Genomic DNA, 144,179 nt, shown 5'->3' with positions numbered 1-144,179 from the left:
GGAAGTTATTGGAGAAATTTATGTAAAAAGGAATCCCACCCTCAGTGCTCATTAACTATTTTTATCAGGATAATTGATAGACTTCCTGTAAGTGACAAAATATAGGCTTAATTCAAGGACTCTCCTGGAACTTTAGTGGCATTTAAGAAAAACCAATGCTTTCCTCTTTTAGAGGACAGCCAGTTTCTGCAAGAACTTTGTCTGTCCTTGAGTGTGTCTGCTTGTGGGGTCAGAATAAATGTGCTTTCCTTCTTCTGGTATTAACTCTTTCTTCGGATGGTGCATGTTTGAATTCCATCTCAAATACCTAAGAAATTGCCCAGTTGTGCAGACTGATCTTACTTCCTCAGTCATGTAATTCATTTATGGGGCAAGAGGCTGGGTGGTACAATTTAGTTAGGATGGGTCAGGTAAGGCTGGCACACATCCTGGGGGTGGGATTAGAACTGACTTCAGGTTGTAGTTTAATACCTTGCTACACACTGAAGTCTCCAAGTTTTAGCTAGAAGACCAATTAGAAAATAAAAATAATTAGTTGTTGTCCTTTTATTTGTGGTTTCATTTGAGGGTTTTAAAGATGACTTACAGACTTTTTTTTTTTTTTAAATTTAGATATTACTGATTTAGGGTGATTAATAACATGTCTCCAAACAACAGAAACACTTGATTCCAGACTCAGAGATAATTAAGGCCATTTTATTTCTCTGCCAGATGAAGTTACTAGTAAGTGATTCTTTCAGCTGAGTAAGTGGAATTTGGCCTCACTTACATCTTTGATGTAGAGCTGTTTGTGTTTCAGCCCTGAGAAATGAATAATAAAACATCTTAATTAAGTGTGGGATAAAATCTCCAAGAAAACGCTAGGATCTGTTACTAGAAAACTTTCAGAGCAAACAGCTTGGATTAACTAAAGTTTAAAGTACTGTCTGTGGCTTAAAACTAATACAAAATGACTGTCTGATTAACTGGCAAAGCGGGTGTCTCAGGTGAGTAATGGAATAAACCATCTCCAGCTGAGAAACAAAATGACTGTACTGTGTGGATAAATTGACATATATACAGAGTTCTAATCCATGTCTGCTGGTTTAATTGACTAATGATAAAGCTTAACTCTAAATGTAAACAGAGCACAGTTTAATCTGAGATACCAGCACTCAGGAAGCCAGTGCTTCAGCTGCTCTACAAGTTTGTGCCAGGAAGAAACGCAACACATGCAGTGAATATGCAGATTAGGAAAGGCTTGAAAGGCAATCAGATCACTAGTGGTAACAAGTTAAATATCATCACCCCTACTAAATTTCAGCACAGATTGCCCCTGGCAAAAGGAAGGGAGAAATGTGGCCAAGAGTAAAAAGCAACAGGATCTTTAACTAGGCTTCAGCAGAGTACTATTTCCATAGCTTCGTGTTTACCTTGACAATGCAGTCACACTTCTTCAAAATAAATGTTTTGAGAGATCTTTACCAGTAACTATTGGAATTTTCATATGCATCTTCAAAACAGCATCTTTGTTTTAATGGGAAGTCAGTCTTTCCATTTGTTTACTAATATCTGCCTGTCATTTACATAAACAGGTGGAGTTGATGAATATGCAATGAGAGACTGACGCTGCCCATTTCTCCTCAATATGGCTTCCTGCTGCCCCATCCACCTGCTTTGTATTTATTTCCAGAATGCAGCATTTTTCACCATTTGCTCAAGTGCTTTCTAAGGGGAGACTCCATCCTGACCACAATTTGTTTCCCAGTGAATACATAATATGGATCCCCAAGCACCGTTCTGGATTATTATAATTGTTATTAATATAGAGTACTCCCCAACTGCACAGAGTAGCACAAAGTAGAAGCCCACTAATAAAACCATCAGTTAAAGTGTCACAAAAAGAACATATTTTTTCGTTACAGAAAAATCTAAACTGAAGCAGCTTTGTCAAAGGACTGGGGAGTGTAACCTTTTTGCTGTCAGATTCTTTACTAGTTGAGTAGGTCCTAACCAAGAAAACTGCATGGATGACTAAAATGGAACTATGCTGCTGTATTAGTGTTGAATCAACCTGAATGATGGTTGTGCAATGTAGCACAAAAATTGCATGACAAAAAAAAAAAAGAGGTAAATAAGATAGCTCCATAATGCTTGGCTAAAATGACACAATTTTAATTTATATCATCAAACAAAATAGTATTTGGATTCCTGCAGTTGCCTACTTCCTAAAATAGGATAAATTAACTTGTAGTCTTGCAAATCATCAGGATTTAGTACAGTGAGTGCTATAGTTGATCCTTGAAAACCTCCAGCAGTAGACATTCTTGAACATCCCCAAGGATGGATATCCTAAAACAACCTCAACATTTTAAAAGAAATTCAGAATATAACAGACGGGTTAGGCTGAGGAAGTAGAAATTAAAATATGAGAGAAAAAGGAGATCATGAGATGGAGAGAGTGAGTGGGGTTGAGTTCACCCTTAGTAAGTGTGTGGATGACACCAAGCTGGGCAATGCAGTTGATCCTCTGTGTGGGAAAAATGATGCACAATGCAATCGCTCACTGATGCCAGATCCCCTTCCTGAACCCAGCTCAGAGTCCCCTTCTGGGTGACTGCCCCCAGTTTGTATACTGGGTGCGGCATTCTATGGAATGGAAATTCCCTTTGGTCACTTTGGGTCACCTGTCCCAGCTGTGCTCCCACCCAGCTTCTTTTGTGCACCTCCTCACAGGCAGAGCACAGGAGAATAAAAGTATTTTACTGGGGATAAATACAACTTAGCAAAAACCCAAAACATCAGTGCATTATCAATTCATTCTGAATCCAAAACAGCACTGTAACAGCTATTGAGAAGAAAGTAACTTTACCCTAGCTGAAACCAGGACACACTGGAACAGGTTTCCCAGAGAAGTTGTAGTTGCCCTACCCTGGAACTGTTCAAGGTCAGGATGGATGGGGCTTTGAGCAACCTGCTCTAGTGGAAATGTCTCTGCCCATGGTAGGAGTTTGTAGCTATGTGATCTTTAATGTCCCTTCCAACCCAAACCAGTTATAGGAATCCATGATTCTATGATAAACAGTGAAAAATTTTCATGATATTTCAGTCTTTAGTTCAGTACTCCCTAAGTGCTCCCTTCAGCTGACATCATATTATCACTGCAATACAGTATTGCATTGACATCACTTCATCTTGGTGGGCTTTCTACACACTGTAGGAGGGTAGAAATGCTACATATATACAAGTAATATATATTATATATTACTTATATAATGTATATATATTATATATAATATACATAAAACAATCAAAATTTGAAAAGTTGTTTAGGTTTGTGTAGTTAGAAGTTGTTCCTAAGTGTATAAATGTGCTTTATATTGGATTAAAATTATGCTAATTTTGGAAAAAGAATTTAGGAGCATGGAGATTCACAACCAAATGCTGTAACATTTTGATCACTGTTACTTTTCTTACCTTTTCCTGTCTCTGTGGCTTTTGAAGTCCTGGCTGCCAAATATCCTAACTTTACCAACCAATATGGACCACACTTTTAGCTAAAGAATTATTCTGTGTGGTGGTCTGGGAACTCTCATTATATTTACTGGCTCCAAGAGGTTATAGATTGTTTAGAACCAATTTCCTACCTCACAATAATAAACAAAGCTTTGGATGCTAGCCGGTGACTGCTGAAGTCAGTACTTTGATAGTTAATGGATAAACATCTCTGAAGTTTTCTTAATGTTTTGTAGTTTGGTGCTTAATTCCTGACTAGGGTCTATGCTGACAGACAGTAGTGTTTATAAAATGGAACAAGAAACTTCTTAGACTTGAAAGAAAATAAAGCTTGGAGGTTACAAAGAAGTCTCCTCCATTGAAATTATTTCCTATTGAAATAATTGTAGTGAACGATGGGAAATGAAATTGATCATTCTATGTGATAAATTTTTGACATTCTGGAAACCTGGGAGGATGCCCAACTTGTAGTGGTATTCTGAGTTCATTTAGAAAAGAGAAACAAGATATTCCAAAGTTTATTACGTTTCCTGAGTACACCATTCTCTTGGAGGAGTCAGTAGCTTTAGTATTTATCTCAAATAAGCATGAAACTGAATTTGAAAAGTAAAATACTTTCCCAGGTAGTCGTAGTACTTTAAATCCAGATCTGTAGTTCTGGCCCTTATTATAGATATGGAAACATAAGGAAGGCTGGTTATAAGAAACAGAGAATAATTTCTAGAGGATTTATGGTTCACCTTTACTGCACATGTTACTGGTAAGGGGAAAGTAGCAAGTTACTTTAAATTCATAATTAGTTGCAAAGGCTCAGGAACATGAAAACAAAGCTTACTGAGCTACTGAAAATAGCAATGAGGCATAGCTGGCTTTTGGGTGAAGCATAGCTGGCTTCGTGGACACACTGTGTCTATGGGTGAGGAATTTCATATCTGCACAAGTATGGAGAGTGTATAAGTTTGTACTTAAACTTTGCCAGTGCTACCAATCTCTAGAGCTGATGCAGTTTTGCCACACATAGCTATGACATTCCAACTTGCATTGTAATCTTCAGAGCTAGAACTCCACAAAGGAATAAAAAATAGCAGATGGAGTCATGTCATTTACACTGAATACTGCAGGAAAGGCAGCCAGGTCACAGCAGATTGGGTGGGAAAATCCATTTTTGTCACTAAGCAGAAGAAGAAAAAATAAATCACAAATAGAAAAGGATTAATTTCCAAGGGACCAGCTATTAAATGTAGCATGGAAATTGGACTCTCTCAGAAGTTTGCAGAATGTAACTTCACAAAATACATGCAATGGAGAATTATTACTTTAAACTCATAACCCAAGGCTACAATGCAGGGATATAGAAGGTAGAAATTAATTAATCAGCAATCTAAACTGAGAGCAATATTCTCTTTTAGATGCCTGGTGAAATGAAGTAAGGACACCAAAAGGACTTACATAAATTATAGGTCACTGGAGATAACAGCACTCAAATCTGTGAAGGTCTCAATGTTAAATGCCAAAGTGGTGTAACAAGATAAATAACAAGTGTTTAATGGTGGCAGGAAAACAATAATAACCTAGAATCAGATGGGTAATAAATTATGGACAGATGGTAGTTGGAATCTTCAAATATTTCACTGTCCCATCTGCCTTCATCCATTGTTATAATTTTAAATTGGAATCCAAAAAAAAGCATTTTTTTAACCTACAAATACATTATTAGAATCATGTTCTGTGAATCTGCTTCATAGTTTTCTTAATACATCACCAACAGCCCTTCATATTGTGAATTTCCAATACTAGAAAAAAGACAGGGTAATTTTGGTTTTGTACATTTTTGTCTTATAAAATTTCATAAAACAAAACTTCCTCTGTAAAAAGACCATTTTTATTTTAGAAAATATATTCGAAATTTCTCCTCAGACAAGAAGTAGTATGACTTCGAAGTAAAGTAGATTTTTCTGTCCAAATAAATATATTGTACAAACATAGCTGGTGCCCTGACACACAGATAGCATTCAAGGGCAAAGTGTATATATACACACATTCATTTGGAGATGCTGTGAAAATTACAAAAAAAATATTTAATTTCATGGGTCCAGAATGAAGGAGATGAATTTTTCTGACTTGTTAAAGGAAAATTTCTCATTCAGATCAACTACCTTGAACCTTGTTTTTTGACATAATCTTTTCATGCTTTAATGTGTATCATTCTCAGTTTAAGGACGTTGATTCTTAATTTTAATCTGATCCTACATAAAAATAAAAGAAAAAAAATAATTAAGGTCACTTTCTAGGGGTTTGCACAAGAGGGCATTTTCTTTGTAACAGCCTTTTCCCTAGCAGGCAGGAGGGTAAGGAAAGAACTTCAAGTCATTTGAAGCAGGCTGTCCATCAAAGGCACTTGCAGTTCCTCAGACACAACCATTTATCACCACCATCCTACTAGAGGAGAAAAGGGCTTTTACAAGCAACTTAATGAGCTTAATTCTGAAATCTGACAGAGCTTAGCCCCAGGTAGCTGAGCTCTGAATGGTCTTAAATTTAACTGCTTTACAAAATTCTATCTTTTTGTAAAGTGTGTGTGGGAATTGGGAAAGGGAATTGCAAGGGCATCTGTTTTGTTTCTGTAGTATTCAAGGATAAAGATAAAGTTAAGGGTCAGTTTTCTTTGATTTATATACTTATGCCAAACTAATATGCTAATATTTTATTTAAATCAAGGCATATGGATTTGCATACTGTAGTGTTCCATATCCCATTGAGATCTTCACTGCCTCAATGTTCTGTGTTCTCCTTGTGCTTCAGCTGCAAGGGCTTTTTAACCTCTGGAAGAATTTATTATGTGCTTTCCAGATGGAAAGGGGAAAAAAAAAAGCCAGTTTATTATAAAATCTAAAAGAATTATTAACCTTTCATATATGGAACACAAGAGAAAATCTATGGTATTGATATGCCAAAGAAATTTGGGGAGGTGAACTAAATTTTGGAATGGAGAGATTTAACTATGCTTTAATGGATTTCTTATAAATTTTCACAAAGACATTAAACAGTACAAAATAATCAGGAAGCAAGGGACATCTGGGGTGGCTTTTTTCCAAATTGTTTTGCTTTTTTGGGGAAAGAAAATGTGTTTCAGACTTCAAACAGTGAATGATAGGTAGGTTCGAATGGTAGTAAATAATATTCTGATGTGGTTCCATTTGTAAGGTTTTTGTAGAAAAATATAATTTCGGTGAAATTAGAGTTGTCACTGTGTCCTAGATCATTCAGACCAATGACATTTTTTACATGTGAGCTCTGAGAACCAATCACCCTACAGAATAAGGAAACAAATGATTAAGGAAAGTAATTGAGAGTCTAAAAAAAAAAAGAAAAAAACAAGCCAAACAAAACGAACAAAAAAACCCCAAAAAACCCCATGTATTCATTTAGGAGCAGTCTGAAAGAAATACAGTTATCTTTCCATATATTTTTTAGTATAGTTCAAAAGATGTAACTCTTTTTAAAATTAAAACCTCAGGAAAAAAAGAATCCTGTTTGCAAGGAAAGGCTGCCAGAAACATGAAAGGAACTAGATTCCAGAAGCTAAGAGGACTTGGGGAGAATTACAGACCATTCAAAACTGAAAGCACTAAGGATGTTGAAACTGGTAAATTAAAAAGATTTATAAAACCTGGTGAAGAAATGGTAGGGAGACTTGATTTGGAGGACTTCTAATGAGCCTGATTATTATAGGGGTGAGCTTATTTTGAAGGCAATAGTTGAATTTTGTATGCTGTTCTGATAATGAAAGATACAAAATCAGTTTGGGATTGGATCAAAAATGGACTGAAAGTGGCTATTAGAACAAGTTTGGTATAAGATGGAGAATAAGTATTTTACCTGAAATAAATGAAATGAAACCATTTCTTCTGCAGTTCAAAAATTGCAGAATCTGTTTAACTGATTTATTTTGTTGAGTATTTAGTTATTTTGTGATTATTCTTAAGATGTAAGTATAAATAGAGAGAGAATAATTTTTCAGAATTTCCAAATACCTGTGGCTTCCTCAGAAACTGTAATATATGCCTCCTTCCCTTAAAAATATGCATGCAAAAAATTATTTTCCAAATACTTCAGTTAACCTTTTTTCATTATTCATACAGAATTAGATCTAACAGTGAGAAGAGGTGGCAATCATATGCTGTAATTTCTATTCTGCCCTCATGCCAGCACTTTATTCAATCAAAACTACAATAATTTTCTAAGATCCAACCTATCTTTTCTCACAGCTCATCCTCCTAGGAACAAATATGGTCATAAGTTGAAACCTGTGCAGCAGGTCACAGTTTGGCACACACCATAGATAAGATTGTGCAGCTTGAGTTACTTTCAGTCTTGCATGTTTCAAATGTATGTGCTGACTTCATGCTCTGGGTGTTTTGATTCACATCTCTGCACTTTAATTTCATTTACCTGTTTCCTTGCTACACATGGAAGCTGACTTGAGTGCATGCTAGTTAATCATATTCACTTAATAACCCTAGATCAGTTTATTTCATCATAAGCTTTCCTATTTTGGTGTAGTGCTCCTTTTCCCACCCTTCTTTCTCAGCAATACAAGTCTGCTCTCTGTCTCGTCTTTCAAAATATGAGTTAGGATTTAACAGAAGGAGTCAGTCTCTCTCCTTATCACCTTATTTAATGTACAGCTCCTAAATTTTAATAATGTTGTTCTTATTTATATGAAGAACATTTCCTAGAAATATTTTCCCATTTTTACCATAATTCTAATTTTTTAATGATATCAAAACTCTTTTCACTACTTGATGAGCAACATTTCTATTTATCACTGGCTCTTCTACTATGGGAAGACCATTGTTCATCCTTTTCAACTGAGAGAAAAATTCTAAATTACATTTTGAAATATCTTCCTTTTTAACTTGTAAGGTAGACTCCTTCTGTGTATGGATGGCCTTCAGGTAAGTCTTGTTTAATGTAAAAGTTTCATGTCAGGAACGCAAAATTAAATCTTCTTTGATATTTATTTCTCTGGTTTTTATTTTTTCAAACAAACTTTGCATATATAGCAATCTTTGTTTTATGTTTGGATTACGATTATTTTTTAATATACTGACACCAAATTATTTAGATCAACTTCTATTCTTTTGATATAAGGCTACCAGACAGTAATAACAATTGCACGCCATATAGTCATATAAACTGGTGAACCAGTTGCTTGAAATCTGTGAAATGTTATGCTGTATCTACAATTCATCTTTCTCATTTCACCTTCTGCAATATTGCAACAAAAAGATTTGATCCTTTTGAGGCTGTGGGAACAGGCAGACCTAATGGCTCTATTGAAGAATTTATACACTTTTTTCTCCCACTATTCCAGAAACTGAACATGTATGAGAAATCAGTTAATTTACTAATACTACATATTTTGGTTTTAGTCCCTTTTATGTTAAAAAAAAAAAAAAAAAAAAAAAAAAAGAGTCTGATACATAATATTTTTGTTCTAGTCTTAGAAATTAACTTTTTTTCAAATTACACTACTGGGCTTTAATTTATGCCTAAACAGTAATTGATCCTCATTCTTTATGTAAAAGTAGATAGATTTAATTTCCTCTTTTAACATATCAAACAGTGTTAAATTGTATCTTACTGATTTTTTAAAGAAAAACGTTCTGGCTCAAGAGCAGCAAAGGATTGAAGACTAGAAGAACAACTGAGAATGACTAATGTAATTTTCACATATGTCTGCGCTGTTTCCTTCTCCCAAGGGTCTCCTGCTACTCATGATTAAAAGCTAGGGACTACTGGTCCAGGCTGATCTTTGGACTAAAAAGAGTATACTAATGGTAATACTCTTTGGTTTAGAGAGCATTCGTCCCTCAATACAAGCTTCTTTCTGCCATTGTTTAAACAGTCTTTGAAATTCCCGTTATAGGATGGTGTCTAGAGAAAGGAGGTTCAGCCAGATGAACTTTAAAGTGGTTGGATTTATTTCAAATATTTTTATTCACCAGTGTAACTTCTGTTTCTCATGTTTCTAGTAATTTTTACTCATACTGTATTTGAAACACAAAAGCAACTGCAGGTTATCTTATTTCTGATCAAAAGTACAACTTATATCACAATTCAATTCTACCATATTGCCATTTCCTTTCAAAATAATGTCATTAATATTCTCAATATGCTTTTGCTCACAGGATAAACTCTTACTTTCTCCAGGCCTTCTGCCAATGCAATTCAGTGGGTCAACTTTGGAAGAACATTGGCACCAAAATAAGCATGCTGAGATCTGTCCATGTTAGTAACTCTGCAGATGGCATCTGCATGATAAGGAATTTTTTGTGAGCAAATGCATAGTTAGCCCTATTTAAACCTTGCTCTCATGGCAATGTTTCAAGACTAACTTTGTAATGTTTAGCTACGTCCTCAGAGAATAAGCTACCAAGTGAGAGCTGAATTCCATGTAGAAAGTCTGCTGAATTGGCTTGTCATTTTTTTCAAGGAGCATCCAGCTCTTGAAACCTTTTGTCTGTATTGGATGATTGTAGTTGCTCCGTTTTAATTAAATTTTGGGATAAACACTATATATGTAGACCTGTTTGGCAACAGTGCTTTCAGTACTCTCAGAATGTCTTAAAACTTAGTATGATCTTCCATCCCTGTTAACATTTCACATCCTCTATGGTATTTTAAACCAACCAAAAACAAGTATTTTAGACTTCCAGTAAGTAAATATTTCTGCTCTCACTGACAGCAGCCAGAATTAATGTCTAGAAAGACATGGATCTGGATACAGCAGGTCCAGAGGAGGGCCAAAAAATGGTCAGAGGGATGGAATGTATGTCTTGTGAGGACAGGCTTCAAGAGTTGTGATTGCTCAGCCTGCAAAAAAGAAGGCCCCAGGAAAACCTTATTGCAACATTTCAGTACTTAAAGGGGACTTATAAGAAAGATGGGGACAAACTTTTCAGTAAGGCTTGCTTTCATCATGACAAGGGATAATGATTTCAAAGTATGTATATTTATAAAAAAAATATGCAAAAGATTTTTTTTTTATAATGAGGTTGTTAATACACTGGAACAGGTAACCCAGAAGCGGGTACATGCACCACCCCTGGAAACATTGGAGGCCAAGATGGACAAGACTCTGAGAGCCCTGATTTAGTTGAAAATGGCTCTGCTTATTGCAGGGTGATTATACTTGATGATCTTTAAAGGTCCCTTCCAACCCAAACCATTTTATGATTCTATGCACATAGGAATATAAGTATTTGTGGATATTTTCTTGAGCATAAATTTTTGTGATTCAAAGCTTCACATATTGAAGGTAACATCTTTAGGTTCAATAATCTTGAGTTATCATTCTTCAAAAAATATATCTAAAAAAGTTTCTGAAGCCATGTGATCTTTTGGTAATCAAGCATCATGTGGAAAAGAATTCCATTACTTCATCATCATCATAATGTGAAGAAGCGACTCCTCTTGCTTATTTTGAAACTACCACTTTCTCTATCACAAATGAACTTTGCTCACCCATTGAGTGCTGCTGCTCATGATTGTGTAGACTTCTATCATACCTGTTTTTCATGCTAAGGAGTTTATTGAGTTTTACCCCAGTTTATCTAGCTTTTCCTGCAGTGAAGACTACGTCTGGAATTATTCGTACCAGATCAGGAAAATGCTAATTCCCAGATGGTAGCTTCTGGAAGAGACATTTTCAGGGAGTTCCAGTCCTTCTTGTGAATCATGTCTTTTCTTCCCTCTCCCTATACAATGACATTTTTATGTGCTTGTTCTAGACTACTGCTTCTGCCTTGCATGCACACTCTTAAATTTTAACCTTTGACGACCATGTAGACCAATTTTTTTTTTATGGCTAGCTACCTACAGTCAACAGACTATGGCTCCCACTGGCAGTCTCAGAACTAATAAATGGCTTAGATTTGTGTATCAAACAGCTGCTTTAAGGAACCTTAAACAGTTTCAACTTCTGTTTCTATTTTAAAAAAAGCAGTCATTGAAAGGAGCAAATCCAAAGGAACAATGTGATAAAACTTGGAGTGCACACTTCTTAATCCTTTCAGACATATTCTCAATGTGCAGAACGAAAAAACAGTCTCTCCCTTTATTTTGTAGCACAGACCCCGTAAAAAAGTCCCACTGATTTTTCTGTCATGGCTTGATTTACAAAGTTGCCTCTACACTTGATTGTCTGGAAACTGCCTCTCTGCTTCACCCTGAAAGAAGGCTCACCTCTCTGTCTCAGACTTCTTTTAAAACTGTGTGGGTCTGTGAAAAAGGAGAGAAAAAAGAAGACTAAGTACCTGCTGGGTAGTCCATCTGTCAGGTGGTGATGCTAAATTAACTTTCTGTGTAAAAGTACACCTCTTTTTCACCGGTGAATAGGAGTTATTCTGTATTTTCAGATAAAATATGAAATTTATTTATTTTCTTTACTGTGCAATATTGGACTTTTTTTTTTTTTTTTTACATTGTTACCTTTTGTTTAGTTTAGATTTATTCATGTTGTTATTTTGAAGGTGTCCCTGTGGTTTTCAAAACCTGTGGGAATCATGATGCTTCATAACTCAGGCACCCACTTCTGGGAGAGCAATTCCTAGTGTGCTAAACTAGGCATCAGTGCTCTAGATACATCATATGCAGGACAGGAAGGCTCTGACATTCAGCTTGTGTGAGCTGGCAAAGAGCAGCTGAGACTCTCTTCCAGCAGTGCTCAGCTATCCCTTAGAACAGAAGTTACCTTGCTCTAGGATCAGGGTCCAGTCCAGCAGAGCCCTGGCCTCACTTCCAGTCCTGATGAACCCAGCACCTCCCTGGAAGGAGATTTCTGGCAATTCTTACTCTTGCTCTTGTAGTTATTTGCTCTGTAAATCCAATTTAAAATTGATGAAAGGTCATGAGAGATGATACTAACAAGTAACTGCCTCAAATATTGAACATTTCAGGGTCTTAAGGATGTGAACCTTATTTTTCTTGAATTTGTTTCCTAAATCTAGATTTCTGAGATTCATTTGCATACCACTAATGCAATGGTTTTGCTGAATACCTGCCCAGCTATTCTGATATTCATCTGAAATATGAATAGTAGGTAATCATTATCTATACTTTAGGTATTCACATGACTAAAGAATTACTTTCAGCGTCTCACTGGTGTATAATACGGTATCTATTTCAAAGTATTTCCTCTCTTGACTTTTATAGCAGTTGGTCTTTTTATTATCAGGATTGTTATGCTACAGAGGTATTAAAGTTTTTGCTACATCTGAAGAAAAACAGAAAAAAAAATACATCCAAGTTGTATTTATTCCCATTGACATAGCTGCTTTCTTTTTTCTAGAGGGAAAAATTGAACTTCCAGAGATCTTGCTAGCCATAAAACTGCTGAAGCAAGGTCAGGCATTTCAATATGGACATAAAATGTTAATAAATGGGGGCCATTGTCCCATACTCAAAAATTTATGCACTACATCAATATGGATCATTCTTTTCTTGGTTAAATTCACCTAGTAATTTCTGACTCTATTCAATGCCCAAGGATATATTTCTTTACAGTTAAATATCACTGGCTTAGTATTTTGATAGAAGAAATGCAGAATACCATTTATAACCTACACAATAATAAGTGAATTGAAAGTTGCCCCTTGGAAGAAATGCTACAGAGTATATAAAAATACAATATTCGGTTTCAATTACTTATGCTGAACAGCATTGGAAGAAACCCCAGCTGGAATTCTGATGCCATTTCAGAGTGTCTTCATTCTTGTTTCTCTAAGAATGTAAAAGCAATGATGTATTGACAGTCGAGGCAATGCAAGATAAATGCACTCTTAGAAAAACCTTGAGATGATCCAAGTAAATTTTGAGAGCACACACTTCTCTATATTCTATAGAGTTCCAGACATACTGTTGTAATAAATATCTTTACCATGGCATCAGTAATTACAGAAGCATGCAAGTAAAATGATCATTGCCCTCTCCCCCCCAGTTCTACTCTTTACATAGATCTTTTAAAGATCAATGTACTTACCTTCTCAAAAAGAGGACTGAGAGGTTATTTGATCATAGTTTCTAACTGCCTTCACAGGGTAAAAGTACAGGATATTAAAGAAGTGTTTAATCTAGCAGCAAACAATACTATAGGTACAAAAGATGTAAGAACTCAGGCAGAAAACACCTTTTTTTTCCTTTTTGCATATGCAGTGAATACCCAATAAAGAAAAACATGAAGAAAAGAGTAAACGCCTCTTATCTCAGTGTCATCAAAGCTAGACTGAATATTTCTCTGGAAAACCCCAGGCATTGGGTCAAAGTTGTGGCCTTGAAATCAAAATTAAACTACTTGACTAGCCCTAATCACCTGTGCCATTAAAACCAACTTTTCCCTCTAATTTGCTTTTCTGCCTTGCTTTTTGGAATGCTGACAGTTTTCATTAACTTAATGAAATACTTCTTCAATTCAAAGCAATGTTTTGACAGCGATAAATGTACAAACAAGGTTGCAAAATATTTTCATATGTATCCTCTAATTTGGGTAAGTAGATACATGGATAAAAGCTGAGATTGGCCAAATAAGTTTAGCAGAAGCATGTGAGGACATAATCAGCAGAGTCTGCTGGTTATGCAAAATTGTAGAGGTTAACAGTAAAAAAAAAAAAAAAGTATCATTTTTTTTTTCTGTAGATAATATTCAGCTCCAGGGGACAGCATCTTGTAGCTGTAGAAGTTGACTTTCTGCTAGGTCAAGGCACATATGTAACCTCATGTCTTTGTATAAAGGGACAGATGTTTCATGCCCCAGTCCCAATACACTCCAAAAATATAAAGTTGAATGAAAAGTCAAGACAAAGTCATTCCTCACAAAAAGTATACCATTATTTATTTATTTTTCTTTTCTTGGGAAGGGATCAGTGGTTCGTAGGCAAGCAGGTATTTGTAGAACTTTTCAGCTGATTTTCCTGACATTAGATGTCAGGAAACCAGAAATATGTGGTGTAGAGCAATGAGTATCTAGATGTACATGTAGAAAACACCTTAACTGGTCCTTTTTTGTACTATATTTAAGTAATAGATGAGGATAATTTGTTTTAAAATGTTTTGGTTGGGGGCTATTATCTCCGGAGATTGAAATGGAATTGCCAGCAGGGTAGTATGGCAGAGGCACTGGTTTAAGGTGGTCTAAGGTACTGGATTTAAGGCTCCATCTTTGAGCACATGGGTTTGAATCTCACTGCTGCCAGGAATGTCTTCTAGGATGGCATTGAGTAAAGCTGGCCACAAGTATAGGTTTGGACAGAAGTGGTGGGAGAGCAGCCCTACAGAGAGGGGTCTGGGGGTGTTGGCTGGCAGCAGGCTCCGTAGGAGTCAGCAGAGTGCCCCAGCAAGCCCCGTACTGGGGCACATCGAACACAGCATAATTAATTGGTCAAAAGGGATAATTACCCTCCAGTGCTGGCAGCTGGAGGAAATGAGGCTGAGCAGCAAACGCTTTACTCTCTACAGACACTTCAGGAAGGCAAGTGGGTAGTAAGCTGCTGATCTCTTCTTCCTGGTATCCTGTGATAGGATACATGGGAATGGTTCAAAACTGAACCAGGTGAGGATTAGGAAGCTTTTTTTTTTTTTGGAAAGAGTGTTAAACACTGGAACAGGCTTAATAACATTCTTTATATTTTGGTCAGCCCTGAATTGAGTTGAATTAGTCAAGGAGGACATGGGACTGCTGGAGGCCATGGATATGATCAGAGAGCTGGAATATCTCTCCTATGACAACGGGCTGAGAGAGTTTGGGAAGCTGGAGAAGAGAAGGCTTCTGTAAGGGAAAACCTTACAGAACATTTCAGCACTTAAAGCAGGGCTGCAAGAAAGCTGAAGAGACTTTTTAAAAGAACGTGTAGTGATAGGATGTGGGGAAATGGCTTTAAACCTAAAGAGGGTAAGTTTAGATGAAATGTTAGAAATTCTTTAGTGTGAGGCTGGTGAGGCACTGGAGCAGGTTGCCCAGAGAAGTTGTGGATAATCCTTGCCTGGTAACATTCAAGATCAGGCTGGACAAGGCTGAGTAACCTGGTCTAGTGGAAGGTGTCCCTGCCCATGGCAGGGTGATTGGAACTAGATGATCTTTAAAGTCCCTTGCAACACAAACCATACTATGATTCTGTGAATCTGTGACTGTTTTAGGTCTCCTCCTACTGAAATAGTTTGTTCCACTCTATTTTGTTGTGTAACCTTGTGACTCAAGGCTCAGCTCACTGAGGCAACCTGCCTTCCCAACAGGAACAGACATGGAAAGTCTCATGAAACACTCATCCAAGATAATTTTACACAGCTCAGACTCCTAGGAAAATATGAGTAAGCAGCTTCTCCAGTCCATGCACTTGTTCTTCACTGACATCACACATGAATTTTGAAGCAGCACCATCACCTCAGGGTTACTGTAAACTTCCAGATATAGGTGTCACAAGAAACATCATACTCATATTTGTATTCCAAGTCTGTCAAGTCTAAGAAAACAAATCTTCTTGCAGAACCACTATATATCTCAAAAATTGAGCTGCTTGTCTTTGCAGGAATAGCTTGAATTCTTTCTATGTGAAATAATGCCCTCATACAGGTTTAAATACCTACTTTTACAGAAACTTGATCTCGAGGTAGGGCTGAGTGGAACACTTGGTGCTTAAAATGGCAGCAAACTTGTGTTCATGAAATTCACAGATAGATCCATCCTGAGCAATTCCTTTTATCCTTAACTCTTTCACATTCCCTTCCTTGATACCTCCTTACCTAACTGCCTACAGATACTCTATCTTAAAATTCAAATTATTATGTTACTGGAGACACCTTTAATGTTCTGACACCTCTACTTCTCAACCACCTCTATATATTTTTCTTTACTCTTTGCAACAGACCCTGAAGCACTGTCCCATTCCTTCCCTCCCTCCTCTCCTCTCCCCCATTCCAGACGGGATCTATTTTTTTCTAATCTTCTATCCTCTTGTCTTTTTCCACCTCCATATATGCATCTAGAGACATACATACTATTTTTGTTTGGCTGTGGAAACTGTGGAAAGTTTGTATTTTCAATTCCTTACAAAGTATTTGCAAATATATATATATATATATTTATCTGCACATTGTGGCATCTCCCAATGGCCACAGACTTGCCAGGAGTTACAGGAAAAAAGGAAGGGGGACTGTCTGCTTTCAAATGTCATACCTTCACTGTGTCATGTCACTGTTTCATGGTGACACTGAGGCTATTTTATTTTGGACCATAGCTTCCTATTATATGGCAGAGAGTAATAAATTTTAACAGTACCACAGTGCAGAAAACTCAACGCCTAAATCATGTAAAACTTTTCTTGTAACAGTAGTATTCTGGTGATTTCTTGTAGCTGTTTTTTAAAGAAAATACAGGACAATGTACTGGATTTCTTTTCTATGTTCCTGGAAAACCTTCTGTTAAGCACCTTACCAATGTCTTCACTGTCTAGCCTCTCAGACATGGGTGGCTTACCATATTAATTAAGGCAGTATTATGATTAATAGCTCTTTTTGTCAGTCAAAGGTAGATAGCACAGTCAAACAGTTGATGTCCAGCAGCTCTCCACACTAGATGTGTGGCGAGTACACATAACTCTTGATTCTCCTCAGATGCTCCTAATGTTCCTTCCCAAGTCTCATCTAATCATCTCATTTCTCAGACACAAGCACTTCTGGTGTCCTTCTTCCTCTTCTAATTTGTCCCAGTCTCAGCTACCAGTTTGTAGATGTGTACCTTTCACATTCCAGCTGTAACCTTCAATTGTGTATGTAGTTTCCATATGTATTTAATCTTCAGGATGAAAGAGACTGTTGCTGTGCTGTTTGACCATATTATCATTTCTGTCTTTATTATAAGTGCATTAACCCATCATAAACTCTTTGGCATTGTGAGTCACAGGAATAACAGGGCAAAAGCCATCTTCTATGACCTGGTGATCAGGCAGGACAGTGGGTTCTACCCATCTTTTTTAATTTCTCAGGTTTAAACGAGTTAGAATATTTCTACTCTCTGATGCAGCTATATTGCAAATCCTAGGTTGTGCCATCTGAACAGTCTTTCAGTCATTTCATTAGGCTGGATGTTCTTGTTCTAAAATAATAAGCCAAGCACTTCTCTGCTTGCACAAGGAAATCACTCAATACCTATTTTGGGATGCCATGTGTTGAAGACAGAACACTCTGTTTAGCAGTGTGACAAATGGACTGACATGTCAGGAGGAGACTAAAATTTTGGAAAGTGGGAAAACATCCTTAAATGGGTATTATATGTCAAAGCAAAAGCAAAGTCAAAACCAAACAAACAGCAACACTTCAGACAAAATAAGAAAAAACCTTCAACTATTTTGTGCAATTGGACAAAAGAAACCATGAAGATTTTATGCAGAAATTGTTCAGTATGCTCAGTCACACTACAGCAGCACATCTGCTTATCTCAAGATTTGTTTTTGGTGATTTCCATAAAAAGTAATTATTATTGGCAACAAATGATCAGATCAACAGGGACATGACAGATGTTGTCTTTATTTTCTGCAAACTTTGTTTCTTTCATGACTGTTGCAAAGCTGTGGTATCACAAGTCAATTATTTTAGGTGAGCAGTTAAACTTGTTTTTCTTGCAGTACTGTCCGACAAATTCTCAAGGATCTATACACTTCTGTGTGGGCTTTCCTGTCAGCTACAGCTTTAATATGTTCATTAAGTGGTTTAAATAAAATAGGTGTCCTATGTGTTTGAATGCTTTTGTCATAAGTGGCATCTTTTCAGAATAAACTGAGTATATCATCGTTGTGTCCTTCTCATCATTTTCCTCAGTGTCTCTGTTCATCTGGGGCTGGTACAGCCATCATCACCTCATCATGTTGTTGTTCAAAATATCTGCAAGTGTTTCTTTGCTCTTTTATTAAAACATCCCCTATTTCAGTTTATTGCAAGCGATAAATGTATCATCTTGCAGCTACTGTATAAGGTTTGAAATTGCTCAATTCGTCTGATTGATTCTGTAATCTGGCTTGCCAGGACCTGTCCTTGTTCTCAATGAAAATGTTTTTATCAACTTGTTGGTGCTGTATATCAGCTATTGTGCAGATAGGATGATGCTATCTCAAGATAAACCTGATATTCTCTTGTGAATGCTTGTTAATACAGATTTTCTTATCTGCCGTTTTCTCTTCCTAATTTTGATGAAACTGTTAACCCATATGTTTGACTTGGTGATGTTTTATGACACTTTTTTTAGTGAATTCTAATTGAAATTCCTTCACTATTTTCTAGTTAGGCTGTTTTCAGCCGGAGCTCTAAACACGAACACGCTATTCTTGGTATTTCTGAAGTTGACACTTATTTCCCTCCTTCAGCTTTTTTACATCTTATCTGCTCATTTCCTAGGTGTAGATAACAAAAGTATCTGATTTTGAAACCAATACTTCTCTTGGACTACAACAGTTCCTAAGTATCAAGATTTCATTCTAAATGGAATATTTTCAATTGGTTTCTACTAAAACGAATTAATACTTTCAGAACTTTCCCACTGTGTGCAGTAAGAGAGATACTTGATGTCCTCTTCCTATTATCTTTCCCTTACGCATTCAAATGGATTTGGAAATCTTTTTTTTTTTTTTCTTTTGTTACCAATCCTCGGCATTTCTCTGTGATAAAGATAAGAATATTTTCTAGCTACTCTTCATTTATCTCTTGACTTTCACACACTGACAGGTTTTCAAATAAAACAACAAATCTTTGCTTTGTGTGGGCTATGGTTGCTTTTGACAACATGTTGTGCTGTCCTCTTTATATATCAGGAAGCCAGATTGTGACCAAGGATATAACATTTAAAGTAGAGATATTAAACTCAAAGCACAATAGCTTCATCAGACACACTTAGTCCAAGATTCCTTTGGTAATTAGATATAATTAAACAGAATTGGAAGAGGTGTGACATGTAATTCTGAGTTGTTCCTTAAATTCAAACCTAGGATGCCTATGTCTAAAATTGTCTTTGGTGAATTTGAACTTTGTGACTTTTTCTTTGGAACATAATCTTGTTCACTAGCAGGATAATGTTTTAAAGATCCCTGTGTATGTCTTTAGTGACAAACTCTATCTGAGGCTTTGTGGCTTTGATAAATACAGCATGTTGTTAAAGAATGTTGTCAATTTTGTCAATGGGAAGTTATTTTACAAATATACTGTGTAAGTTTAGTTATTTTTGCTTGTATTTATGTAGATTCAAAATAATCTAAAAGGAAAACCAAGAGGCAAATGAAAGCCAAGACATCATTTCTGAAATCTAGAAAATGAAACAGCCATGAATCTGTTTTTAAGGATTGTATTTAGGATATACTATATTCCATTTATTTTTCTCTTTTGCAGCAGTCACAAAAAAAAAGAGTGATGTCAAGAGAAAATCATTTTAAAAAAGCAATACCTCTGTTGTTGCCTTGATATTGATCTATATCATCTGATATTTCTTTCTGGCATTAGCCTTTGGTCCTCAATATATTTTACAGAAAAAAATGCTGACTATATGTTTTGTAATAGACAACAGAGAAAAGTATGAACTACATTAGGTTTACTTAGCCCTCTGCACAGTGACCTCTGAGAATGTTACTGTTTAGTTCCTTTAAATCAATGTTCTTGTGGATGCAATGTAATTTTTAGTAGAAGGGCTATTTCGTCAGGGGATTTAAGACACAGTTTCTTTAAAGATGATCCATGATCATTTAAAACAAGACTTCATCTAAAACAAATAAAGGATAATTTACTCAAGACTTTGTAGCCTCTTGCACTCTCTACTAAGCATTGTTTTATTTCTCATTTGAATTTTCTGCTACCCCTGTTTTTAAGAGAAGAGATATTGTCCTCTTTCACTTGAGGCTCTTAAAAAAAATCCATCCATTAAGTTCTCTCATCTGCTTAAGTGCTCAGATCTGTTGCGTATTTTCTTAACAAAAGTTAATTATCAGAGACCTCCAAAATTATTTTTTTTTGCATACTACACTTAAAACAGAAGCATGTATTCAAAGCATAGGCAGTCACTTACAGAGAAAACCTGGGGGATTTTTTTTCCTAAATGTGCTATATAGAGTGCCATGTGATTTTGTTTTACAGTGTTGCCTTTCTAATTTTTTTCTTAATAGGTTATAAAATAAAGTAACATATAAGTTTTTCATTCTGATTCACATCAAAGATCTAGTAAGATAAATAAGCATCCAGGAAGAGGACACCGAGGAAGAGTAAGAGGAAAACAAACATATACAGTAATGGTCCCTAATACACTTTTGGCTGTGGAGGGTTCCTGAGACTCTTGCAGTTTCTCTTGGTGACCTTCTGTGTATGCCACTTGCAAGAAACTCTGGTCAACCGTTTATCTCAGAGAAGTCATTTACATTCACAGAATCCTTTGCCAGGAGGACTAGAGTTTTACCTGATGGATTAGGAACTACCCCCTTTACTAACAGAATATTTAGGATAACAAGATCATTGCATATATTATTTATTTATGTATGAAATGTCACCCAGCATTTAACCTGATAGATTTTACAGAATAGCTTACAATATCCTAAAGTTGTTTCCGAGTGATATGAGTCAGCTGAGAGCCTCTCATTTTGTATATGAATCTGAGGTTGCTTTTCCCTGTGTGTATCAATTTTCACCTACCTGCACTGTATTTTATCTGCTATTAGAATATCCAGTAACTCAGTAGGCCCTTCACAGTCTGCCATCATCAGTATCTTGAATTACTTTGCATCATCAGAAGCACACATACTTCTTCAACATCATTACTGGGCTATTTATGAAGATATTGAATAGCACAGAACTCCACAACTGATCTCTTCACACCACAAGAATTAACATTTCTCTCCTGTTTCCATTTCTTTTCCCTCAACCATTCATTCATTACTTTAAGCCATGTAAAAATCCCCCTGCACTGATGCAATGGCTCATTATTTCAAGATTTTGCCATAAAGATCGTTGTGAAAACTTTTGGAAATCCAGACAGGCTATATGTACTTAATCATTTCCGTCTCTGTGATTATTGACTTTGGGGGCAGAAATTCTCTTCATAGAAGTCTCTGGATTTCATTTTCACCTAAGCATTAACAAAGAGATTCAGTAAATTTATCCTTTCCAATTCTCTTTACTGATTTGCTTAATATGAAAGGACTTTTTTTTAATCACAGTAACTTCACGATTACAAGCCGCACTGACTATAAGCCACATCGCCGGGTGGTGGCAAACATTTCGTTCTTTGTCCATAAATAAGCCGCACCCAGTTATAAGCCGCTCTGTCCTTCGCAGCGAGGACCCACGTGCAACAAAGTTGCCAAATAGTAACAGAATCGCGGCATGGCAGGGTTTACTGGCTCGGCTCGGGCCATGAGGTCTCGGGGCTGCCGACGGGGCCAGGTGGCCCAGCTCGGCACTGCCGCTCGGCGGGGATGCTTGGGGCTGGCCGCCGCCACCGCTGGGCTCGCTCACCCCAACACGGTGCTGCCCCGCGGTGGCAGGGGGGATACAGAGCCCGCCGGCACCCGCGGCAGTGGTGGGAGGCGAGGATGGAGCACGGGGCCAGCAGGAGGGAGCCCCCACATCCCCCTGGGCTGCGGGGCCAGCAGGAGGGAGCCCCTCCGTCTCTCCCCCGGGCTGCACTACCTGAAGGAGGGAGTCCCCCGCCTTCCCCCCACCCCGTTCTGCCTGCACGGAGCCCGGCTCCACCCGCCGTGCAACAGAGTAACCAATTTGTAACAATCGCACAATGCCGGGTTTTACTGGCAGGTGCTCTACTCAGCACCTCGGTTTGCACTTCCAGGGTTGGAAATGTCAGAAAATTATTCACATATTAGCCACTCCTGAGTGTAAGCCACATTTCCGGGGTGGGAGCAAAATTTTAGTCAAAATGGTGCGGCTTGTAATCGTGAAATTACTGTACTTTTTAAAATTTAAGATTATTAAATTGTAATGTTATCAGCCAGCACTCATATTGAGCTTCAAGTGAGAGGCTACTTTCTAGATTTAACAGTTTATATATTTATCGTTGGATTCATCTGAACTCTTGGATGAATATCACCTTGCTCTGGTGCATGGCTGACATTTGCTGTGTCTCTGTGTATAACCATGTTAGTTCAACTTCAAATATAGCCCCCCCATAAATCCCTCAATCTCCAAGTCTGTCAAAGGATTCCAGATGAAAACCTTCACCATTAAATGGGGAATCTAAGTTAAAAAAAAAATTCAACTTTTGAAAATTTTTTTTTTTGTTAGTTCTCCTTTATACCTCCATGTATATCTCAGAATAGAATCCTTATTTCACCCTCTGCAAGAATGTTGTGAAAGGAGTTTGATTTGTTTTGTTAGCTTACTTCGGATTTTTTTTTGTCTGGCTCGCAGCTTCTAATACAAGTGTCAATACTACACTTCAAAGTTCCCTTCCTTCCTAGCTGTCTCAAGTACAAAGCAGAGCATCTCATTATCAGTCATCTGGTAAGACTTTTTCCCCTGCACTTGTTTCCTCTTCATTATATCACTATACTACACAAATATTCATGTCTAATTTTTTTTTTTTCTAACCAAATTCTGATTCTTTTCCTGGCATTTATTTTGTGATTGAGCGATTGAGGGTTACGTAGGTGGAAGAGGCAATCACAAATCAACTGACATTGCTCCATGTCATTCATGATCCTCCCTCTCAAGTCAGCTGAGTAATTTTCTCACAGTAATGATTTCTGGATAGCTAGGCCAATATAAATTATCTGAAAGAAAACTGTTGCTTCTAAAGCATGATTCTGAGAGCACTTTTAACTGGCTTGTATCAAATCATTACTAAGGAATAAAGTAAAGAGAAAGGTGGTTTTAAAGTAAGTAGAAATAATGACATCAGTTCCTATATCCACAGATAAATGTTGTCCCTCGGGTGGTACACAAGGGTGTAATTGTAAAGAAGGCAGTGATGCCTATATAGCCCAGCTTGACTTCTGGCTACTGTATTTCATTTCTCAAAACTTTCAAAGGGCAAAAGAAAGGAAATATAGCACAAATATTTTCAGAATAATCATACCTAAAGCAGAAAAATATTTCATAGATTTTTCTAAATTATTCTCCATTGTGTGATGTTACTATGTAAAGGTACAATATTGACATTGTACTTAGTGGAAGCAACTCATCAGGTTTCCATGAAGGCTGTGTATAACAAAAATCTAGAAAAATGGTTTTGAAAACCACATATATTTATTTTGATTTTTTTTTTTTTTTGCATCGAGCCATGGTTCAGAAATAAAAGCTCATATCTAGCCAGGAACTCAGCTCCTAACATTTCTTCATCTTTACTTAGGTAGTGCATGAATAAAGAGTCCATCTTTTGAAATGATTCAGATATTGTCAGAGACCTTTGCTTTCTACCTATTAGAGTGTGTGCAGAATTATCTTCAGACTGACAGCATCCCAGCTACCTAAATGCAATTTGTGCACATGCATACATCACAGAAAATTAAATACCATATGGTGCTGAGCCAGTCACAATTTGTACTGTTTGAAAATAGCACACTTTTGAAGCCTGATGACAAATTTTATGGGTTTTCTCTCACTAATTTATGGAAAAATAGCTCTTAACCATTTATCAACAGAAGCACTGCCTAAACTGTGGCTGTAAAACTTCACTGCAAGAAATATTTCTAAGCAAATCACTGTCTATAAAACACAGAAGACCTATGAAAAAAGATTTTTCCTCTCAAAATACCTACAACAGTTTTTAAATGTCCTGCCTTCTCTAGGTAATGGTGTGTTTTTACTCATCACAAGTGAAAACATCCCAGTCAAAGGAGGTAAACCTAGCTGTTTCTGCTACCCCTCAGACACAGTCCTGTTACTGTGAGTAAGATGGATTCAAAGTGAATAGTTTTTGGCATTCTGAGGATGTTTTTGTGCCTTCTATTGGTCAGTTGATGTAGCGGGGTGGGTTAAAAAAAAGTGCCCTTGGTCATTTATATAAACTTTCAGAGTAACCTCTATTGCTTAGCATGATATCTTGTTTGCTGTGTGTGAAAGTTGTAAACTACTGAAGCAGCAAATAGAGCATTTAATCTTTGTATTTTCATAGCACATTCATGCCCTATCTGGGACTGGAGGCTCCTCAAATGAGATCCTGGGACATGTGATAAGAAAATCTGGAGAGATATTCTGTATCTCCTGAGAGAGGCACAAAGCTCTCGCAGCCTAGTGGTAATTTTGCCTGATCTGAGTCAGCTGTTCCAGGTCCCTGTATAGGTAAAGGAGGCAGAAAGTAATAGCTGTGATCCTTAATTAAGTGGGAAAGGAGTTCACTGATTAATTGGTGCCTTGTCAGCGAGTGTACAGGGGCCCTATCAATGGTGGTGACTGACTCTCAGCTGTCTGAGCCACATCTTGTTATTAGCCAGGACCATCCATCTGTGTCAGAAGGTGGGGAAAATGGGTTTGGATACCCTTTTAAAGATGATTGGGGTATTTTTTCTCTCCTTGTCTCTATGGTAGATTGGAACTTCTCTCTCAGTCTTACACTGCTGGTCATCAATGACAATCTGTTCTTTGTATTTTAAATGCTGCTTGTTGTTTTCCTTCTCATCTTTATATAAGAATATGTATTCTTCTTATATATTGAGTATTGAAAAGCCTGCTTTAAAAAAAGAATTGCAAATGTTTTGATATTTCTCAGCTGTAGAAGTGTATATATATATGAGTATGTCTAATTAGAAACTTTTCTTTTGCTCTTTCATGGAATCTGTTTGGCTTTGCCTCATTTTCATAGAAAGAAAATGAGATAATTTGGTACTGGCAAAAATACTTTATTTTGGATCCTAAATAAGAAATACTCTATATTTCCTTTTTGGACCATTCTAATTAAAATCATTGTATATATTAATAAAAATTTAAAAGCGTGGTCAACAAATATAAGGCCTTCTGCTGTAAGCAAAACATCTATTTCTTTTGCTGAGAATTTTTATTTAAGTAAACACACTTTGCTTACAAAAGTTTTGTTCATCAATTTGATGGAATAACCCACATAGACCAATATTTATGAGAAACTCAGGGAGGCACCATTAAATCAAAAAGAAGTACATTCCTTGAACCTACTCTGCTCAGCTCTGGAGCCCTGAACACAGGAAAGACAGGGATGTGTAGGAGCAGGGCTGAAAGAGGGCACAGGAAATGGTCGGGGGCTGGGTTTTCCTATGGGAATAGCCTGAGAGAGTGAGGGATGTTCAACCTGGAGAAGAGTCCAGGAAAACCTGATTGCAGCCTTTCAGTACTTAAACATGGCTTATAAGAAAGATGGGATGGTCTTTTTAGTAGGGCCTGTAGCAACAGGACAAGAAGTGATGGTTTTAAACTAAGAGAGGCTAGATTTAAACTAGATCTATGGAATAAAATTATATAAGTTTTTAATTAATTTATAATTTTGTAAGATGTGCCAACAAAAGTTTTTCATACATGTTTAGGATATTCTATAGCTTAACAAAGATGTTCAGTTTGGTATTTAGCTCACAAGTGAGATTCTTCAGTCTTTCTGGTCAGGAACAAGATATTTTTCCACTTAACTCCTCTGAGAAGCTGACTACAGAGTCTATGTCTATATCCATCCTCCCCTGACCTGCATGAAGTGTAAACAAACCAAGGAGAGAATGAGGATGCATGTTCATAAACTCTAAACTGGGTATAAATTCCAGGAAGACTGGGGACCAAGCCTTCTTTCTTCTCCTTTGTTTCCCTCTTTGCTAGTTAATTCATAATGACATCATTCTCATAGACTTTCTGTCTTTATAGTTTTGGTTTCTAAATGAATGTTGGGCTGGGAGTTGTAGCTGGTGGAAAATCTTTTCTTCCTCAGTAGACATTGCCCCAAGAGGTGGGAGATAGGGAATGGCAAACAAGGAATTGAGTCCTCTGTGGCTTTGTGAGATTGCTGCTCTGAGAGATATTACAAACAATAACTTGACTGTTAATAGGAGACTTACTCGCATCAAGTTATATCTAAAAGAATCAGGATCCAGTGAGTCAGTCACAGCTGTGCTTTCTGACTGCTGGTGACTTCTCATGTGGCACAGATCTGAAAAGGGCAATCCAGGAAGTTCTCTCTAGAGATTCATCAAAGACAAATTTCCCATATCTTTTTTCCCTACCCAAAGCAGGGAGACTAACAATCAACAAAAGGCATTAAGACAAGAAGAAAAATTATTTATGTTTGTCTATCACAAAAACAAAATAATAAACCAATGTGCACTTCATCTGAACCCATGAATCTGCTGGTCTTGGTTCATAATTCTGTCATTTTCATGACATCTACAGACCCTTATCTCTGAATTTTATTTCACTACAGTTGTGCTATGTGTATATGCCATGATATGGTATACCATAACCACAATATCTCATGTTTTATTTAATATTCCAGCCATTTGTTTGCCAAGCAGTGGCATTATTTTCTGGCAATGGCAATAAATGCTGAATGGCCATTTTTCTGATAATTTGTCTATTTATATAAATATATAAAAATAAAAAATTCAACAACTTTGGGCTAGAATTTTATTCTGTTTGATGTATATAGTAATAAGCTAATACTTACAGCTTGTTAGTACCTATTATACATGAATTTCTCTTTGGGAGTTTTGAGCAGCCTGCTGTTACTGCACTTTGCAATTTTTCTGAGTGTTGTATCCTATACTATCTGCTATAAAAGATGTTGTCTATGCACTACACAACAATATTTGGTACTGGCTGTCACTCCAAGAATTTCTCCCACTCTAGCGATGGAAAACCATTTATTTGCTGAAATAAGGTTTTTTTTTTTGGTGAGTCAATTATTAAGCAAAGATATCCACATTGTTTCTTCACAGTTACCAATAAGGTTACACTTAGTTATTTATTTTAGTCATTCTACAACTTCCTAGTAACAGCTTATTCTGTTTCTCTTTCATCTTAGAGTGAGAAGAACTTATTAATGGACAGAAACCTTAAGGCAGTTGGTCTCTTTCGTCTCTACCCTGTGCACTCTTGTTACACTCCAAGTCCTGGTACTGGGCAAGGAAGAATTCACTGTATCTATGGACCTAAGGATTTGCTGTTAATCCAATTAATGTTTTTACAGACTAATAGTCAGCATTCACTAACACAGAGAGGTCTTACCAATGTAAATTGTTATCCCACTCCAACACCCCAAAATTTCCCAGTACTTACTTTTTCCCCTGACTCTGTATTTGTCCCTTCATTGTTTTTTCGAGTCTTAAGGTGAAGACTTCCAGTTTTCTCAAGAAAAAATGCAGGTAGTGGTGTATTCTTTAGCGGGCTCTCATTGTTTGGAGGTCTTTGCTAGGAGAAGAGTGACATTAATGGTGGAGATATCTTCCTCTTTAGTCCCAGGACCTGCTTGTGTGTGTTGTCATATGTTTCCTTGCCCAGCCTGCTGCCTTGTGGCTGCTCCCAGGTGAGTGAGAGTATGTCCCTACAGCCTGCTCAGGCTCAGCTCCCAGAGGCTCCTGTTGGCTGGGCAGACACCCCCTGGGTTGGCCAGGTCCTTCCCACAGACACTGGCACAGATCTGGCTCAGGCAGGGCAGGCAAAGAGTGCTTGGCCCCAAGGCGGAGCTGGAACCAGCCCAGCTCTGGGCAAGGGAAGTCCAGGTCAGTGCAGAACCTGGGTCACTTTGCTTGGAATGAAAAAAACCCCTTATTTATGCAGCAACAAAGAGCTTCAACCCCAGGAACTATTTTTAGTTTTTTTTTTTTTCCTCTGTTATGTTTTTTTCTGCTCTTACATGTCTTCATTCTCTTGAAGTGATCAAGGGCTTGACAAAACTGGATAATGTTGTGTGTAATAGGATGAGGAAATATTTTATTCAATTTTCAATTCAATACATCTTGTTAGTCTACATATCAATTTCCTGCAAAGGAGAAAACATTACTGGAGTGAGCTATTAGCTTTGCCTATTTATACTGTATTGTCGGTAACTCCTTGAATGCTAATAGAAATACTTTAATAAGTTCTGTCTGGATTCTTCTTCAAATCAGTTTGTGTCCTAAATATTTTTGTGTTTATATTTCATTCCGTTCTGTTGCAGCTCTCTGCCCTGATGCTGTGAAGAGTTGCTCTTACAGTGCTTGTGTTTTGTCTCTGCTGTGATCTCTACCAGCTCTGAAAAAGCTTTGCAAGGTTTTCGTGTCTTCTGCCAAATTATTTTTGCCTATGTATTTTGCCTTCATTTTTACTTGGCTAAATACATTATTTTCTGTCAAATAATGGTTTTTGAGTAGTACCCTGACTTTTTGGTGACAAAGGAAAACTATAGGTTAGTATTTTATTGCAATTATTTTTAAAATTCCTGCATATAAACATTTTCTTCATGTAATAAATTTGAATGACAGGCCCTTTTTGGCTTTTTGGTCACTGGCTTTTGATTTAACCATTCTGTACATTCTGGTTAAAACAAGCAAACAAAACTCAGAGCTTACCTGGCCTTACTGGTACAACTGCATTTACAGATGTTTAGTCCCAAATAATATATAATTACTTTTATCCACCCTCCTTTGGCTTATGTATTTAATTCCTTAGGGAGCAATATCCTTTATCCCCAAGGCCCTGTGTCTGTCTGGAAGTGTTGGTAAAATGGTAACTGTAGGTTGAACTGTGCAGTTACTCCTGGGAGTGCAAGACAGACCCAGTTCCTCAGTCTCAATGGTTTTATACTGGTGTAACTGTTCACTGAACACAGCTGTAGTTGCGGTAGTGAGCTGTGTAGCAAACAAGAGTCCTGCTGTCAGGAGGGGCAGTGGAAGATGACAAGCAGGGTATGGGAAGAAGCTACAGCCAAGCTGAAAGCAGGGTATCCTTTTACAATATAAACCAGTTACCAAAATGCCACAATCGTCAAACTAAGAAAGCAACCCCAGATTCAGCATATGTGTCAGTGGCTGTGAACAATCTTGGCAGAGTCCATTGACAGAAGTCAAAGCTTTCCAATGAAGTGAGGAGACAGAGAAAACAAAGTGATTTCTAATCCCCATACAGCTTTTATGATTTGAATGAACTTGATTTTTTTCCCCTCCACTAAGCTTTTTATTTTCTGAATAAGAATGTGAGGTTGCTTGCTCAGCCTTCGTTTCAAACAGTCTGGTGCCTGGGTCTCCAGTGGCGCATTGCCACAGAGGTGTACTTGCAGCAGATTAAGCCACACAGATCTGAATTTCATGATCTTTTACTGTTTGTCATCTCTAACGTTCTTCATTCAGAAACTCTAATGTTCCCCATGCATTCATTCCCTGGTCTAAACATTGTCCCCTTGGTAGCACTGATGCAGGCAGTAGACTGAGGTGTCAGCACGGTTTACATCTCCATTAAGAAATACAGTTCCCTGTTGCTACTCAAGGTCAACATACTCCTCATGAAAGAGTTTACAAAGGGAGCAAATGTCACCTGACAGAAAATATGAAGGCAGGTCATTTGCTAGAGTACACATTTTTAGAAGCTTGGGTATGAAAGTCTTAACCTTGTTCCATAAATTACGATGCAGAATGTCCTCTGTGTTTAAAAATTGTACCTTTTTATCTAAGGTCAATATTTCTACAAGGTTTTATAGAGAAACAAGTCTTTGAAGCACAACTTCTTTTTTTTTTTTTTTTGTAATTTAAATAATAATGGTATTCATTGGTTAGCCCGATATTGGTAAATTCTTAAGTACTGCTGATTTGGGGCAGTAGAAATAGTAGATATTTTAAAATTCTTGAAAAATATTAGTGTGCATTGCACTTGAAAAAATCACAGAAAGTAGGAATTAAAATAATGTCTATGGGAAGGCAGTCTTCTCAACCTTAAACAAAAAAGAACCACTTCACTGTCATTATGAAGCTATTCACTGTAGTCATAGAGACTGAGGTGTTACAAAAATGAATTATAGAAATTCTGTTAGTAGTAGTCATAGTAGATTCATGTCTGAAATCAGTTCTGAAAATGAAGGTTAAGAAGTGATAAAAGTAGATTTACTTGAAAAGCAATAATTTATTGAATCACTACTGCCTTGTGGGAAAGAATATATTTTCTTATGAAAATGAAAGTTGTAGATACTGTTACAGTTAGAGAAAAAGTTGATAGAGTATAATTTTAGAGATCTACCATTTTTCGCATTTTTGTGCCCTGATTACTCTTTGACATGTTATGTTGTAAAAAAACATTTTAAAATAACTCTTGCAGATCTTTATGGGTTTGAGTATGGAAAATTAAAGGTGCTAGATTTGAGGTGAATGAATACCAAAATATTGTAAGACTATATTTAGTAAAATAGCATAGGAAACTGCAGAAGGCATTGAATGAGTTTCATCCTTAGGAAAACTCTTCCATCCTTTTGTGACATTATTTTCAGTCTTGTCATGAGCAGTCTAAAAGAAGGGAGTAATTTTGCTTCTTTGCTCTAAACACTAGCCTAAAATCATGATGACATGAGGCAGCAGCTATGGCAGAAACTCTTACAAAATTAATCAAGCTCAGTGATGAATTAGCAAAGTTGTAGACCATCTAACCTGTGGGCACACAAAACTCAGGACAAACAGCTGTTTTGACATTTCTAGCTGGGAATCCTGCCCTCCACAAACATATTTCATGCTCAGACATGGTCTCTTGGCTGCTTGCACTTGTCCCCATCTGTCAGGATGGCACTGTGCCCATACACAAGGTGGTATGTCAGCTTTGGTAGGGCATAGGTGCCAAGTAAATTCTGCTGTTTGCAAAGCTTTGCATGTGCTGGTTCTTCAGTAGGAAGCCTCTGCTCTGACACAGCAAGGCTCCCTCTCGACATGACTGCCTACACTTGATTACACCTGTTGACACTTCTGTATCTAAGGAAGAATACTTATATAGTACATGCAGGAAAAATTGGTATGCAGGAATGGATTTAGGAATCTGTATTGCACATACACCTCCAAGTTCATTATTCTAGACTGGGGAGAAGAATATTGTCATAATTTATGTCATCATCATTAACAACTTCAATTTATTAATCCCCTGCCCCTCATTCAAAAAAGGAAGAATTCTACTTATCAACATGAACTCAGTCAAAAAAGAAAGTAAAACACAGTGGACATTGGTTGTTGAAGCATGGAAAGAGAAACCTGATTTTTCTGTCTTATCGACTTTGTGATTGTGAAACTGTATTAACTGCAATGGAATAATCTTTGCTTTATCCCACTGCACGAACTGTGAGGACAGAGAAAAGCCAGCCTGGATATTGTGTTTGAGAACTCTGTGAGCAGTCCATGTATCTGAGAAAGCATGGAGTTTTCTTAGCAATAAAGGACACAATTATCACCTAAAAAGATGAGAAAATTCTGAGACTGCAGAGGCTTTACTGTACCTTCTTACTGTAACAGACCGCATAAGTGGTCTAGGGAAGAAAGCTGCACTGCCTGGGGGAAACTGAGATGTTCTGGGTTCAAATTACTCTTGAATTTATTTTATTTGATAAAAATTTGAAAAAAATTGGAATGAACTGAGCCACCCTTTTAAAAGACAACTCTGGCTTTCAAAAGCACTTCCTCCCTTTTGCACATAAGTGGTTATTCATAAGATTCAGCAACAGAAGTTTTCGTCATTCCTTTTATATCTTGTATATTTTAAATTCACAGGAATGTTTCCTGTAAAAACAAGACTTCTAGCAACTTTACCAGCTGCTCAAAATACCTACTTGTCTCTTCCTACCTTGTTGCCATATAACTACTTTTTTATGTGTGACTCATTCCCTTGTCTTTCATTCTTTCCAATTTCAGCAGGTTGCATTGGAAAACTCTCATGACTTGACTTTTCAGTTGTATTTACAGTAATTTCACGAATACAAGCCGCAGCAATTTGACAAAAATTTTGGTGGAAACCCAGAAGTGCGGCTAATAGTTGGGGGCGGCTAATCTGTGAATAATTTTCTGACATTTACAACCCCAGACGTGCCAGCCAGAGTGCTGAGCCAAGCACCTGCCAGTAAAAGCCGGCATTTCGCAATTGTTACAGTGTTACCGTGTTGCCCTGGCTCCCTGCAGGCAGCACGGGGGGTGGGGAGAGAGGCGGGAGAGCTCTCTTCTTCCCTCCTCTGCCGCAGCCCAGGGGAGGACGGGTGGGGGGGCGCGCCGCCATTGCTGCGACTCGGGGAGCCGACGGGGGGGGGCGCCGCCATTGCCGTGGCCCGGGGAGGGGGCGGGAAGTGCGCGCCGCCATTGCCGCGGCCCGGGGAGGAGGCGGGGTGCTTTGTCTGCGCCTGCCGCCGGCGCCACGGGCGCGGGAAAGCTCCGTCCCCGCCCGCCGCCGCTGCCGTAGGAGCGGGGGAAGCTCCGTCCCTGCCTGCCACCGCGGGGCAGCGCCGACCCGGGGTGACCGAGCCCCGTGGCAGCGGCGACCGGTCCCGAGCGGCAGCACCGGGCTGGGCCACCTGGCCCCGTCAGCGGCCTCTAGCGGGTCGAGCCTGCACAGCCTTAGCTCAGCCAGTAAACCCCGCCCTCCCGCGGTTCTGTTACTAATTGCACGCGGGTCCTCGCTGCGAACGACAGAGTGGCTTATATTCGGGTGCGGCTTATCTATGGACAAAAACCGAAATATTTGCCAACACCCATAGATGTGGCTTATACTCAGTGCGGCTTGTATTCGTGAATTTACTGTACTCTTCTTTTTCTAATACAAGAATCTATTTTCCAAATACCTCTTATATTTTAAAAACCTCTGGTATTCTGATTAGCCATAAATGTCTTTAAAGAGGTTTTTGAAAGCTAGAAGTAAGCCCAAATATCTTGAAACCCTCCAGAAACACACCCTTCTGTTCTTATCTCTCTTTACTTTGTGCTCTTACTGTAGTGAGACATCTAAATGAAGTAACTCACAAAGATTTAATCCAGAAGAATGAGACATAAAAATATTTTTTATTGTGTTTTTCCCCTCTCTTGACATTAGGAGTATCTCTTTTTCTACTTTTCTCAAACTTACCTTTTTAATTGGTGTATTTTATTTTCCCCTTCTATTTGCATAATTCAGATTATATTTATTCTTAGGTTTTATTTGTGCTGTATCAGAAGAATTCCAAACATTCATATTTTCCTAAATATTTCTCAGTCCTTTAGTACAAAGCAGTGTTTGCCCATTTATTTTTTCATTTTTTCCTGTCCTACTAAGTTATTCTCCAGCCCTCCAGCACTATATCATATTATTCTAACTACATAGTGTATCATTCTACCTAACCTGCCCTACCACTCTATCTCTTAGCATCTTTGACAAATTATCACCATTATTTCCCTTCTAAGTCTTCTTGTGCCATTCATCACCCATGACATTAAATAACTGCTCTTCTATCAAAATAATATACCTACATCATCTAACCAAGTGAATATTCAACCATTTTCTATTAGAAATGGCCTGAGACTGACATATCTGTCCCACCTGGCTATTCACAGATAAATGAATGAACTGAACTGTACCAAAAAAAAAAGGTGTGAGAGAATTTTGTGTTCCAGTTAAGCATTCCTAAAACGATTTAGTTTTCCAGGAAATTACAATCCTTAGGTGCTTTAAACTAAAAAATAATCATAATGGAAAATACTGTCACTGAGAAAAAGGATTAATGACATTTTAATTCACTGCTTTGCAATGTGAAAAAAATAATTTTCACTTTGTATTTGTATTGCAGTGATTTAATATTAGAAATGCTTGATCTATTACAATACCACCAGTTTACATAAACTGATTAAGGCAAGTCCATGCCCTATATGTAATAGAGAATTATCTAAAATGGAATGTTTCACTACCCCTTATTATTCACATTGCACTTTAACTGCAATTGGAGACAAAATTGGAAAAAAATCTCTCCAAATTTTCTGAAACTAGAAATGTGAAGCCATGCAGGCCTTTTGAGCTGTCAAAAATTTATGTTTTATACTTTTTTATTATTTTATGGATTTAAAGTTTTGACATTACATCCAGCATGATTTTATATATATTATATATATATATATATATAAACATTTTTCTTTAATAAAGAAACAAGTTAATACAATCTGAAACTAATATAAATACTAATATAAATTAAAATATCTGGCTATTGCATTGAAATGCTAACATTAGATATTTGCACTTTTAATAAGTTGGGCTATGAGTACTCAAAAAAGAAATAGCTTTCTGTGCTAAGAAAAAGCATTTTAGGCTAACATTTTTAACAGTGATGTTATACCAAGTGTACGGAGACCAGGTGTAAAAGGCTCTGTGACTCTCAGCAGAGGGGACTGTGAAAATTAAGCACCCTTTATATTCTCTGTTGTCAGCATGGCATTTACCAGGCTTGTAGAAAGGGGGAAAATGGTGGCAGAACCTGTGCAAACCACACTTGTCCCAGGTTATCAGCCCAATCCTTAGCCATTAGTACAGAACAGTGAATCTTAACTTCTGTTGGCTGAGGAGTACAGCTTTGACAGAAATTTCCCTTCTCAAGGTTAACATACAGTGGCAGAATCTGAACATTCTTGAGAATTCAGCTCCATTCAGGCTGAGCTGAGTGTACTACTATTATGTTATTAAGTGGGAGAAAAGCTTTCTCAGTTCATGGAGAAAGCTCTCTCCAGAAAAATGTTACAGATATGGAACCTAAATTCCTATATCTTTTTCTGTATCCCTGATTATGGACTTATTCTATCAACATCATGCTTTTATGGGCTTGTCAAGGAACAGTTGTCTGCCCAAAGCAATTTAAGGCAGAAAATTATCTATATTGTTTGCATCATATTTACAGTATTTGTCTTATTTAGGCTTTCCATTTCAGCACAGGGTGTCACTGAAATGAGGTATAACATTGACTTTAAGTTAGCTAGAATTCTTTGCTGATTATAACTTTAATTTCTCCACTTTTAAAAATAAACACTTAACCCATGCTGAGGCCTAATGACTATTGCCAAGAATTGAGAATACCTTTCCTTTTTTCCATTCTGATTTCAGTCAGGCTAGTTGTTCAATTTTACAGCATTTTAATGAAACTCAGGAAATTCAAATGCAAACTTTAAGCACTTCTTTTGTGTATTATTTTCCATGTACTGTCTCATAAATAGTCATTCATTATTAATGACTTTATTCACTTGAACTAAGAAAAAAAAGACCAAAGCTCTCAGTTGTTCCCAATATAAAAAGAATACATTTCAGCACTCTTCTTTTTTCCTTTTTTTTAAATTTTTTTTTATTTGACAATAAAGGAGTGGTCTTCTAGAAAAGAAAATTTGAGCAATGTTTTTATTAGGCATGCTATTGAAGGTAATCATGATACCACACTGGGTTTTCATGTTCCTCTATATGGTGACATGGAAATATTCAGCTATTATCAAAGCATGTGTCTTCTCCTTTGTCACTCTTAATAGGGACATGCCAATCTCTGGAAGCACTATGGGTTATCTATTACTACACTGATTTTTCTTGTAACAGTTGCAAATGGAATGGCATTACTCAAAAAGCAGAGCCTATTGCCTCTTGCTGTTTGCCACAATTGATCTCTAGAAGCAAAAGATGAGTCTTCTTTCCCATCTTTGTGTGTGTGAAATGAGATCCCAATTTGTGGTGCATCACTGGGTGTGGGATGAGGAAGCTGCTTCCAGATACACATTGCTGTGTGTGAGAGAGGAGGGAAAGGTAGAGATGGAGTTCCACATCACAGCCAGCTACCCTGCTGTGTTATCCAGCAGCAGACAGCCTGCAGCCCCTTGTTTTCTTCCACATCCAGGTGGATCCCACCAACCTAAATGCGGAGTCCATCAGTCACCTGTGCTGCCTAACCAGCTAGATCTCCTACAGGAGATAGCTGACTCTAAATGAAAAGGAGCAATGTCTGTTCTCTTCCTTATGGTGTTTGACATCTTGCCCCACCTTCTCTGTGGAGGATTACATTTAGTGCTGGTAGCTGGTTTGCTGCAGAGGCAACTCAGGGTGTCAGAGCCCAGGAAAGAGTCCTGAACTGATGACATTTTGAATAAAAATAGGCATGGGGACTTTTGGCCCAGCCAGATGAATGGACAATCAGAAGAGGCAGGATTTTCACCCTTAGACAGTGAGGCATGACATCCATGGGGTTCCTTTGTCCATGGTGCTTCCTCGGGGCACAGTGGTGTTATTTTGTTAGTGCACCAGGATTAAATGAAAGATTGAGACAACTGAGACACTGCTATGGGAAACTTGAGTTTAAGGTGGTCAAGAAGATGTGGTGTGCCTGTGTGAGTGTGGGGGGTGAACTGCAAAGGGACCTTGGTGCCAGCTCAAGGGGTGGGAGTGTGCTAGAGCGGCTCCTAGATACTCAGACAGGGAGACTTCCTCAGCATCTCCTGTGCTGTCAGGTCTGTCAGAGTTATTTCCTGGACCAGAGCTGTTCTATTTCTTTTTTCTTTCTCAAAGGAGTATTTTGCTGCTCTTGTTTAATGTATTCTGCATCATTCAAAATCGGTGACATTTAAAAGTCAATTTTCTATTATTGGAAGAATATTGAAAAGTACCTCAACTATCAAACATTGAATTAAGAAGAGGAGAGGGTTTACAGTCACATGTTTCATGGGCCTTTTGTTTTTAAGGTGGGTATCCCTTTTAAGTCTGTGTTGTGCCTCAACTAAGAAACAAACAACCTATGCTTTCTACATGCAGTTCCTGTTCCAGCATGCAAAAACCCACCCTTTTCAAAGCATCTGGCACGTCCATACAGACAGATGCAGCCAGCCCAAATTCATTCTGCCCACCCTGCAAGCTGTCTGGCCTTACTCCAGCTCCCATCCAAAAACCATGTGGGTGTGATGGAGCATCACTGAGCCTGGACTAATAAACCTGACCTCCCAGGAGCCAAACACAACACTATGGAGCTCTGCAGCTTCTGGCCAGGATGAGGCTGTCTACTTGCTCAGAGCATGAATAGAATAGATCCAGGTCTGTCTGTGCTTGTGGTTAGAGAGTCTTTTTTGCTTTTCTGTTATGTTGCCTTTCACAAAACCCCCATCCAAATAACAAAATTCTACTCTTGAACCCTTGGTATAACTTCATTGACATAATCTGCTGAATATTTGTACTCGTACATTATTGTTTACAGTCCAAGCAAGAAAACATCTGAAGCTAATTATTATTTCAATCAAATCCACCAATCATAAATACAGAAATAACATATATGAGAAAAAAATTTGCCTAGCCATTTAAATAAAGCAGTAAAATAAGGAATGACAAAGGAAAAAATAGGTGATTATGTTCTTCTAATCTTCTTAAGAATTTAATTGTTGGATCACAATCTGTTAGTCTCACATATCTTCCCCAAATTCCCCATGCTCCCTATTGTTATGCTGTGGGGCTAGAAAAACATCAGAATAATGGAGAGGGCCAGGAATTATAGGAGCTTTTAATGAGTGATGGATATTCTCTGTAGGTAAATAACTCTCAGAGCCTATAGGGCAGAACATGAGAAATTCTTAGAGTAATTATTCTGCTTTAGTTTGGGACAGGTGAGTTTTCATAGATGTTACTACTCATAACAAATATAAGTTGAGGTTCTTATAATAGATAAGGATTAGTTTCCAGACAGAATCCTTGCAGTTGTATTCCCTGCATACTGTAACATCTTCACCTATCTGGGGAATCACAACAGTAGTGTCAGTAAATTCTCTTGTTCACTCCAAGCACGACAAGTTTTTCTAATGGATCAAAGAGCTCTGTGTACTCTTAAGTCACAGCTGTTAACTGATGGCATGCCTTCCAAAATAATTCTTTTTTATATGAATGGTGCTTAAAATACTATCTTAAGTCACCACTTAAACTTAACCAAAGTTTATTTCCACAACATTTCAGGATTTATTTTCTCTTTAATCTATTATCTTATTCTGGAATGCTATGGGAAAAAAATAGGCTAGATCTTACTTATTAATTTTCTCCCTGAAGAGAATAAATATAAAATCTTAATGTCAGAGAAGGAAAAAAAATAGAAAAGGGGATTGAAACAGACCTGTTTGTTGGTAGTAAACTCAACATATCTAATAAGTAATCAGAGGCTATATGGTTTGCTGTTTTCTGTAGTTTGTGCAGCTGTGAGTAATAAAGTTAAATATGCAAAAGGCCTTTCACTTGTACGAAAGCCCTTTGTCAAATCTCTTTAAGCTGAAAGAAGTAAAAAAAACCCTTTAATGTACCGCTGAAAAGTCATCGAATTAGAAGCAAATACTTCTGTCTTCCCAGTGTGTGCTCAACAGAGGTCAGAGTCCTGTCTGGGTACCAGGTCAGCACTGGTGTACTTCAGACAGACTGAAAGCAGCTCCAACTTCATCCTGCATGCTGAGACACAGTTGGACTGTGGAAGTGTGCTGGACTTTCTGTCCTTCCACTGTAAAATTATTGAAGAGGGTGAGCATGTTTTACAGCAGCCTCACTTCCCATGTAGCCATTTGATTTGGGTCTCTGAAAGAATACATCCAGGAAAGACAGAAAGATTGGGTGTGGTACAAAACCCTCTCCAAGCCTTTTAATCTTCTTTATATAGTTAGTATAGAAAATCGTTTTAACTCCTACATTTTCTACTCAGTGCTGTGGAAATCCAGTGATTTCTTAGAACTGTCTTTCATAGAAATCTCTCCTTCCTTTGAATCCCTTGCTGTTCTTCACAATCCCATATCTGTAACCAGAGTCATCATGTGTTTCCACACCTGAAGGGCACCTGTAGACAACTCTGTCATTCTGTATGAAGTTTATTATGGGGTAAGAGAAAAAAGAAAACAAGAAATAAATCAAGCAAAATCTCCCCAAAGGAGGGAGAATATGTTTCTTCTCTCATATAGCATAGCAGACCTGTGAATACAGCTGATTTATAGAAATACAATATGTGGAAAACAAATTTGCTTGTATTTACCTAAGGCAGTTTTCATCAGAGATATTTTAATTGTCTATTTGCTACGTGAAACAGGCTGTACAATTCACAGAACTTGTAATTTGTTTCAATTTATGCAACCCCTTGTTTAGCAATAATGACAGAGCAACAGAAAGAACTCTGTGACCTCAGTTTTATCTTACAGTTCTAAAGAGTTGTGCTACACATGAAGAAATTAAATGAACTCAACTTAGATTATAACATCATTGGGTTGGATATAAATACCTTAGTGAATATTTAGAAAGCGATAAATGAAAGTTGAGTGCTTGTGACTGATACATAATCACTACAAGAATTGGAAAATGTTCATAGATGAATAACAAAGCTAAAGAAACACACTGGAAGATTATTGAAGTTTTACCTTCAGGAAAAAAATAGTTTAATTTTTTTTACAGGTTCTAATGTCTATAAGTAAAAGGTCTAATAAGTAAGGCCTGCAGGTTCATATTTCTACGACCTCATTCATTAAGCAAGTTCTTTAGTGCTAAATGAAGATTTGTTTAGTGCAAATAAGTTGAAAAACTTTTCATTGCATGAAGGAAGATAAACCTTTAGAAAGAGCCATTCAAGAGAAACCTGTCTTTGACACTTGTGGTTTATAGACAGATCTATTGATATGTATGAAAAAAATATTCAATATCAAACACACAACTAAATGAAATATTAAATATTTAATATACAGAATATGAAAAAATGCAGAAGTGTTAACCATAAACATATATACTGGAATGGACTAAATGAAATTTTAAAAGCTTTCATTGCTATCTCTAAAACCTTTATTAATTGAAACATAGAAGAACAGGGGAGTTTGACAAATTATGAGAATATGTACAAGGGTACCTTGGATAGAAAACTATTTCAGTTACCTTGTAAGCATCTTTCTTTTGTCAGCTTTAACATTAGGACCCTGGTGCTTAAATCTAATAAAAGGAAGAAATAAAAAACCCCACAATATTTCAGAGAACGAGAATAAAGAAAATATCCAAGAATGGCAAAAAATGTTCTCTCAGTTAAAAGAAGTAATCCTTTAAATGACATGAAGGATTATAAACCTTTACTGAATTTCCTCAGACCCTTGACAGAGAGATCCAGATATGACTATTCAGCACCCATCAAGGCCTGTGAAAGACCCTGATGAGATGCCAAGAGTTCACTGAAGGAATTAGTTGAAGGAATTAGCTCAAGTTTTACTTTCAATAGTTTTAAAACTCATAAAGAATATTGGGTTTTTGGAGTTGGAAGGAATCATGGAATTGGTTGGCAGATTTGTAATGAGGACGCTTGAGGAGGAGAATTCATTCCATGGAGAGGTGAAGAAAATGCTCCCACAGATAAAAGCAATGTACTCTTGATGGAACATAGTAGTTTTCTTCAGCCAGAAAATTCTTTCCAATGTTTAGAGTGAGATGTATTGAGAACTCTTTCATCTAACCTCTCCACATGACTTAGCTTGGTGGTGTGGAGTGATGGAATCTGGACTGTAAAACGCAGAAAGAATAAAATACTGGGCAACACAAAACATGAAAACAAGAAAAGGAGAATCTGATTGAGGACAGCCAAACTGCACAAATGCAACCAAGAAGAAGGAGTTCTCAAGGAATCTTCCTGGTTTGCAAAAATAAGGATTTGTGATGGAGAAGCAGCTAGAAGCCATTCACACTATCTTAGGGCAGCAAAAATAAATCCAGACACTTATTTAGAGACACTGGAATTGCTGTCCCTCAGGTCTTAAAATCCCAGAGTATATCAGACATTATTCACTACTCTAAATAGAATGTAAGATTCCAACTAAAATATTTTGGCAGACTCTGAATAAAATGAAGAGACCTGAATAAATGTTAGGATTAATTTTAAGAAAATTCTCAGCCTACTCACAAGTTGGAGCATAGAAACTGGACCCACTTGTAAGCTCTGAGGTATTAATTATTAAAACTTCATATATCTCTCTTTTACCTTCCATTACAATAATTAAAGTGTACTAAATGAGATGGCATTGTGTGAAGTTACATAAAAGAAAATTCTCAACAAAAGAGAGCCTTTTAAAGGCTGTTACCACTAAATGTGATTAAAGTCTGATTTCTTCCATCAGGACAGATGATGAGCAGCAAATTGCCTGCAGTACTTGCAAATTGAACAGAAAAACCTGCTTATTGACCACTTAAATTGTTTTAGAGCAGATTGATACATCTCAGTTATTTATGTGAAAAAATATCTCGAGAATAAGCCTCTCATTTACAAGAACTCCCAAGTGGTAACTGCCTGGAACACAGAAAATAATCACAATATCAATCCTCTACCCAACAGCACATAGATTAGATACAAGCATCTCTCGATCAGCATAGCCAATAACATGCAACTTGAAAAGTGTAGCATACAAGCAATTTTGAAAGTTAGGGTCAGAGTCTTCCACAAGAAGGTAGCTGAACATGAAAAAAAAGCAACACTTTGGGGAGGCATGTTAGGTAAAACTGCAAATATATTTTTAAAATCTAAGGAAACATTTTGAACAATAGTTTTCTGAAACCACAGGAAAAGAATTACAATCTTGGTCTTCTTTTAAAATAAGAAAAAGATTAAGCTTGACACATTTCTGATTAGCACATTGGGAATTAATCCTGCCTGTGTCATGACATAATTCTCAGCATTCCTAACACATAAAAAACTCACTCATTCTACCATCTGCTACAAAGATTATCAAGTTCAGAACAGTATTGTATTATTAGCTAGTCTGCTAAAGGAATCATTTTTGTCCAGCAGAGAGAGAATTTATTAGTTCTTAAAGCTATATCGTGTCATTTAAACAAGAGCAGCAGCTTGAATTTGTCTGAAGTTGCAACTCAGATGATCTTTGTTCTAATTAAAATACCTGCACAAGGTACATAAGGAATGAGCATCTGGAACATATTCCAAATATGTTACTATTTTACTGCTGAAAGATTTAGATTGCTTTAGCCTCAAATACTGCAGTCTTCAACTAGTGTGCAAATGGATAGACAGACAGACAGATAGACAGATAGATAAATAGATAGATAGACAGATAGATAGATAGATAGATAGATAGATAGAGAGAGAGAGAGAGATGATTATCTAGTTGAACATGTTCCTTCTTATTGCAATGAAGGTTGGACTACATGGACTAGATCCTTTTCAACTGAAGTAATTCTATAATTGGATGGATGGATGGATGGATGGATGGATGGATGGATGGATGGATGGATGGATGGATGGATAAAATCTATAGTACTTCTCTTAGGCCTGACTGAAGTCAGTGCATCCATCTTCATGCCACTGGGAGTATTTGGAGAGCCATCCCTGGGTACAAGAATTGTGGAAGAACTTCCTTTCAAATGCCAGTGTAAGGGGTACCTTATGCATGGAACAGCCACCTGGGGCCAGAAAAAAATATTCCTTGGTATGGGCCTATAGCTTAAAGAATTTTAAGGAAGCCTAATAATGTATCAAACAGTCCAACAACATAATCATGACCTGTGAAGATCACTAGAAGACATTGATTTACACCAGTTTTCAGCTGTTTAGTAGAATGGCTGACTAACTCAGTCAATTTCAGCGAGTATGGCACTTAGTGCTTGTTCTTCCTCTGTCACCAGCAGAAATTATTACAGACACTATGTTATAATGGATTATCATAGATATCATTACTGCTGTGTTCTGTTTCCCAACCATTCCCAAATTTGTTTTACAAAACGGAAATGCACTTCAAAGGAAAAAGATGCTCTGAAGACATATGGCTGTCAGGCAAGGCAACCATGTTTTATCATACCCCATACTCCAAGCTCTATGTAGTTGTAACTAAAGATAAAATTTAAAAGGAGGAAAGGAAGCTGAAAAAAATCCTATTTACTTTCATCTCTGTAATTCCAGCCCAAACATTAGCTTTTCTATGGGAACATATGAAGAGATTTATTGAGAGAAGCCACTATTTCAGATGTCAGAGGACAGTGTAGAGTACCTTCTGCAATACTATTTCGTCAATGTAACTATTTTCAACAAATCTCATTCAGAGGAGCAGAGGAGAGGCAAGCATCTCTATTACTGAATGCCAACAAAACAGTATAGATGGAAAAAAAAGTCTCATCGTCTTATACCGGTTCAAACTGTTTTTTATATTTCTGGAGGTTTTTTTGGAGCACATAAGATGTGCATTACTAGACATGAACTCTTTTAACTACTGATACTTTATAAGTGTAGCTTATCACAGGCTACCATGATAGACCTTGGGAAGTAGAACATGTGATAATTACACCTGCTGACAATGACATTTTCTCCTTCCCTGCAGAGCTGAAATAGTTGGGAAGGCAAAGAATAATTGTATGTATCTTTATGTTCGATTGCTTAGGAACAATGCTTTGACAAGGCCATTATTATTATTATTTTGAGGAATGAGTCCACCATTAGTAGATGAAAGTCAGGAAAAAAACACAAGAAACAGTTTATTCAACAGTACAGTAATGTTTCTGCTGAGTGCTTTTAAGGGAAATCCATTTAACAATGTTTAGCTGAAAACTGTAATAGATATCAAGTTGTGGCTGCAGAATTCTTTGTTAAAATATTGACAATTTTTTTTTTCTGTATTTCTGTTACAAAACACATTTTTGTGATATTTAGTACAGCACTGTTATATTCTAATTTTTGACTTTAAAAGGGTAAATTTATGTACGGCTTTGAAATTATAATAAATTAGCATCCATATTTACTCTCACTCCTTATGTTTTCAGCTGTAGTAATGTTACAGATCATAAGCTCTTTCTGCCACTAATGCCTAATCATCCAAGTAGTAATTTATCCTGGAATACTGAGGTGAACACGCCCTACCCAATACATCACTTCTGCAGAACTGCCACATATTTCATATACCTGTTGAAGGTTCAGTTCCCTGCCCTGTGTTTTCAAGCTCACTGAGGCATTAGGATACTTTTTTCTCCTTTTTTGTCCTTTAGAATTCTAACTCTTGAATACAAGAGATACAGAGCATGCTGTCTTTATTGAGATTTTTCTTCAGTAGCTGCCTTTTGAGTCAGAGAAGGCAGACACAAGGGTCTGAGACAAAAGTATGCTTTTGTGAATATTGAATAAAAAATATCTTTTATTTCTGTATAGCATTTTTTGCTACTTTTATTAAGAATTATTTGACTTAAATCTTTCTCCTCTGCATGTGGGAGAAGGATTTTATTTATATGTAAAATCCTAAGCTTGCAGAACTCTGTTGCATGCAGACACAACTACAACAATGTGGGAAAAGACAAATTCTGAGCTGATATGGTTGTAAAAATTTTCTTAATATGAATCCACTAGCAAGTATAAGTTCTGTGGTAAAAGTTCTGCAAAATTTCCACTATATATTTCCAGGATATAAACACATGAGAGAGTTCTTTAGGCATGAATTTTCTATTTATATGTGACTCTGAATATATGACTGTCATGAGTTTGAAAATATATTTTTTTAACTTTGAGTGATTTTGAATATGAAAATGCCTAAAGGCTGTATAACACCAAAAACACAAAAATTATTTTTTACAAACTTTATTTTTTTTGTTCTTGAGATCTGTGACAACACTTAGAGTGTATATATAGAGAATTAATAGAACATTGCTGGAATTTTCTACTAATTCCAAATGACAAGTGTATCTACTAGCCCCAAAACCAAGTATCATTGCTTGGATTTCAAAGGCCCAGTGCAGAAGCCATTTATGAGCATCTTTTGACAACAACACGGTCCTTAAGCATTATATCCAGTTGAATCAATTGTATGTTCAAGAAAACACCCCCAAAACCCCAAAAATAATCCAAAACCCAACCCAAATTAGCTTTTAAGCGTGAATGATAACTATATAATTATCTTTTTTCATCTAAAGTACTTTGAAATCGAGAGTTCAAAAATTAATAGTATGATTTTATAGAGATATGTCTGAGTATTTTTATCTAAAGCTTCATCAGTGGTAGAACTGCCAGAACAATTCCTCAAATTTTTTGCTACTGTAGAGTTCTGCTCAATTTTTCTGTGTGGTAATGCTTCTTTCGAAGATTTTTGCTATATATCTGCAACAACATCACAAAACAATTTATGTATTAATCAGAACATGGTGGCATTCCCAGACGCCAGTCAGGTATTTTGTTTCTCGTGTTTTAAAGAGATTTGTGTTGCGTAGCTGGAGAATGTGAACTTCCCATCAGTGTAATTGAAATGAAAAGCTTGTAACAGCAGGTGCTTTAATCTTGTTACAGACAAATAACAAATTTTAGAAGAAATGATATAATTACACTGATCAAATATATGAGAGGGATCCAACAGCTTTACAATTTTAATCTATCAAAATTACTGTATTAAAGTGATCAAGAAAAACAGCTTTTCTTGAGCAAATGAAGTCAGATAAAGCATTGTGGTTTTAATGTGAGGTGTTATTCTTGTAGTTTTCCACATTTTACTTGAAGTGTGTTTCTGAGTTTAATTAGCTTTGGCTTTGAAATTAAATGTATATCTTTCACAATGCAATCTTGAAAACTGCAAGGCTGTCACAGAACCTCTTTTCATTTCACAGTGTTTTCAAGTTCAGAAATTTTCATACCTATTTAGTGGTATTAGCAGATTTTTTCCAGCTACACTAAGAATCTCTTTGCCTCTTTCAGATCATTTGGATAGCCTGCATTTATTCTCCATGTACAATTCTGTATCACAGTCACCCTTCTGAACTTTGAGTAATTCATGACCAAAATGTTTTAACACAAAACCTGAATATCTTCAATCTGGTTCTGGGAAGAATATGTGTTTTATGAAAGTTTCAGTTTCTTTATCTCATCTTCTATACCCTTTGAGGTGTAAGAGAATTATAGTGACTATCTTAATTTAATAGAAAAGTATACAATATAGAACATTGCTTTGTTTCCTGGTGGAGGCTACAGGTTATTGATCTCAAATCCCAAGTTGTTGGGATTTTTGGTATTTTTTTCCAATATAACAGTGATTAGAGTTGATCAATGAAATTCGAAGCACGTACTCTTGCCACTTTATTCCACTACAGGCAGTACATCTTTATTTCAAATAAAAATGGCACCAGTTATATGACACAGCCAGAGTTCTGCTAATTCTAACCTTCTAAACTATCACAGATGTGGCATGCAAATACATTTTCTCAGAAACATCAATACATGCAATTTTAATAAGTCCTTCCTGTCACTAGATGGTTGTGAAATAAAATTACAAGATTTCATATCTGTAAAATTGTCTAATTAAAATATGCAGTGTACCTAGAAGGGAGTCCAGAAGAACCATTGTCCTGTACTCTGAAGCAGCTAAATCAAGATAGCCCATACTATTTCACTTTTGGTTTCCAACACCTGCTGTCAGCAAGAGCACTTAAAATGTTATTTCCAGTGGAAAGGGCAGAAAATTTCAATAGCTTTTAAAAGAATTCAATAACTATTAAGAAATCTGTCTTCCATCCAAAGAGAGTAGCATCATTGGATATAGAACTGTTCTTGGTTCCTTAATTTGTTCAGTGTTATAAGAATTAAAAAGATATCTCAACTATAGATTTTTTTTAAATTTATCTAATTTTAATGAAGCATTCCAGTTTCAGATAAACAGATATGTAGAATTATGGGAACATGAAGCGTGAATAAAATGTCTTTACATTCTTAAAATTGTTTCCAAAACTTCATTTCCATATCACATGAAATTCTGACATTATAAAATTTATTTTTATTATTATTTGGGTCAAAAAATGAAAGTATAGATATTTCTTAATGTGGGGAAATTTGAAAAAAAAAAAGCACTTGGATATTACTGCATTTCATTTTTATGTCTTTGCATTCCCATGTCATATAATCCCTGTAACACAAAATATCAAGTTCTAATTTTGAAGTGAAATTAAATAAAAAGTTCAAATTGAATATCTCTTTCTTACAGAAGTAAATGTGCATTAAAAACCTAAAACTAAGAAGGGAATTCTGATTTATTTATTTGACAACCTTAATAAAGTGAATTTATTTAGGGGTGATTTAGTCCCCCTCATTTTGGAGTAAAATTTTGTTGAAATAGGCTGAACGCAGATACAAGATATTTTTTTTTTCTCAAGATTTTTTCTTCTGATTTTTTCTTTAAATTTTGATACATTTTTCAGTAACTTAATATCTTTATAGGATAACAAAGACCTTTTTTTGTTTGCTAATTCTTCCAATCAATCAGTGAAACCTGTTAATGTCAATTAAAGTTTTGCTATGTGAATCTAACTCTTCTTCAGCAGACCTAGAAATATTTTTACTTTTTTGGCAGTCCTAAAAAAAAAAGCATTCAGTAGATTAAAGAATTTTTACACAGTTTTTAATAGATAATAATTTCCACAAAAATTCATTTTAGGAAAAATATTAATTTTCTGTATGTAAAGTTAAAGGAAATTCCAACAAGAAAATTAAAGAGGTTTTTATTTTCAAACAAAAACCTTCACTTTTAACTCCTTGTGTCAAAAGTGACCTCAATCAATTTCAGAAAACACTCAGCTTTGTTCAGGTTGCATTTTCAGCCTCGTATATATTTTAGCTGAAAATATTTGTCCTGTTCTACTTCTCAGTCATCTCCAAACAGTCTTAAAATAAAGAAGCTTGGTTTTCTTCCTTCTCATCTCACTTTCCCCCACACCTTGCTGAAATTGTTGGTCGAACAATTTGGCTGAGGCTTTGCATAGCAACTGTGCCTGCAGTGCCTCCGCCGCAGATGCGAACGCTCCCGTCTGCAGCTGAGGAGCTGATGGTATCCACAGACAGGAACCTACCTGATAAGCACTTCGGATTTAGGGGGAGCTGATTGCAAAGTCCTCTGAGGCTAGTTTTCTTAGTTCTTTACTCCATGTTGTTATCACTCTGACAAAGCAATCGGGGGCTGCTGAAGTGTAAAATGAGACTGATTCATCCCACAATTCTCTTGCAGTCCCTGCTTGTTTTTCCTGCCTGTGGTTTTGAATATAGTAGATATAGGTTCAATTCCTTTTAGGATTAACAGAATCTGGAATGTAAGTAGTTGATTTTGAGATGCTTTGACAGGGAATCAGCTCACAGGTAATGATAAATAAATGGAAGACTCCACATGTCTACAGCTTAAAAGTTTAATCTCCTATTATCCTCACTGGTATCCTTAACAGTCTGTGTAGCCTAGAGCTGCTTTCCTTAGGATGAGTTGAATTATTCTCGGTGATTCCTTGTCTGTGCTGACTGCATTGTCTCTGTCTGCACTGGAGTTTAGACCCCTGATTCATTTGCAGAACCTTTCCATCATGATTGCCTAGAAGTAAATGCTTGAATTGGAACTGAATCCTACCCCGTATTTCTCTTTTTCCTCTTCCATTTCACCTTTTAAGGATCCCAGTAACAATCTCATCAATTCACTGGTATGTAAGCATACAAAAAGTGCAAACTATTTTAATTTTTCAGATTTTCAGGTCTGTGACTCTCCAAGGTGAGAGTAGCTTCTCTGCATTTTGGAAAGTGAAGTTTGACATAGATACAGATTGTGCTTTTTCTAGACCAGTTTGTGAGACAATGTATAGATTGAGGATTCTACTCTAATCGCACTACATTCACACTAAAACTGACTTTATAATTTTGTGTATCTTTAGCTCTGCCAGAATAGCTCCAAAATTATTCTAATAGCTTTAAAGCCAGTTCTGCTGATGCGGTTTTTTTTTTGTGTATGTGTACATGTGGTGATTATTGTTGTTCTTTCTTCCTTAGGAATATATATTTAAATTTCCCTGCTGCCTCACAGTTCCCACATAATGTTTGCTTGATTGCATATTCTTTGTGGCTTCATTTGGTTTGTCTCTCTAGTGGGAGGTCCTGCAAGCAGTGTTAATAGACCATCCACCCCAGAGGAATTTATGGGTAATTTTCTTTGTCATCTGAAAGATTTATCATCAAAATATTAAACATGAATAGGGAACTGAACTAAATAAATCACAGCTTAATTCTAGAGATGTATGCTGATTTATTTATATGTGGATACAGTACTCAGAGACCCCAGTTTTACTTCAGACTTCTGCTGACAGATACAGGAAGGCAGTAATTTCAGCTAGTTGTAAGAGACTCGTTCATTCAGCTTACTATGAATGCCAAGGCTCTTCCACAGTTTTTGATGAGGCTTTTGGGTGCAGATCCAGAAAAGTTTGTGGGTTGTGCCTGTCTGCATTATTCAGACTACGTTAGGAACTCCATTTCACCAAAGCAACACTTAAAGTGTCGTTAGTGGGCCTCAGTAGGATAATCCAAACCACCTAAATCAGCAGTCTAGACTCTATAAGTAGACAGTGGAGAGAAGTAAAATCCCTCTCAGGGTCTTTGAGTACTTACTTTGGTTAGCAAACTATTTTTGTCCCTTGACTCCTTGGAGCTTACAAACCTACTCCAGTGTTAACGATGTCCTGAGCAAGGGACAGCTTCGAGCCAGCCAAAAAATAGGAGTCCTAGTGTCAGCTGAATGCTTGGAGAGAGTAAACCTTGCCTGGAACCGCGCAAACCTGAAAGTTTGTGCATTTGTTTTTGTTTTTGCCATGAAAAATTACAGTAATTTGTAGTAAACCCACGTCTTTGCTTTTCCTTTTTTTTTTTTTTAAGTTACAAAATTTTTCAGTGCACTGAACTATGAAAATAAGAGATGTTTATTACTTAGCAAGGCAATATAAATATTATTTTTCACTCCAGAAACAACAGCAAATGCTATTGTTTTCTGGAGCTTGTTTCCATAGTCTAATGTATATATCAAGGATTTTCTTATACCTGTCAGTCCTCTCTGTCAGATTTTGGACTCTCTCCTGCTCTGCATACATGAGACTTTGAAGTTTCATTCAGTATTCAATAGTCTTTTTATGTTGCTTATTTTTTACTCACACAGAATTATGCACACAATGATTCTGACAAACTATTAACAGACATTTAAAAGCTGCTAACCTTGCTTGCTGCTCGTCCTTGCACATCTCCTCTGTTTTAGTTGACTCTTTTTCCGGGTATGTGTAAACTATACTTCAAACTCATTCTCACAGCTAGTCATTGTTGGGATCTCAGATGTCAGTCAACTGAATTTTGTTTAGAAATTTCAAGCCCAGACTCTGTTCATTTCCAAGCATGTTCCTGTAAATGATAACAAACTAGCATCATGCTCCAAAAAGCTCACTGCTTGTCAATTTGTTTTTAAAAAATATCTTCTAAATGTAGCCTGAGATTTATTTTAACTCTGTACAAATAAATCCAACAACCATTACTACGATTTTTAAGATATTACACTAGGTTAAGAATTGATTTAGAGAGACATTATTTTGGACTAGGTATTTTTTCTGAAAATGAAAGCAAACACGAAAGTATACAGTTCACAGCATGAGTACTAAAATATTCTGCAAACAACGAACAAAGCTACCGGAGTTTTTATGCTTGGTATTTTGCTTTTTTAATGCCAACATTATATCCAAAGTAGAATTCAGGTTTCTGCTTTCTCTATTTAGACACTTCCCTGTTATCATGGATTTAGTTCATCTTAAAATGATGATCATGAGTCTCAGTGGTGTTTGAGAGCTTGCAGAGGTGATTAACAAAAGCTCGTTTTTATTCTGAAGTGCACTGAAGTATGTAATTAAACGTTATTCTTTTTCTCCAGATTGGAGCTGAGTTTTGAAATAAGAATGGTTTGATTGAAAACTCAGCTTGTGAAATGGTTGAGTTCTCTCCATGCTAAAGCCAAGTTCAAAAAGCTGACGATATAGTTAAAAGAGCCTGAGCTTAAACTATTAATAGGAAGACCATTGTGCTTATACTGCCTTTAAACTCATCTACAATTCATGATGGCTGCATATTCATTTCAACTCGATATAAAGATATACAAATACCTTTGTTATGTTTATTTCCTTGATGGACAACAAGCTGAACATGAGCCAGGGACGCACCCTTGTAGCAAAGCCTCCTGAGGTGCAGTAGGCAAAGCACTGCCAGCAGGCTGAAGTAGGCAGTCCTTCTGCCCTTGTCAGCACAGGTGAATACACCTGGAGTCCTGAGCTTACAGCAGAAGAAAGGATGAACATACTGGATCAACTCTAGCCAAGGACCACAAAGCATGTAACATGAGAGGTTTGGAGAGCTGGAGCTGTTCAGCCTGGAGAAGAGAAACCGCATGGGGCTTAAGTGTTTAAAAGTATCTTTGAGGACATTAATTAAAGTAGAACCAGTCTCTCCTTTGTGGTATCCAATGATCCAAGGGTAAGAGGCAGTGGGCACAATTTTAATTCCACCTAAACATGTGACCAAAACTTCTGGTTTTTTTGGTGAATATGGTCAAAATCTTGTAGAGGTTGCCCAGAGTGGTTGTGGAATCTACACCCTTGGAAACACTTAAAACCTTGACTGGACACCATCCAGCAACCCACTCTAGTTAATCCTTCTTTGAGAAGGGGTGTTGGCCTAGCCCAGAGGTCACTGCTGACCTCAATGTCTCAGTGATTCCATCTGTTTGTGGGTGATCCACAGACTAAAAGCATGAAAATAATTTCCATTGATTAGAGTAGTTCTAATGGCATCAGCTGTCCTGCTGTGACAAATGTGACCCTCAAGATGACATTGCATGTTAAAAAAATGTCTTTTATGTTAGTAGCCTTTCAAACTCTTTTATTTAATTTTTTCAAATCTTCTTTATCATAGAAAACTTTACTGGGAAATTATAGCATTCAGTCTTAAGAGGAGAAAAGGTATATTTTTCTACTTTAAAAACATCTTTGCAAAGAAGGTCTTTCCTGAGAAAAACTATGTTACAGCAGGTCATCCATGATGACAAGATAATCTTTTTGCCTGTAAGAGAACAATAGATTGTTTAGTCCATAGTTTCTTTCATGCATGATATGAGCATTTTTGTTAGATTTCATACACTCCTTGGGTCAAGTTGCTATCATATGTATAGTTTAAATTGTTCATCTCAGAGAACTACATGGGTTTAGGAAGCAGATTTACAAAAGTACTCTTCACAACAAGAAAAAATATTGCAGAAGACATAAATGCTGCTGCATTATCTCAGTAAATATTAAATATATTATAAAGGAAGGAAGGAAGAGAAGATGACAAAATATTTTCTGTTGGCTGCAATGTATTCCCTTGGTGAAGAAGCCGGCATTAGATCTTAGAGATATGGTAATCTTCCTTCAAAATATATTCAGAAGCAATAAATCAAGTTACATTTTAATAGTTTAAGTTCTTCTTAGTGCATATAGAGTGTGCCTCTATTTATTGACATAAGAAAAAAGATTATGTCAGCAACATTTCTTAGAGGTACCTATCTACCCATTTTCTGCTTTGCTCCTTGTGTTCAGGATTGGCAGTTCGATTGTTCTGCTTCGCGACAAGTCATCCCCTGAGCTTTAATTGCCATTAGTTGTTACTTCCAAAACATGTAAACTCCCTTCAACCTTAAGAATAGAGAAAAATAAACTGCAAGAGTGATGCACATCCATGACTGAATGCTTGGATGGAAGGACGAGATATGCAGAAGGAGAGCTTTCGCATGATACCATAATATGATTCAGAACATACACCATAGTAAGTAATATTGGTTGAAGTGAAAGTGTGTAAATGTCAGAAACGTTGTATAACTGTCCTCATATTTATAAAGAGATACCCATGAATAGGGCATTAATATATTGCATGAGCAACAATTTCAATAAGGTGATATGTATGTATCTGTAGTGGTGGAATTAATTTCAAAACTAATTCCTTACCCAAGAATTGGTTTCCAAAAGATCATATTTAATTTTTTAATGAGTGATATCTCTGTCTTTTGTTTACAGGACAACTCTCAGAAATGTAAATGGAGATGTCACTTGACATTCATCTACAAATGAAGACGTAAATCTGACAGTTTCATTGAATACCAGTAAGAGCGTCAAATAGGATAGCTAGAAGACATCAAATCCTATTTTAGTTGAACATCATATCTGGAAGATTTCAGCCTTTCCAGTTTAATAACTTTTGGATTTTTGCCTTTACATTATTTTCTTTGATTGCTAATCTTGAAGAATCTGAGTTTTGCACAGATGTTTATGGCTTCACTTTCTACCCTTCTCTATTTCTCTTAGTCACTGACTTACAAAACTGGCTCATAAAACAAAGTACTATTACAGTAGTTATCTGAAAATAATAAAATAAGAATATTCAGCCTGTACCTACAGGCAGATATCAATTATTTATCTTCGCTAAGAGGAAAACAGATCAGTTCTGTAAAACTCTTCCAAACAATTCTAAAAATTGTCATTAATATTTTTTCAAGATGTTGTTATGGATCTTCACTTAGCTTCCCAACCTAGCTTCCCATCTATCAATGAAAGATGGGGGGAAAGGCTGAAGGAATATCAGGCACACTGATATTGTGCCAGCCCCAAGGGTTGTCCCTTGCCATCCGTGCAGGTGATGGAGCTGCACAAGGAGATTCTCCTGCCCATTGCTCCAAGGCTGCTCTCAGAAGGCAATTACTTCAGAAGGGATCCATAGGTGTCAGTCACACTATCTGCAGTAAAGACAATTACAACCAGATCAGGAGTGAAGCAAGGAGTATTGCAGGGCAGGTTTACAAACCTGTGTAAGTCTATAAAATGCTTCTGTTCTGGACTGTCTTTGGGGAGAACCCCATGTCTTCTCACTTACCTCACAGTAATCTAGTAAAAAAGAGGTAAGGTTTGTATCTAAATACGTCATAGTCTGAGTCTACTTGAATAAAATGACATGAGGGATGAAGGGCATTAAGCTCATAACTCCGCTGTCATTTGAATAGTTTACTTTTACTTCTTTTCCTAATAAACTCTGGTCTGCCCTAGAGGGCACTTTTTTGTCTTGTCATAATATCTGCATGAGTCATTTCAGTGATTAATTCTGTCTATTATTTTTCTTCTCAGAATTAACTTCTGTCCTTCTGAGTCTGTTCCTTTTTCAGGCTCTCAGAATCTCTTCCCATATCAAAGTTTTGTGGCTTTGATACTTACACTTGAGGAAATACATGGACTGTGGATATTGAGGAATATAACTTTGTTTTTTAAATTAACTTATGTAAATTTAAAAGAAAAATAACTTTTAAAGATAAATTAATTCTTAATTTAATCTTTTTGATTAATTTAACTGGGAGAAACTGTTTTAAAAATTCAGTGACCTGCTTTCTTTCATATCTGCCTTAACAAGAACATACAGCACCCCATTGCCATACTCTCTGCATTTGTCAGCAGTAGTTCTACCTTGTATCCTGGCCTGTCCTGACCTTCCCATGACAGACAGCTAACAAGCTTTCATTCCCATTTCAGCAGTACAGTCTGACACTGGCACAGTATTGTCTTATGGGATCTGGACTGTTTCATCAGGACACACTCTTACCATTTTCAGATTCTTGGAGGCCACTCAAAATAATAAGTCCTTTTCTTTAACCCACAGAAGAAAGCTGTAATATTGGATAAATGGTGTATGTGTCAGGTGGAGATTAAGAGGCCAGAACAGTGTTTGTCTTCCCTGTGCCAAAAAAGTAATACCTACATGAACAGAGTTCAATGATGATTTCCCTGGGGCACCATGGCTCTACATGGATCCTAAACAAGACTGTGACAGCTACTTAGCAGTCTAGTCCCAGCTTCCCACTTCCCACATGTTGCATCTGTCCTTGAAAAGGACTTCCTCCAGACAAAGAGCAGTTTGAACTTCTTTGTGCATATACAAACCCAATTTATGTCAGTGTGCTCATTACCACAGTATTAGGCCCACATGTTTAAAAAAGATGAAATCCAGAAAAAAAACAAGTATCCCAAACATTATCTACCCCCTGTGGCATGCATTTATGCACCAGGGGAGAAACATTTATGGGCAATCAGAGAATACTCTACGGCAGAGGAAGTGTACTGAATGATCTCTCTTAGAAGGACTGCTGTGACAGTGGTCTTTGAAAACCAGAATCAGAGAGTCAAAGAGAAAAGGCACACTCTGCCTCAGTCCTTGGAGAAGTTCCAGGAATTCTTCCCTCTCTTATTTTCAGTTGCTTAAACCCACACTTCAAGGAACCTGCTGGACTTCGCTGTGTGCTTCTTGTCTACAAAGGTTTTTCTAGCTGAATTCTCAGAGCAGTGAAAACAGTTGGGGTTTACTAGCTCTAAACAAAGATCTTGATACCTGGTTGAACTATAAAAGATCTGGCACTTCTCTCATAAAAGCCTCCTTGTATCATGCAGCTGCTGAATTGCAAACAGAAATTGCTCACATTAGATCTGGCAGGAACCAAGGACCATCCCACTCTGAGGCTTGTACTCCTGAGAGCAGGAACAAGGAAGGAAGTTCACCCAAGGTTTAGCTTATCTTTCACTTGGAGGAATCACTGTGTTTCTGCAAAATGTTGTTGTTCTTCTAGCAAGAAATTACTAGTGACATTTTGCTTGTACCAAAAGATTGTATATTTGTTGTTACTGTCTGTTTGGTGTTTGGTTCTTTTTTTATATATTCTCATATTAATCTGCTGCTGGTAAGAATAGAACATATCAAGTCTTCCAGAAGACTAATAGAGTGTTCCAATTTAATTTTAATTATCAGCACAACTCCACCCCTCCTTACATTTCATCATACTGCTAAAATAATGTTACACCCCCTCATGCTCTTCACTTGCCTTCTTTGCCTTTTCTGTAATGCTTCTAGTGGTTTTCCTTTCTGCTCTTGATTTTACATTTTCTCCCTCCATGTTCTTAGAACTCCTTCTAGCTCATGTGCAAGAACCCATCTTCTCTTTCCTTCTTCACAGTCTAACCACCCTGGGCTAAATTTTTAGAAAAGTCAGGATATAGAGAAGACAATGTACACTGAGAGATAACTTCTATGTCAAATTTTGTTTCAAAAATATTTCTGTTTTCTTATTTTTATCTATTCCTGCAGCAAAGGGGCAATTCTGTAAGCAGATTAAAATGATTGGGAAAACATGCCCTGGGACACAAATATTCATATTTTTCATTTGTGCCTAGCTCATTGCTCCTTACTCTGATTTTGTGCTTTGGTTTAGTATTAATGATTTTATGGCAAAACTGCATTATTATGAAACCAGAGATGCTCAAAAATCAACAGGTAAGTCTTTAAGAGCAGTAGTACAGAAATGTTTTGTCCAGGCACAAGTCCATTCTCTGGGTCACAGTTTGCTGCACATGGACCCAATCACTCAGTTCCTTACCCTCCTGAGGTCTCGAAGTAAGAGTAGAGATGGTTGCTGTTCACAACACTGTGAATTTCAGGAATATAGTTTCAGGACAGCTGTCACAGTTCTTCCAAGGATTTTGTGTTAACATATGCTCTGCATGGAGACCACTGGTCTGTGGGAGCTCTGCTTTCCCAGTTAGAGGTAAATATGGGTACATGGTGAGAGAATGAGAAATACATAAATTTTTTAAGCCTGTGTAGACTGTGAAAAAAAATCCATCTCTGAATAAATTTCTGCCTGTGTCCTGCCACTCTTGCATATGATTCTCATTTACAAGTTGTGTAATGTCTCATAGCATCACTTCAGCCTGATCTGATTATTCAGAAATCACTTGTGGTTGGAAAAATCTCCTTTTACACCTCTGTGAAATGCTTCTGTGAGGTTTGGTTGAGAGGTTGGCCCCAGTAGTAACTTCAGGCTAGCCCATTCCTTTCTGTAAGGATTATAGTACAGTTGAATGGGAGAGAAAGGATAGGAATAAACAGTGGAAGAAAGGGAGAAAGCAAGAACTGTATGAGCCATTCTATACTGAGAAAAATTCTCGTGGAATCATGGTCTTAAACATCTTAATCATGATGGAGCTTTCAATGCAAATGAAGGTTGCAATGAAAATATTTTTTACCATATAAATTGGAATTCATAAATTCATATTTAATGTCTCACATCTGCTATTTGTTCTTTAAAATCTAGTAGTGCCTACAAGGTCACTTGAAAGAACACTGTTCCATTGCACTACTAAAAATGTATGCTCCCAACACCAAATGCCAGCTTATGGTAATGAGCAGTAGAAATTTGAAACAATTACTTTATTAAGACAAATGTAGAGGGTGCCTGTCAAAAAACAGTGTTTATAAACACTTTCAAGAATTTTATTCCTATCAGCACAGGGGAATTCCTTTAGGCTTTGGTCAGACAATAAAAACTGTATCCTCAGCTTTTTATTCATTCGCCACCAGCAGACCTTAGTTCACAGCTTAAAAAACTATTACTCACTACAATGAAGGGGTTAGGGTAGTAAGATATACTACTCACAGTAATTATATATTTCAACAAGAAACTTAATCTTGATAGTGAACCCTATAACTAAGATATCCTGGCCTATTTTAGGTACTCTTCTAAAGCTCTGGAATATAGTCTTTGTACACTTGTACTCCACCACACAAAACCATCACAAAAAGTAACGAAATAAGTATTATTAAAAATAAGTTAGTCCTAGAGATATGAATTTTTGTTTTTTCTCCCACAGCTCAAACACACGAACTTGCAAACATACAATGAATATGCTGAAAGTAAAAAAATACAAAAACAAAAACAAAAACAAAAAAAAACCCAAAAAACAACTCTGATATGAAAAAGAAAGATGAAGACATATTAGAAAGCAAGTTTCATGAAGGAAAATAGTGAGTGAATATGTCTCCAGTATTTATAAACACATAATTAAAAACTTCAGCTGGCCTGCAGGTCATCCAGGACAAGCAAGGAGCTGAACTATAAAGTCTACATAGGGGACAATATTCTGGCAATGTACAGTTCTTCAGACATAATTTATTCACTCCCTGAGCTATGTTTTTAGGTGCTTAAACAAATTTATTTGTGGTAACAGAAGTTGCAAATAGGCCTGCTTGTGTGCTATAATGTGGATGTAAAAATCTGATTTGTCACTTTCTAGAATATCTATAATTTTGCATCCACCATTTCTCTCTGAAAGAAAACAGTGCCACTTATTTGAGACGGAGATTAAAAAAATATGAGATATTTTTGCTAAATTCCCACCTGTTCTTGTATTTCATTTTCTTTCAATTCCACCAAATTCATGGAGGACTAACTGCCCTAGAAATGAGAGTGGGCTCATTTCTGGGAAGTTAACAGCTTATCAAGGGCAATATAAACAAAACTGGCACAAGTTAGTGTTTCAAAAAGCCTCTTCATGTATGTGTATGTCTCAAATCCCAAGAAATTTCTGAATCCTCACAGAGCGTTGTGGTGCGCTTGTTGCAAAATAAAACCAATTTGCTTAGCATGAATGTCTGCATTACAGATTCCAGAAATAGCCAAACAGACTTATCTGTTCATTTACTGAGAACTCCTGGTGCATTACTGAAGCTGTTGGCCTCAGATAACAGTAGGAGTCAGATTGGTGAAATCAGTGTGTGATTTCAGTTAAAACACAACTTGCAGAGAACTTTCAGATCACGTATTTTGTAATATTTTTGTTAATTTGACAAGGAATAATGGCTTTAAAATCAAAGAGGGTAGGTTTAGATTAGATACTAGGAAGATATTCTTTACCGTGAGTGGTGAGCCACTGGCACAGGTTGCCCAGAAAAGTTGCTGACACCCCATCTGTGGAAGTGCTCAAGGCATAATCGGATGGGGCTTTGAGCAATCTGGTCTAGTGGAAGGTGTTCCTGCCCACAATAGGGGGGATGGAACTAGGTGATCTTTAACCCAAACCATTCTATGACTCTGAGTCTATGAACCTGTCCTATTCAGATTCATGAAGGTATGTTTCAATTCTGATACTTAATTTTTTTTTTTTATAATGCATTAAATGCTTCCTGTGATGCAATGCAGAATATGGTTAAAGGCAAGAAGGGCCGAAGCTATCTTCAAAAAACCCTTCTGTGATCACATTGCAAAGGCTCTGTATGCATACCCTAAGTCCGTCATATGAGTAATATGCAAAGTTTTTGCCTGATTCTCTACACCTTTAAAAGTAACTGGGGAAAAAAAAAAAAAAAGCTAACTGTGATTTGATCATTTTCTTCTTTCATTTTTTTCTTTTAGACTGCGACCTGATGGCCTGAAAAATAAAAACATCCTGATCTGTTACTTCCACCATCACACAATTTATTTTATTGCTGGTGTTGTATTATAATGAGAAGGGATTAAATGCTTTATTAGTAAGTTTCCAACATTAAAGGATAAGATCCAAACCTATGGTATTTCTGAAGCATTTTGTACACTGGAGAATACGTTACTCCGCTCCTGTGCAGGTTTGTTTAGAGCTTTGTCAAGTAGCTCTGGAAAGCAAATTAACATGCAAAAATTTTCTTTGAATGCTATTAAAATAATAGTTCCTGGTTATTACAAATGAACTTCCGAGGTCTCTTAGAAATACAACTGAAATACAGTCATGGTAAGTGATTTTAGGTGAGGTGGAAAGTTGACCAAGCCTCTTCAGGATCAACTTGTAAGTTAATATTGCAAACATAGTAGTATTCTCTCTTCTGCAATAGCCATTAGGTTTGTATAGCTCATACTGTATTTACCTTTTCCTTACAGAAAAAGAGGTGAATCACAATCTTTGGATTAAACATAACATTAGCAATACATGTACATTAATGCGATAGGCAGAGAAATCAGCCAAATAATGCTGCTAACTGTGCTGTTGCTTCACAATAATCTTCCACCCTGACATAAATAGTGGAAGCCAGAACTATAAAAGAATTTAAAAGAAGGCAAAGGTTTTGGAGGATAGTAAAATCTGAACGTGATCAATCTGTTTCAACATGCTGGAGACTCTGACTGCAAATTTTGAAGGATGAGTGTAGCTGATAAATGACAAAAAAGATTAGTCTGAAATATTTACTATCTGTAGTGCTAACAGTCATTCCATCTATATTAATTGGCACAGTGTCTGCTGTGCCAGATGGTCTATTGCAGAGAGTGAACATTACCCTCGCGGATTTATCCAAATTATGTATTTGACGTTTGGATGAAAGCATTTTGGGTTTTTTTACTAGTTGAGCGCAGAGAATTATGTTTGTCATCTTAATGCTATTATTCTATATAGGTCATCAATAAGTATACACACAGAGGTCTAACTGAATTCTAAGCAAAGACAGATATGATGGATTTTGTTTGAAAAAGCTCTAAAAATTTCAGTCTTATTATTGTCAGTGTTTACCTCAGCTTTCAAATATAAATACCAATGCCCTGTTGCTAAGACAGTGAACAAATACTAGAGATGAAAGTCACTGGAAGCATAATACTTTGCCAACTTCCCCAGATCTAGGTATCTTGGGGAAGACCCTGACTGGAATAGTGCCATAAACATGCTGTGTTTTGGGCTAATGCCAGTACAGGTGTTATAACCCTGCCCACTGTATATTGACTGCCCGAAGGTGATTGCTGTGTCATCCACCCAGCACAGGGATATGGCAGCTCAGCTCAGCTCCCTGACTGACTTCAGCCTCATCACACTGCACCATTGTACCAAGAGCTACTGTTTTTGGAGGAGGGTGGAAAGGAAGGAACTCTGTAATTCAACAAGAACCTGTGTTAGGCAAGAAGTTGCCACAAGGATGGCTGCTGCTCAAAGGGCCAAGATACCCCCAGAAAGTCTACGGTTTCAGTCAGTTATTGAATAGAAGCCATGTGGGAGTTGAGAGTTTGTTAACTTTTTAATAGTTCATCAACAAACCCCAACAAACCAAAGTGTTGGTTTATTTGCTATTATACAACTAAAAGCTTCCAACAGAGACTTTTATTAATCACAGCATTAAAACATGGCACAGAATGTGTGAGATAAGGAGATCAAGAGCTGGAAGCTCCGTGCAGCTTAAAAGGTGTGATAAAGGATTGAATGGTATGCTCTATATGCATACATACACTCAGAGGATATACTGGGGAATATACAAAGAGATAGTCACATTGAAAGTAAAGGGATGAGAAACTTAAAAAGAGGGAAGGAGGTCAATGGGAAGCAAGGCAGAGAGCAGGATGCCTTCTGTCAAAGGAATGCAGTGAACACAAACAAGAAATTAAGTGCAAAATGAAAGCAAAATAAATGCTATTTGTACAAGCAAAGTGGAAGGATGACAACAGCAAGAAAGAGGAAAGAGTGGGAAGACATGATATGGACATACAGAATGGGAAAGGAATGAAAGATTCAAAGGTGAAGGGGAAATAAGCAAAGAAATGGCAAAGCTGTTTGCACTTGAGATTTCTTTTTGCTCAAAATAATCTTTGTCTGGTTTAGAAAAAAGTAATGCCAGAAGACCAAAATCATCAGATAATTTGTCTAGCAAAAATTGTCCTTTGGAAGAAATATCAAATTCTGGCAATTAGATTTTGACCAGAGCATTCTCTTCACCAGGGAAACCGAGTAGGGAGACATTTGGTCTTTCACAGTCCATTTTTATGTAAAATAAATCAATTCTATTTTGGAGGCACTATCAAAATTTGTAGAAAAGGATTTTCCTTGTTCCTCCTACAGGTAGGTCTGTGATTGCAATTTGAGTGTGTGTGTGTGTGTGTGTATTTTAAGCTTACTGTGAATATTTAAATGAAATAGTCACTGAATAGCTGTAACTTGCTGCTTTGTATCCTGGCTTATGCTTACCTCAGAAATTTCACCTGCTGCTGTGAGGGGCATAGGCCAGAAGGACGTCAGCAAAGGCCAGAAATGCTAAACAAAGTGATGAATCATGAGTGAAAAGCAGACACTATTTTAAAGGTCACTAGACCCAGTTAAGCTGCATGTCTAAGTCTTGTGCATGTAGCACACACAATATGCAGATCTGCCATAGGGAAATTCCTTAGGTATTCATCAGCATGAATAATTCTGATCTCGTTTAGCACATAGCCATTCTAAATGACATAAAGAAAATGAGGTATAGTCTCAGATCCATAGTCAGTGGTTTTATTATGCAACTTTTACGTCTTGCAGAAATTCTGGCACTCTCTATACCTTTTAACCCTCTTAGGAGATATGAACTATTTCAAGAGCCAAACTCTGAGAGAATTCACCTTTGCAGCCTAAGGCTTAAGGAAGGCTTGCTTCTGGCAAAAGCATAGGTTTGTAATTTTACAGGATGCTCTAATAGGTCATTTTTTGATGGCTTTCAGCCTGATGCATTAAAATTATTTTAGTCTTTATACAGTAATGCTTTGTTATTTTGAGATATTAATTTCTTCTTCTTCTTCTTCTTTTTTTTTTTTTTAATTACCACTTTTATCTGTGGCACTTAGAATGCCAAGACAGATCGCCTCAAGAAAAATAAAAGGCATTATTATATTCTGTCTCTATCCAACATTTGTGCTTTCAACACATAATAAATATTCAGATGTGTTTTCTGTCATTAGCTAGAATGGGAAGTCTGTCACTGAGAAAAGGAAGACCTATTTAATAACAGCAGGGCCAAGCTTCCTTTAATATTATGGAACTAAGCAACTCAATATTTCATCAAGGTCTTTAACAAAAGCCTGACAGCCTAGTGTAGGACAGCTTTTGTCTGTGCGCTACTGGGGTAAAGTCTTAAGATATTTCCCTGAATTCTTCAGCACAATAATACCCATAACATTCATCTTTTTATGTGCTGCAGAATGCGACCAGTGGATAGGCCATATACACTTTCTGGAAATCCTCCTTTAGTTGTGACTATCTTAACTGGAAGGGGGCAGCCAAGATGGGAGGGTTATTTTCACTCTACTCCACTTCTCATCTGCTGGTAAGAACACAATCCCCATTCTTCTCTAAATAAAGAAGGAGAAACCACTTTTATAGTGAACTCTGAAAAAAAAAAGCTAATGGAGGGTTTTCAAATCATGATGGTCTATTATTAATTACTTTAGTTTTGTTCTTTTGTTTAGGGAAGCAGTACGGTCCACAAGCAACCAAGAACGTAGCATTAGTCATTGCCTCTTTCCCTAACTGCATCTGTAAAATGCAGATTTGGTCAGAGTAATTACCCCTTGAAAAAAATATCTTGAAGTGGCTTGCAAAGAAAATTGTATATCAATCTGTGTTAGGAATTTGTATTGTTCAAAAATTATGCAGATATATTCCAAGTCAAACACTGAATGGTACTGTTTTGCTAAACTTCACTGCAAATTTTAGTTAATTAATCCATGTATATGAAATATTTTATTTTAAAAATCACTTGCAATTTAAAGTAATTAAATATTTTAAAATGTTAACAGTTTCTTAGTAACTAGATACCATTCAATTATCATCCTTGAAAAATCGTTAATGCTTCATGATTGGTGACATTTCGTCTTTTATTCCACATTAAAAAAACATGATTCATAGTTTTCTTTTGTCTTCTGATTACCACTGTTAGTTCAGAAAAGAAAGTGAGTCAAATTAATGGATATAACTTTATTTTACATGAAGTTAAATTCAGCATCAAGTTCATACTCAAAAGTGAGGCTACAAGTTGAAATACCAATGTCTAAATGCAGTAAATATATTTTTTCCATTATTACACTGATATAAAGTAAATTGTAGATTAATAGAGAAAAACCCAAAATATTTCCCAACTGTTTTTTTGCTTGTTTGTTTGTTTGTTTGTTTTTAACTTGTCTTCCTCTTTTCACCTGGCAAAATTCCTATTGGATATAAGAAACTTGACTGCATATATTTATCTCCCTCGAGAGAGACTGAAGAAAAAAACATGTGACAGATGTTAGTCACATTGCTTAATGTACTACTGGAACACATTCAGAAACTATGGTGATGAACATGATATAAATAATCTATATAGAAGAGAATCCTGAAACCATTCCTCTGAGAAAATGTTCATTAATTTCAATTAGACTAGGTAATGATTAAAATGGGCAAATTACCAGATTATAGATATTATTATTCTATTGTATAGTAAGAGTAATACCATCATTATGTTATTCTTAAACTTTGTTCTCAAATGCTTTCTACTTGCATTCTTCAAAGAAGGTGAATTTACTCATCAAAATGTTCATGATAAATGAACAGGTAATGAAAGCTCTAGAAGTGATACTAGCCAACAGCTAAATTAATAGCCAAACTGCTTCTATCAATTCATATCACCTGTTGGCCAGAATGAGGTCAGCACAGTGGAATGAATGTGCTAGGTCAGTTAGAGAGGGCCATCCAGCTGGGGGTCATCTCTCTGCTCAGTCTTTTTCCGAGCTTGTGGACATGTTTTCCTTTTAATTTGTTTCTTCTCTAGATAGAAGAGTCTTAGCTCACTCTATATGCCTCAGTTTTGGAAACAAATACTCGTCTTTAATAATTATTGTTACTACAATTATTTTGTTTATAATTTCAAATTCTGCTATATCCTTTTGAATATGGGAGGGCAATGGAAGAGAGGTCAGAACTGTGTTTCAAAGATGATTCATGATTTATTCAACAGAGAATTATCTTGTTTTCTGTTTATTTTTTTCCCCTTACTGTTACCAATATTTGATTTGGGTTTTTGTCTTTTATTCAGCATAGGACTGAAGTATTTGTAGAGCTAACCTCATTATCACAAGATTTTTGTTCTGAGAGGTAGCACTTAGCTTGGAGCTCATCATTTTATATGTGAATTTGTAGGCTTTTTTCCTCTTCTACATCACTTTACATTTTTCTGCACTGCATTTCATCTGCCATTTTATTACTCAATCAGCCCCATAAGTTTCTGCAGCAATTCTTCACAGTCAGCCTGCATTTTTCCTATTCTGAATAATTTAGTATTAACAGCAAACTTTCCAAGCTCCCTACAAAATGCCTTTTCTAGGACTTGCATCCTCACCTAAGCCTGTAAAAGTGGATGGACCTGTAAAAGTGCATAGCAACATAGTGTGATCCTTGGAGTGTCCTGCACAGGGCCAGCGGTTGGACTCAATGATCCTGACGAGTTCTTTCCGACTCAGCATATTCTATTATTCTAAAAGTCTATGATTTTCTTTAAAAGGCTTGAGAGTTGGCATTGTCAAATATTTTGAAAATACAGACAGACTTTATAAATTACAGTAATTTCACGATTATAAGCCGCACCATTTTGACTAAAATTTTGGTCCGAACCCAAAGTGCGGCTTATAATCAGGTGCGGCTTATATATGGACAAAGAACGAAAAGTTGCTGTTTTAGTTTGGAGGACAGGTGTCTGCTGAGAAAGGCAGGAGTTTCTCTTTGAAATGGAGAATGCAAACCCCCTCTCTCCAAATTATTATAATTTTGAAATCAAGGGGTTTTCAGGCAAAAATATGGGAATTAGGAATAACAGTTCTTTTCTAGGGAAATTAAAATAGAAATACAGTACTACAAAGCAACAAACTCCAAACCCTGACAAAGTCAGAGTACAACCTGACACCGTCAGGCAGGGTGTTGGTAGCAGTCCCATTAAATGGTGATTGCAGTCCCCTTGCAGTGACAGATGTGGCTTAGTTGGAGCAGTGCTCCTGCAGAAGGTGCAGTTTCCCTCTGGAGGTCCAGTGGTGATGTGGAGAAATCCAGTTTTCCTCTGGAGTCCAGTGGAGAAAGGGGCTACCTTATTGTCCCAAAACCTCTGTTTTTATCTTGGTAAGAAATGTTGGGCTCTTCCCCCTGGCTGGAGCAACTTTCAATGGGATGCAGTAATTTTATCAGTCACGCAGTGGGACTCAATGGGCCATTAGCAGACAATGACTGGCTGGAGGAAGGATGGGTTGTGAAAAGATAAAGAACAATGCCCTGCCTGGTTTCAATGGATGGCCCATTAGCAAATTATCTGCCATTGAGATAAGGATCACTGCCCCCACCCTCAACAGATGGTGATAGAACAGATACCTTTTATCACACTCTGTATTGTAACATGCGGCTTATAATCAGGTGCGGCTTATGTATGGACAAAACCCAAAAAGTTGCTGAAACCCAGAAGTGCGGCTTATAATCAGTGCGGCTTATAATCGTGAAATTACTGTAATCATTCTTACTTTGATGTTTGATGACTTTGTCACAAAAAATACTAAAGCAGCCACATCACAGAACTCTCCTCTACAGAAGGCATACTGGTCTTTCCAACGAACTTGTATTTATCCAGATGCCCACTAATTTTGTTGTACATTTTGACTACTAATTTATCTAATATAGACATCAGGCTTAAAGAATCTAGCTACCCCAGTCTCCCCAGAAAGTCTCTCATAGACCATCTGCTGTGGATATGTTGATGTGCTGAAAGAATTCAAATAACACAGAGGGAATTCTGACTATATTTTACAGGAAGATTCCAGACATTTTCCTGCCCAAAGTGAAATTTGAATATTTGTAGATAGGAATGCAGTAATAGGAATGCCTCACTGAATATTTTGGTCAGTATGCAAATTACAAAACACTACTGATATCAGGACATCGTGAGTCTGAACTATTTTTGAAAGATGATGGACATGATTAATTTATTTTGTGCTATGCCCAGATCCCATACGGTCTCCACTTATGCTACTTAGCACACCAGCCAGAACCCACCTGCACGATTTGTATGTAAGGGTTTTTAGATATTGTGATCATGAAGGCCATGAAACAGGTATCTGGACACTTTACCGAGTTGAAATAATTTCTGCAGAGGTACTGAAGCAGGATTTCAAAACTGAGTGTGCAGTCTAAAATGTCTAAGCAGCTGGCCAGAGCTTATGTTCTGTTTTTCAATATTATTCATGTGCTTATGAGCTATTTTAGATCCTTGTCCAACATCTGTTGGTTTCAGAATGGGAAGGGACAACCATGTTCTCCATTCTGTTTCAGTGTTTTACTCTGATTAAGATACTATGGTAAGACCATGATACATCAGGTATTTCCACTTTGAAGGCACAGCCTGATTGTGAAATTTCATGTAACTCCTTAGAAACATTTTGTTTTTTCCATTAACAGCAGAAGGAGAGATGTGTGACACAGAAATACCCCATTAATATGCATTTTGGTTTTGTAGGAATTCCCGTTGAGTGTGCTGACATCTTGTGGCTGGATGGATATTTAAACATGTCATGCATGTGCTGAGGGGAGGCAATTCCTGCACAGCATCTTGGGATCTCCAGCTCTTCTTGAAGTCTTCAGCCAAAGGCTCCATGCTGAGAAGCATTTTGAATTTGTCTACCACAGCATTGACTGGTTTTCTTCTTTCTCAGTTGAAATTCTTTGTTTCACCCTAAGCCCCATAATTTTCGGGAAAAATAAGTACTTTCATGAACATTTATTTTCTTCAAGTCACATAGTCATTAAATCTCTGTGCCTCAGACATGGACCGGAGCTGTATGGTAGTGATAGCAAGAATGCTGGCATGTGTTTGCCAGTGAGCTGCTCTTTGACTGGTTCTTGGCTTCCTTTTGTGACCAGATGTTAGCAGAAAGAGGGAATGTTTTTATATTTTTTTCCCACAGTGTACAGGATGGATGGCTGTGCTCCAGTTCTTTGGGATTTTGTTTGTTTGCTCTTTCTAAAAAATATATATCCCCCTCAAGCCCTTCTTGTCGCATCCTTTTACAGTCTAAAGATTACTTCTGTCACTGGTGGCTTCTGGCTATTATGTTTCTGCACATCGCTCCTCCTTTGTAATCTCCTATCCACTCTCTGAGTCTTTAAAAATTCTGTCTTCTTTTAGTAACTGTAGTTTTTGGCCCCCTGTTCATACGTTTTTAGCAGAGAATTTGTTGTCCCTGTCTGCAACGCAGGAGCTGATTCCATATTTTACCAGCTTTGATAGTGTCATCCCGCTGTGAGTGACAAGGTGAGGAGCAGAACCTCTGAGAGGAACTCAAGGGAAGCTGAAAAGCTGCTCAGGGTTGCTGCAAGAATTATTTTCATGCTGAAGGCCCAGCAGATAGGGACACTGCAGGTGTCTTCAGCGCAGAGACCTACAGCAGGTAATAGAGAATCTGTGGCTTTTCTGGGGTTAATAAGATGCTTCTGAGGACCAGCGCAGAGGTTCTGTGGGTAGTTGCTGCCTCAGGCATAAGGACTGGCATCCACTGTGCTCGGTGTGAGAGTCAGACACACAGGCTCAATGTATACAATCTGTCTCCTCCTGTTTATGTTCATGATTCATCTGTGCCTACATACTTTTGTGAACAGTATGCTGCACTATGTTATTAAACACAAAACTGTGTACATAGCTTCTGGGATTTGTATGCATGTCTCATAAGAAGAAAAAAAGGGTTTCAGTGAAATTCTGCCCATATGGCAGGTCAACATGCATTAGTCTCCAGTTTTCTGATGTGCCTGTTCTGAAGAACCATTCAGAGAATTTATCTAGCCAGCACTACAGGAAATTTCCAAGCAGAAGAGGATATATATACATGTGTTTCATTAAGATTTGATGACATTTCCAAAAAGGTAGTGTATCAAAAACCAGAAGAAAGGCAATATGATTAAAGTATGCTTTATGTCTAGCATATTCTCAGTAAAAGTGGAAAGCTTACAGATTTATAAAGTGTATTTATTACAGATAAAGGAAATGGAAGAGGATTTAATGACCTAAGAATCTTAATCTTTTAGGCAAAAATAAATTATTATGACTAAAACCAAGAAAAAAATCTTAATACCTTCAAGAGACTTTTGCAACATAAATCTAGTAGCTACACTGTCAGAAGTTATTTGGGAAAATGGGGAGATTGACTTATTTTTGAGGCCAACACAAGAATGAATAAATGGATATTGGAAAAAATGTACACATTCCAGCAAAATTTTTATAGCTCTTAACATACTGAATTTGGGTACTTTCATTGCCAATGGATCATAGGGTTAAGGAATGCCCATCTAACAGAAAGATACAGTTAAATGAGAGGCAGATAGAAAACCAAAACCAGATCAGTTACCTTGAATTGTTCTCTGCAGTAAATACTACTCTTTTATTTTTCCTTAGTGTTTTTTTTTTTTAATGAGGAATAAATTTGAAAAGAATCTATTTTGGCTTTTTAAAAAAAAAATTATAGCTGTGTAGCTGTCAGGAGATTTAATCTGCATTGTATTTGTATGATCACAAATGCTAACCTCATTTCAAGAACTTTCACCAAATCCATAAATAAACTACATTTATTTAAAGATATTTTAATAAGGTTTATATACAATAGAAGTCAAGCTTAGACTTTGGAGAAGCCTTTGTGTTGGAAAATGAACTCTATGACCAGAAAAATTATAGTTCTGAAAGTCCATTTGTAGGCTTTTCTGCATAACTGCCATGTTAAAGTTGCTATAATAAACCTTGTTCAGCTCTTTATTATCAACTAAAAATATCTACTTCACTTGTAACTCACAAACTGTAAGGACCAAAAAGAAAATACAGTTTTCCCGTACCTTGCCAGTTTCCTTGAGTATTTTTTTTATTTTACTGCATATTAATATGTAACATAAATTCCTCTAGTTCTGATCTCCTCACTAAAAGACAAGGAACTACCAGGGAGTGTCCAGCAGAGGCCAAAAAGATGAAGAAAGGTCTGGAGCATCTCTGTTATGAGGTGATCAGGGCATTTTAGTCTGAAGAAGGCGAGACTGAGAGGAGATCTCATCAGTACATACAAATATCTCAAAGGTGGGTGCCAAGAGGATGTGCCGGACTCTGTTTTGTGGTGCCAGCAGCAGCATGAGGAACAATGACAATAAACTGAAACACAGGAAGTTCCTCTTCAACATGAGGGAGAACTTCACGTTGAGTTTGGCAGAGCTCAGGAACAGCTGCCCAGGGAGGTTGTGGAGTCTCCCTGTCCAGAGACATTCCACACCCTCCTGGATACGTTCCTAGATCTCCAGAGGGCCCTTCCAACCCTAACTATTCTGTGATTTTCTAAACTCTCTAAGCATTGTACATTTGATCTAAATGACATTATACACTCTATATCGATATTCATTTCAATGATTTTAAACTTATTTTTGGAAAATATCAATCTAAAGAAATGACGGTTGAAAATTTCAGCACAACCTTCAAAAGTTTCCGAAACTGTGGACAATTGCCTTTAGGTCATGTAGACTAGAGTGAAGCCAGCCACAATCTAACCTGTGTCACACTTGGTGAGCTCTTCCTTATGATAATCCTGTAGCATTAGTGAAAGAATTTTGCAAATATTTTTCTGCTGTTTTATAACCAACATTACTTAATGAAATGTTGACTCTTCCTACACTTAAAACACTGATAAATATAAGCACTACCTTTGTTAAAACAGAGAGTTCTGGCTGCACTGTTCATTGTATTCCTTTTTATTCTGTGAATGAAATCCTAATATGTTTCGGCTTCCACAAATTGCCATCAATTCTTGTTCTGATCTCACTGTGATCTGGTGTCATCAAAACCAAAGTTTCAAGGTGGTGGTTTCACTGTGTCTTTCACATCTAATGAGTCTTCTGTAAAACCAAAATATTTTGAAACTCACAAACAACACAATTTCTTTTTAAAAAAAAAACCAAATATTTAATTATTTAGGTAAAGAATATTCAAATAAGGGAAATTTGCTTGATATCCTTTGTAAGCTATCCTTGCTTTTCCCTACTCAATCTGTGTAGCACCAGTCTCAGACCCTTCTAGACCCCTCTGAAGTCTTTTTGCTACTTTTTCTCCACTGTAAATTGTCATTTCCTGAGTGTCAAGCTCTCATTTGTGCTTGTAAGTGACTCTCCTGTCTCCAAGAGCCCCTGCCTTGAGTATGCTCAGTCAGTCTCTCAGGGATGGAAATGGTTCCCTTTCTCCTCCCAGTAAGCTCTTTTTACTGCTTTATTAAGGTAGCATAAACATAATTATAAATGCATGATAAAGTAAATCACCTGGCACTATTACAAAACCAAAACTCTAGCAGATAAATTTCTTTGTTGGTTAGAAGCCATAAAAGAAAGCAGGATGCAGTCGATGTCTGGGAATCCTTTGAGCACAGGGTGCATGTTCTTGTCAGTGTGTGTGCCAATACTGATTGACTAAAGAGGGATCTTTGGAACCATTTTGTCTTTCAGAAGTGCTCCAAGCTTCTCCTGCACTCTGGGCTGTCTGCTGGGTGTCACTGCAAACTCAGAACACTAGTAAGACATGCTAAAAAAACTCAGTTTCCATGCACAAGGCATATTTTAGAGGCATTATTTTCAAACCTACAGAGCTCAGCCAAATCAAAACCAATTTTTCCTGGAACACTCAAATGCACTGCACTGAATAAGGAATAAGTATCTGCCAATTTCTAATTTTCTAGGTTCAGCTGATTCATCAGTACAGTTTTTCAGCAAGTAGTCATAAGGCAATTTATAACAGAAGTCAATGTCAGTCTACTTATATTCCAGAGAGCTAAATGGTGTTAATCCAAACACTGCAGAAAAATAAACAAACTGCAGGTTTAGGTTAGGCTTGAAAACTTTTAATCTCCAAGGCAAAAATAAAATTAGGATAGTACAATTGCAGCAGAGAAAAGGATTTTAGAAAAGAGTATTTAGGAACCTACTGTAAGAATATCATCTGTAGCAAACATTAATTAGTTTGAAAACCAGATACTTCAGTCAAACTATTTTTCTGGCACTTTAAAGTGTATTGAAGTGTTGATAATCACAAAATTTGAAGTGGTTTTCTCACTAAAGAGTTTACAAAGGACTCATTGTAGTAATTCTACAAATACAAAGCAGTTGTTTAAGCATCTCAATTCATAAACCCAAACTTGTTTATCATAAGTATTACTCCATGTTGGTACATCAGTGATATGTTTGTCTGCCTAACAGTATAAATGATAATTGTGACTGACTGACAAAGTGGAAAAAAAAAATCTTATTTCTTGACTAAAATTCCTACATATAGGAATAGTAAAGCAGAAAAAAATTGTCCTTGGATTTGCTCCTGGATATGTCCTGGCTCAACTTCCTTTCCTCTAGAAAAACAGGACAGAAAGCAAAGTAAATGTGCATGGGTTGGTTCTGGCTAGCTGCCAGACCAAACCCAGACAATCTCTTAACCTTCTCAACCAGGATGAGATAAAAAATAAAATGGGAAAGCTAATGGGTTGACACAGGGATGTCACTTACCAGTTGTCATCACACACTTGACTTGGGTAAAATTAATTTACTTCATTGAGAAATAAAATAAATTTTGATAGTAAGAATCAAAAAAAATGTTTATGTTTGGAAGATAGGAAAGTTATTTTCTGAAAACACACATGAAATTAGAGTCTATTTGTTTTCCTGAATGAAAATCTTAGCTACATATTTGATAGCATCAGTAATCTCCCAGCTTGAAAAGTATCTTTTTTTTTTTTGCTTTACAGGGTTCTGGAGATGCTTATGTGTTCCCCTATAGAAGCTGTCTTTGGAAAGAGCCATTCAGTGGTTACCTTGTAAAATTTTTGAAAGTTTAAGAAGGCATCCTTTCTTGAGAATATTTTTACCAGGGAAATTCCAAGCAGTTTGTGAACATGTGTGAGGGTATTACAGGGAGGACTACAGTCATCCCATAAACCCTCTGAGATGAGGAGAAGAGGAAGCAGGTCTATCTCCATATGCAGGAAACATAAACCACCATCTAATTCTTTTTGAGATGGCAGTGAAGTAGAAACAATCTCACAAAATGACAATTGAATTATATTCATTGGATGCAAATGACTGATAGGTGTAAGAAAGAATGTTTCAAGGAAGCCAGGGGTGTGCATGTACAGGATGGACCTTTCTCCTCTCGTTATGCATGCCACCACTGGCCTTATGTGTGTTCTGTCTGCAAATAAACATTTCTTCCTTCTGGATGCTGTAAAAACAATGTTGGAACTCTGCTTTCCCCTGAGATTCAGGAAATGGTAATGAGCTCTTTCTGCTTGCTCTGAGGGACTCATATCTGAAGCAAGAGACGAGAGCTTTGAAAGCTGCTCCCAGCTCACTGCTATTGGTCTCTGGCCTGGTACCAATGAAGGCTGACTTTCTGTGGCTGGATCAACTATCTTGGCATGGCTTTTTGCCTTTGTGCCAGCTGGGAGTCACATTTCACTGTGCCTTGCACTTCATCTACACACTGGCAGAAGCCAGATTTCCCTGCAGGCTGCTTAACCACCTTGGCATGGCTTTTGTCCAAATGCTGGCTGGGAGCTGGTTCCTCTGTGGCCTTCTCAATTCTCTTGGCATAAGACAATTGCTCAGACACCAACTGAGAGCTCAGTTCCTGCAGCCTGCTGTTTCCATCTGCTGATTCTGAGTGGCAACAAAAAGAAAGGGGCTATCCTTCAAATCACCTCAGATTTTTTCCTTTGGAATTTTCTAAGGGGAAATAAAACCAGTCCTCAGAGATAAAGAAACATTAGGTTAAACATTCTGTGAAACCTCTGCTCCAAAAAGAAATTGAAAGTTCAGCCTCTGTGTGCCTCAATCAGTTCCACCTGGGCAATCAACTTACATCTGGTTGTAATTAATCTGCAAAAAAAAATGAAGGGCTGCCCTGTGGGATGCATCCACTTAGAAAATCCACAGTGATTGCTCTGTGATATGCCGCTTACTTACAGATGTGTTCTAGGCTCTGGATCTTCACTCCTGATCTCCAAATCTCTCTCCTTTAATACTTTTTGCAATTGCTGACTGGTTTGCCTGACTTTATGATTCTCTACTTCTTTCCTTATTCTTCATTTCAATAACACTTTTAGTTTCTTTACTATGTTGGAGATTTATTTTTTCAGACTAGTAGAAAAATATTTCCTTTTTTGAGTTTGCTATAAATAGGTCTGTCTGGCTTTTATTCAGCCTTAAGTGCTGAGTACAAATGTCCCTGTCTTAAGCTACATTTCCATGATAGGATATTGTCTGGATACATAGAAATCTGGACATCTCCTCCTGAAAAATGATGTTTAGTTTAGATTCTTTGTGAAGATCTCTCTCTATCTATATGGAGATGGAAAATATTTATCTCCTACAAACTGAAACAAGGCTGAGAGAATTCACTGTTTCTGCAGCTTAATGCACCAATGTATCTGCAGTTTTTCTAAACCCAAATGATGAAGAGTCCTGAATCAGACATGAGAAATCGTGACACTTCTTCTAAAAACTTATGACTACTAAGCATTTATAAAAGCCGCATATCTCAAATGTCCTTGGCATTTGGGAGGTGCAGACGTGGTGGGGGAGGAAGAAAGGTAAAGGGAATGCTTATTACTGGGAAATATTTAGCAGAGAAAATAGCTTTACAGCCTCCTTACTGCAGCACTTAGTAGGCAGATTGGAACATTACTACTACTCATACACACCACATAAATGTGTTCAAATTTTTCATAACTTCTGTACTATATTTTGACTTCCAGTAAGCACTTTGAAAATATCTGAAGAGTAAAAGGAAGGCACTAGACAATTCTAAAAAAATTATATTCCCTTTATTAACTTGTTAGGTCATATAGTCTTTGTCCATTGCTTGACTGGTATGTTAGGAAGATACTGTTCTGCCTATTACACATTTTATAATTAAATAATAACTTTTTGCTAATAACTTTGAATGTATAGGAAGTATCTGTGGGCAGTCACTTCCAAATGTACTTACAATCTCTGGGCCCACAAGTCCAAAAGGTGAGTTACTGACTTCATTTTAAGTCTTTTGATTTTTCTAGATTTCTTAAAATGACCAGTCTACTTAAGTACAAGAGCAGTTGTCACTCATTTCCTTCTGGACACAGTAGGAAACCCTGATAAAGCTGAAATAATTTGACAGCAAAAATCTTTCCTAAAAGAAACTGAGACACCAAAATAAAATTGAACAGAAAACAGAACCGAAATCCAATTAGAATAAAAGCCAGGCTGTATAATTTTTGCTGAACATCTCTTACAGGGCTACTTGAACAAAATAAATAATTTTATTTTTACTCTTGCAGTGATGCTTTGCCACTGTTTTCTTCCAGTTTCCTATGTGTCAGCCTGTACAGAATGCAGGTTTATTAAGATGGCTACAGAGACAGGTCAAAACACTTGCTTTTGTGTTAATGGGTTCCTTCCAGACATATTTTCACAGGTTTTCTAAAATGCTAAATTGTATCATAATTCAGATGAATTCTGAAGTCATCCTGTTTTGAAGTGTAAAGATTTGTGTAAATGTATTCAGTATGCACTGTAAAAACTTGCAGAAGTAGTACTTTCAAGGAAAATTAGAATATATTATTTTAAAAGCACATTTTTAAAAGCTTAAACCAAGTTCTGACTTCTGAGATAGGTATATTCTGAAATATATATTCATCATTTAAGTAAATTTAAATAAATTACTGAAAACAATACACTGAAAATGTAATAGAAATAGCATTATTGTCATTACTTATCATTAATTTTGAAGGCACTTGACTATCATGCTAGCACCAGTGTGCTTTGCCATGTATAAATACAAATAAGGGAACATCTGTAAATTTTTTTTTTTTTTTTAAATCCATTACAAAACAGAAACAAAGGAGAAAAGCAACAGGTATTTTTGATTAGCATACAGAGACTTCCTGCATGTGCTTTGAAGGAGTTTCTTTCTGAGTTGTTGTGAACTCCTAGAGATCGTGGCCACCACGAAGGAGCAGGCTGGACCCTCTCCCTGCAGGGAGGGCTGTAGCCTGGGATTCCTGGAGGAGTCTGGACAGAGGAACAGGAGACCAGAACAGGAACTCTGCCAAAATATGTTAAGTCTTGGACATTGCCAAAGTCAAATACACCCAGCTTCCTACAAAAAGCGGTTCTAGAGAAAACTGAGCAATTACTGAAAAACCCTCGAAGTCACAGCCACTGCCAAATTACCTGTGGCAGGCAGCCTTCCTCCACCTTATTTCAGAGTGAGTATTTTTTACTTCTCAGAGGTAATCACAGCAGGGTTACTCCCTCAATATTTTAACTTGATAAAAATAATTTCTTTCATTCTCTCATGTCTTTTTAAAATATTAACTTTTGGGGATTTAGGGAGCCTCTCACAGATCATTTCCATAATACCTAGCTCTGGGATGGACCACATTAAAACTAAATTCTCTTTGTGCTGCTATAAATCCAAGAGCAAATACAATTTAATGTTAAATTTTTAACTTTTTAAAAACACTCACGAGCCAATCATTTAAGATTAGCCAGCAACAACAAAAAAAAATTAAACAATAATTCATTCTTCTTTCATTTATTGCATTTTCCAATACAGCTTCTCTTTCTAAAAAGAAAGGAAGCACTATATTTATAGGTATACAAAAAAAAAAAAAAGATGGGTAATAAGAACCATTGAAATGTCTCATTCCAGTATCAGCATTTTGCAAAGTATTACAATTTATTGTTGCTTTTATTGCAAATAAATACTAAATTATAGAAAATTTTAAAATAGTATTTATAAAAGAACATGGATTACACATGGACTTTATTTCCTTTGGTTTTTTATATCTTTCTACAAAATATGAGAAGAATCACATATATGCTATGGGAAAACAAACATATCATTGTTTTCTAGGGAAACCTCTGTCCCCTTTAATATGCCTACTACTTTTTAGCAATCCAATCTTATGTTTACATTGTTTTGAGACCAATTAATTTTTTAGAACTTTTTACACGTTATTGCTTTTTAAAGTATTTAATCCCTACTTTTATGAGCAAAAAATTTTAATGAAATTTCATCTGTCTTGAATCTCTATTTTACTTGGTAGTAGATGAAAATAAAATTGGAATTATAAAAAAAACCCCTTGAGTGTGAAAAGCCCCCCCACCCATGGAAGTAATAGCTGTGCCAGAACAATTTTTTTGTGTGAGCAAAATGTTTAAAATCCCATTAGGCCTCAAGCTCTTAAATGAAATTTAAGTTTCACAAAGACCTTTCTATGTTCTCAGGAGGGGGTGATTTCCAAATATATATAGCTAGTGTCAGATTAAGTTCTTAATGAGTGAATTTTTCAGAAGGCTGCTAGGAATATCTTCAATGACATTTAGCAAATGCTTTTTAAGGAGATCCTTCAGATTCGAATCTGGCTATAAACTTTTTATACATGATCCTCGGTGCCCCAAGGGGATTCTTTGTGAGGTCAGAGTCTTAGCCAAAGTTATTTGAATACTTTCAAATTATATGCATTAAGTAGTAACTTGAAAACCTGACTACTTAAAGTAAGTGCTGTCAAATTTTATCTTAAATAATGGCCTATGATGTTCACACAGTTATTTTGCAACCAGTATTACATTAAAGCTGTGAAGTGTTCTTCACAAAGTCACATTTCATTCTAATATGAGGCTCCTACTGTGAGCAGAATTGTTTGTTCACACTCTATTTATTTCCACAGTAATTGTAATAAACTAATTTCACTGTCAGAACAGTCCAAGGTATCCAGAGATATGTCCTTTGGAATACAATTTTCCAATATTAAAAAGAAAGACCTGATTTTTAAAAAAAATTAATTAGATCTAGATCAAGTTTAGATCTAGTCCCTCCCAAGTTAGGAATAGCATTTTCAATTTGATTAACAAATTTTAGAAAGTTATATACCTTTCTGTTAATACATTTATTATGCTCACATGTACATTTTTATACTTAAAAGATGTGCATATTTCAGTATATTTTCACTGAGATGGCCAGTTTACTAAGGATGATCACAGATGATATTTTAGTGATGCACAAAGTTGACTCAGTAATTAACGAGGGACTACAAGAAAGATGGAGAGGGATTTTTGACAATAGCGTGTAGAGATAGGACCGGGGTAATGGCTATAAACTGAAAAAGGGTAGGTTTAGATTTTGTGTATTGTGTAGAAGCTCTTTATGATGAGGGTGGCAAAGACTGGCACAGGTTGCCCAGAGAAGTTGTGGATGCCCCATCCCTGGAAATGTTCAAGGTCAAGCAGGATGGGGCTCTGAATAACCTCTTCTAATGAGAGTGTCTCTGCCCAAGGCAGGAAGGTCAGAACTAGAAGATTTGGTGGGTGCTTTCCTACCCAAACCATTATAAAATGCTATTCTATGATTCTGTGATTTAGCGTACTTAAACAGTTGAGAAACAAAAGAATAAACCTCCTTATTTTGTTTTGTGTATGCAATGAAGCCAACAAAAAGAAATAACACTTCCTATTCATGAGGTTCTTTTGCACTTCTGGTTTCATTTTCTGACTTTCAGTTTATGGTTACTCTCAGATAATTATCCTATTCTCTGCCAAAAGACTTGACTAACTGATCTTACTTTATTTCAGTCTCATAAATTGACTCAATACTGTGCTTGTTTTATTCAGTCACCCATGTCAGGTTCTTGGTCAAGAAAGTTCTTCTTAGCCTCAATTTCTTTTTTTCTGTGCCCATTAAGATTTGGGTTTATTTTATGTAGGCTCATATACCATAGCAGAGAGAGAGTCGAGCTCTGCTACCAGATCTGGAACGGTCTCCTTGCTCCTCCATGCCTGGAGACCGACAGAAGCTGTTGGTGAACACATCAAAGAATATTTTTTCCTTTAGAGCTCTTTGTTCAAAATGCCATCCTGTATATCAGGTTAAGCATAAAACCAAAATTGTTGAGCTCCTGTATTATAATGATAGGCATTCTAAATAAATCATTAGAAAGATATCTAATTCTTGTAATGATGTATCTTCATCAACTTTTAAACTTAAATCCACGGAATATATTTTGATCTCTGAAGTGCACATTTGTCTTAATTCTGTCTTTTGAACACATCTCAAGAAAATGTACAGAAGATATATCATGGCACAGAAGCCTTGAATTTCAATAGAAGTAAAGAGCACTTTTAACATAGTTGATGGTCATGCCTATGAAACGAAAAAAAAGGAGTTGCGCAACTGAGAGGAAATTTAGAGTACAAGAACAAGGAAAGCATTGTGACTGTTCTTTAGGAAAATGGAACTGAAGTGTCATATCCTTTCATTTAGTAAAGTTTTATTCTATTAAATATAATTATTTTCCCTTCAAGTTTTGATGACGATGAGGTTGCTAGGAAACTTTCTGATGTCAGGTGTGCCTGTGTAAATACGGAGTACTTATTTAAAGTGATGAAAGCTCCTGGACTGAAATAAAAGTTATGGAGTAATTTTAAGGTTTGCTCATGATTAAAATAAGGAAACATGTTGCTACAAAAGAGACAAAACTCAGCTGTTGTCTCCTAGTCTCAAATCAATATCTGCAATAAGTTATGTGAAATTAGATTTATGCCATCCTTGTAAGTCTCTGATTCTTCCACAGTAGACCTGCACTCAAGATTGCTTTAGAACCATGAATCCACGTTTATGGCTCTTACAGATTGAATTAATCTGACATTAATATTAAGAGATAAGATTATTCTCTGTGTTGTAGGTTCTAAAGTGATGATGGCAACAAAGCTCTCCTTACACTAACATTGCCTTTAATAGCAGTGCCTGAGTACACGTTTACTTTGCTCACTGAACATTTCAAAGGACATTTACTATTTGTATAAATGCTACTGTGATTGTAGTACTCACTTCCTATATCTATGCAGCATTTTGGTATGAACTCCCTGGGTGATGATAACTAGATTACACCTCTCACATGTTAATGCAAGTAGCCATACCAAATGTGTGGCCAATATCCCTTCACACACACCTAAGGACTAGTCCAGCATATCTCTAAAAAAAAAAAAATAAAGTCTTTCATTTCTCTACTAAAATTCCTGTGAAGCAATGCTGCCTATTTCTGCACCAGGGACTTCAAATTAAGTCTGTTAGCAGAATTCATTAATCTATATCTATAACAAGAAATAAATAGAAAATGAATGGAATAGTTTTTTTATTATATCCTTGACAATGATGAAAATATAGATTCTCCTAATAGCAAAGCTGTTTCTCTCTTCCTCTCAGGAGATGGCTTTTATTGCCATTATTGCTTTTGTCTAGGCCAGTATCCCCTTAGTTGAGAAAACCAGCACTGAGGGATCATTATAGCCTGTCGCCCTCAGCTGGTGCAGAGAGAGATTAACACAAAAAATCAGCTTCAACACGGGACCTTCTTTAGAGCTTGCAAGGCTATGTAACTCCCCTTCAATGTTCACTTTTGTTTGCTTAATCTTAGCATGAGCAAAGAGATTCTAAACATAGAATGTAAATAACCAAAACTTTTTTTTTTTTTTTTTAGGATTTTATTGACAGAGTATTTAAATACTTTAGATCTAAGTTTTTCTATATGATCATAGTGTGGCAAGAGAAATGGAAGTAAAATTCCAAGTTGTATGTATGAAAACAAATTTTTTCAGTAGTTGTAATTCTGGTGTAGGTGATGATGATGTACCTTTATACACACCCAGCATTCTGAAAAGGTAAAGCCTGTCACTGGTCCAAGAATTAGACAACAAGTTATTGGCACAGATGCAATGCAAATGTCTGGTTTGAGAAAATGGACATGACTTGGAGATTGACCAGCTCCTAGCCTCCTTCACAAATAACTATTTGACTAATGGTTACAGGAACTCTTGACATGGGATTTTGGACAATTCTCAAGATTCCCCCAGACAGCTCCTGCTATGACTAATCTAATTTATGAGTTGATTAACACTCTGCATAGAAACTCCCAGAGATTCACAGGTAGTTGCTGCTGCACAGATTGTACATAGATAATTGTAAATAGAAACCATACCAAAAGATGACAAAATTGTCATTTCTAAGTTGTAAAGATGTTTGAGAGATGTTTTGTCTGTGATTAAAATGTCTGATCACACGTGCTGGGGTAGTTCCACACTAGAACAGCTGGTTTATAAAAATTGGAGCAGTTTGGAGAGTCTTAATCAATCAATCCAGCTGAAGATGTCACAAGAACACTTGCAATGGAAGCTCCCATGACTGTCCTAATAGCGCTGAAAATCCTGCTTGGGAGAGCTGATTACCCTCCCAATAATTACTCCCTGCCAACATCAGAGTAATAATTCCTTTGGGAGAAGCACTCTATTGTTTGTGCAAAAGTAGATACAAGTCTCTTTTCAGAAGGGCTCCCCAAACAGGTGGCCACACACTGCTCAGCAGCTCTGTCAGCACAGAAATGACTCTCTAGACCCTCCTGAGTCACACATGTTGTGTCATGAGCAGTGCCCACCCACCATTCTTGTAAAACATATGCTGCCTACATGTTACAAACTTCCCAGGCCTAAACTACAGACAGTTGACCAATTTTGTCTGTGGACAGGACATGAATTACCTTTGCATAGGTAATGATTTGCATGCTTCACTGTCATTACTCACACAGTTCTCCTCAATAAAAAAATAATGTTTTATTTGTAAGAATGGCATTTTTAAATGCCTGAAGGGAAAATACTTTTTCACTTTTTTTTTTTTTTTTAAGCAAAAATGGAATTGAAGCTTAATTCCTATCACGTGGCAATCAAGTGTGCTTTCAATTAGCTATGAGGTACTGCATTGCCAGGTACAACCTGAACAACAGTATCCCAAATGCATTTAAAATCATCATGTCCTGCTGTAGCCTGCAGCAGGGTGTTGTGCAGGGCTGACGTGAAGCAATCCTAATTGCAGTTCACTTTCACTTTGCCTAACATCGCAGGCATAAAGTCTGTCTTCTGTGATGGGATGATAAAACATTGGCTAGAAAATATCTCTATACTCATGTTTCTGGCCACAGTTAGAAACATTGCTCCCTTTTGCTATTCCATGTATTATTTCCATCCTTTAAGCACCCACTAAAGAAGGCCCCACTGCAAGAGCCTCCCAAGGTCTAGTGTCAGGCGAGCCTACCAGGCTAACTCTTACAGAAGGAGGTTCTCCTCTTATTCAAACAAACAACAAAAAAACACTCCATGGCAGATTGTCCGGTGCATAGCCTTCATAAGGCCTATCTCTACCAGAGATAAACCTTGTGTTACCGGTACTGTCATTCTAACATGTCCTCTAGGCACCCCTCTAAAGGTGACTGTAATGATGCGCCAAGGAGCTGGGAATCCTTAAGGAGTCCGAATATTTCAAACAAATTTATCCAAATGGAGACAAAATTGACACTACCTGTATAACCAAAGTCATCATGCTCATGTTTATGTGTCACTTGGGTCCCAAGTCACATTACAGGCAGCAATGTGTCCCTAATCCTTTATGTCTCATAGGTGACAACTAGCTGCTTTTATTTCAGATAAGTTTTAGTCTGAGGGGAAAATGTTTATTTTCACAGCATGCTTGACTAAGATTGGCTTTTTTTCTGACAGAAATCTTTGGAGACCTCAAAAAAGCAGCTAGCTCATCTTCCCAAAATTATCAGAGTCAGGTGGGGTTAACAGCACAGAGCAGCCACAGTAATATAAACCCAGGGGAGACTCACAGTTCAGAAGTAAATGGCTATATTGGCAAATCTATGTATGAAGGAAAGATGATCTAATCCCTCACTAAAGACCTATATCAGTCTCCTTCCCTGCCCCACACCAGATGGTACCAGCAGTGCTCTTGAGATCTCTGCCCAGAAAAAAAGGAGCTGGTCTGCCTTCACTGTGTGAGAAACAGCACGCCTGCAGTGGTTCTATATTTTGTCTCCATATTCTGTTTTATATGATGAGTACCTCAAGCAGAACAAATTAGTAATGAATTTAATTCTCCTGAAAGTAGAGTGGACATTTCAGTATTGGCTTGTTGGCTATTCCAGCTGTGCCATCATGCTCTTCCTGATTGAATTTAAATGTAAACTGAAGGGACTACTGGAACCACAATAAGCTGCTCACAGAAGTCTAGACTAGCTGGTGTTGCTGCTACATGTTACCTTAGCAATCAGTCCCTGTTTGTCCCTGTGACAAACAGCTCTGCATCTGGTGGTTTGCAAATAGACTGCTACACTGATAGCTGTATGATAGTTATTGCTTCCCCTGTCACTATCTTTCCCCAAATGGGGTTAATGCTAAGGCACAGGAGAGACAATTGTTTCTGAAACGTTCATCTCACTGTGGAGTTAAACTCTACTAATCCATGCCTCTCAATTGCCAGAGCCTGCTTTACCGCACCAAGGAGCATTTCAATGCAACCATGAGACACATCCCTTGTCACCAGGGAATTCCCAATTAACCTGCTTCAGCAACTCTTACAAAAATACTATATGCAGTCGATGGATTTTATCCTAATTAGAGGTGTCTTGACTGTTCCTGCAATTAGTGTTATGCCAGCTGAACATGAACAGGGGCTTGGATCTTATAACTGCACCAATAAATTTACATCTGTAAAATGCATATCAGCTATGGGTAGAAGGGAGGCTTATTTCAAAACACATCTTACTAGTTTGGACAAAGTAATTCTGTATGAAACAAGAACACAGGCAGGGGGTGACCTGTCTGTCACATTCTTAGGTCTGCTTTTCTATCTACTGACATTCAATCAGCACTCCAGCAGGATGGGCACAGAAAATCAGGTAATTCAAGCAGACCTCTCAGAAAGTGCGAGATCTTTTATAAATGAAGTCCATTTAAGATACAGAAAATGCACAGATCTGAAGTAGGATTTTTTTTTGGTGATTGTTTTTAATTAACATTCAAAGGCACATATATGTTCAATTTTGACACTTTTTTCTTCCTTTTTCAAATTATTCCTTTCCTCCCCTCCACCCCCCCCGCCCCCAAAACACCAAGTGCTATAATTTTTTGGAACAAGATTTTACAAGAAAAAGAAAAAGAAAAAAGCTGATGTTCAGAAAATACTCAGCTGAAGATCTCCAAGTACATAATCTGTTTAAATGTGCCCTTGATATGGGAAATATTTTCCCAGAACTAAAAGGCACCATTCAAAATTTGAAGGCTTCCATCTCTCATAAATAAGAGGCAAAGGAGGGGGTTAGGCAATAAAACTTTTACACACAGTAAGGCAAGACGAGAGAAGAGGCAATGAGGGATCAGTGTCCACAGCTTCTTGATGTTACAGTAAATGTCTATGAGCAAGTAGGGAGATGCAGTGATGTTAATAAATGCTGCAACAATATCTTTGGTGAATACAGGGCTCTTTAACCTGATGATAACCAGGTTGCCACATTCTTCTCCACTTCTTAGCTATCTTCTCATGTTGTATAAAAGCAGCATCTTTTTTTAACCTTCTCTAGTTATAATCCTGTTGGTTTAAAGACATCAGCAGTCCTTTAAACCAATCTTTTTTTTTCTATATAAAATAATCATCGCATGAGTCACAACTCCTACATCTCTCTTAAGAATAAGAACATTATATATTTTAAAGAAATTAACACTTTTTCCCTGTATAGTGAAAATAATAGTTGGTTTTTTTCCTTGACAATCTGTATTCTGAGAGTAGACCCTTAGTCTACCATCACCTCCTCACAAAGTCCCTATTCTTAGGCCATTCTCTGCTCAGTTCAGACCCTCATCTGCTCTCTGCCAATTATCTGAAGCCTAGATTCATGAGAGTATTCAAGACCTAAAATACCTTCCATGGTGAATGGAACTGGACATCTAAGAAAGTGCAAAATGCTCTTAAGTTAATTAGCTGCTGTTCATATCAATTTGAAAATTTTAACAAAAGCTTCTCCATCTCTATTTGTGATTCACTGCATTCATGCTCATCTGTTTTTATACAGTGGTTCCAGAAAACTTCATATATTCCAATGGTTAAAATGCTGATCAGTTAATGACTAGTCATTATTTCTAGAAAGCCTTATTGTTAACCATCAGTAGAAAGAACTAGGATGGAAACTGTGGAAAAGTCTGTGTAGAAAATTTATTATCAGTATTTTCATTATTTGGAAAACATTCTACTTGCAAAATCTGGTTATTATTTATGAACCTATGATTCATCCAATGCTTGTCTACCATTTAAACAAGATAATTTTTATATATAGCTTTCTTGGCCATCAATTACAAGTTTCTCAGCTCAATCCATAGTAAATTTTCAAAAGGCAAACTGACTAAATTTCCATATATAAATCTCTGTGCAGTAAACAAGTATCTTTCTTCACTGTGGCCTTAAGTATTTCTTTATGTTTCTAGATGCTCTATACACACTGATTAAAAATATCTTAAAAAGGAAGCTGGACCTTTGTTCATTTAATGTTTTTTTGCTTCATTGCTTAAGACACCTGAAATTTATGAGAACGGAGAAATTAGTCCTAAAACTTACTTTGTGAAATTTTAATCTTTTTTTGGGGACGGGATAGTGAAGTTTGCTGCAGTGCATGGCCTTACACAAAATCATATTACTACTGACATTCTGGAAATAATTTTGATAGCCTGCTTTGTATTCCTGTTCCCTCTTTGGCCAAATACATAATTTGGAACAGGTTCCATTTGAGATTACATCCAACTTGACTTTTTTTTTTCCCAAAGATTTGAAACACCCAATGGAAATATGTTTTTTCTATGAATACATTTGCCAATGAAATCCTTTTCTAAATTATTTCTGGGAAGTGAATAAATGAGGAAAAAAGGTCAATAGAACTAAAGCTGTTTTTCAACTGAGATGTATGTTTATCAGAAAATGTTGCAGCATTTTTGCAGATACAGTAATTAATAACTTTTAGTAATACTAATATTTTCTGTATTTACTCTGTTGATCGAAACAAACTAAAAAGTATTTTATAGATTATTTGCCTTATTGCAGAACATCTGCTGGAATACCAGAAACAACTGAGTGAACCAGGGATTCATGACTAATGAAACAGAGTCAGAGGCATGGTCAGCTTTTAGTCACTGGCCCTTGCCCCCCAGCAGGGGATAACACTCCTCATAATAAGCCATCTCCTGGAATTGTGTTTCCATACAAATTCCATCAGTGTTCCCACCTATTTACTCTGGTTTGTGGAGGAATATGAGCTAGTTTTCATTTGTCAGCAGATCTTGAAAAAGGAAGACCTTTAAAAAATTAGAGTAATAAGGATTTATGAAACAATCAGTTTGATCAACCACAAATGAGCAAAGACCCCGCAACACAGATATTCTCATTTTATACTTTTGATTGCAGTTCCAACCTGACTTTATGTCCAAGTAAAGGTAATTATCAAGAATATGAAAGACTTCAAATCATTCAGCTCTTCTGGAAAGTAAAACCATGAGGATCATTCTTGTCAAATCAATAACAAGCTGAACTCCTCTGCCATTGTCTACACAATGGCCTTTTATTTTCTTGGAAAATATCTGTAATTCTCAAAAGTTGCTGCTATACAGCTGATCAAAAGTACACACTGTACAGCATTTACAGATTTCAAAGGTCATGTCCCATTATAAAGGACTTTTTCCACTTTGATCAACACAAGATAGCATTTATTATTAAATCACAAAAGACTATTGTTAAAATAATATTAAGGGTATGAATACAATCAGTGAAAGCCAATGAATTTGTGATTTTTTTTTCTTTCTGCATTATTCTTAACACACTAAGGTTTAAAGGTAATGTGTGTGCAGTCTTTAGGCACACAATGTGTTATTTCCTGCGCTAGACAGTAGCTATTATTACCTCTGGGATGTAGTAAGGGACTGAAATTATTTCACAGTATAACAGAAGTGTCAGTAGGAGCCTCCAGCTTGAACCTGGGCTATTGCCAGCAGGGCACAGGGGCAGCTCTGTCTGTGTCTGGCAGAGTCTTCAAGATGCCCAGGAGAGAGATTTCACAGCCTCCCTGTGCAACTTATATCAGTGAAGTACTACCTCCTTGTGACTTTTTCCCCCCTCAATATCCAATCTTTTTCAAGCTGCAGATTGTTACCTCTGTAACAATTGTGTTGCTGGACATTGCTGCAAAGAATTTAGCACTGCAATCATTTAAAAAAAACAAACCAAACTCCAACTAACCGAAAGGCAACCTTGATACATCTGCTCTAACAGCACAGATTGAACATGAGCATAAATAGGGGCACAAAAGTAAGCTCTAGAGTTTGATATGTCAACATGCTCTTTTTTATTTTTGGTGACAGAACAGGAAAGAATCCCTGAAAAATCAATGTTTTTTGGTTTTTCTTTCCCAGAAAAATGTGAATTATTACTCAAATGTAACCCCATTTATGACAGCTTAGTTAAGGAACTCATGACATTTAAAGTTTTCAAAACATAAATAGCAATTACTAAACAATTAGAGTACTGTTCCAATGCAGAGCATTAGTAATGAGAAATGTCAGGAAATTGTTCTGGAGTAAGGAGACCTCCAAGCAAATACAAGACTTGATCTCTACTTAAGAAGAGCATTTCTTTATGTATTAAACATCATAACTTAAAGGAACTTTTAAAAATGCCTGAAATTCCTTCTGAGCCTAGAGGAGAGTGAAATGTATCATAAGCTAACATCTAGGATTACTAGATATTACTTGTGTTAAAACTGAATATTTAACATCCTTGGATTTCTTCTCTTGTCTTTCTGTTAAGCGTTTCAGAACCATAGTTTAAGACACAAGTCTCAAGTCATAAAGAGCAAAAATACATGCTTGCCTATTATGAGTTATGAAACATATTAGTTCATTTGTGAATAAACTGTAGCACACTATAGCAAGTTATAAAGTCCTCAAAAACTTTATAATTTAAAGAAATCTAACAGCAAAGATAAGACTTATGCAAATGTTTTAGTTGGAATACAATACCTGTAGCATGATGTTGAAATCTGTAGAGACCACAACAGAAAACAAAGTGTGAAATGAAACCTTTAGGACTTGTAAAACAATACCTTAAAATATAGAAGCTATAAATTCCAATAGAGCTAAAGACTGCTCTATTGGAAAGCACAGTACTCCTTCATGAATAACTTTTACAGCTACAATGCTTTATGCATACACAGGGAAATGAAAGGTGCAGCAACTTGAACACATAAGCATCTACACAAAGTAAAGGTCAGATGGAAAACTGAGTTATTACAGTTGAACTTCCCATTTTTGTTGGTTTATAAATACATTTTTCAAATATATGTGTGAATCTGGAGAATTAATTAGACGATGAATGGAAGCCTCAAAACTCACACAACGAGATTTTTAAAGGAGCTGTTAACATACTGCTGTTAATGTACTCTGAGTTAGATGCATAGGAGAAATACTGACAAGATATTATCAAGTGGTCAAAACAAAAAAAAAAAAAAAAAAAAACCACCAAAAAAAAAAAAAAAATAAGATTTCACTGGAAGCATTAGAAAATCAGAGCATTTTGGAAAAAGGTTTAGCACTACATTCAATCAACACAAAACATTTCATAAAGCATTAACTTAACCCTTTAAACCTCACAAATTCCAAGCCCACAGAATTTTAAATCACCTTCAGAGAAGAGGGCAGTAAAAGGAGAAGAAAGAGAGAAAGAAGCAAGTATAGATAGCTACCACTGCTGTTTCCAATGGTGTTCAGCTGACAGGAATTCCAAAGGGAAGGTAGGATTGAGACACGCTGCACTCATTTTCTACTTTAAATACCCTTGGTCTTCCTGGGCCCTTCCCCCAGGTGGGACTTCTGGTCACTTGGCCTCTCAGGAGCTGGGTTGGAGGCTCCAGGGGCAGGTGTGGGGCATTGCCTGGGCTATGCCAGGGATTGGCAGCCACTGCCAGGCTGGGACACTGGCGCTGGGGCTGGGCTGGAGGGGGCAGAGCCCGACCGCATCTTCCCCCACACATGTGAAATGTTTTGAGTCAGCAGTTCTTTCAGTCTCTCAAAATGGAAGAGGTGATCTTACGGTGGAAAAAGTAAACTCCCATCTTCCTGTGCAAGAATTGTAAAGAACTCTTTTTTGAGATTCCCTAGAAAACCACAGAATGGAGGTCTCGTTTTGGTGATTGTTTAACAAAATGTGATTAAAACTGAACAAAGAAGGCTTTTAATAAAAGCTAGATACCTTATCATGTGAAATTTTGCAAAAATTTTACTTTTTTGGTGATTGTGTAACATGTATTGTGGTTTTTCATCTGCTTTTCTTTTATGTTTGCCTTCAGATTGGTTTTGGTGGTTGAATTTACTACAAATGTAAGCATGAAAAGTTAGTGAGATGGAAAGACTTTGCACATAAGCTTCATAATACGAAGCTCTGCATGAACCTTGTGTTATTTATGTACAACTGTACATAAGCAGCATATAACAGTATATGTTCAGCTCTTGTTGCACAGGAAATTGTGTGCAGTCCCTGGTACAGAAATGTTTGTCTGTTATAGCTTTTAGCATTTAAAACTGTTGCTGTCCAAAGATTTTAACTCTGCTCTTCCATAGAGAAATGTAATTGGCAATTGCCTCAAAAGAAAAGCTCTGGGAGCCATTTTTCATTTCATGGATAATTCAGAAGTCCAGTGATTTTAGTACCAGTGGGTTTTTTCCCAGTGTGTTTGTATTGCTATCCCCAAGGTGTGCCAATTTGTAGGCTGAATATTTAATTCTTAAGCTTGCATTTCTGATTACCACTGACTTGTTTGATTATGAATTTAGGAGAGAATCTTGTTGAGGGCTGGTTTGGGAGACTATATGAATTATTACAGGTAAAGCCTCCACACCAGCTATTTGTGGTTTTATCTGTCATGTCCTGCTCCCAAGTGTAGGTGTCAGACTCTGAAGGACTCTGCCTCTCGTGCCTTTGGTGGAGTGCTCCACCTCTAACCAGGCACAGGACTGCTCTGCCTCTTCATGAAGTCAGCCCTCGCCTCCACCATCCCTGCCTCATCTGGAGAAACAGTTGCTGTTCTTGAGCACCTTTGAGGGACTTTCAAGGATACAGAGATGCTGAAGCTTCACATACTACCTTAACACAGCTGGTCCCAGATCATCCACCTTTCAAGTCTGGCCACAGCAGATCTTGCTAAAGAATCAGGCTGTGATCTTGAACACCTCTTTATATTTTACAGGCTTGTATTGGTTTATTTTAAAATGCTGGAATTTTCTCTGATACCGCTGTGCGCATCAATACAATAGCATTCATACCACGGTACTTCAGCCAGACATATTCCCTTTTTACCCCAACAAAGCAGCTCTAGCACCTTCAAAATGTTGCTGAAGACAATGCACTTGTTTAGCAGTTGTGCAAGATAGCTAAAACACAGCACATTAGAAAGACTAAAGTAATTATAAAACATGTCATGCTGTTAGTTTAGAAAGAAACCCAATCAGATCCAAACAATGTAAACTGACTTTCCTTGTACTGAATTACACTATTTGTTTTGTTCCTTTCAATTACTGTACAAAGCTTTGGTTAGACATAGCATTGCAATATATTCATGCTAATTTTTCAGAATCTTTTCCACAGCCTAATTTCTTCAGTGAATTGCTCACTTTTTTTAGAGGTAGCAATAAGCATAGATTTAAAAGTAGCAAGGGCTATATGCATGCAGAAACACAATAAAATTTGTGGGGAAGCTTACAGGCAGAAAATGCATGCCATGTGTGATAAGAAAATCCTGCAAAGTTGTTTTGATGAGCCAAAGAAGGCAAGTTGCAATGGTGCTGGTCTTAATTTGTTTCTATTGTCCGTTCCAGATTTCTGGTGTAAAATGGAACCTTTTCAGTTTCTCTATTTGCATTTATATTATGGGTAGTTTAGGTCTGGTAGTATTTAATGAGCTGCTATCTGTTTGGCAGGATGAATCAGAACACCTTCCTCAGGAATGGAGAAAAGCAGAGCCACAGACTGCAGTCTGAGGAGGCTTTAATAAGGTGTTTGCCACTATCCACTGACTTTATAAGTCTCCTGTGTATCTAAGAGGCTGGCTGAAAATCAATAGAAATGGAATTGAGAGAAGAACAGAGAGAAAGAGAGAAGAAGGACAGAGAAGGGGAAGACAACAAAGCCCTATTAGAAAAGAAGGTTCTGGATTTTAAACTGACAGGGTTTGAACTGCTTCCCAGAAGAGCTCAAACTCCTGGGTTGCCCTGCAGGCTAAGATTCACCAGTCCTTCCACTTGGGATCAACCTCTCCAGACACAATTGGTTCTGTCAGGTGTAGCCTGGGTGCCTCAAGTGAATTGAGCTTCACCCACTACAACTGGATCCAGGTGGATCCATCCATGGGGGTGTGACTGCTTATTGCTGCTGAGCTTTACAGCTTAGAAACCAGTTCCTGCTTGCACAGGACTCATGTTTTTGCAGTCTCATATGAAGTGGTGGCTGGAAGCAGAGTCAAGAAAATTCTTCATTCTTGGGACCATTAGCTACCTGAGCCACTGCCTGAGCTCCAGGCTTTGAGCCTATTTCATGTTCATGTACTGCCTGCTCATGCTCCTCCTAGACTCTGCACAGCTCAATACAAAGCTTTATTTTTGTTTTGGTTGTGTAGAAGGTACAATATTTTATGATTGCATGCTGTTTTGAGGATTAATCTGTAAATTGCTAGTGAGTGTAAACATGTGAATGTTGGAGGTCTACTTTTTTAAATTTTGAAGACTTATTTCCAACATTTTTTGAAGGGATGTAAGGTTTTATTTAGTAGTAAAATGGAATAAATAAAAAAGTCTGTGATTTGTATTTATTAAAGCCAATGTCATATATTTTTTCTACTACATTGACAAAGTTTTAGAAGCAAAGTAAATCGAATAATATTGCATTTTTCACTTATCATGAATCATGTGTATATAAGTCTTAAACCAATTGCTGACATAAATGCTTCAAAGTAGAATGAATAAAATGTGCTAACATTTTGGTTAAAATGATTTATACATATGCCTTATTTAAATTTAAATACATGGTAATTCAGATAAGTACCACACATCACATGATCAATTTTCTGCCAAACCTTTTTAGAAAGGCAATTAGGCTTGTCAATCAATATGACTATAAAAATATCAATACTGTATCTGCTGTTTCACAGATACACTGCTGTAAGGAACAGTGGCTGAACAGCACTTACTTCAGAGAACTGTGATAGTACTGAATTTTAAAAGACTAAATAGATCAACTGGAAAATTTTAGTTTCTATATCTAAAAGATAAGATTTCAAATATAATTTCCATGAACAAAAGGCAGAAAAATATGAGAAGAAGTCATAAAATATATCAATATTCATGCATGAAATTTGGTGTTTTCTCAAATTTATGCGTACTGCTAAAAATATAACTCCTTAATTTGAAATATAGTTTAAACTGCTCAGTCTATCAGATGCCCTTGCTGAAGTACCTACAGTGTTTTCCATTGTAAATGATGTATTCTCCCAATCTCCTATGCTTTAGATCGAACATGAACTGAATATTTTTATTGCACATAGAAATGTTGTGTTGCAGTTTATTATTTGAAGTGACGGCTTCTCCAACTCTGCTTGAGCAGATAAATATAAAAGTCTAAAGGAAGCATCTCTGCTGTCAACAGAGTTAAAGTAAGGATATGTAAATAGTATAACTAGTGCTGATAAAGACTGAAGAGTTTGTCCTGTATAAGTCATAACCTTGATACTAACAGGCAGTCACAACATTAATTCAATGACTAATGCAATGAAATTTCTATTTTTTCCATAGGTCCTCTTGCCACTGAATGCACAACATAGACGTGGAGCTGTTATAAGTTTCATTCTCAAAATATCACAGTTACATATGAACTTTTTACTTTCCTGTCTTAAGTAGTCTACTTAATTTTTGTGTCTGATAGTTCCAAGAAACAGAAGACGGTAATACTGTTTGTCTCTTTCAAACATGTATTCTGTTTATAGGTTGATATCCATGTTACAAAACACCATAGGGTTTGGGGTTTTTTTGGTTTTTTGTTTTTTTTTTTTGTTTGTTTGTTTTGTTTTTAAATGGAATTTCTCATTTTTCTTATAGTGGTATTCTGACGTTTTAAGAGTACAGTAGTTTCACGAATACAAGCCGCACGGATTATAAGCCGCACCCCCGGTGCCTCGACAATGTTGCTGTCTTTGTCAATAGATAAGCCGCACCCCGAATATTAGCCGCACTTTCGTTCGTCGCGAGAATCCGTGCGCAGCTTTCACAAATTGGCCAATTAGTAAGAGGATCGCGGCATAGCGGGCTTTACTGGCTCGGGGCGGGGCCAGGCAGGCTCGGCCCGCTCATGGTTGCCGACGGGGCCGGGTGGCCCAGCTCAGCGCCACGGCTCGGCGGGGCTGGCCGGGTGGTGCTGCCGCCGCCGCCGGGCTCGCTGGCCCCCCTCTCCCGTCAGCACCGCCCCGCTGCCGCTTTCGCTCGCCCCGCGCCGCGCCTCGCGAGCGCCGCGCCCGCCCCGCGGCGCTTTCGCGGCTCGCAGCGGCGCTTTCGCGGCTCGCGGTTCGCGGCTCGCGGTTCGTGGCTCGCGGCGGCTCTTTCGCGGCTCGCGGTTCGCGGCTCGCGGTTCGCGGCTCGCGGCTCGCGGTTCGCGGCGGCGCTTTCGCGGCTTGCGGTTCGCGGCTCGCGGTTCGCGGCTCGCGGTTCGCGGCTCGCGGCTCGCGGTTCGCGGCTCGCGGCTCGCGGTTCGCGGCTCGCGGCTCGCGGTTCGCGGTTCGCGGCTCGCGGCGGCGCTTTCGCGGCTCGCGGTTCGCGGCTCGCGGCGGCACTTTCGCGGCTCGCGGTTCGCGGCTCGCGGCTCGCGGTTCGCGGCTCGCGGCGGCGCTTTCGCGGCTCGCGGTTCGCGGCTCGCGGCGGCGCTTTCGCGAGCACCGCTTTCGCTCGCCCCGCCGGCAGGGCTGCCGCCGCCGCCACCAGGCTCGCCGGCCGCCCCCTCCCGTCTGCACCGCCGCCGCATTTCCTCGCCCTGGCCGGCACTGCAGGCCCCCGCACCGCCGGGCTCCCCCACGCTGCTGGCCCCGATTATGCTGGGCTTCCCCCGCTGCCAGGCAGCCCCACCCGCCGGCCTTCCTGCTTCTGCCATGCTCCCCTGCGCTGCTAGCCCCAGTTCTCCCGGGCTCCCCCGCCCTGCTGGCTCAGGCTCTGCCACCCGCCCCCGACACTGCTGGCCCCGCCTCTGCCAGGCTTTCCCACCTCTGCCGGGGCCGGCCGGGCTCCAGCTTGGCTTGGGGCTGCCGCGGGCTCTCACTTCCGTGTTGGCAGCTTTTAGAATTTTGTTAATAGATTAGCCGCCCCGGAATATTAGCCGCACTTCCGGGTTTCCACCAAAATTTTGGTCAAATTGGTGCGGCTTGTATTCGTGAAATTACTGTAACTAGTATCAACTACCTTGGGAACACAGGGTCCACCCCCATCAAAATTTTATAATCTGTAGGAAAATCTTCCTGGGCCCTATTTCCTCTTACAGAAAACACAGTACTTGTATCAAGTCTGGCATTACTACACACTAAATCAAGAAGTGCTGACCAAAATACTTATGTGAGCAGGAAATACATCATTCCTCTGCAGCAGAGTTTGGTGACAATTCTCACAAGCTAAATATCATTTGAATTGTCACTGGGCATACATATTTTATCACCATGGTTATAAGATATTTTTAAGCAAAATAAAGAATAGCTGAATGTGTGTTCCCTGAAGCTTAGAGAGGAACCCAAATAATAATTTGAATTTTCAAACAGATAATTTTCTATAAGTTTTGGAAGAGGAGGTACTCTGCCATCCATACTTAGATTTGTGATAAAGATAGGCATATTTATGAAGGGATTAGAATGCATTACTCAGGGCAGCAGCAGAGCCTGGACTATGGAACAGTTTCTGTTGTTCCTGTGTCATTGTTCATGTACAATCCCACCTGTATCTAGATATACTTAAGGTCTGCTCAGAGGAGAGTCCTGTGATCACTTTATTGAGCCAAATAACATGTCTATGTTGCCATATGCTGCAAAATTAGACGTACTGGATTTCCTTTTGTCCACTTTCTAGAATTATTTTGCTGTTTGGATTTTTTCCTGCTTTGCTTTGTTTTTGCTAGGGTTTGAGCTAGCCCTCTGTATGACAGAGTCTGGACATTATCCTGAAGATAGATCATTCCAGGGAATTTATTTTCCAGCATTTGGAACAGAGAACATATTGAGATGATAATTGCACATTATGGCATGTATTGTGCTCTTGATTGAGCTAAATCTGTCATATGGTTCTGCGACTCTGTACCAGTTGGTCTGGGTGTCAGGGATCTTTATTGGGACTGATCTACTTACTCGTGTAGCCACTGTGACCCTCATGGCAACCAAAGACCATCCGCTAGAGCTCAGAGGATCTGGCATAGCTGAGGAGGGCTCATTTACTATTTACAGTGAATAAACTATATCACTGGTGTACTGAGCTGCCACCTGGCCGATTTTACTGGTTTAGTAAAATTCAGCATTCACTTTATGTGCTTCCAGTCCAAGTGCTGATGGGCACTCCTGCAGAACAGGACATCAAGGTGTGTTGGGAAGTTTTCAGGGTCTGCCATGAGAGGAGAGTTGGCATAGCTTTGTGGTGTCTCAGAAACTTCATACACGGAGTCTAGTTCTTAAATACAGGCTAATATTTTTTAGAGTTTTGGTTTTTTTATAAATATACTATCCAGGACACTAGTAATTTTTGTAGCCAAAAATAATGGACAGGTACACCACTGGCATTAATGTAAACTTTTACAGCAAAATTACTTGAATCAATATCTCTCTCAAATTGAAGAGATTCCAGAGCCAAAAACTAATTGAAATTCCCAGTTTAAATATTGTTTCCTGATTTCAACTCATTAAATTATTCATAGTGCATTTCTTTAAGTAGTTTTAAGGTTCACCTATGTTCACAACTACTCTTAGTTTTTTCAAATGCAATTGATACAATTCTTACTCCTTCTTCTTTATCATCACTTAAATATTTAGGAAAATAAGATCAAGCTTTTTTACTACCTCCTGAATGGCTTAATATAAATTTTATAGCATGACTACAAAACTTGTCCAACAAAAATTAATTATGACCCACATAGATTTCAGAAGTCTGTATATTAACAATGGTCCTTAAATACAGTAATGAAAGGCAGCGCAGTTATTATCTGGGCTTAGTTTTCACAAAAGTGCAGAGACCTGTAAATGTCATAATTAGACTCCCAAGGGTGTATGAGTGACATAAAGAATTTAGTATGTTCTATAGCATGTGTAAAAACATTTCTCACTCTTTTATTCTTTTAACCAGACCAACAGCAAGGTTATTTTAAAGACTTAGGAAAAATAATTGGCAATATGCCCTAAGTCTGAGATTATGCAATAATCCTGGAACCGCCTTCAGTCTCTACTATGAGCCATTCTAGCACCAAAAAAATAAAAAGTCTCCAGGTCTAATAGAAAAGGAAGCACTTATCTTCTATCTTTAAATAATTACAGGAAAATGGTAAAGAAGAAATGCAAAGGATATTCATGGTAGAAGGGCACTTTGTGCTTTTGTTTAATTCCTCTCAGGCCTCAGTCATCATCAGTTACAACATTTGTGTATATGACATTCAAGGATTACAGCCTGAATTAGTTACAGATGTGAATCTAAGCTTCATTGGCTAAACCATATTGAATCCATGTATTTGATTTAATCAAATTTAGTGAAAAGAATTAACTTAATTCCCCAAATGAAAGCCACTTCACACACTATTTATTCATATCACACACTATAAAGTTTAGTGCATTACTGTATTTTCCTCAAAGACAGAATATAGAGCCAGTGTTAGTACATCAAAAAATGCATTTATAACACCAAGTTAATCTTTCAAGTAAATGGTTTTCATCCAACACAGAAAGGATCATCCCAGCAATGTAATTCTGTAGTTTCTCTGCTTCTGTTGTGGTTGACATTTCAACCTGTGCAGAATAAAAAGCATCTGTTTATAAGACTTTATAATTTTTTTTCTAGTATATCTTTAATTTTCATTCCATTTACAGTAAATATGTCAACTTACCATATGTCAACCAACATACCATAAAACCTCATGTTTTTTTGACTGCATCCTCCATGTTTCACCTTCAGCTGTCTCTTTCAAGACAGCCTTTCTAAGCCATCATGAAAATGATTGTGTGGATTCCCATTTTTCACTCATGATCCTATCCAAGTCTTTTACAGATAAATGCTTAGAGTAGTGCAGGGACACCCTGGAGGTTTTCTCAGCTCAGTAAAAGTTGAATGTCACACAGAGCTGCTCATCCTTCTCCACAACTCAGAACTACTCTCACACTGCAACCATGATTCACAGCTGAGCTCAGAGGTGGTAAAATCTGACACAGTGAAGCAACATGAGGAGAATTCCCTCAATTACTTCAATGAACTTGAATTTTCACTAGTCATTGGCTGAATTAACACATGTACTACAGTAGGAGCAATTCCATGTGCAATGAGCATGGTTCCATGTGTCCAGTTTTGGCCCCCTGTCTAGGCATTTCAGAGAAAAGGAGAGTCACACAGGCTTTCCCCTTCTATTATTAAAATATCTTCAGAGTATTTCAGCTTATTCTTAAATTTCACTTATATCATTCACTATTGGTGTTGAATTGTTTTAGTGTAATCAAATTCATTTTAAAGATGTCTTGTTTTAGATTTGGGAATTATCTTTTAACACATATATAACATATTTAAAATAATTGAACATGAAAAGTCATTGTCAAAAATAGTGAAACATCATTAAACATACATTCTCTGTTAGAGAAATTACTGTATTGCCAAATCACTCTCTTAAAGTGCTGCTTCTCTGACACTTTCTGGGAAGATTTGATAGGATGTTGGAAGCAACGCAGTTGTCCTGTAAGTCAACAATGATATATTTCTTACAATATCTATGTAAGCCTGAGGGGACAAAAGGCATTCCATGATTCCTCCATTAATGTTTCCAGCAGTTTTATTGTGCCTGTAGGACTGGTTACAGCACTGTATCAGTCAGTACTCACAGGAAGAGCATTATATTTTGAGATATTGGCAAGGATATTTTGAATTAGGCTATATCTATCTATCTATCTATCTATGTATCTATCTATCTATCTATGTATCTATCTATCTATCTATCTATCTATGTATTAAAGTCCTAACTGTAGCTTGCAAATAAGATTGGTCATAAAATTAATGAAGCAAGAAAGTCTCTAAATTATCTAATGAACTAAATGCAGTGATTATACAATAAAGCCTTAAGCTTGTTCAACTTGATCCTGCTCTCTCTACCCATGATGTTAGGCTGAGATGAGATCACATATCCCTAGATTTAAAATGCCTGAGTTTTTCTGCCTCATTATATACTAGAAATATGCCACCAATTAAATTATTTCAGAAAATATTTTAGGAAACCATGATTTATGTCTATTTGTCCTGACTGATATATGTTTCATTTTGTGTTCTGGAACTTTTCATAAGTTTTTTTCCCCCTGGCATTGCAGTTATTTTAAGAAACAGAAAATAGAAAATATTTTTTTTAGGCATGTGTTATAGAATCATCACACAGGACAACACTGTATGAAAATGAGTATAAACTGTTAGACTGTTCAATGGCACAAGGATGTTTTTTTTCTGGGCTTTAATGTAGCACAGAACTAAGTCTCTTAAGTTGTCTTCATTGCTTAAAATAGCTTGTCAGAAAACAGAAAACTCAGCCATAGGTTACTGTAGACAAGACCTTTAGATGATTCTAGCTTTGGGCATATGAGGTGAATATGATCAGTTATTTTGTAGGCAGCTGTTTCTGTCCCTGTGCCTTCAAGCTCTACCCAGTTGGCTGAGATGTGAACAGAAACCCCAAGGGGTGCAATTTTTGAAATGGATCCAAAGCAGCTTGGCTCATGCTGTGCTTCATGCAAGTTTTATTTTTTATCATGATGACATAAGTTAAAAATAGCTGGAATGTTTGTACTGTTCATGAAATAGCAAATACTCTGGGTTTCTCGCTGTCAAAATTAGACAAACCAAATTAGTCTGACAGCTGTGTTCCTACTGTCATTCTTGTGTGAACTGGTACTGCTGGGCAAGAAACAGATAGTGATACAGGAAAAAAAAACTTGCATCTTGCTAGACAATGCCACGAAAAAGGGATGTGTTGACAAATTGATACACAATAGTCTTCCATGATCTTCTCATGGATTAGACTGAATTTTGAATTCATAAAATTCGAAGTAATTTTGGAAACAATTGTGAAACATTTTTGGAGGGCCTGCATTTTTTTCTTCTTTTTGTTCTTTTGTTCTTTTGTTCTTTCTTTTTCTTTGTCTTTTTTTTTTTATATCAAAATTAATTCCATCTTAGTATTTACTATTCACTGCACTGTATACTAAATACATCATAAGGGAAAAGATAGTCAGGAAAAAATTCAGGAAGAATGCAATTTGCAAGGAAAGGCACTTGAATTAAAAGAAAAGATCATTCAGCTGCCAAAAGTGAGAAAATTTTAATTAGTCATTTGATTTCTGCATTCTGCTTTTTCCCATTTCTTTTGATTCCCAGCTAGTTTTGATTTGTGCATAAGCCCCTAATCAACAGGAATAGAGCACTTAAAGGGTATTTTATATTTCTCTTACCTTTCGATATTCTGTTGTACATTTTTTGTGCTTTCTCTAGCACTCTACTTTTGGTAAACTTCCCAAGTATGTCCACACAGCAAAGTGAGATAATAGCTGCTACATGTCTCCCAGTTTGCTGAGTGATGGATCTGAGAGTGTGTATCTGGGTCTGGGGTTCACTGACAGAGGGGAATGTGCAGCAAATCAGCTGGAGAGCTGCCCCAAATGCAGCCTCCCCAGTCACTGAAAAGACAGAATCAAAGCTTGAATCATCCCCAGCTCCATTCATACACTGCATTTCTGACTACTATTAAAACACTACGGTATATATTTTAATTCCAGAAATTTTAATTCCTACAAACATCCTTAAGTTTATAACCAATTCTCTCTAACTCATAGCTTGATTCAGACAGCTCACAAAACCATTTGGGGTCTTAGTTCATGCATCATTTAATAGAAATAGCTAGGCAGTAGTTATATCAAGACTAAAATAGTGGCTTTAAAATGTTTTGACTTAGAATAGAGCAGATTGCTGAAAAGAATAGGAGCCTTAATGTTATTTTGCCTCTGCTGGCCTCCTGCAATATTAGTGAAACGAAATAAATGCTTTTTCTTATATTCAAAGTTTCTAAATATTTATTTTAGGAAGACTGAGAGAAATATTTCTGGATATTATTACTTGGTGTGGTTGAAAAATGCTAAAAACTTGCTTCACTCTATCATTTGGTGAGACAAAACCAAGAAAATTAATCTGTGACACAAAGCAACCATACATATATGAGCAGATAATGAAAACCTGCCAGAAATTTTGTAAAATCTAACTGTTCTTTGAATTTAGCTGGAATCATTCCATTTCCTTTACTTTGTTCTTCAGCTGGAAGAGAATTAAGGTTTTAAGCTTCATTCTGAAAATGCTAACCGCAATTTAAGTCTATTAGGTTTTTGCTATAGGCCTATAATATTTCTTTGTTTTTCTCTTCCCAAAATAAAATAAATAATGTGGCTAAACCCTAAACATTTTACTCTGTAGACCTTACTAAAAAAATCCACAAAAACCAAGCTTGTTGACAATGTATTCTTTTTGTGATGTATTCCTACTCATTAATAACTCTGGTGGATTTATAGGAAGCTAACCATAAAAGGTAATAGCTAATGTAAGATTTGAAAGATTTTGGATGCCAAAGTAATGCTAGTTCCTTGGACACATAAAAATAAAGCAGGGTAGGTTATTAATTGGGAAGTTTGAATCTTAGCATAGTTTATTGATTTCTCCATCATCTGCATTCTTTCTTTGTTACTTTCCCCCCTCTTTCTGCAGAAATACTAGGATGAACAAGAAAGGGGAAAGATTTATGTTTTATCTGGATTTCTGCATCTACCTGAAGCCTGTTCTTCCTTTCATATTAGATGAGGTATTGCTGTCTTTATATGACAGGGCAAATTCTGGTCTTCTATGGACTATGTAGAGAGCATCTCTAAAGGTGCCTGGCTCTTTCAGAAGAATGGACAGAACTCATACAAGTCCTGGAATACCTTCATTCAGCTGCTTGTTAGAACGTACTGGAAGAGTGATTAAATCGCAAACAGACCTGAGTCCTCAAAATTCTTCTTTTAAAAATTGGTTGATCTGATTTAAAGAAAAAAAAACAAATTTGGATCCAATTTTAACAGAAACATATAATAGAAACTGTAAGTGTGCTCCAAGAGTATGGAAGGTTGGAGGGTTGTTGTTTGTTTTGGTTTTTGTTTGGGTTTGTTGTTTTGTGGTTTGTTTTTTTTAATAACTTAAAATGAAATTAAATCTTTCAGAAATCCATGAAGGTTCCATATGAATGACCTTTGTGGTGCAGCAACTAACAGGATGTTGAGCTGCATTAATGAGGGCATCACCAGAAGAAGTAATAAATAGATAAAGAAGTAATTATCCAATTCTACTCAGTGCTTTCCAGGCCAGTCTTGGCATACTGTCCTCAGTTTTAGTCCCACCATAAAAAAAGAAAAAGAATGTGGACAGGCTGCAGAGAATCCAGAGACCACAAAGATTATCAAAGGACTCTGAAGCCTGACAATGCACGGAGAAAGGCTGACAGATCTGGGTTTATTCAGCCTTGAGAATAAAGGGTTTAGGGAAGAATTTATAACCATTATGTAAACAGCAACTAAAAAGATGGAAAAGGGGTAATGGGTACAGTTTACCCCTGGGAAAACTCTGGTCAAACACAATAGGAAAGTTTTCACAATGAGAACAAACGGACATTGGAATAATCTCCCCAGGGAAGTAGTGGATTTCCTAGTGTTGCACACTAAAGATTTAGATGAACAGGGTGCTGGGCCATCTTCTCTAGACTGGGATTTTGCCAAGAAAGGTTAGAGCAGATGACTCTTGGGGTGCCCTTCCAACCTGGTATTCTATGACTCCATGAATGCTAGCCACCAGATTCAGCTCTGCCAGGACTCTGATCTTGTGCCCTGTTTCTCTGAACTGCTCACATTCCCAGTGCAGCCTACAGTCTTCTGTTTGCACTCCTAGTCACTCACACATGCTGAAATGGTTGACAGACCTATTTTCCAAGCCTGCATTTGTCAGGATTACAGTCCCTGGACTCCACATTGAGGATCTGCCTTTTTTACCACAGGGCATCACTGAAGTTCAGCATCTGGTCTCTCAGCAGCTGTGACAAGGTTATTTTGTGGTCAGACTCCTCTCATTCAATTTATTCAAATCAATAGTATTTTAGAAAGGGCATAAAAGGAGAATAATTCCTGTGTGTCTCTGTATCACAGACCCTGGCTCTTACGGAATATTTGATCTGTCTTTTCCTTGCGGAATGACAATGCGTGCTGCAAGCACTCAAGCAGATTTCTGAAGGAGAGAAGTACAGAGAGGACCACCCCTGTGTGACACACACCTGGTTCTGCTATTCACAAGCAAGGAACAACTGGCTGGGGAGATGGTAATCAGCTGCAGACTTGGCTGTAGTGACCTGGGAGCAGCAGAGCTCAGAATACTAAGAGGACTGACAAAAGAGAAGAGCAAGAATACTAACCTTGGACTTCAGACAAGTATCCTTAAGCATGTTCAGGAAACATCTTGATGGGATTCTGTGCAAGGACACTGTCTCAATGCAAAAAATGGAAAGCAGAAGTAGTACAGGCTACAGAGAAATAATTTAGAACCATTACCTAGGTGTTTAGGAATAATGCTAGGAAAGCCAAAATTCACAGAGATATGATGCCAGCAAGGAACATAAAAAGCAACAAGAAAATATTAGGTGGTTACATCATCAGCAAAAAACTGAAAAGGAAAATGTGGAATGGGCAAGGTGATGTAGAGGCAATGGATACAAACAAAACTGAGTTACTCTTTTTGTTTCTTATCACTAATCATCAACAGGATCTCCCAGATTCCTGTGATTAACAAAGTTTGAAGAAGGAGAAGAAAAATTAGTAGTAGATGAGAATCAAAATTGGTGTTATCTGGAAAAACCTCCATCTATACACATCCTTAGGTCAGGGTGCACCCCAGGATGCTAAGAAAACTGACCAATATCCTTGCACAACAGCTTTGTGGTGCCTTCCCAGAGAGTAACAGAGAGCGGGGAGATTCCTGATGAATGAGGAAAAGCACTCCTCTTCAAAAAGGATCAAAAGACAAAATCTGGTGAACTACAGACCATCGCATCATAAATTCCTTATATATCACATCTCTAGGCATATGAAGAAGAAGAAAGTGGCTGGGTTGTTAAACCTAAATCATACCTGACTAACCTGCTTGCCTCTGTGATAAATTGATCTATGAAGGAAGAATGAGGGATGTCACTTCTATAAACTTCAGCAAGACTTTCAACATTGCCTTCTCCCAAGTTCTAGCATGTGATTTAGGACACTAAAGGCTTGGTGAGTGAACAACCAATGAGTAAAACTCTAGTAGAACAATCAGGCTCAAAGGCAGAGGTTAGTGGGTTGTGGTTGTATTGGAGACAGATAACAAATAAGAATCCCAGAGAGGTCTAACCTGAGAAATGTTCTGGTTAGTATCTTTAACAGTTGTCAGGAACAGGCATTGGAGTGTGGGCTCATCAACTTTGGAGATGTTGTCAAATTGAGGAGACTAGTCCATGGGCTTGACAGCAGAGCTATACGAATGGTTTGACAGGAAGTTTATGGAATTAAACATGGCCCAAATGTACAAACCTGCACATGAAACAGAAGAAACCCTGCAGTGGCAGAGGCTGGGGACAGATTAGCTGGTGAGCAGCTCTGTGAAATAAGGCCCTGGGGTCTTGTCAGACAGTTGGTTGAAAATGAACCAGCAGTATGTCCTGTCAGAAAATGAATCCAACAGCCTTCTAGGCTGTATTAACTCGGACAGAACTAGTAGTTGAAGGGGAGAGGTTTTCCTCCTCCATTCACTATTTATTATTCTCCAGCTGGAATACAGTGCCCAGTTTTTGCCCTGCAATACAATATAGGAATTTACAAGCTGTAGCAAGTTCATCAAAGGACCACCACAGTAGGTTGAAGCTGGGAGCCTGTCCTGTTTAACCTGGAGAAGAAAGGTCTTCTCCAGGCTAAACTGGAGAACCAGAAAAAGGGATAAACTGAACAGATGCTCCTCCCAGGTCCTGTGAGGAGGTTATGGAAAAGACAGAGCTAGGGTCTGCACAGTGATGCATGGAAGGTCCATAAGAGGCAAGGGGTGTAAGTTAAAATAAGGTTGATGTAAGTTGAGTATAAGACAAACTTTTTCTGCAGAAGCAGAGGGGGGAAGCTTGGTTGCAAGCAGGTTAACCAGAGAAGTTGTGCAGTCTCAGTCCATCCCTGGACGTTTTCAGGACTCAGCGGTGTAAAATCCTAAGCAACCTGGTGTGACTACAGAGATCACCTTGTTTTGAGCAGGAAGCTGGGTTAGGAATATCTACAGACACCTTCTGGTTGAAATCATCACAAGGTCATTTTCTGTGATTCCATAAACCTAACACAAAAAACTGCTTGTGTGTCTGGGTCTGAATGAACCTCCAGCATAGTCACACTTCCTCCCCTTGAATATCTTAGTGTATTTGAATTTCCAGGACTGCCTTTTCCAGGGCCTTTTGTCCTTTGTGTTAAACTGGACTGTGTTCCTCTTCCACGTCTAGCTTTTTATACAGAATTATCGTCTGATTTTTCTTCTTCCTGCTGGCATATCAAGCCTGATGCATATAAGCCCCAAGAAGAAAACATTGTTTCAGCAGTGGGGATTAACCACCAACCCTAATGTCTAGTTCTTGCAGGAGGTCTACTTTATCTTACCATCTTAACTGAGCCTGCTAGCAATATGAAGTCCATAAGGATACATAAAATATTTTAAATTCCAAAATATTAAACTGGCCAAATATAACACAATGCTATAGCTTTTCTTTCTAATAATTGACATTATCATTATGCACACCAACATGTGCAAAGATAACCTGATAAAATGGGGGACCTGATTAAGCACTTCCGGATTGAATATAGTGCTCCATGTAAGCAAGCTTCTACATGCTGGGGAAATGATCTAAAAAAGACACTGGAAAAATCTTAATGTAGAGATATGGAATATGAGCTATGTGTTTCTACCAAATGTGAGAGGAGAAGAAACACAATTCTCCATGTAAGTAAGAAGTTTGCTTCATTTGCATATTGCAAAATCTTCTTCATGAATGGCTCCTTCAAGGCCTTAATTATACAGCAGTTACTACTAAATACAAAATTTATTTAGGAAAGTGGAAGCAGCTACTAATATCTTTGAGAACATGTAGAGAGATGATATCTGTTGAATTTGTAAGCAGATAGGGCATTGGAACTCTGAAAGGACTGGATGGAATATCCCCTAAGGAGCATCTGGGCACCCTGGGTTTGTCTAGTTTGGAGAAAAGGATGCTGAGGGGTGACCTCAGTGCTCTGTAGTTTCCTGAAGAGGGGAGGTGAAGAGGGAGATGCTGTGCTTTTCTCCCTGGGATCCAGTGACAGCAATGGTTCAAAGTTGCATCAGAGTAGTTTTGGACTGAACAATAGGAAGCACTACTTTGTGGAGATGGTGGTCTAACACAGGATACCTAGAAAGGTGGTTTATAGCTTAACTCTGCCAGCATTTAAGAGGCATTTGGTCAATGCCCTTAACACCATGCATTAACGTTTGACTTGGTCAGGTAGTTGAACAAGATGATGGCTGTAGATCCCTTCCAGCTGAAATATGGTAGTGTAATGTAGTCTAATTTTGGTTTTGTCGGTCTTCACAACCAACTGGATTAAGCTTTCTGACCAGACTGATGCACTATGGTTCTGTGATGCCAGTGAATCATTGAACAGGCAGCTTTTTTGGGAACTGAGACCACAGGAGAAAATGGAGATACAAATCTAATCAGACATGCCTCACATAAATCATTACAATGAAAAGAGTTTATTTTTTTTCTGCTAAGACTGGATGTATTTAGGCCATCCATTGCAATGAAAATTAGTGCCCTTCAAATCTTACCTCCTGCCCCTGCAAAGTGATTTTTTAAAAAATTTTCTTTAATAATTTGATTAGTGACCACTGAGCTGTGTGCGCAGTTAACACAATAAGCAAAATTATGTTTTGAGCAATATACAGGTAAAGACATTTTTGGTTCACCCTACCTTCCTTTTCCAAGAAAATTGTTTTCTAGCTTTTCTGATTCATTTTTACTGTTGCGGTTTGCTTCCTTTAAAGGAGACAGTGTGAGTACATTAACAGTGCTCACTCACCATTTAAAAATGTGACAGTGACTTGCACTATTTTTGGTGGTTTACTCAACTGTGTACAGTAATAGATACTTCACAGTATTTCACACATATTTTGATGTAATTATGTCTTTTGAAGCAGCAGCAGCATCCATATCAAATATGCTGAGGTTTGGCCTGCATGTGGGTTATGTTTGCTCTGTGTCATGAAAATGCAGGAACAGATTGTTCCATTCCTTTGGTATGGGTGAGCAATGACACAATATTCACATCTTGAAACTCAAGCCCACACAGATCACTAATCTTAATTCTTAGGCTCTTGTGACTTTACTGCATGATAAAGGAAGAACAAGAGGGGAAAATTCTCAGCTGATAAACAATTAACTGCTAAAGTCTAAACCTATTTAAGGTTTACTGACAAAAGCAAATATAATAGGCCAGTAACATTTCCATGTATTTCAATCCATAAACAGTGAAATCTGTTGCTTTATGAATATTAGCATTTAACATTATTAATAGTTCACAGCATGCCCATCTGGGCCTAACATTCTCAATATTTAAATATCCGTCAGCAGTTATGAAACTGTCAGAAAATATTCTTCTCCTGCTGATTCTTTAAATGTATTTATTTCTTGGTTCTTTTATTTATTTATTTTTAAATATCAGTACCATAGTTCTATGTTATGTCTTATTAGATCTGGAAGCATTTGGAAAGTAGCTTCTTTTGGAGTACCATTTGTCAACTTTTTTGAGATTCATAAAACTAACTAGTCATTGTATAAGTCTGAAATATTTTTAATGGTATGCACCTAGGTCCCCGATTTTTTCCAGCTCAGGATATGTGATAGCCAGCTCTTAAACAGACTGAAATGAATTTGGCAGACTTTTAAAACAATAAATAAATAAATAAATAAATTTTGATTACCTAGACTGACTTTCTACACAAATGTAATTTAATGATTTCACTTTAAGTGAGAATAAATCTCCTAAGGAAAAAATTAGTCTTGATGTTCATATTTTAAGCAATATAGTGCCAAGTGATCTTTTGAAAACTTTTTCAGTAGTTAATTTGTCAACTTTAAAATATGCAAAATTTTTGTGGCTTCAATTTCCAGACACTGGGTTCTGTTATAATTTGTTTTACTAGACTGAAAAAACCTTCTTTTATCTCATAGCTTTTCCTGTGGCAATACCAGGAGAGGAATTCAGTGAAGCTAACTTAGTCCACATGCAAATCTAGATGCAAATCCTCTTTAGATTTCTTCTTTTTGAACAGTTTTTCTCTGTATCCCCTCTCAACCCCTTGTGCATCCCCACTGTAAGTGCTGGCAGGGTAGTGTGAGACAGAGAAAAAGCTTTATCACTGTTCAAGAACTGCTCAGCAACAGCTTAAACACCCCATGTTATCAGCACTGCCTGGTCACAGATCCAGAACATAGCCCAGCTATATAAGTTCCTATAGAGAAAATTAACTCTCTCAGTCAAAACCAGTATATCTAGAAATTGCCAATGTTAATATATATATATATATATATATATATATTTATACACACACACACCTTTTAGAAAGAGTATGTGCTTTCCATAACACATGGTGAATGACTAGGAATAAACGGGTAGCATCAAATAAAGTCCAGCTAGAGAAGTGTATAAAGGTTTATAGGAACAAAGATCTCTATATTTAAACTATTAGTGACAGTGAAACCAGAGAGGATGTTCTGATATATATCAAATAAGAAGGATCAATAAGAAATGATGTGAAGTTGACTGGGGAGCTCCATTTTTATTAAAAAGGTCAGCTATGATCAGATGGATAACATGACTACATCAGTAGTGCTCAAGAATTGGGAAGTAATGAGCAATAGATTAGATAACATCAACTCATTTGGGTGTGACAATAGTTAGGCCAAGGAAAGGATCCTGTGCTTATTTTGAGTGCATGTGGCAGCTGTGAGTAGCAACCAATTTGAGGCTCATAGCTGTATACAGTAGCAGATTTAAGAATATGCTGCTTAACACTGCCCATGAATTAGGAGCAATTGCGAGTAAGTGCTGCCACATTTTTTTGGCCTTTAAAAAAACCCCATGCTCAAATGAGTAGCTACCTTGGTCAGAGTAGTAGCAACCTTTGGACAAGTGTTTAGATCTCAATTAATTTATTTTCAGTTAAATGGTTCCTGGTGAGCCTAGTTGAAGATGGTAAGCAGTTTTATAAAAAGTAAAGAATATTTTGTATTCTGTGTCTAAAAACTTTAGAATTGCAAGGTATCAAATTCAAAATTCCAAAATAGATCAGGAATGGTTTCTTTGCTAAAGTTGGTATTGTCCATTCAAACCCATATAAATGGCATTATTGTGTATAAGTTTTACCTATATAAAGCAGCATTCCGATTCACTGCTGAAAAGGGAAGAACAGGAGGAGATTTTATTTTTAGAGGCTATATTATTGATCCAATTGATTTTAGAACAGCTTTCATAGCTTGGCAGAAGTCAGATAGTACTTAACAGAATACTGTCACTAGCATTCATAGAATGATACAATGCTTTTTTTATAAATTCCTGTTTAGAACTTTTAGACAAAGGTCCCTGAACTAATATGTTTCTTTCAGATTTTGTTCCTGCAAAATTTCCTTCTATCCATAGCATTTTCTTCTTCCCTTTTTTTCTCCATGAATACTTCACTGCAATACCACTCTCCTTTTCTTTTCCCTTCTCTTCACCTAGTTCTTCCAGTGTTCCAGAATACATACTTCTTGTGTGCCCACACACTTTGCCAGACTTATAGTGATAGCCATTTCTAAGGGTCAGCTACCTTTCAGCATATGTAGCCTAATGCTCAAAATCTTGTAAATTGTACAGAGGAAGCACATATATATATATATGTAGCCATTAATTTATTGTTTGTACTATGGAAATCCTAAGAATTTAGCCATTATTAGTCTAGATTTAGTTGTTGAAGAAAGAATAAAATTGAAGTTAAAATTGTTTTGCACAGTTTTTACTCCTATTCCTGGTGTTATGCTCACCCTTCTTCTGCTTTAAGTCATGATATTGGTAGGTTAATTCTACTAGGGTTGAGGGTTGGGAAGTGTTATAGAAAGCCAGTAGCATCTGGGCTTCTTTGCCAGGAGTAATGAAATGTTAATGGTTTCTTCCTCCTTCAGTGGTCACCATGAGTCAATTTGATATGTTTAATTAAATGTTTTTGTCTTTCTCTTTACTCATTGGTTTCCATAGCACATTACCCCCCAAACTTACATATGTTGCCTTTTCTATATGTTTGATACCACTTTGTTCTCCTTCTTATCTCTAAAACCAGTTTTGTCCAGCTCCATGTTTGCTTCTCCATAACTAAGTGTTGGCCAGTTGCTTAGAGCTGTGGGGTCCCCAGTGCCAAGGCTCTTCTTCATCTCTCACCATCCCAGTCCCACATTGCTTCATGCCACATCCTATATCTTTAGTTCACAGTCTCCTGATCTTGTACACCATTTCTATGTTACACAAAATAATTGCTTATTACTGTTATTGATATAAAACTATGGCTGAACCACACAAAGATGAACAAAAATTAGAGGAAAATGTCATACTGGATCCAACAAACTGAGAAAGGAAAGGCTGCTGCAGCTCCATGCCCCCCGGTCTAAATAATAATGAGCCTGAAAATGCATTCCCACTAGGCACATGCACACTGAGCACAGATACACACCATGCATGCTTTTATCTGGCCACTCAAATAGCAGAGAGACACTTGGAGCACTGACACAAACACAGCAGCAATGGTTTTAACCATTGTCTCTGGCTGAGCAGGATGGAGATATGACAGTAGGAGGATATATCATATGTCTCTGCATGTACAGTGTGAGTCCCTTAAGCAGCTGGCCTGTTACACCCAACCTGACCTGTTGCTGTCCCTAGATCTCAGTCTTACCAGCTGCTAACACCTGGACATATGAACCCCAAATGCTGCCATAATCCTATTGCAGTTGCTGATGTAAATGAAGTGAAACAAAGATGCAAGTAGATCAAGAAACATTCAGGCACAGCAAACTTGCCAGGCCTTAATATTTTGGGTGCACGCTTACAGCCTTCTACTCTTAATGTCTCTGCTGTATTGCAGGACTATCTGGCTGCTGTTAGCTATCTGGCTATCAGTTATCTGATATAGCAGGTGACACTTCAGAGTCACTGGCTTTAGGCCACATAAGTCACAGTGGCATGTCTGGAAGCTGTACTGCCATATTCCAAGAGTGCTTAAACTAGGTTGGTTAAAGGTGGCTCAAATATGTGGGAAAAGTCTGAGTTAAAATTATACATCTCAATTGCTGGTTGGATGCCAATTTATGGGGAAAAAATTACATACCCTGTGAGACTGATTTTATGAAATCTTGGGACATCACCTTGAAAATATAGGGTAATTTGCCTATATAGTATGATGCATAGCTTTAAGCTATTCATTCATAACTACTTCTCAGTCACAGGCAGGGGCAGTTTCTTCTATTCATACTTGGCTCTCCATCTCCAGGCAGGGAGAAGTATCTGGCCACAGCATGAATTTGGTTACTGATATCAAAAGGAGCAGCATTTCTACAGGGTGTAGGGAACAGAAATGGCTCAGTCTGGGCTTCTGATTAGTAAGAGAAATGAGAGGGAAGAAATTGTTTATAAAGAAGAAAAATCTGCTCTAATTTTCTGTTCTGTATGTAGAAAAAGATACTTCATTCTACCTTGTGGTAAAAGGTGGGAATGGAGAGAAGTTAGAGGGAGGAGTTTTCCTTTTTTCTTTATTGCTTCTGGGAAAGTTCAATTATTCATTGCCCTTTGGAATACAAGACTGTAACTAAGAAAAAGGGATTTGAGCAGAAAAATCTAAGAATCATTTACACTTCTTTTTTTGAACTGAAAAGCCCTAGTGTTCATTTATGATGATATTATGAGTTGCAGTGAGGTTCTTAAACATCATTAATCACCACAGATGGCTACAAACCCATTAAATCTTTTAAGCACCTGTTTGCTTATCAAATACTCACATGGTAAGCTACCCTCTGGTTCACATAAGTACATTAGTTTTAGAACATATAATTACCTTACAATAACTGTACTTGTGCTAATTACCATTCCCCTGAAAGGAAAAAGTAGAACCTATTGAGTAGTGGGGGTGGCTAGAACTCAAAAACAGCTTTCAGACTAAGCAGCAGGGCTGGATGACTACTTGTAAAATGTTTGTCTTATTTCTGGTAAGCTTAGTTCAATTCCACAGTGAGCACCTAAGTGAAATAGCTTGATTTTTTTCATCATCAGTCACAAGAGAACTCTACCACATATCATTTATCACAATTTGTCTCTTTTGAAGAGACCTTCAGGATAGAAACAGCATAAAGACCGAATTATTTCTCACTCAAATGTGTTGCACAGTCTTTGAGAATGTGGTGTTAGACAGAAATTGCAATCTCTTGTCATACTTCAAGTCTTATCAGTATGAAGCTCTGTGCTACAGCACACAAGAGTGCTCACATTCCCAGAAGCATTTAGAGGCAATACCATTTACTCCCAAAATAATAGCCTCCCTTTCTTGGATGGTAAGGTTTTTTCCATTCTGCAGAATGGTTAAATTAATTAAACAAATGGACAATCAAACAAAGATATGATCTGCTAAGTTGGTGAGAGGGCTATTTCACTAAGAGATTTCTGTGCCATTTTCTGCTAGCTTCCTAATAGAGTCACAGAAATATTCTTAAACTGTGCAAATCTATACAATTTTTGCTAGAAATGTGTACATTTCTGTATTCTCTGAGTGTAGCCCACAATTTTCTTAAAAACTTCCCTAAATCCAGATCCAGTCTGAAGGACTGTATTCTGGTGATATATTACAGAAAGAATCCATGTGAGCAATCAGATCTCATCTTGACAATACTGAATACCGATCAGCTTTTTTTTTCATAAATGGTTTCCCAAATGTCTGCATACAGTCACTGTACATATTTACATAGAATCACAACAGAGAAAACGCACTAAAGCTATGACTAGAACAATATCACAGTACCATGCTGTGAACTAGAAAAGCAGTAACTTCAAAACATATCTACCACATAACAGAACCCAAGCCAAATTCCATTTATAAGCTTTGAATTTACTTTGATTAACTAAAAGAAATAGAAAAATTCTGTAATAACTTTCTGCTTTATTTCCTGAAATAGCCTTTCATGCCACAAGATTAAGAAATTGGAAAACTAAGATACGATTATAATGCTGTACAGTCATTTTGATGAAGCTAATCAATAAAAAATTTAAGAGTGGCTGCAAAGCCCAGAATTGTTTTAAATGTATCTACCCATCCTTGTCCTTGTTTATCTGGATACCAACTACTCCCCTGTCATTTGGAGTACACTCTGGACTGATTGTCAAGATACCAGTTCATTCTAAAGGACCTAATAGACATCATCATCAAAAAAGGTAAATTCTAAAAATCTCAAATATCTACTACAGGTTTATTGTCTGAAATATGTTTCTTCTCAATCTGGTATAGCCTGGAAGATGTTACCACAGGTTGATAGCAGTTTTCCAGAATTCTGGGAAAGTAGCTGGCTGAAAAATATATGCTTTGAAAGAGAATGTTTAAAGGGATAGATTGAGGTAAATTATAGCTGGTGAAACAAAATTACTTTCAAACACATCTCAAAAAATGCACAAATTGTGCACAAATACAAAAAATATTGACACCTTAATTATAAGAAATTTCTCTTTTATTCCTGCAAATATTGGGTAAGCTCAGAGTGCAGAACAATTATTTATAAAGTCAAAGGGAGGTTAGGTGGAAGCTCAATCCTTTGTATACTCTCCAGTCTCCTGTAGGCATTCAACATTAAAAAGTACATTACTTTATGTCCTTCACTGTCTTACTCTCAGAAAGAATAAAATTAAGGGGTTTGATTAGCAACTTATACATTGACCCTAGTAAATCAAAGGCTCTGCCTTAGAGGAAAAGCTTATTCCCGAAAAAATCCATGGCAAAAATTGTTGTTTAGTTATATGTATACCATAATCTGACTTTGAAAAGTACTTGCAACTGAAAGGAAAGTTGTCTTTTCAACCCCTTAAATTTGTGTCAGTTCAACTAATGGGCCAGTTAATTAACTAATGGGTGTGAAACACAAGCCTTCTCCAGAGGTAAAACAGATTAAATATGCCATTTAATTGCCTAGTATAGATTGACACAGTTTATTGGTGGGACTCGCCCAAAGTTTCCACAAAATTTCCTGGGAAGGAATATGAGCAAGTACAAGAAAGGAAAAAAATAGGACTTATAGTCATTCTTCTAAAACATTAATGTGTTTCTTCTTAATAAAATGTGCTGTAAGAATAACAATTACTGTCAAGTGTGATGACAGTTAACCTAAGCTTTTAAAAATAAAGGATTTTTTAAGAAGACAAGGCTTGGCTTTTGTAACCTGGTTGGAGATTTTTATACAGTAAAAAGTATATTATCTAGCACAAATGAGATATCAGAATTATCAACAATAGTCTATGAAACTGATAATATTTTTCACCTTAATGTCCTTTGAACTGCAGTATTTTTGCATTAGTATGCAAGATTCTGAGGGCTGCCTCCTCACCCTGACTCCAAAATGTATTATTATGTTTTTAAAATAAGCTTTTTTGTGAACTGAAAATAGTCTACCAAGATTCAGTGAATACCCCCAAATTCATCATTGGGAGGAATACACCTGGAGCAGGTAGCTTGATTTGCAAGCAGCGGTGCAGGAAGCAGATTGAGATGCAGATTGAGTTCTGGGTGGGAGTCCAAGACAAGAAACTGTGAACTGACTCTATTTCTTCCTCTCTTACATTCTTCTTCCAATTGCATCTTTCTTTAGCTCATTCATATTATTTTCCTGCTGTTTTCAAGTGATATTGCAATTATATTATGTATATTTTTCACCAACTTGAAATTTGAAATTTGACACACACCTTTTTACATTCTCCAGACTGATTTTGCAGTCACCTGAGCTGGGCACTCTGAAATTTTCATGGCTTCCTAAATTGTAGAGGATATGATAAAATCTGCATGAAGATTAATAATATTTTATTATTACCATAGTAAAAACTCAACACAGCAACCACGATGTCATTGTCTTGCAATGTACATCTTTTTAGATGATAGACAGACTTTTCAGTTTGAGCTGGCTGCATTCTTCAGAATGTAAGATTTTGTTAAAAATATAACCACATTTTAAGTTTCAAGTTTTCTGTGTTTTGATAGTGTAGAATTAGGTGTTTTTATTTTAGAGGCGTGCATATACTAAGGCCCATTATGAATTCACTGTTCCCTCTTGTTTTTTTCTTGGATGCAGAAAGCCCAGATTAACGCCTTTGATAGTAGGTTTCAACCAAATATCTCCTTAGCCCTTCTTAATTAAAAAAAAATGATAAGATATTCATGCTGGATTCAATAAAGATGTGTTAAAACCTTTGTGAAGAGATTACCAAACATAATTCAGAATTTAAGAAGTTTTAAAAAAGTTTCTCATCCGGTTTTAAGTTAACCTTAAAAATGTAAATCAGTCTGCAGGGGCTTTGTGGGATTTATAACAAGGCAGCCTAAAATAATGTTGTCAAGACAAGTTAAATAATAACTCTTTTAACTGGATTCCAAAAATCTCAGATATTTGCTATCAGAAAGAAACAGTTTCTTTCAAGATTGTTAAAGACCTAAATTCTACCTGGCCTTTAGCGATTACTCTACAAAATTATCAAGCTTGCTTTAGCAACAGTTTTCCTATGAACTGACTATGTCTTTTGACCACGATAAAGGGCCTTTTGAATTCAGACTTATATTACATCTTTGGTGGAATTTTGAGTTCAAACCTCATCACACATTTTTATTATGGATGACAGCACTAACAGGACTGCATGGCAGACTTTCAGAAAAAAATTAAATATATAGCATATCACTGCAAGTGGTTGGAACATTTTCTCCTTTATGACATTTTTGTAAAATACACTGGTGAACATCCTATCTTTGAATAAAGACAAAACTGTTCCCATACAAATTTAATCTGAAAAGATTTTTGTTCAAAAAGAACACCTTGTTGAGAAGAGTAGAATATTGCTTACTGTCTGAATTTCTGTCTTGGATGTTAAGAGTGTAAATTTACACCTCTGCATTTGGATGGAAAAGCACTGCTGTGCCATAAATACAGTAAGGACCTACAGTAAGGATCAATGCACTTCAACCTGAGAAATCAGGCTGTAAAATCAGGCTGATGAATGTAAACAGTAGTAAAACTATATATATATATATATATATATATGTATATATATAATTGAGATAGATTTTCTTTCTAAAATGCTATATATTATAATAATTTTGTTTTTTTGGGCACTTGGGCATTTTTTTAAATCAAGCATTGTCAAACAGACACCAGGTGTAAATGATTGATGAGATCTCAGATCCTCAAATATTGTAACGTTTCTACAACAAAAGTTATTGCAAGTAATGGGTGTAAAAACACACATAAAATTCAGCTTGCTTTGTCATCCTTTTCCAATTCAGCTTCACCAAATCTAATAAACCAAAATTACAAATATTCCACAGCTAATTGAATAAAGTGTTTGTGTAATGAAAAAGTGTCCGGTCTTGTTCTGACTAAAGTAATTGAAAAGTTTTAAGTCAAGGCAATAAAGTAAATGGAGAATATGTTTCTCAAAGTACAGACTTATTGAGAAGTTCAAATGAAAATGGTGTCTCTGAAGTATGTAACTCACACAACCTCAAAATGCATTTTAAAAAATGTGTTGTCTTTTTAAAACATTTTTCCAGGCTATTTGATATGAAAAGACAGAAGATGCAGTCCCTTCTGCAAAGAATTTTTGATTAAGTAGAGCAAATAGATAAAGTGTCGTAACAGTGAAAGAAAAAGCTCAGGGGTCCCAATTCATTTCACCAATCTCCAGGCATTCCACTTAAAAGCATAGGTAATGGATGCTCCCTGTGTACTCAGCAAGGAGAGAAAGGAATTTCCAGGGGGAGATTCACATCACAGACAAAGTATTTTCTCCCAGGGATGCCTCTCTTTCTCATCAGTATCATAAGTAAAGAACCTATGGCAACCAAGAGCCTAATTTAGGAATGTCTACAGGTGGCTAAAGTGAGAGAAGATGAAGTTGATTCAGGAGATAGGAGATAATGGATATTCACTCTGACAAAAGTGCTGTAGAGATGGAAATAAAATATTTATTTATAATAACATCTTCATTCATGTTTCAAGGTAATGTGTCACATGTTTTACAAATACTATGAATTGTCAAATATTACAAAACCAACTAATTTTAGAGAGCATGACCAGTATGAAAATATATGCAAACATAGGTCCTACTTGACAACAACTTGCAATCTTACTGCTGGATGTACAGTGTATTCATATCTCATAAGATGAAAGGATTTTGACTTAATATTAAGTTGTTTCACATTAAACACTGCAGTTTTTTATGGTAGAGTGACTGCAATAGCTGAGGAGGGAAGACTGACTGATGCCCTCTACCTAGAATTCTGTAACATGTTCAACATAGTCCCACATGACATCCTTGTCTCCAAATTGGAGAAACACAAATCTGAAGGGTGAACTGTTGGATGGATAAGGAATTGATTGGATGGACACAGCAAGACATTGCGATCAGTGGCTTTATGTCCAGGTGGAGGCTGTGATGAGTGGTGTCCCTCAGGGCTCTGTCTTTGGTGCTCTTTAACATCTTTATCAATGACACAGACAATGAGATCAAGTGCATCCTCAACAAGTTTGTAGAATATATGAAGTTGCTACAAGTTGACACAACAGAAAGAAGGATGCTGAAAAAGCTTGAGTTGGATCCATGAGAAACTAATGAAGTCCAACAATTTCAAGTACAAAGCACTGCTTCTGGGGCAGAGGAATTCCAGACATGAATACAACCTGGGAGAACTCACTGAGAGCAGCCCTGTGGAGCAAGAGCTGGGGGCTCTGGTGGATGAAAAGCTGGACATGAGACAACAATGCTCGCTCACACCCCAGAAAATCAGCTGTGCCCTGGGCTCAAAAGCAGGCTGGTCAGCAGGTTGAGGGAGCTAATTCTGGCCCTCTGCTTCACTCTCCCCACCTGGAGAGCTGTATCCTTGTCTGGTGACCTTAGCACCAAAAGGACTTACACCTGTTAGAGTGGGTCTACAAGAGGGTCATGAGGACACAAGAGGGCTGGATCACCTCTCCTAGGAAGACGAGAGAGCTGAGGTTCTTCAGACTGTGCAAAAGAAGACTCTAGAGAAACCTCATTGCAGCCTTCCAGTACTTGAAGAGATCTTGTAAAAAAAAAAAAAAAAGTGAGAGCAATTTTGTACAAGTCATGTAGTGATAGGGCAAGAAGAACAAGAGATTTAAACCAGATATTTGGAAGAAATCTCTTACTCAAAGATTAGTGAGGCTGTCCAGAGGAGAAAGAAGCTGTCCAGAGGAGCTTCCAACCTTGGGAGTTTTCAAGGTCAGGGTTGGATGGGGCTTTGAGCAACCTGGTCCAGTGTAAGGTGCCCCTGCCCATAGCAGACATTACAACTAAATGATCTTTAAGGTGCCTTCCAACACAAATAATTACGCAATTTTGTGATTTTTATGATACTACTTTGGGATATGAAAAATTATGATCAATGCATTAGAGAAGCTTCTGTAATATTGTTCCATTAAAAATCTTTGTCCAGGTGTATAATAGTATCCCTAGAATCCAGAAGGAGAAGGACATGACTGTTGCTGGCCTTTCCTTCCCCTCAATGCTCAACTTTCTACCTTCCAACAATTTATTGGATATATGTGGTTGCTATGCTTTTTTCCAAATTATTTATCTTTTCTCTTGCTTCTATCTCTCTGCTCCACATGATTTATTGCGTCACTGGCTTCCTGGTATTGCTAATGCCGCCAGAAACATCCTAATTAAAGGACTGAGTCATGAACAGAAAAGCAAAGTGGAAAATGAAGGAGATTTCCTAGCCCCACATCCATAAACACTGTGGACAGGCAATTTCTCTACAAACATTTATACCATCACTCCCTGAACTTTCAAGAAGTAATTATTTCTCCTACTTTTGAATAATTGTCCTTTCTTAGGAACCAGATTATCCCCAGGTGTTAATTAATGAGACAACACCAAAGATGGATTTTTTTTCCTTCCAGGTTTTTAAAATATATTTGAATAGAAAGAGATTTGGGATGTTTCTTCTTTTAAAGTATTTATTAGGAAAGTCCTAATGCTATACTGATTCATTATTTTCATTAGCCTTTAAATAAAATATATATGTTTCTCCTTTATGAAGAACACACACACACACACACACATACATATACATATATACTACACTAATAGGTAGATAGCAGATATAGTATTCATACAATAAAATAATTCATGGAGATATTAGTACCTCAGAAACAATATTTTGCAGAAAATACTCTTTTGATGCTTTTTAATGTCTTAATTTATGAACATCTCTTGCCTTCACCTGTGCATTACAGTGAGTTCTTACTGAGAAATGCATTTGGACCAACATATCACTTAAACAAGAAGAATATGTAGATAACTGATTTTATGTCACCATTCTAGATGCAGAAACTCATTCATTTTAACACCACTAATGCCAAAATACATTCAGCTAAAACTTGCAACTGACTCTTATTGCTTAAATAGCACAGAAAGGTTATGGTAGAATGCAGTTTTCCTCTTTCAAGCAGCATAACCATTAATGCTCAATACAAACTAGTCGAAGAGATTAATAAAATAATGAAAGAATAAATCTGCATTGGATTAGGAAATATATTTTAGTTTTCTATATTACTTTCCCATTTTGTATTGTCAGCCAATTGCACACATTCATGTTTTGTGTATGGATGAGACTCTTGGGGAAAAAAAGAGTTATAAGCTATCCATATATAAAAGTTTTTGGTGACTTCCTATGTGTCACCTGTTTGGAATTTCTCTTCCCACACAAAATGTAAGAAAACTGACACATCTGTAGAGAAAGACACGGAGGACAGTAGGAACTAGATGAGAAAAAAAAAACAAGAAAGAAAGAAAGAAAGAAAGAAAGAAAGAAAGAAATAGGAGGATTACTGTAAAACACAAGACCATAGAAGGCTCTGAAAAACACAGGTGAAGCTTGAGTAATATAAATCACTCAATGACACAATAGTGGGTCTTGTCTGTGTTTGAGCAGATTTACCTAAACCAAAGTATAAAAATGAGAAAAACACTTTCCAAAACTTTGTCTCCACACTAAAATTCTTCTAATGAAGGGATAGAAGTTTCTGTTTACAATAATCTCCTGCAGAAAATGAGAGCACTGAGACCATTTCATTTTTTTATCTTTAAGAAAGAAGATTCTCAGCATCCTGTAACAATTTTTGCTGGTTTTGCACTGTTTTGCCTCCATACATTTACCAATTGCCAGAAGGAAGGATGATGTGTTGAGATGATATTCTCCTTATCCTGCTGCATTCTACTGAAAAGCCAGAATAATCACATTTAAGGAACTACTTAGAAGAAGATAGAAGTTTAGTAGAATAAGATTGAGTCTATTTGTCTGACCTGGCTTAAAACTCAATACAGGAAATATAACATTTATCCCTTAAAATGGTGTTTTACTTGTCAGCTTTTGAATATAATCCATAGCTGAAGATTTGTTGTCTGCCTTTCTTCATTTAACAGACTATGCTCTCTGCTTATGGCTTTACAGAATGTAGGAGCTTGTTGAGTGAATTTATATGTGAGATAAATTTTGAAAAATTGATCCAGGATACTTAGCTGATTTGGTTTTAGTTGCTAAAAATGCTACTTAATTTAATACTTTGGCACTGTAACTATTTTTAGCTCAAAGAAGAGTTTCCTTGTAGAGAAATAGAATTTCCATGATATCTGTGCTGCATAAGCTCTAGATTCTTCTCCTGGAATAACCTTGTAGAACATTATGGAGATGGGAATTGACTGGTTCCCTGTTTTCACAGATGTGCAGAATTTGGCTGCAAGCAACTCTGCCTGTGAGACAAAGACAGATAGATAGATAGATAGATAGATAGATAGATAGATAGATAGATAGATAGATAGATAGATAGATAGATAGAATCATAGAATCATAGAATCATAGAATCACAGATAGATAGGGCCCGATTGACAAAATCCCTTGGGAAGTAGTCCTAAAGGGCTGGAAGCTCAGCAGAACTGCTATTTTGGAATTCTGAGAGAGACTTTGGCCTATTTAGATTAAGAGAGTGCCTTGGGAGGAAGTGCTGAAGGTCAAAGGAATCCAGGAAACTTTGAAAATGTTCAAGAAAATCTAAAATGTACAGGAGCAGGCCCTGCCTGTGTATGAAAAGATGATCTGACAGGGAAGAGGAGAAGCCTGGGTAAACAGAAATTTGGCTCAAACTGAGGAAAAAAAAAAAAAAAAAAAAGGATTGTATCACCTTTAGAAAAAGAGGCAGGTAGAAGAGTTTTGTGAGATTATGCAGGGATTAAATTAAAAGTACTGAAGCACAACCAGTAACCAGAATTTACTCTGGTTACTGTCATAAAAGACAATTTTAAAAAGCAATTTAAAATTTAATAGTTTAGCAAAAAAATGAGGGCAAAGGAGGATCTCTATCCTTCATTGTATGTGTGGGCAAACAGAGTGACAAAGAGTGAAGAAAAGGCTTCAATGCCTTCTTTGTCTCAATCTTTAACAGCAAGACCAGCGGTTCCACATGTACCCAGCAGACTGAGCTGGAAGATGGGGACCAGAATGAAAACCTCCATAACCTAAAGTGAAAAGGTCAGTGACACAATATGCTACTTAGACACACACAGGTCTATGGTGCAGATAGGATCCACCCTAGGGCTAGAGAAGAATGGCTGAAAAGTGGGTGGAAAAGCTCCTGGGGGTGCTGGTCAACAGCTGTGCAGGGACATAACCCAGTGTGTGTCCAGGCGGCCAAGAGGGCCGATGGCATCCTGGCCTGGACCAGCAAAAGTGTGGCCAGTGACTGCACCCTGTATACAGCACCTGTGAAATCACACCCCGAATCCTGTGACCATTTTTGAGCTCCTCATGACAAGAAAGACATTGAGGTGCTGGAGAGTGTCCAGAGAAGGGCAAGGGAGCTGGTGAAGGGTCTGGAGCACCTGAGGAAGCTGGGGGAGTTTAGCCTGAAAACTGCCTGAAAAGAGACTGTAGCCAGTCAGAGGTTGGTCTCCTGCCAAGTAGCAGGAGATGGGACAAGAGGAGATAGCCTCAAAATCTGACAGGGGAAATTTAGGCTGGAGAGGAGGAAAAATTTCTTCACTGAATGGATTGTTAAGCATTGGAAAAGGATGCCCAGAGAAGTGGTTAAGTCATGATTGTTGAAGATACTTAAAAGATTTGTGGATGTGGTACTTAAGGATATAGTTTAGTGGTGGACTTGGCAGTGCCATGTTAATGGCTGGTCCTGACGATATTAAAGGTCTTTTCTAATCTAAATTATTCTACGGTTCTATAGTTCAATAGATAGATAGATATATAAAGGCACATTGACATTTCAGCAAAAATTTGTCTTAAAGCGCATAATATAATCTGTGACTGAAAGAAGTAGCATGACTGAAGTGAAATAATTTTCAAACCATTTTTTCTCTCACCATGCACACAGACATTGACTGAAATGTGCATAGCCACTTGTTCTGAAAGCACAGGACAAACATCTGCTCCCAGTGAAACTGTGGCATAAACTTCTACCACTAATAGAGCAGGAAATTAATATGAAATCAACTGAGCACTCCACATACATGAATGCATGTCCTTTTGTGGGTGCCTCAGGGTCTGCTGTCACATTGTTTCAGTCAGCTGTCCACCTGCAAAGTGCTCTGTGCAGAGTCCAAACTTTCTCAGGTGTTAATATTTTTAGAAACTGAACAAATAACACTGGGTGTGAGATTCAAATTATACACAGTAAAATCAGATAATTAAAAGAAGTCATAACTTGTAACCATGTAACTAATGATTATCCAGCAGTGAAATATTTGCTATATGGACAGAATTCCCACTGACCCTGCTATGTGAACGTGTCTTATCCTGACATAACATTCCAGGGATGTGTTAGCATTTTAACAGCATTGTGAAATGCCACCGTAATATGGAAACTGTGAAATTATTCCGCAGCAAAATGATTTAACAGAATAGCAATAAAAATAAAAATAGAGGGTAGTCACAATGCTTGGCAAACCTGCAGTCTCCAAAGGCTAGCCTCCAGCAGTTCTGCAGCACTCTAAACAATACCACAAATAAAGGTAATTATCCAAACGATGTTATAAAGCTAAGTCAAAGGTAGTCTTGTGGAGAAGTTACATGCAATTAAATTGGGGACAAACCTGTAGAATCACGTAGGAAGGAAATAATAAATTTTCCTCCCTTTTTAGGCTATTATTCTTTATTAAAATCTCTACTACAGTGCAATAGTTATGTTCAGAACTGACCATTTGCTTTCAAAAACCAATTTTTTTTTAAGAGCATGAGATTTTTAATGTAGCTGGAGTCTGTGGTGCGGTATAATCATAAAACACACACATTCATTTTTGAATGACATGTTCCAATTCAAGGTAAAACCATAGCAAAGACAAAGCCATTAACAAAAGTGTACAGGTTAACTACAGTTTCTGACTTCTGTGAAAATAACAGACTGCCCTACTTGACTGGTATTTTATGCTAAATAAGAGGAGCTGAGTCATATACCATGTCTTTTCATTGTGAGAACGTGCTCTGTAAGGTTTCTAATTCAGTTTTGTCCTTCATCTATTGCTTGAGAAGTGTCAGGAGGGTGAAAAATAACAAAAAATAATTTCTTTGCTGGTGGAATTTCTTGATAGTGTAATATTTTGGTGAACACTGATCTTTCCCTTTCAGGTTCATACTGGAGATGGGGTGGAAGGGTGATGTAAAATAGCATTCTGGTGTCTGCAATTGCTACTTTATGGTTTCTCTAAAGACCCCAAGCTAATTGTTCAAGCAAGATATGTGACTTCTAAGAGAAATTAAATTTGCTGGTCTGCATTTGCTCACTCCCTTATTGGTAAGGGATAATTTTTATATACTTCCACGCATAAAACTAAAATTAGTCAATATCCACCTGTAAATACTTCTTTATGTCTCCATTGTCTTGGAATTTTCTTCAAATAATACACTTGGAAACAGAAATACCAATAATTCTTCCTCTTTTACTGTCTTCATTCCTAGAACAGCTTTTAAGGATTACATAGCTTTCTTTGTTAGAACATTTCCATCACTTACCCTTAAAACCAAATTGTATTCATCATGGTTTAAGTTGATAATCTTTGTCCATTTCTCATGTTTAACTCCAGACAACATTGACCCCCAGTGTACCTAATCAACCCCTTGTCTTTGTAGCTCTTTAGATCTTGAATTGAACTGAATGGAACAGACAAATTACTTGCAGGCATGATTCCATTGGATACAATGGAGTTACAGAAATCACGAACTTGTCTTGATGAGAAATAATGGTGCACACGTGAGCACTGTTTTCATAAGCACCTGCAATGCTGGAGTAGTTACAGAACAGCAAAGCTCAGATTTATGTGATCACAGATAAATAGGGGATACCAGCAGCATAACTGCTTCATGTCTGCCTCCAACTGCATTGAAAGCAGTCAGCTGTTCCTGTAGGATGACTGTTGGATGGTCTGTGAAACAAATCCTGATCGCTCCACATTTCAGCCAGCCTGAAATGAGCCATATCTGATCTTTTTATTGAACATTACATATTGAACATTGTGAAGTTCCAGGAGCTGACACCTAAAAGGTCTAGCAAACCTTGATACGGGAACTGACTCCATTTGAAAGGTAGGATGAATGGCTGTCCTATTTAAATCTACAGTTACATATGTATACAAACTTTACATATTCTCTGTGATTGCCAACACTCCTTTTTAGTTCACTTTTCTGCCAGATGCAGACCTTTGGCATCTGTTAAGGAGACACATTCCATGTGGCACAGGACACTATATTTAGACAGAAATGTTGATGATTTGATGCCATTTTTCCTACAACATTTTTTGTTTATTTTGAAATTTGATGAAATAGTTTTATTTTATATGGAATTACTCTGGATTGCATTTCTACTTTGATTTTGGCTTCTTTTCCCTGCCAGCAGGGTTATCAATTGTGATAGCAGGCTAAGTAATAATCATTGGGATTTTTAAGAGCTATTAAACTGTTAGTGTCTGCCAAAGGTTACCATGCAGTGGTATCTTAGATACCAGAGCCGCTTGACTGCACTTAGCATAGTATATCTCTCTGGGATTTTATGATGTGGTAACAGTTGGCAATTTGTGACTTACTGATAGTGACAATTGGGTGTATGAAACCATAAGTCCATGTAGCAATAGTATACCTGTTACACATTATTCCAGCAACATGAAATGAACACACCTGTGCACTGGTAAACAATTCATAAAAACAATAAAAAATGTGGGAGGTGACTTCGAATAAAAAATATATAATTTTCAATAAAAAATAGTGGCGGGGTTATATTTTATGCAGGTTGTAAGCTATTGTTTTCAAGAATATTTGAGATTATACCAGTTAAGATTTCATTATAAGCATGATTGAATGAATAGATCAAAATTCATAATTCATGTTCCAAAAAAGTAAATTTTGGTCATCCAGAAACCCATCAGAAATCTCAGAGAAATTCTGCAAATAATTTTGTCTGAGGAAAAATGATATAATTTTAGAAATGTTAGAGTAGTCAGGACATTTTGAAAATTACAGTTATTACACATTATTTATATATTTCACAGGTGTTTTTGACCTTTATTATAAAAATGAATTAGATTTACACTTCCATTTTGGTACTATTAATAAAACAGGACTGTTGTGGTAGTTACAGAGTGTACGTCAAGTGCAGAAGAAATTAACCTTCAAAAGTAGTACAGAACAAGAAAGAACAAACATAACAGACTTGATAGAATAGAATGATTTCATTTGGAAAGTACCTACAGTGTTTATCTAGTCCAACTGCCTTATCACTTCAGGGATGACTATAGGTTATTAGCAATAATTAAGTAATTAGTAGTAGCAATTTTTTATTAATTAACAATATTAAAACATTTTATTAAGAGTATTGTTCAAATGCCTCAAACATTGAATTCATTTTCTCAATTCATTTTACCAATATAGAGAGGATTTTTTTCTTTCTATACACTTGTACTGGGTCTGACTGAGGTAGTACACAGCCCTCACAACTTTGCAGTGGTAGCTGGAAAAGTTTTAATAACATACCAGTGTTTCAGCTACTGCCAAGCAGCGCTGTCCCTCTTCAAAGGGAGTAGGCAAGATCCTGGGAGGAGACAAACCAGGCCAGCTGATCCAAATTAACCAAAGGGATATTCCATACCATGTGATGCCAGCTCAGGTATAAAATCTAAGGGAGAGAGGAGGAATGGGGGACATTCATGATTTGCCAGTATTTTCCTTCCAGAGAAACCACCGCAGGTGCTGGGGCCCTACTTCCAGGAAGTGTTAGAACATCACTTGCTGATGGGAAGCAGAGATTGGCTTTTCTCTTTGCTTATGCATGCACAAAACTCTCTTGTTTCTTTCTATCACTTTATCTCAGCTTCTGTTTTTTCTCCATATTATTCTCTTCTCGGTCCTGCTGGGAAAGGGAGTGATAGAGCAGCTTAATGGACACCTCTCACCCAGCCAAGATCAATCTACTATGGTAATTTTGGTGCTAAAACAGGGACAGACAGCAACATTTTGGAGGAGGAAAAAGAGACCTGCATCTGCCAGAAAAAGACAATGATGTTAACTAGACATCATTCTCCTGGGAGTCTGTGGGGTTCCTTTCTATAGGAGACAGATCCCCACAACACTCTTCAGTATGGTTCCAATCTCATGAGCAGCAGTTCTCCCAAAACTGCTGCCAAGTGGGTCTTTCTTTCCAAAGGGTGCAGTCCTCCCAGGACAGGCTGCTCCAGCCTGGGAGCAGGGCCCCTCTTTCACTGGGACTCTCATTGGACCACAGCCTCCTCCAGGCATCCAACATGGGCACATTCCCCATGGGCTGGGGGTGGATCTCTGCATCCCCCTGGATCCCCATGGGCTGTGGGTGGATCTCTGCATCCTACATGGATCCCATGGGCTGTGGTGGATCTCTGCATCCCCCTGGATCACCATGGGCTGGGGATGGATCTCTGCATCCCCCTGGATCCCCATTGGCTGCAGGGTACAACTGATTCACCATGGTCTCACCACAGCCTTCAGAAGAATATCAGCTCCAGCCCCTGGAGCAGCTCCTCCCCTCCTTCTGCACTGGCCTTGGTGTCTCCATGCTGTTCTGCTCTCACATTCTCACCTCCTCCTCATCTCTGGTTGGAATCAAAACTGTACCACCGCCTTTGTTTTGATTTCTTCTTAAATCTGTCATTATAGGTGAGTTACCATCATCTCTAATTGGCCCAGATTTGGCCAGCAGCATGTCCATCCTCAGAGCCATCAGGGATTGGATTGGCTGGATATGGCAGAATATTCCAGCTACTTCTCCTCTGTGGCCCCTCGATGTGAAAAACCAGGCTGTGCAAAAACAACACGACACTTGATGCTACATTACATAATCAGATTTAGTTTGAAAAAATAGGAATTGGAATCTTTTCTTTAAAGCATCAAGGAGCAATAGCATGCCAGCAGTGCAGTCCCTTCTGGAATGCTTCAAGAGTTGGAGCTATTATGGAGTCAGGGAGAAATCTTGGATTTCATCTGAGTACCTGGATTTGAAAGATTGGTTATTTTGTCATACTAGGGTTATAAATATTGCGTCAATATACATATAAATAATAATCTAAACATATATATATAATATATATTATTTTTTTTATTATCCAATTTTATTTACACAGACATTTCTATTCCGCCTGTTCCTGCTCAATCCCCTCTGGCTGGTGCCTTACAATGCTCTTTGGGAGATTTCTAAATGTGAAAAGTACAAGAGGGAGCACATTAAGAGACTGGTGCTGGTGAGAACCAGGGAGGTAATATTAAACCACTAAGACCAGAACTATGTCAGCCAAGCTTCATTTTCTATCATATAAGCAGGATTGTGTTAAATATGTGAACAAAGATTTCTGCAATATCAGAAGGAGGGAGAACTGCAACAGATGAGCACACGGGCTGTCGTAGCATTTGCAATAAACCCAAATTACTATAAGTCAAAATTATGCAGGGATTGCACTAAGATTATTATTGATATGTTTATGAAATAATATTAATTGTCTATTTTTAAAAATCAATCTGAGGTGATAAATCTGAGGATTTTGTTTTGGGGTTTAAAACAAGAAGCAGTCCTTCATGTAATTTCTTGCAATATTTAAACACATTGAGTAAGACTATGATGTCAAAGTGAGGCAGTATGAAACTGTAGGGAAGACAAAACACAAGTAGATTAATTCATCTTTGTATTCTCCTGTGTTTTTAAATCAGTTTTAAAGAACAGGGTGTATTCTTGCCTGTGTTAGACTTTCTAGGTTGCCTGAAACCATTGCCCTGCAGAATCCCAAATTCATCAGAAATGACCAGAACTTTCAAAAAGGTTAATATTGCAAATATTATCATGCAACCAAACATTCTGGAGAGTCTGAGAAAAGCAACCTGCTACTTTTCCCTTCATTTGCTTGTGGGACAATTCCCTCAGGGACAAGACAGACTTTGCAGAGATTCATTTCTACCAATCCAGAAATTAAACAGGAACCCACCTTGTCAGTGAACTTTCCAAATCACATGTGAAAATAAAGTCAATTCAGTTTGAAAATTTTTGAAAGTCTGATATGGCAGCATACTGCATTTTATTTCCATCTAGTTATTTTTCTGCTTTGGATTACTTATATAAAATCTGTTCAAGGTCACATATATTTGGCAAGCTCTGTGAACAGTTCATTAAATTCATCCATTACAGAATACAACATAAAATTTGGATTATTTTGCACTACTAAGTAGTTTTTTTAGGAAAGTGACCTGAACTATTTTAGGTCAAGGTTGAAAGTATCAGCAAATTATGGTGGATAGATTCATTAGGCATTCTGGTCACATGTACTCTTCCATTTTTGATAACCTCAAAAAGCTTGTCACATATACCTAAACACATTCTGTGAAGGAAAAAATTCGTGCTGTATTAGTGAATATTGTGTGCTCCTTAGACCAAGAAGAGCATATATATATATATATACACACACACATTTAGAAATTGTGTTATAAGACACACAAAGTAATATTTTATTTTTTGTGAAAATACTGATATATTTCTAAAAATGTGGAATTCAATCATGTTTCCACAGTGAAAACTTACACAAAAGATGGACATCTGAAAGAAAAGGCACAGATAAAGAGAAAAACAATAGTAAGGAAGGAATGCTTTAAGTTAGGTCTTTGTGTTACTTCTAAAGACGGAGGTAAGTGCCAGATTATCAGGGATTCAGATGCCTAATGTTTCCATATAAGGTGTCTGGCATGCAGGGCCTTGTGTTGGAATCACAGGATCCTTACACAATACACAGAAAAATTTATAGGCGACAGAAATGTCCCCAGAGGAGTAAGGCTGCTGAAAGGGGATCTGCTTACAACCATGCAGCAGGGACATGCTGACAGTAGGATAGGTCTTAATTGTTGTCCACCTTTAGATGGGCTTACTTGTCAAATGGTTGCATCTCCTTCTCATCCCTCTTTCAAAGGAATGCAGCTGAGCTTCTTCCTTTTTTTCTGAAGCCTCAGATGGACCTACCCATCTGAAACAGAGCAGGCAGTGGGTGGCAGTGATAGCTTTGCAGAGCTTTTATATATTATACTTTACCAGTTGAAACACTATCCCAAAACAGGTGAGATCCAAGTTAATTTCCCAGTCCTGTTTGAAAGAATTGAACCCAACATTCCTTAGTGCCCTCCCCAGCAGGCTGCCCCCAACCCCAGCACAGTGAGCCAGCAGCTCTCCTAGAGCTCTTGAGCTCTGCAGAGAAGTATGCACGACTTTCCCAGTGAAAGAAGGAAACTGAAAACAGCAACAATTTTGTTCAAAAATTATAGAAGGCACCAAAGAAAAGCCAGGATCTAGATGCTGCTGTTAGGTCCACATTTTACCCAATGATTGTCTCAAATGACTTTCATGAAGTTACTGGATCAAAATTAGCTTGAGTGCTAATTCCATTGCCCGAAGCTGAGGGAAGAAAATTTTGTTTATAATGAGTGCTGTTATGAATGTAAACAAATAAATTATTAAATACTTGTATGAGAAATTAAACAAATAGCTTTGCTGTTTCTTCTGGAGGATCTGCACATCTGTAACTTGGCTCGGTATGTCTTTCTGACACAATCCACTAGTGCCTATTTGATGATACTGTTGAAAGTTCATGGCATTCTCTCGATACAGAATTTGCTTAAGGAGGCAAATACAGTATATTGGTGGTATTGTAACTCACAGCATAGGCAAAGTAAAGGAAAAATCAAGAATATATTCTTACACTTCTTTTTAAAAAGACTTTATTCTTCTCCAGTTCATTCACAAAATCCAGCAGCACTGCAGATACTCATACAATGTAGGAGGAACAGAAATCCCAAAGCACATTCCAATTACAAATATGTTATTTATATTTTATGGACAAAAAGATTTATTTCCACAAGCACATTGTTTTCTTTTATCTGTGTGCTTCCTTTAATCCTGTCAATAACTCAATATGCAGCTGGTTTCTGCTCATAGATTTTTTAGAAGATAATAGAAATAAGCATGCACGGTAGATAGAACTATTCATGGGTAGCATAAAAATGCCTGCTGTTCATCAAGATTTCTGCTTACTAATTAACTGGAAAAATTTGGCATGATATTTTTCTAGTATTTTTAACTGAAGTATTGGAATATATTAGCATGAAAAATAAAAATAACTTCTTAGATAAAGATATAATAAAATGCTAGATTTACATTTATGTTCTAAGGTGCGCAAAATGTGTACTTATTATTCATGCCTTGAAGGAGTATTTTAATATCTATATAATTTAAGTACTAAATTGTTCAGCAAGTTGCAATATCTATCATGATGCTACCCAAATTAAAATTTTTTGGGGCAGGAAAAATATCACCTAAATTTATATAGGTAATAAATGAGGAAGAAGCTGAATTGATTTGATGCACTTCAATTTCCATACATGTTATATGGTAGTTTGTAGAAAATGTTTCCTTTCTTCCTTGAAAGTTAAGAATCTCATTACAGGGTGAGCAGCTTGGTAACACTTAAAAGGAAGATTATAAGTAGGTTTCGTCATCAATACAAAAATTCATCAGCTGTAAGAAATACTGAATATTTTGCCCTCTACTGGTCAAGACCGAATAATTTGCCAATGTAATTTCCCTACTTTTCCGTGCTAGTTTTGGACAATTGTATCTCTCTCCTTGTCTATTTAGATTCCTTTCCCCAAAGAACGCCAGAAGAAGGATCACATCACAAATGGGAAGGAGATAAAACTGCTTAAATGTATGTCTGGCTGCATTCCAACCATACAGCATCTCAAATGTCTGAAGTAGTAAATAGCAGACTGGGATGCATACAAAGTTATCTAATGATCCAGTTTTATAGCAGCTATATATACTGAAATCCCACTCAGATGAGTGTGTCTGGCTAGGGCCTCCACAGATGGCCCTTTTGGGATTCAAATTCACCTCTCTCTTCCCTCAGTTTTTTTTTTTTTTTTAGAATTGTGCACTAGAAAATCTGGGACATTTGGCTTGGGGAAGGTTTTTCCATATAAATTAGAATACTTCTCAAAGTCACAATACCCTCCAATTCATGGTTCCTATCAAATATTCTCTTATAGCAGACATTGTAAAGCTTTACAGTGAGCTATTCTTTTTAATTACAATTTATAAGCATCAAAATAATAGTAACATACTGACAGTGTCTCAAAAGCAAACATCCTAGCATCTTATAACATGAAATCAAATATGCTTATGAAAAACGTCCTATGGATCACACAAAAATATCTTGGAAACCAGAATCCTCTACTAACTCCATGCTCCATCATATAACCTTTATCATGGTGAATATGAAGTGGGTGACCAAAAGCTGACAATGAAAATAGACAGTGCAATGATTTCTTGTTCTCTGAAGGTCTATCCACTAGAATACTGTTTTCTTACTGTATTTATAAATGAGCCGTTACCAATAAGTGAAGAGGGGTTTTGCTAAGTTGTGAGGCAGTAAATATGCCAATTTAATGTAATTCAATAAAATTTGTGCTTCTCTATTATTTTGAAAACCATAATAAATTTTTAGAGAAAAAGTATTGTTAAAGTCAAAATTTAAGCAAATAGCACAGAATGGAACTGATTAAGCAAAATCCAAATTTGATACTGAAGTATGCAATCATATTTCAACAATATGACCATGACCAGGTGTATGTGTGGTCATCTGTTTCTAAATGTGAAGATTCTTTAGATCACTTAGGTTTCAAAAGCATAGTAATGGACTTATTAAACTTTTAAAACACAAAGTACACATGGTAATGACAACGCTGAATTATTAATTGTTATATAAATTTCAGCCTGAATTGCTGTACCCTTTTACTTAGAAATGCATTCTGATTTGATGTAGAGCAGTAATTTTCTTTGCATGGAATTGGTTTGCTTTTGAGTCCCAAGTGGATTTTCATGTATGTGATACGTTTGCTTACAAGAAGCATTGGTCTAAAACTGCCAGCTATTACAATGGATTGGTTTGTCTAGATCCCAACAGCAACTCAAATTTTGAAAATCATAAAAAATTAATAGTTTCACTTAAGAACAAAAAGATTTTTCTTACATTTTTTTCTAAAATACTTTCAAATCTAATTTGAAATAACTTTTTTTCTCTGAAAAATCAAATCTGGGTTTGAAGTTATATAATCAGTTGTACAACAGGTTTTGAAGATATTCAACCTCATAGTTTGATGCACATATTTTTCCTCAAATTACTTCTGTAGAAAATAAATATGTTTTTTAGCAAAATGTTTATTATTTGCATTTTGTTACTGATTGTTTATTTGAAAAATCAGTAATTTTAATCATAGAAAGCTGTGTGAATGGATACAGTCATGTTCTCTGGTTTCCCTGAATATGGGAACCCTTTCCCTTATATTTCATTGCATGCACATAGGAGTTTAGTTTAACATGAATTTCTTAATAACAAAGTAGAATGATCAATTCAGAAAAAAAAAAAAAAAAGACAGGTTGGTAAATATGTCATGTTAAAATAAATAAATAAATAAAATTTTAATTTGAATTTTGAATTTTGAAGATTCTAGATTCAAGCAAAAAAAATGTCTCCTTTTATGGTTATCAAATAATAATAATAAAAAAATCACAGTATTTGGAATTAAATTTAAGACAGCTGTAAGAAACTTGTGGTGGGGAAGCTTGTGTAGTATACCATGTGTGATATGAGCACCTAGGGAAACAAAGCAAACCAAAATATTGGAAAAATCCTAAAAGTGAATGATTTCCAAACATGGGCAAAGATATTACCTCCTACATTTGGGATTCCACTTTCCAGCTAAATGGACTTCCATGTGCTTTTTGTCTATAAGAAAATATTATCAGTAAAAATTAAAAATGTTTTTTAACTGCTCAGACCAAAAACACAAATTATGTAAATTCAGACAATGTCTAAATTCCCAAAAAGCAGACAGTAATACCAAAAATAATAAATTGATTCTGCCACTGCAGACTATATTTATAACCTACACTATACATCAAGACCAGGTCCTGTACATACACAATTACAGATAACATTTTATTCAATCATTCCTCCAGCAGTGAGGGTTATTGATTGTGTTAAGAAAAAGCTTTTGTTTCAAAGGCTGCCAAACCAGTTCTAATAAGTTTTTCTTTGCTTTTCTTTACTTAATTCAGTTTGAGCTACATACTTCAAGAAAAGCAGAAGCAGAGGTTTTATGACTGGTTTATAAACTTCTGAAATTATAGAGTTGTTATAGAAGAAAGAGCAATAAAACACATATTTCAGTACCATGAGCAGAGCCATTACAATAAATATTTGAAAATTTGCAACTATTATTGCTATAGCTTGGAAAAGCACTTCCGTGTTTTCATAAATTATGGTATCATTTTTGCATATTAATTGTTATAAAACGGGTTACAATGCATGTTCTAATGAGAAAACACTTCTAAAGAACGAAATTGCACTTTAACAAAACCCAATTCCTTTTATGCTGTCATAAATGCATCAATTTTAGCCTTTTCACAGATTTATAAAATGGGCTTGCAATAATAAAATGACCACACACATCATAACAAAACTTTCCTAAGCTAAATATGCTTTCAGTTTTTTCAAGTATCATTCTGAAAAACTGTAATTTCTAATATACATGGGAAATATACTCCAAATAGAGTTCCTAGAATGCAATAAAAATGTGTTTATGTGTTTTAAAGAATGCTCTTCATGTGTTACTCCTACATTTTTACAAAGCTGCCCAGTCCTGGGCGTAGCTTGAACTAGAATGATCTTTAAATTTAAAGTCTGACATCTCCGCTATCCTCAGAGGCAGCTTGAATTTGTTGTCTGTTTAATATGCAATCTATATTTCAGTTAATTATAAAATTTTTCTTTGGAGCACATGATGCTGCATTTTCTGGAGCTCCCTTGTAACCATCCTCTGTGTGACCTCCTCTCCTGAGGAGCTGGCCAAGATCAGGGACTCAGTGGGGACAGAGATGTTTCACGCAGGATGTTTCACACTGGGTCACCTTAGTGTGGTTTGGATTAAGGGTTTGAAGTGCATGGAATGTCAGAGCCTGCCTGCTCAGAGGCCTTAGGAAAAACAGGCTGCTGGTGTGTTTGCGTGCTACTGTTAGGAAAGCATTTGGAACCACATGTGCATAGCAGGGGAGCTTCTATTCTAAGACTGCCTATTACTGGAAAAAAAAAAAAAAATCCCAACTCCCTTTTCATAAGTTGTGTAATGAATTTGTACTAAATGGCATTGGACACTGCAGTCTAAATTTTTCTAATGCTAAGAAAGAGAAGCTTAATAACTCCCACTGCCAAACCACTTTTAATTTTATTTACTTTATTTGATATTTGTTTTAATGTTATGAAGCCAGAAATTGGGTAGCCTTCTAACAACTAAAACCACCTGAATTTAACAAGGCCCATGATCCTTTCACAGTATAGAGAACATTATTTTCAGACTATTTTCCTATTTCTAAGTTTTCAGTTTGTAATAAAATCCAAAGTTTCATGGATTTTTGGGTTTTTTAAAGAACAGTGGAATCTCCAAGTTATCTACGTGACAGGATAGACCACAGAAGTGGATATGGGAAACTGTTCTAAGTGTTACAGGGTACCCCTTGGGAAAGTAAGAGCTGCTTTTCAGCAGTGATGTCGCCTTCCTTGTTCTCTCGCATAACAGAAAGAAAGCACTGTTTGATGAAAGATAGGAAGAGTCACTCTTATCTCCACAGTTTCAGGTCTTCCTCATTCTATAATTTACTTCTCACTCTTAATTTGTGCTGGTGTAGGCACTACTGAATGTGCAAAGCAGAGAATAACTAACTATAACAGTTACATTTTAAAATATTTTCAGCAGATGTGATTTCAGAACAATCTGATAAGAGTGTTGGTTTATGTACTAATGTAAATTTATCGCAATGATAGAGTACTTAGATGAAATTGTTAAATTGTCTTCCTCTCCTCCATAATCTATAATGGTTACTCTGTAAAAAACAATATCAAGGGTTCAGATCACGATGTCAATACTAAGTAGATGTTATATACTTACCCTTAAGAAGACTACACTTCAATACACCTAGAATCACTCTATTATTGTGATCATAAATCTATTTTCTTATCTAGAATATTTTAAATAAGTTCATTGTACTAATATTATCAAGAAACACAGAGCAAACAGCAGCTAAAAATGTGAATTCACACCCCAGAAGCAGCTAATTTGCTTTTTAGTTTCACCTCCACTTATTTTGATGTGTAACTTTTAACAGTTTGAGCCAATTTGGTTTACAGCCAAATAAAAACCTACTTAGCTGCAGACTAAAATTTCATTTGACATAATTTTATGTCCAGTCAACCAATTTGAACTCAGTTAAAGGCATCCTGCAGTGCTTTCTTCATTAGCTTTAATAAAAAACAACTTAAATAAGCTAAAGTATCATTGGTTTAAATACATGCATATAATATATAACAGCAATCAGTAGATCATTTATGGATATATAACAATAATAGAGGATCTAAAATGCTCTAATATGTATTTTATGTGCAATGATTTAAATTTTACATTGATCAATGTATTTTAAATAAGTTGACAAATAGGATGTTGACTCATTAACAACCTCACATCTAGTGTAAATATTTCTTAATTTTTTAGGTCCATGGAATGAAAAAAATGAAATACATAATGATTCAAAGATCAAGACTTTGTTCTATCTTTTAGATTTTCAGTATTCTTCATGGATACTAATTTATCATCTCTCTGACTGCCAAGACATGAGAGGACCAATACCTCAGTTTGTAATTTATTATATCATTCCAAGGAGAAGATTTTGCAGGAACAATTAAGTAACAGAATGCTCCCCTCTCTGAGACCTCTTTGGTCACAATGGAAGAGATTAAATAATGTGAAGACATGAGAAATTGAGTATGAATGTCCTATAATTTCAGGGATGGACAGTTACATAGATAAGCTAGATTTTGCTCACAGAGTGTGCATAAATTTAGGACCTTTGAAATTACTGTCTCGGTAAAAAAATTGTTTAATTTTTAAAGTTGAGTGTCTTTTTTTATTCTCATTCAGTGTTGGGTATGTAATAGATGTAATAGCTGGAAGGGCTGAGGGCCATCAGCAAAGAGGGAGTAACAGGAGAACCAAACAATACAGAAACAGCTCCTTTCTGCTACCAAACTGTATTTTACTGAGGTTGCAAGCAAGACAAGTAGACCAGAGGTTCCCCAAGATTTCCTTGTACATAAGTAGATAATATCTTGAATTCCAAAATTTATACATACCCAAGATCTAAAAAAAATCCTAAGTTGCATATCACCAAACCCTGTGAATAATTAAATGTATGTTTTCCATGAAGACATAGTGACATGGGACACTGCTCAGCCTCACATTTTGACACTCCTGCTGCAGCTGGCTTTGTAAAGACTCCTGGAGCAAGCTCTCTCACAAAGGACACATGGGGAAAATCAAGGTGTGTGATGGGAAAGCAAAATCGTGATGATTACTTTTAAAGACTTTTGTCAATGACATGGATTACTTTTGTAATTTTCTGAATGTTATTCAGTTCAGGTTTTAGAGAAAACAGAGAAGCTGAGTTAGACACAGAAGTCAGAATCCAAGTCTCATCTTCCTTGTTAGGCCCTCCTTTATCTACAGTCATGCCTGTCTTTGCTTGCTTTCTATCTCTTCACAGAAATATTATATGTATTACAGCAGTGACATGCTTTAAGGTGTAGGTGTGATTTCTTCACTTTTTTGGCGACTTTGTTGCTATAAAAATTAGTTATGGAGATAGATAAGATATGAAATTGGTTTATGAGAGAAATAAACAGGAAACTCTGACAGCAGACACTATTGAGCTTACCAAGTGAAACACTATCACCAATGCTTCACCCACGAGAGCAGATGCTGGATGTTAACCTGCCTGGAATATTTGTAAGATTACTTTTGACTAATGTGCTGAAGAAGGAGGCAGCAGTTAATCTCCTTTAGAGCTTCCAAGAGTCTCTCTATATTTACCACATACTATGAGCTGTAGTTACACTTGAAGTTGGCAGCTTAAAAAACACAGCCTTACAACAATATTGTTTGTTAGCACAGTTGATCACATGATAGAGCAGCTGGGAGGTTTAGCAGTACTTAACATATGAGAAACAGAAACACAAAAGACAAAAATAGTCACTAGGAGCAAAAGGTGCACTTCAGACACTGTAGCTGTGTTCCTATGAGCTGCTGCCAGCTGCAATATTTCGTCAGCACCCTATTCTCCCAATATACAACTTGGTATCAAAAGGTGTCTCTGTGCTAGATTTCTGTCAAGTCTTTTGTGATTATTTAAACCCATCCTGCTTTGAAGAATAACTGTGTAGTGGAGGATAATAATCAACTGGGTTTTGCTGCTGAAACACTATAACATGACTCTAGAGATCTCTAATCACATGTCAGAAGACAGATTGAAGAGATAGCAAGACTAGTATCTTGATTTTCAGTTCCTCTCAGAGGAGAGGAGAAAAATCTCTTCTACTGTATTTTGATGTTTAGGGCCACTTCATGTGAGGATTAAAAGAAAAAGAAAACAGCAATAACAAAATAATAAAAAAAAAATCAGAAAATAGAACCAAACTCAAATCAAACTGACAAGTTTTGTTAGCAGATATCTCTTAATCCTGACTGCCTGGAATAAGAAAGAAGAAGTAGAATGTATGTCTTTTTCAGTTTTTTATCTTCTTGCCAATAAAGTTATAAATTGGAATGAAAATGGCAGTATTATTTTAAAAAAAGATATGATAAAATATAGTTTCACCTGGATGAACTATTTTGCCTTCATGTAGCACAAAAGACTAACATTCTGTAAACCACCATTATTACCTCACCATTAAATATTTTTGGTACAGTGCTCATACATATATTTGGGAAAATTATATATAGTTTCTACGCAAGAGATATCAATCAGTCAAACACACAGCATAAATCCACTTCAAGCATTTTTTTGGTTAGGAAGAACTACCATTTTGGAACTGAAAAAAATATCAAGGTAAGAGCATTGGTGGGTTCTTAAAAAAATAATTACACTAAAGGAAAAAAAGAAAAGCAAATCAAAGGGTAGTACGAAAAGGTAATGTCAGGAATTTTGCAAGGCATGCAAGTAGAAGGGCTACATGTTGGTATTTCCAAAATATACCTAATATTGATCTCTGGATCTCTTCTTTGAATTTTCCTCTACTTTGAGAAAACTTGCTCTTCCCATTTGAAGGATGCTACTGAATATCTCAATCCCTTTGATTTGTCAAGATTTCAAATTCACATTCAGGACAACTGTACCAGATATTCCAGTACTGGTTTGATAGGATTAAGGGACAGTTTGGGGTCAAAAGACAGAAAAAGGCAATAGTGCCATGATATTATGTAAATAATTAGTCTTCTCATCCTAAAAACATTCTTTAAACAAGTCTGATGATTGTTATTCAACAAGTCATCGCCATTTTAATTGTTCCACCTTAAAATTTAATATGAAAAGAACTTTCAAAAAATGACATCAGAAGGCATAAACTATCTATTTGCTTAATTTTTGAATTGTTTAAATTTTTGTCACATATGTTTCTAAAGTCGCAGTAGTGATTTTGTTCTTCAGCCTTAAAGAACACCTCTCAGAAGTCTTCAATCACATCTGCCAGTCTCATATAGACACTTCAGTATTATACAATATCTCAAATCACACTAAATACCTTTTGTTTAGTGAGCTGGACTAATTTTTCTGTGATAGCATGACGTACAGGATAACGGAGGAAAGGAATATTACTGTTTGAAAAAGCAATAGCAGGATTTTCCTTTAAAAAAACAGATAAAAGTATCTTCATAACTTAGTACAATAACCAGAGCAATCCAATGTTTTTATAGGTTGCCTTAAAAATTCTGAAAAAAAATAATATATTTGGAGGCAAATATTCTATTTATTATGTGTGGTAGTCAGTGGCATTTTTTTTGTGTCTGAAATTTTGCCAGTAATTGTTTATATTGAAAAGGCAAAGATCCATGCCCTAATCCATGTATGAAGTTTCAGACAAAGAGAGAACTGAAAGAAGTGAGCAGTTGGCTAAATGCCTTGGGTATTACAGTTCACCATCAGCCGAAAGCCAGAGCAAAGAGAAGTAATTTGGAACTCTGTCTAGGTCTAGACACGGCCACAGGTGAGTATGTTTCTGTTTCAAGTGAGTTCCAGAGAGTGCCTGACTTTTCCATCCCTGATGATTTTTTCCTGTGAGATAATAACCTCCATTTTGATAGGAAGTCAAAGCTAGAATATTTTGGTTTTTAAATATAACTACTGCTTTTAGAGTGTGCTAGCATTTTGAGCTTTACATGCATGTCTTAGGACACTGCAAACATTACATAACCCAGGTGAAACATTGTCTTTCTTCCCAAATCCATGCAGGAGGAATCAGACAAATCAGACTGAAAGAAGGAGCTCTCTGGACAGAGATCCAGAGATCCTGATCCAGTCCTCAGTGAAAGCAACAAAAGGACTCACAGGAGTTGAATCAGGCCACCAGTAGAAGGAAGTCAAGCACTAAAAATAAGGATTGAAAGGATCACAGGGTCAAAGCAGTAATGTGGAAAATGTAGTCATTCAGCAAGGCCTCCCGAATAGTACTGGGATATTTTGACAATGATTGGACATGAACCCTGATCTGATTGAGAAGTTTAGTACATTGCCAGTGAAACAGGAAATGTTTCTCTCCAGTACTTGTTACAATAGGGGCTTTAATTGGATTGAATTTCAGCCAACTGGGTAGCATCCAGGCCTCAACTCTGCCAGACTGAAAAGAGCCTGAATAGAAAACACGATATGGGTCTAACAAAAATATGTACAACCTCAAATTCCCTCAGATCTCCAACTACAGAAAAAAAGACTTTGGAACAATAAGTTACAGGATTGAACCCTGTGGGACTCTCCAGTCCAATTTGTGTGAGGTAGAAGGACGTTGACTAGCAATGTCCGGCAATTTAGACTTGACATAAAAGAACCATATCAATTTGTGAGTGGCCTTTCTCCAGATCTCACAGTGGTGTCAACAGAACTTTATTTCTAAATGTTATCAGAGATAAAGTTCCATTGCCAAGACACACAAGCTTTAATATAGCTGTCCTGGCAAAAGATCAATGGTCATCTGGGTTGTAGTCTTTACTTTTGCCAGGATTTGCTCTCTAACATCTGAGAGTCATCCAAGAAGCCTAAGGTTTCCCCATGTTGTATTCTCATTATCTTTTCATCAATATTTCTCAGAAAAGGCAGACTGAACACCAGGTACTGTCTGGGAAAAACTAAGGAATTTCATTGCAAAAAGTCTTCTGAAAAGATGTGTACATAGATTTCATGCTTAAATAAAGGTCATGACAAGAGAAGGTGGACAGAATGGATAAAAAGTGAGTGGACTCTAATCTGCTACCCAGTGGGCATTAAAATTCTGGTTACCAGCTGCTGAAGATTTTGCATGGAGATTAAGGACTAGTGAGTTTTACCAGTTAATATTTAATTCTTGTGGGATTTTGTTGTGTATAATCTTGTTCAACAGAGCATTTAAGCAGGTAGCTTAAATTTAACAAACATGAATCATCACAGTTTGGAAAACACAATGCAGTGCATGATATAGATTGAATTCCTTTGTTGAAAAAAGGTATTTCTGTACATATTTGTAACACAGGACTCTGGATAGCATGAAACCAGCCTGAAAGTTCAGATATTACCAATTCACACTGTGTGTTGGGATAGTGTAGCATTTTTGATGGGTATTTGGTGGGTTCAGTAGTTTACTTTTGAAAAATTTGTACTTACTAGATGTGGAAATACAGAATTGAGAGAGTGAACCCCTACAACCTGACCTTTGACCAGTGCTGGCAGCATAGTTCAAGTCTTACATTTAATGGGTACCATTGGCTGCACTATTGCTGCTCCTTGCAGATGATCTGGACACCCCAAGTCCCTAGCAGTCCCTGGAGCCATAGCATCACTTGTGGTCTTGTGCTTGCTCCCAGTGATTGGGTGGGTCACCACATGTGTGCATTGCTGCTCATCTTTCCTGCTGCCTCAATATATATGGGTCTTATGCAGTCAGGATCTATGATTTTTGAGACCACAGAGATATTTTTATATTGTTTAAAAATAAGGTTCTACTACCAGTTCTATATTGTAATGTTAAATCACTAACAGAGTTTCTCAGGTGTCTGTCATAGTTGTCCCTGGGTGCCAAAACATATATGTACAAGTTTTATATATATCTTCCAGTTTGTAAATATTTTGGATGCAGTTTATGTATGAATTCAGATTTACAAATGCTTCTACTCAATGATTTCAGTGGCTGTTGTAAGCTTCATTGATGATGGGATGAGAAATGCAGACGAAAGCAGAATGGATGCCAAGGCCCCTCTGCCAGATATGACAGGAGGACTTGCTTTGCAATGTAACGCTACATATTTTAGCTTGTCACTTTGTTAGTGTAATTTTATCCTAGAATTTTTGCATTTTAATGGAAATATTGAATTTCAAAATGACATGTCTACCTGCTTAAAGTTGCATTTTCAAAACAAAGAGAATAAAGATATGTGGGCTTTTTTAATATGATGAGAGATTTTGCTATGAGACTCCCACTTTCATATTCTGAATGGAAGACAAAGGTGACTGTCTTGAAATGCGTGGTTGTAAAAATATACATTGGAAAATGCATTAAGTAAACATTGTATCATTTTTCCTTAGAAATTACACTTTTCTGCATTCAAGGTTATGAAAAAATTGAGAGATATTTTAATACAAGCTGCAGTCATTGCTGTAGGTCTGTTTGTGTTAGAGAATTTTATTAATGGCTGGCTGGTGAAAAAATCAGCTTGCATGTCCATGATGCTACTGAGCACACCATCAGCTAACCAAATCAATAACAGCATCAAATATCAAAAAGACCCCAACACCAAAACTCCCCCCAAACTCACTCAAATTTCTCTGTGTAATATTTAACAGAATTGTTGTTTTAGTCCAGAGGAGATTAATGCATGAAAGACAATGATATAACAGCATATGTCCTAAACACAAGAGCAAAAGAGATTCCTTTCCTATTACATCTCTTTTAATATAAATTATTTCATTCCCATCCAAGTTAAACAAATATAAAACATTAAGGGAAAACAGGATTGCTGCAGGGATTTAAATTGTTTGCTACACAGCTTTGCACAAAGAAGTTATATATTTATGAGAGAGGGAATGATAAGAAATCTGATACTAAATATTTTTGGGGAGTTTATGGTGCTTTTTATATATTTTTTTACATATAAAGCATGCATAGAAAGCCACAAAAGAGTATGATTATTAAGTATAATGAAATCATGTAATGCTCAATCATATCATTGAGCATTTGAGTTGAAAAGCATTTTCTCAAGAATGCTTTTTAATCAATATCCCAGCTGAATTACTCATATAAAATAAATAAATAACTTTTTATTTCCAGCAGGTAAGGGCAAGATTTAAACAAAACAAAACAAAACATCAAAACATGGACATTTTTATTAAATTGACAGACAAAGACTTTGTGGTAGTTTATTTAAAGCTAATGAATATCAAGGTATATATGCAGTCATATAGATTGAATTAAATAGTAAAGATCCTCCAAATTTCAATGCACTTTATACCTTCCATGTGCACCCTACTGAGAAAAAATCTAAACAAACAAATCATTCCTCAAAAATGGATGTGAGTAATTAAAATTGTCCACATCTTGGAATCAGGTGTTGGCTTTATTTAGTGTTGTCCTAATTTCCTCTTTCTCCTTTCACAGATTCACAGAATATTCTGAGTTGGAAGGGACCCACAAGGATGATCATTAAAGATTCTTTACTGAATGGAGCTCTTGCATTTTTCAGCTTTTGAGTCATCCACCTCATTGTTTTGGCACTCCCACTTCCCAGCAATTAGCATCCCCAATGATTTTTTATCTCATGTGTGCTTCATCAGCCATTTATCCCAGATGATTTTTTACCCTTATCATGGACTATACCAAGAACTGGGCTTTTTTGTTATGTTTTGTTTCCTTGCTTTTTTCCCTCTCTTTTTCTTCATATCAAAACATGTTTTGAGGCAGTATCACGATGGGGCTCTGATAATTTTGCTTGGTGAGGATGTTACCCAGAAGACTCAGTGCAGTTCTGCTTCCAGTGCACCAGTCCAGGTCAGCTGGAACCTAGGCAGTGACGGTCAGCTTGGGTCTGATGTGTGCCATCCACACTCCTTGCAACCAGGAAGAACTCGGAATCAGAATCTCCTGGTGGATTCCATAGGTAAGTATGTTAATAAATGTTTGAGCTTTGCATACCCCACTCGTTGAAAAAAGGCATGAGGCCATACTTTTTTTTCAATCCCCCACCTATTGTTTTCTTCCTGATGTTTTGTACATACTCATGTGGGCAGACTAGGTATCGGGGATGTAACCTGCAACAGGTGCACAGTTTTTTACTCCAGACTCCTTTGTTTCCTTGTTTTGTTTCAGTTCAATCTTTGAGATTATTTTTTGTTTTACCTAATTTTGCCAACATTAAAACTTGCTCTTGTGGGGGAAAGGCATTTATTGCAATTTTAGTGTCACAATTAAGAATCTACTTAAGTGCAATATTAAACCACATAAATCCCTAAGGGAATGGTTATGGATTAATTTTTAAATGTACATGTAAGACAAACATCTTGGAAATTCAAATGTGTCTTTATTCCATTTTCACACAGCATTTATTTATCTGCCTGCTCAACAGTGCCTCTTATCAATTTCACCAGGTGCAGAGCAGAAAACTAACAGTGAAAGATTAAAAAGACCTCTAGAGTGAAAATGAAAATCACTTCTTAGATTATCTTTCATTCTTTTCACTGTTACTAGAAGATACTGATACTTGTATATTTACTGCTTTTATCACCCAAATAAATAAATAAATAAAGTTTCATAATCACTTGCAACTTGCTTAGATTTCTACCACAAGAAAATGCTTGAGAAAACTACATGCAAATAGATGTTTTTTACATTACAAATGTAAAAATTTTTACAATAATTTAGTTAATTTATTTCTGATTGCATCCTGAAACAGCCAACAGTCATTGCAGCTATGTGTAATGACTG

This window comes from Catharus ustulatus, chromosome 4 (assembly GCF_009819885.2).
Source record: "Catharus ustulatus isolate bCatUst1 chromosome 4, bCatUst1.pri.v2, whole genome shotgun sequence".
NCBI lineage: Eukaryota > Metazoa > Chordata > Aves > Passeriformes > Turdidae > Catharus > Catharus ustulatus.
This window is presented reverse-complemented; position numbering follows the sequence as displayed.